A 144,179-nucleotide genomic window follows, 5' to 3' on the forward strand; every position below is an offset into this window, starting at 1 on the left:
TCAATCTGATCACACAATTGGTCTGATAGTCCATATGCTCTTACTTTGCTCATTAAACGACTGTGGGGAACTGTATCGAACGCCTTGCGGAAGTCAAGAAACACGGAATCTACCTGGGAACCCGTATCTATGGCCCTCTGAGTCTCGGGGACGAATAGCGCGAGCTGGGTTTCACACGATTCCTACAGAGTAGATTTCTAGTCTCCAGAAAAGTCATTATACTCGAACATAATACGTGTTTCAAAATTCTACAACTGATAGAGATATAGGTCTATAGTTCTGCACATCTGTTCGACGTACATTCTTGAAAACGGGGATGACCTGTGCCCTTTTCCAATCCTTTGGAACGCTACGCTCTTCTAGAGACCTACGGTACACCGCTGCAAGAAGGGGGGCAAGTTCCTTCGCGTACTCTGTGTAAAATCGAACTGGTATCCCATCAGGTACAGCGGCCTTTCCTCTTTTGAGCGATTTTAGTTGTTTCTCTATCCCTCTGTCGTCTATTTCGATATCTACCATTTTGTCATCTGTGCGCCAAACTAGAGAAGGAACTACAGTGCAGTCTTCCTCTGTGAAACAGCTTTGGAAAAAGACATTTAGTATTTCGGCCTTTAGTCTGTCATCCTCTGTTTCAGTACCATTTTGGTCACAGAGTGTCTGGACATTTTGTTTTGATCCACTTACCACTTTGACATAAGACCAAAATTTCTTAGGATTTTCTGCCAAGTCAGTACATAGAACATTATTTTCGAATTCATTGAACGCCTCTCACGTAGCCCTCCTCACATTACATTTCGCTTCACGTAATTTTCGTTTTTCTGCAAGGCTTTGGCTATGTTTATGTTTGCTGTGAAGTTCCCTTTGCTTCCGATGCAGTTTTCTAATTCGGTTGTTGTACCATGGTGGCTCTTTTCCATCTCTTACGATCTTGCTTGGCACATACTCATCTAACACATATTGTACGATGGTTTTGAACTTTGTCCACTGATCCTCAACACTATCTGTACTTGAGACAAAACTTTTGTGTTGAGCCGTCAGGTACTCTGAAATCTGCTTTTTGTCACTTTTGCTAAACAGAAAAATCTTCCTACCTTTTTTAATATTTCTATTTACGGCTGAAATCATCCACGCAGTAACCGCTTTATGATCGCTGATTCCCCGTTCAGCGTTAACTGTTTCAAATAGTTCGGGTTTCAAATAGTTCGGGTCTGTTTGTCACCAGAAGGTCTAATATGTTATCGCCGCGAGTCGGTTCTCTGTTTAACTGCTCAAGGTAGTTTTCAGATAAAGCACTTTAAAAAATTTCACTGGATTCTTTGTCCCTGCCACCCGTTATGAACGTTTGAGTCTCCCAGCCTATATCCGGCAAATTAAAATCTCCACCCAGAACTATATCATGGTGGGGAAATCTACTCGAAATATTTTCCAAATTATCCTTCAGGTGCTCAGCCACAACAGCTGCTGAGCCAGGGGGCCTATAGAGACATCCAATTACCATGTCTGAGCCAGCTTTAACCGTGACCTTCACCCAAATTATTTCACATTTCGGATCTCCGTCGATTTCCTTCGATACTATTGCACTTCTTATCGCTATAAACACGCCTCCCCCTTCACTGTCCAGCCTGTCTCTGCGGTATACATTCCAATCTGAGTTCAGGATTTCATTACTGTTTACATCTGGTTTCAGCCTACTTTCTGTTCCTAGTACTATGTGGGCATTGTGACCGTTTACTAATGAGAGCAGTTCTGGGACCTTTCTATAGACGCTCCTGCAGGTTAATATTAGCAGATTAATATTGTTATTCCCTGTTGCATTTTGCCTACTCCTACCTTGCCGCGTCTCAGGAGGCGTCTCGTCGGGCCTAGGGAGGGAATTCTCTAACCTAAAAACCCCACATGTGCACTCCGCACGTACTCCGCTACCCTTGTAGCCGCTTCCTGCGTGTAGTGCACGCCTGACCTATTCAGGGGGACGCTACATTTCTCCACCCTATAGCGGAGGTCGAGAAATTTGCACCCTAGATCTCCGCAGAATCGTCTGAGCCTCTGGCTTAAGCCTTCCACTCGGCTCCAAACCAGGGGACCGCGATCGGTTCTGGGACCGATACTACAAACATTTAGCTCTGATTCCACCCTGCGAGCGAGGCTTTCCGCCTTCACCAACTCCGCCAACTGCCTGTAGGAACTGAGGATGACCTCTGAACCCAGACGGCAGGAGTCATTGGTGCCGACATGAGCAACAATTTGCAGTCAGGTGCACCCAGTGCTCTCTATCGCCGCCTCCTCTCCATCTCGGATGAGACCCCCCGGCAAGCAGACAGAGTGAACACTGGTCTTCTTCCCCGATCTTTCCACTATTTCCCTAAGGGGCTCCATCACCCGCCTAACGTTGGAGCTCCCAATCACTAATAAACCCCTCCCCCTGTGTGCCTGCTCGGACCTTGCTGAAGGAACGGCCACATGTCCACTCACAGGCACAGCGGGCGATGCCACGCGGCCAGCCTCAACATTGACCCTCCGCCCCGCGCGCCGCGAACGCCGCTGAACCCGCCACTCCCCTTGGGGAGAGGGTGGCCCAGCCGCGCCCGGTACCCGCGAAGATGTCTTGACAGCAGGGACAGAGGGTGAAGCATGTGACACCTTGGGTGTACCATGCGACGCACCAGACTCCCCACTGCAGCTACACACCGAGGCAGCAGCCTGAAGACGGCTGACCGCGGCCATCAACACGTTCAGCTGTCCGCGAACAGTGGGCAGCTCCTCCTGCGTCCGTACACAGCAGTCACACACCCTATCCATCCTAAGAAATGAATTTACTGTAGAGAGTTAATCAACTTTTAACTAGACTGCTAATTCACTAAAGGCGGCTGATAGTTGACTAAACTGTGGTTACTAGACACTTCTTGTAGAAAACAATGAAAATAGCACTACCTGTCTCTGGACTGTATTCAAAACAAACACTAGCACTACTGGCACTGTGGCTGACTAAAGGGACTCTCTCTGACTGTATTCAAAACAAACACGAAATCTATGGAACACTATTACTAGCACTCGACAATTAAAGCTTTCTAAAAGCAAAAACACACGGAAGAAGTGACAAGTAAAAAAAAATACAGTTAATACTTAAATTAAGGTAGCTCGCTGCACAGCAGACGTGACGCAGACGGCAGTTATGACGACATTGACGATGGACACTGTTGTACACAGCCACAAAGCTGGGATCTTTCCCACCTCTTAACAGACTCACATGATCCAGAACTATTTCCCTGCAATACGTCTGTGGTGTGCAACGTGTTTCCATCTGTCCCCCCACTAGCTGGTAGCCAGAACATCACTCTGTACCATTTTTTCTGAAACCATCCAACACGCTCCCTACACCAACGTACTCTTTCTCGAATATGGCGTTATTGAAGTCGGATGCATTTGATAGGCTTCAAAGCATACAGACCAGCCTGATGTAGTCGCTGCGAAATGATACTGGCAGGTACACGTGTACCGGTAGCCGTTGTAGGGCCTGTAGCGATCCGCCTAGGAATGAGATGCCTGTTCCTTTTCGCCACCAGGGCTACGTATCGATCCTTTCGTGCTATGGTGCCCCGTCTACTACCACAGGCGCGCTTTCACACAGCTCTTCCACCTTCGGGGGCCTTTTTTAGTCGCAAGATGACACTTTTCGACCTCTCATTGTCGTGGCCACAATAGTGACACTTTGACTGGCTTCGACCCGTCCAATTCGTCTACGATCATAATCACGTAAATGATGTATCACAGACAAGTTGCCGTTCCACAATGAATGTCGCACTAATCAGTATCGCAACAACCTTCGTCGAACACCGTAGTTACTGCATGAACTATCGAGTGCATACAGGTCGTACGTGCAGAAGCTTCGCTGCAGTTAACACATCCTACCCTCTACATTTCCTTTTGGTATCGCTGATCAGGTGCTTCGTAGCAATTGTCGGCTGTTCCGTAGCAATTGGCAGTTGTTCCACAGCAGCTGGCCGTTGTTCCTTAGCAAGTGTCAATCGTTCCTCAGCAAGTGTCAATCAGTGTACAAGGGGCAGTGAAATGGAAATGAAATGGACTGTACAACAGTCAGTATACTGCTTATTGTTTCAAAAGTAATCGCCGAAATTGTTAATACATTTACCCCACGATGAGGCACGTCGGTTAATGCCTACACGTTCGCAGTTGCCTACTGAACCATAACTGTATCCACACGTGCATCTCTTCGTCCAAAGAAAATCGACTGCCACCAATGTCTTCCTTCAGGGTTGCAAAAATACGGAAAGCGCATGGGGAGAGATTGGGAGTATATGAAGGATGTGTAAGGGCATCCAAGCGAAATATGTGCTGCATAGTTTGGAGGCATGTTCCTATCGAACCAAACTGCTGAGGTCATTGGTCCCTAGGCTTACATATTACTTAATCTAACTTAAACTAACTTATGCTAAGGACAATACACACACCCATGCCCGAGGGAGGACTCGAAACTCGCCCAGGTAAAATCGTGATTCCGTAGGCAACTGCAAACATTTCTCTTTGAAGACGCTGACCGTCTAGTCTAGCGTCAGGGTAAACGCATTATCAGTTATGGCGGTTTCTTTTGAAGTGATAAACAGTTTACTTACTGTTTTCCACCTGTCTCGTTCCCTTATAGAGTAATAAACACCCTCTCTCCCTCACTCCTTAAATGTTGAGACGTGTATTGGAATCTTGAATAAAGTCAAGCTGCTTTCAGAAAAAAAAGTATTACGTATCTAATTGAACGAACTTCATAACATACCTGAAAATCTTGTGAGCTCTCTTCCATGATGATCTGCCACTGTGAAGGCTGGGGGAGCGGTGTTAGGCGGCAGTACAGTGCTCGATGCTGTGTGCACGAGGTTACCTACAAATTGCACAGACACCACACTTACATGAATTACAGGACATGACAGGGGCGGAGTAGTGGGGCAGGGATTGTGGCAGATTTCAGCCCAATCAACAACCTAATTCAGTTGTGAAATGGATTAAAGTTCAAGGACAATAAATACAATGAACCTTAACGTTAGCCGGCCGGTGTCGCCGAGTGGTTCTAGGCGCTTCAGTCTTCCAAAATGATGGAGTACAGCAGGATTTATTAAAACAAATCTAGATTTCGGCGAGAAACTAGCCATTATCAGTGCAGTAATATATGTCCTAGTACGACAGTCCCCCGTTATTCGGGCTCCTGTCAGAGTTCGTTCCTGTGCTACCTACGTGAATGACATCCTGTGCCCCGAAGCCATACACTTTCTGCACAACACCCCAGACGACATTTCTGAGTAACTACATACAGGACCATATGTTGCTGCAAACGTGCCTTCCTGGTGTCACAGGATGTCAACCTTTTCCCCTGACCCGCCAGATCACCAGACTTGTCGCCAATCGAAAATGTGTGGGATATGGTGAAATTACAGGTTCATTGCCACGACCCAACGCCAACCATCACAGATGAACTTTGAAACCGGGTGAATTCAGCATGGATGGCTATACTACTGAACGCCATATTCGTCATATACGCGTCGATGCCATCACGCGTAGTATAAGTTATCAGGTCCCATGACGGACTCTGTTCCTACTAGGAAAGAGGACACGTGATGAACCGATATGACTGCAATGCTAATCATTTCTGCAGAATATACTAATGTAACTGTTCTTTGAATATGAACATCCTACCTCAAGTCGTAGTTTTTTTTTGTGGTAGTTTTTTCTCTAATTTACTCAATGACATTTAGAGTCCATGAATGCGAACACCATTAAGCAGTACAGTATTGCAGTATACAGATTAATTTTCCACTTCTTTCCGTTTTCATTAATGCATAACTTGTGTCATCGCACTTCCTTGGAGATGGTTCTTCTTGATTGGGTTTATGAAGCACGATAAATAAATGAATGAATGTAGCCGTAGCAGTCAATTCATATGCAGCAGTATCAGATCGTAGTACGTATCGTGCGTTCTATCTGGAGAAACTGCTAAGGACGCTCGTGCTCTGTAAACATAGAGCGTATCCTTTCGCGAGAGGGTAGGACCGCCAGTAAACTCGGCCGATCGACAGCCTGGTGGCTCGTGGCCAAGCTTTGCCGCCCAAGCGCCCGCCGTTCTTGCCCGCCCCACCCCCACATTGCAGATTTCGTTTGCCAAATCCGCTTTTCCCGCACAATGTGCTTGTTTATTTCCACCTTGCCTATCGCTCCTTTCAGTTACAGAATATTCGGTGAACTTTTTCGCCATCAATGCGGTACGCTCATTTCCGAACAGAATCACTTTCTGTTCGGGAGGCAGTTTGGTAAATGCGTTCCTTATGTAAGCCCAGTAGTGTCGCAACGTTTGTCATCCGGGATTTCTGCATCGCGAATATTCGCCTCCCAGCTCTGTCGTAGCGAGGTGAATAGGTGGCAGGACATAGAATTCTTATTTTCCGTAGTCCGAGCCGTGCAATATCTGCAGACTACAGTGTTGCTATCGTTTACGGAGTTACCTAACTCTTACTAAAGCTTTCCCGTAAAGACATGTTCTTACTCTGATGGCTTGGGATTATTTGGACAGTAACATAAAAATAAATCGGTTGCAGTAGACGACCTTTCAAGGGAACTGAATGAGGCGAGATAGGATTAAGGCTTTGAGTACATTCCGAGGTGTCGTGTTGAGTTACCTCTTCGATATCCCGACTCACTCTTTATTCGTTTCTGCTTCCACGAATGAAACATCTGCGTAGCACATATTTTTACATTTAGCCCTACGATTTAATTTTAGACCATCTTCCGTAAGCTACAAATACAAATTTTACGCTGGAGATCTTAAACCGTTCCGTCGTTACATGTTTATCATACTTACTATGTACTTCGAGAATATTATCTACCGTATCCGCAAACGTAAATTTTATACCCTGGAGACCTGAAATAGAACCTAAATAGCGTAAAATTGAACTGTCCGATTTATTGAACACAAAATTCGTTAAGGAGAGACGGAAGGCAAGTGGGCTTCAAAAATTCGATTTTTAGATTTTAGCGTATCTGAAATGCCCGGTCTTTCCTGCGTGAAACACTTTTTGTTTTATATAAATACGACAATTTCTGTGCAATGTGACATTAAATGCCACGCCTTCCTTTTTGCGCCATGCATAGATAATGCCCAGCATTCTTTTACTCCTTGTATATTATTTCATGCTTCTATTGTTTTATCGCTTCAATGTTTTCTACCTTTATGGGAAAACCCAAGATTTAAAAGGAATGTGTGAATTCTGTCATTGTCTGTATTTGTTCAGCTTACAACCCTCAAATTTGGTGTTTATGATGCTATTTTTGTTTCAGTGATGGTGTAATTAGAAAACTGTATGTTTTGGAATTATTGGGCATAAAATCTAGTGGAAATACTGCAAAATCCTTGGTGCAAATAGATAAATAGACAATCCGCAAAGCAGATTTTGCTAATTTAAAATGCACAAAAGAAGCCAGACAGTAAAGAAGACGGACGAAGAGAAGAAAAGAAGATCAGTATGATTCAGATGATGCTCACTATGGTTCAGGAAAAGATTAGTGGTAAGTAATTCTCATCAATAACTATACTATAACTGCAATATTAAACTTTACATGGATTTTTCTCAAAACTACATCTTTTTTTACTTTCAGGTACCATTATTTGATGAACTAATGGGGTTGGAAACATAAAATTTGGTCAATTTTTACTGCAGACGGTAATAAGTTATTACAAGTAAATTGAGAACCACCAAACAATCAGAAATTGTCTTATAACAATTAATGTACAAAAAAAGTTAGATTTTACTAGTGAAAGAATAAAAATTTTTCCTTTCAAAATGTTCATTTTACTTGTAAATTGAAGCATATATATTATATATATTTAGTAAAAATTTCATTATTTTATGACTTATAGTTCTTTTGTAAAGTGTACCTATTCAAAGGGTAAAATAGCACTGGCAGAATAGGGATAAAAATTGCCTTCCGTCTCCCCTGATCAGTAGTGAGGCATTCTCCTGTTGGATGTAGCACATGTGAAGAAAATGCATCTTGTTAGCTTCACTGGGAAAACTTCATTGAACAATGTAGCTATAGTATAATAGGATTTAATACCTACTGTACAAATACGAGGGGCGTTGAATAAATACTGCAACACTTTTATTAGCAGATAGGTTATATTCAAGATTCCAATACACCATATTATTCTCAACTCTATTGGCCACAAAACCTAATTTTTCAACACGGAATTCTCCTGTTGGATGTAGCACATGTGAAGAAAATGCATCTTGTTAGCTTCACTGGCAAAACTTTAGTGAACAATGTAGCTGTAGTATAATAGGATTTAATACCTATTGTACAGATACAAGGAGTGTTGAATAAATACTGCAACATTTTTTCTAGCAGGTTGGTTATATTCAGGATTCCAATACACCATATTGTTGTCAACTCTATTGTCCACGAAAACCTATTTTTCAACACAATTTCCTTCAATGCCGTCGCCTTACGTCACCGTACTAGGACAGCCTTGACAAATATACCCACATGGTGCCACTCTAATGGCCAACATTGCAACCAACGTCTTGTTGCTTCAATAAGCATCCCATCATCCACGTACTGCTTTCCGCGGAGTGCATCCCTCATTGGAGCAAACAGATGGAAGTCAGAAGGTGCGAGATCCGGTCTGTAGGGTGAATGAGGAAGAGCAGTCTAATGAAGTTTTGTGAGCACGTCGCATCAACAGCCACACCACACTGCATGGAGAACTCCGGCCGTCAACTCTCCCACCAGAAAAACTGTGCGGCGGCAATGCTGACCAATTGCTCTCCAGGAAGCTCCTACATTCCACCTGACAACCTATTCACCATAAACGCTCCCTTGCCTTTCCGTACAACCCACTTCCCCTCTTCCACCAGAGAGAAAACCAGGGATCCTCTAACCGACAAAGAACGTGCTCAACTTTCTGGGCGCGAACTATCAATTTCGGTGCACGGCTCAAAAAGTTCTTGAAAACGTAAATTCAGTGACTGAATCCCAGTCTGACTTGTAAACCTAAAACCGATGCCAAATTGTAATCTGGAGTTTATTTTCACTGCAGGCTTTCCTTTATAGAAGTCGAAATTATTTTTATCCGTAAACCGGGTTTCTAGCAATGCTACAAATTTTATACTCAGTCTCTCATGCGTATTCGTTAGCTGCTTCAGTTGTCCTGTTTTCAACAGATTGTTAACATTGAGTGTACCAATGAAATTTTTTTCTTTTTTTTTTCTTTCTTTTTTGTAGAGGCTACGAGAAATTCAGATCCTTCTCTATATCCCAGAATCCTATGACAGAACAGGAATCCAGTCTATTGACTGGAGCCTAGGAGACTGATGACCTCAGAAGTTAAGTCCTATAGTGCTCAGAGCCATTTAAACCATTTTTTGTAAACTATCGCCAAAAGGGTGGATAAATGGAAAACTTCCTGGAATGGTTCAATCATTTCATACAATGTATACCTCCTGTAATTTTGGTAATGGATTCCCATGGATCACATATTTCAGAGGAGGTCATTGATCTGGCCAAGAAGAACCAGATCTTTCTTCTGACATTTCCTTCTCACACTACTCACATCGTGCAACCATTGGATGTTGGGATATACAGGGAACTTAAAAGATCATGGGGAAAACCTTTAAACAGCTACATGATCAAGAATCCAGATCTCAGACCCAACAGATCTGATTTGCACAGATTGTTGAAACCTGCTTACTACAGTGTTTTCAGTCCTGAGACCATAATATCAGCTTTTAGGAAGACTGGGATATATCCATTTAATCCTGCCGCTTTGACTGATGAGGCAATAGCAACATCAAAGCTGCCAGACAAACCAGCAGAAGACAATCTGGAACCAGCATTAGATGATTCAGAAAGTCATTTAGAGCTGAATGAACTTCTTGCTCTAACGGGAACAAATGCAAGCGGAGGCGAAAGACAGATAGCAAGGCAAAATATCTGACTCCAATTCAAGAAGCAGCTCCCATAAGAACCAGAGGTAGGCCTATGCATTTTCTAAAATATTGTCTCACGTGCTTCATTAACAGAGTTGACACTTGCTCCTTTGAGTTGTTGTTTATTTATTTTAATGAAATTTATTGATTTATAGGCAGGCCACGAAAGGAAGATACATTAAATCCGCAGCCCAGCACCACTGGAGTGACAAAGAAGAGGACGAAGGATGACAATAAATGTGGATCCTGTGGCCACAGTTATTTAGAAGACGTGAGGAAAAAATCAGGGGCACTATGGATTCAGTGTAGTTTTTGTTTAATGTTGTACCATTCGAAGTGTCAACATACTTTTGAAGAGAGTGAGGACGTTTTTATGTGCAACAAGTGTCAAAACCTTTCTGATGAAGAGTAAAATTAGGCTTTCATTTCATCAGTAAATTCAATTCAGTGTGTTTACTCATTACTTCGCCAGTACTTTATTTTTATTACCATAAATAACCGTCAAAATAAAATATTTTAAAGAAATACAATGCTTTCATTATTTAATTAATGCATTATCACGAAATTACCGAAGTAATGTCACGAAATTACCAAGGGGTATCACGAAATTACCTACAAAATTCTTAGTTGATGAAATCATAAGGGAGAGAATGTAGAATCAACTAATCATAACCTTGTGCATACTGAGTAATGCATTTAAGGACAGGCTTACATATGTGATTCAGCAGGCTTTCAAAATATTATGTTCTTTAAATTAACTTAATACAGAAATCCTCACGAAATTACCAAGGTTTACCCTACATATATAGAGGTCGTTTCAGAACTAATGGTCAATAATTCGGAAAAGTACAGGCCAAAAGTAGCTAATAAGTTCCAAGAAACATGGGCCTGCAAACAACCGTTGTCAAGATACATTTTCTGTTGTGGTTAATTGGTATCTAGGAACAAATGGCATCTCTAAACGTAAAAGTAGGTGTTCAAAATATTGTCCATGCGTCTGAATGCAACATTGAACTCGCCCCTGAAATGAGTTATGAATCCTCTCAGACAGTCACGGGGAATTATGTAGATGCTGGAAGGCTGCTTCAATCTGCAAGCATAATTCCTCAAGAGAGTTGACCTCGGTAGCGTAGACCAGGCTTTTGACATGACCCTCACACGGGAATCTGGAGACCTTGGAGGCCATGGCACAGGCCCTCCTCTTCCTATCCAATGTTGACCATACGTCCGAGTTAGAAGCCAGTGCAATCGCAAATGAAAATGGGCTGGAGCACAGTCGTGCGTGAACCACAGGCATTTGTTCAGTCGGACATCATGTACATCTGGAAGTACAGTTGGGAGAAACCTCACGTACTGCTGTCTGGGTAGTCTCTGTGGTACGAAGTGTAGTCCAATTATGCAGAGCAATCCTGCCCAGACGTTCAACGAATAACGGTGCCGATATCGTTGTACGTGTGTTGCATTAGAATGGACATCGGTCCAAACGTAACAGTTATGGTAGTTAAAATATCATCACGGGTAAATGCAGCTTCATCCTTGAACAGAATACTGTTCACGAACAGGGGATTCAGGTCGCTCTGTTGTTGCTCTCATTGGCACAAATACTTTCCAGAAGGGAAGAGGAAGTGTGCATTGTTGACAGCTTGCACTCGCTGGCGATGATTTGGGCAGAGTACTTGCTGATGTAAAATACGCCACACACTGCTGTGATTTAGGAGACGCTGTTGGGTAGCAATTGTCCTAGTCGAAGTACTCGGACGCTCATGTACAATACGCGATACGTAGCGCCGCTGGCGCCAGTACCTCTTTCTTGCAGCGTCATTTTTGCCATCGATTTCGCAGTGGCCAGCCGCGAGTCAGTTGTTAATCACGGGTTTGATTATTTAAGTCTGCAGCGTCGAGGCAGCAGCTCTCGGTGTGTCGTCTGTCGGTTGCGGTTACAACATGGTTGGGAGGTTAGCCCCTTCATGGTGCGCATGCTCATTGCACGTGGTATTACTGGAGTGCTGCGGCCGGAGACGGCAGAAAGGTTTTGGGTTCCGGCACGAGGCGTGGTGTTTGGCTTTTCTTGCCACGCAGTGAATGTTGAGAAGAAGAGCTTGCCGGAGCGTCGCCTGGCATTAACCGTTCGCCTAGGCATATGATGTGTGTTGGATTTCAACAGGTGCAATTGTGTGCTTCTCTATGTTTGTTAATGCTTAACTAATGTTGTCTTCAGTGTGAATTTGATGACGAATCTGATGTGTCAAAATTATGGCACACGCGGCATGATAACGGGGCTCGGGCTTTCTATCTTAGTTTCCTACAATTTGATGAAGCATCTCCAGATAGATGTAAGGAAGCCCGGTGAGCTCCTCATTATTGAGCCATGGTATATCTAAAATTGTTGTAACCTTGGTGATTAAGTACCCAAATTTGCACCTTAGTTTACGAGTAACGAAATACTACGCCGTCTCGTAAGACTACATCAAATTCCATGAAAGTGTAGTTCTGGTAGGCCAGTTTAAAGTAATACTCACCTGTTACTATTTCGCTTCAAGGAACAAGCTTATCTGCGCGTGTGTTGTAATGTTTAAACGAATTCTTCAGTGTTGAGTTAAGAAAAAATTGGCGAGCTTTCCTGTTTTAATGTTATGTTTTACTCTTTTATTTAATACGAATGTGCAATTGCAAGTGTGCTGTTGTAGTTGATTTATGTTTCAGTTGTGCGGAGCGCACTGTATCTCGTCCGGTACAGTGGGGCGTGACACCGGGGCTTGACGACTTGGCTGTTGCCAGTGGAACTGTATTTCGTTGTACCGGGCTCCATGTTGCTGGCCTTCTGTCTCTGTCTCGTCCTTAAGTTGAGTTTTGCTGTTCCTTTTGTTCTTGGCTCTACCAGGTCGTTAAGTTTGGTAGCTCGTTCCTCCGCCGCTTTGGCGAACGGTCCTTTCGCTCGAAATATGAATTTAAACCTGTAAAACAGGGTTCCACTTCGTAATTAGTGCCCGATCAGATTGCTGTATTCCCTTATCAGCCATTTGTCTATGATATTTGTACTTTGTATGCTAGTTTGAAGTTTAATTTTTATAAAGGAGGGTTTCATGCGCGTATGTTCTCAGGGAATGTTTTCTTATTAATTGTTCGTTATTTAATTAGTGCCTCCCTGTACTGGAATCAACTGGATTATTCCTTAGTCAGAAGTTCGTGTGCCTGGTGTCTTCATTGCCGAGCGTTAAAGTTTTAGAAATTGCTTTTATTATTACTTGTGTGCCTTATGCTATGTCTTAATGCTATACCTTGGTATGAATTTATATTCCAAAAGAGAAGTCATTGTACAGGATACTCTTGTGGGTTCAGAGATTGGCAAGTTTTGATTGTATTAACTATCTACACCAACAGAAATTTTGCTAACGTATTATGCGTTTTTATGCAGATTTTAACAGGGGTTAACACAAATTTTTTCTGCTCTTGTGAGGTTGTTAAATTTATCAGTTTTATTTTATTTAAATTGTTTAACACGAGCTGTGTATGTATGGTAATTATGGCCCTGCTGCTTCCTGTCGTATTATTGGACGCAAATAGCACGTTGCAATACGTAACACCCTTTCCTCAGCATCGGGTGTTATGGATCTGGGTCGACCTTCTCGTACATGGTGGGCGAAACCCCCAGTTTCTCTAAGGTGTTGACCTAACCGGCTAAAAGTACGCCCGGTGGGTTGCCTGCGGAGAGGGAAAGCTTCTTCATACAATCGTGTGGCCCCAAGGGCACTGCCATTCTCTTTGCCATACATGAAGTGCATGTTAGCGTACTCTTCAAAGTTGTGACTCTGTCCATGGTTCTTACGAACAACGTGCGGTAGTGAAGTTTTGTTTCTTGCTTGGCAAGAACGCAGCAAAAACTGTTGCGATGATTCAGACAGCCTACAAAGACCATGCTCTTAGTAAAACGTAAGTGTACGAATGGTTTTCTCGGTTTAAAAATGGAGAAATGGTGGTTGAAGATCAGCCTCGCTCCAGTCGACCTTCAACTGCTCGAAGCGAAGACAACATCGACAAAATCCGTGATCTCATCAGTGAAGATTGACGCAGGACAGTCGACCAACTGGAGAACTTGTCCGGAGCTCAATTCAGGGCATCTTGACCATCGATTTGGGGATGTGAAGAGTGTAGCAAAATTCGTGCCGAAGCTTCTTACCAGAGGTCAAAGGGATCGTCGCGTTCAAGCCTGTCTCGAAATGAAAGATGCGTACAAAGATGATCCACATTTTTCAACAAAATCATTACAGGTGATGAGTCATAGTGCTATGGGTACGATCCAGGAAGTAAACAACAGTCATCACAATGGAAGTCACCTGGCTCACCTCGAGCAAAAAAAGCTCGACAAGTGAAATCGATTGTGAAAACGACGTTGATCTGTTTTTTTTTTTTGTTTTTTTTTTTTTTTTGACATCAAAGGGAGTGTACACTCTGAATTTGTCCCTGAAAACCAGACAGTAAACCAAAAATTCTATTTATGAAATGGCTTCGCAGAAGTTTGTCGCGAAAACGTCCGGCTTTGTGGGGTTCCGTCGTGTGGTTCCTGCATCACGACAACGCTCCCGCGCACACGGCTCTCAGCGTTCGCCAGTTTTTGGCCTCGACGAAGAGGACTACCTTGCCCCACGCGCCCTATTCGCCGGATTTAGCACCCTCGGACTTCTTCCTATTCCCGAGAATGAAAAGGACTTGAGAGGGAAGCGGTTTGCAGACGTAAGACGCAATGTCATGAAAGTGCTAGCAGGTATCAAAGAGGACGAATTTAAAAGGTGCTTCGAACACTGGAATGAACGTTTGGACAAGTGTATTAATGCTAATGGAGAGTACTTCGAAGGAGCCGAGGGGTCTTAGGCGCTGCAGTCATGGACTGTGCGGCTGGTCCCGGCGGAGGTTCGAGTCCTCGCTCGGGCATGGGTGTGTGTGTTTGACCTTTGGATAATTTAGTTTAAGTGGTGTGTAAGCTTAGGGATTGATGACCTTAGCAGTTAAGTCCCATAAGATTTCACACACATTTGGTTTGAACAGTACTTCGAAGGAATTAAGGTTGTATTTGAAAACAATAAAGTACATGCTTTCTAGAAAGAAATTCCGGCTATTTTTGGGTCCCCCCTCGTACATAGCACGGGCATCACGAACTGAGTCAAATAATAGAAGTTTATTAAGTTTATGTGCTATACTAATACTCAGCTTTGAGCGTTGACAGATTCACGGTTCGGTATTCGATGCCCAACACGCTATATATCCTGGTACACGGGAGATAACTCATCTAAAATGTTTAGTAGGACTACTGTATTTGACTGTTATTCACTAGATGCTTGGTTTTGAACTCTCCGACGAATATTCGAAAGTAGCGGCTTGCTACACGGTGGCAATGAAGACAGCGTCGGATGATGTAAACTGGAACTGTCCACTGCCAGTATCTAGGCACTCAAGAACCAGTTACAACAGATGTTGGCCAGCATGTCCCAGGAGAGAATACAACAGCTCTACGGAACCTTGCCAACTAAATCAGTGCACGCATCCAGACCAAAGTGTATGCGACGTCATATTGATAAGACTACTCATACTGCCAAGTTCTTTGTAAACTTGACTCGATTTTCTGATCTCTGAAACAACATCACACACCCTTTAAACTCTTGAAAATTTATTCCCTCATCCACTTCTGGGTGCTGCATTGATACTGTCAGGCAGTGCAGTGCAGCTAATTTCTAAATTTCACGAGGGGCCTTCAATAAGTAGCGCAGCTCCTTTTTTCCCGACCAATTTCAGTTGAAAAAATGAGGAATTTGTTGTGAGACTTCGTGTAATATTCCTGCTTCAGTTTCAGTTCCGATTGGTGGCGGCTCTATCCGTAGCCTTGAAAATATAGTCTTTAATGGAGGTGCGTTCCAAGCAGAGAGATGTAACAGAGTCTTTTGCCGGAGAACCAGGGCATACTCGAAGATGCTTGCAGAATGTCTACGAAGACCAGGCAGTGAACAAAAAGCACTGTGAGTCGTTGGACGAGGCATCTGTCATCATCGCAACAAGGCCGTGCAAACGTATCCGATCTTCCGCGTGCCGGCCGGCCGCACACAGCTGTGACTCATGAGATGTTTTCTTTGCCACAAAAACGCAACGAACTTCTTATTCTCCATGACAATGCAAGACCTCATATAACTATGCGTACACGAGAAGCGGTCACTAAACTTCATTGGACTGGTCTTCGTCATCCACCCCACAGCCCGGATCTCGAACCTTCAGACTTCCATCCGTTTGGCACAATGAGGCACTCCACAGGACGCAGTACGTGGAGGATGGAGAGGTTATTGATGCAGCAACACTTTTACTCCGACGTTGAGTAGTAGAGCGATAAAATGTGGTGATACAGATCCTCATGTGCCGTAAGGCCGCTGCATTGAACGGAGAGGGTTTTGTAGGAAAAGAGTTGGAAATAATATGACGTATTGCAATCCTGAATAAAACCAACCTGCTCTCAGAAAAAAATGTCTTGCTTTACTTATTGAACGCCCCTCGCACAAGACTTGTTTTACATTCTCAAAACATTTCCACTCAAGCCCGCGCAGCTCTTCTTCCTCTAATACCTTACAATGGAAGACTAATTTAACCCCATCAAGATCACAATGGTGTTCCCGGCAGATTAAAACGTGTAACGAATTGGGATTCGAGCCCCGAACATAGTATTTCTCAGTCAACGCTCCCACCGAATGAGCTATCCAGGGACAGCTTTCCGCCGTCACAGCATTATTTCCATCAGTACTTCGCTCCTACTTATCAATATAGGCAGAAGCTCTGCTGCAAACTTTGTTGGACCAACATTCGCGGACGAAACCAGCTTCATTGTGAAAACAACCCTCAGGCATATGTCGCCAGTACATTCTTCCAGAAGTATTAGTTCATCAAGGCATGAAGGATACGGAAGATTTTCTGCTACTGAAAAGTGGGAGACAACTCCCCTGAAGTCGTTGTGACAATCAAGAGTCGAACTGTTAGATCATTTCCCGCAAACGCCAAGGTAACGGTCTTGATACTTCGTGCGGAACAGGGGTTAAATCTGTCATAAATATAGTGTCTACCGAGGTCGAAATAGGGTCTGGATGCGAGTAATCGTCCTAGGTGAACTCGAGATAATAATCGGGTGTTTTTACATCCAGCTTCCATCGTAACGTTCAAAATAGCTCTGAGCGCTGTGGGACTTAACATATGTGGTCATCAGAATTACTTAAACCTAACATAAGGACATAACACACACCCATGCTCGAGGGAGGATTCGAACCTGCGACCGTAGCGGTCACGGGGCTCCAGACTGTAGCGCCCAGAACCGCTCGGCCACACCGGCCGGCTTCCATCGTAACGGTTGTAGAATCATCCAAGAAAAGTCTACGCCCAGTAGCGCGAAAGTAGCCTGATCTTGCAATGTAGATGGAGGCAGTGAAAGCTACCGAGTGTAGACTGGGATGTCTATGGGTTCATTGCAGACACTGTTCTAAAGTATTTCCGCACGTTTTTTGAAAACTTCTCGAGCAGCTAGTTTGACAACCAGCACGCAATGGAAATATACAGATGGAAAAAAAATCTCAGCACCAGGAAGCAGTTGAGCGACATAAACGAAAGTTGGTAGTCGAGTTTCTACAACCGAAAGATAATGCCTATTCAAATTACGCGCCTGTCGCATTAGAGGGCAGCTGGTAGCGCCACTACGAGGCTGCAAATCAGGTTTGTCTTAAATACGCTTTGTAACAGTCGCTAGCGTTAGCTGTCTTTCATATTAGACGTGAGAGTTGATGTTAGTCAAGAATGGCTTTAACGTGACAAAGACGCCATTATTTACACCTCGTTAAGTTTAATCGAGGTCGTGCAATAGAGCTACGAAAAGCTGGATGTTCCCTGTACGTTCTTGCAGAAATACTTGGTAGGAATGTAGCCACTATACATGATTGCTGGCAGCGGTGTTCACCAGAGTGAAAGGTCGTAAGGAAACCGGACTCCAGACGGGTACGTGGCACTATGATCGGCGTATAACTTTGGTGCATCGTACTGCATCTGCAGCAGCAATCTGAACAACAGTTGGCACTAAAGTGACGTAACTAACTGTTACAAATCGGTTACTTGAAGGACATCTCCGAGGCGGACGCTCTGTAGCGTACATTCCACTGACCCTAAACCACGGCCATTTACTACTTGATTGCTGTTAAGCGAGAGTTGGTTGCAGAGTATGGTGGAGGTCTGTTGTGGCTTCTGATGAAAGTTGGTTCTGCCTCCGTGCCAGTGGTGGCAGTGTGATAATTAGAAGGAGGCCAGCTGAGGGCTTGCAACCATCCTGTCTATGTGCTAGACACACTGTATCTATAGCTCGACTTATGGTCAGGGGTGGGATCTCGTATGACAGCAGAAGCTGGAAGCAGGGAGAACCGATAGAGGTACTCAAAGTACCCGCCACCACACACTGTCAGGTGGCTTGCCGAGTATGGATGTAGATGTTGTAAATGTAGAGGCTCCCTCGTGGTTATCCCACTCACCCTGACTGCAGACTTGTAGGTCAGTTGGTTGATTTGACTTACTGTGCTGCCATTCATGAGCAGCATTCCAGGGGGTGTTTTCCATCCCATAAACTGACTTCCGTCTTTTACATGTTTGTATTCAACATTCTGGTGGTTACTTCAGTTATTAATGTACCAGCATCACACATTTGCAATGGCTAATCTCGTGCTTACATTAACCTGTGACCTTGTAACGTTTATCGCTTAAATATGTTACCTGAACAAATGTATTCCCGAAATTTCATTATTCTACATTAATTAGTTTCTGATCCTGCGATTTTTTCCCTTCATTGTATTTTACGCACTATAGCAGGCCGATCTCATTGACAGCGTCAGTGTAGAAACATATGTAGCGAATTTGATGACATCATAGCGATGATGGTTAACATCAGACTAGACAACAAACGTCAGCAAATGAGCGTCATATAATTTCAGTATGATAGACGTTTCTGAAAATATTTGTATGGAGTGTGGCCATGTATGGAAGTGAAACGTGGAAGATAAATAGTTTGGACAAGAAGATAATAGAAGCTTTCTAAATGTGGTGCTACAGAAGAATGCTGAAGATTAGATGGGTAGATCACATAACTAATGAGGAGGTATTCAATAGAATTGCGGAGAAGACAATTTTGTGGCACCGCTTGACTAGAAGAAGGGTCCGCTTAGTAGGACATATTCTGAGGCATCAAGGGATCACCAATGTAGTATTGGAAGGCATCGTGGAGGGTAAAACTCGTAGACGGAGACCAAGCAGATTCAGAAGGTACTGGGAGATGAAGCAGCTTGCACAGGATAGAGTAGCATGGAGAGCTGCATCAAATCAGTCTCTGGACTGAAACCGCAACAACAATAGACGTGGAGGAAATACAGACAAAATTTAAACTGAGTGTAAGTGTGTTTCTGGAAACATATGTGCCAAGTATATGTATTAAGGACAGAAAAGATCCATCGTGTTTTAATAAACTTCGGAAAATGCTGAGGAAGCAGAGGCTGTTCCACTCTCTGTTCAAAAAAGAACGTGGAAATGCCGGCACTTATATATTGGCAGAAATTCGGGCGTTTATAAAAAGATCGTTTCGCGAACAGTACGACAACGTCTACTGTCATACCTTATCACAATATCTCGCCGAGGAACCGAGAAAAATGGGTCCAATTTAAAACCACAAAGAAGATCAAAGGCTGCTACCCAGTGTCTCGCCACCAGTTTTGTGTGTAAATAGAAGACTATAAAAGGGAAACCTGATGTTTTAAGTTTCACGTTTAAGAAATCATTCACATACGAGGATCGTACAGACCTACAGTCGTTTGGCCGTCGCACAGGCTCCTATATATAGGACACAGTAATAGGCATTCCTGACGTAGAGAAGCATCTGAAATAGCAGGAAGCTAATAAGTCGCCACGTCCGGATGGAATCCTGGTACCGTTTTATAGAGAGCATTGGTTCTTTACTTATTTTCCATTTATCCCGAATCTCTTGCTCAATGCAAAATCGTAAGCAAGTGAAAATGGCTTCGGTGACTCCTGTGTACAAGAAGGGAAGAGGAAAGAACCTGCACAGTCGCTGACCAATATCCGTAACATCGGTTTGCTGACGAATTCTTTACCTTATTGTGAGTTGAAATGTAATAAATTTCACTGAGGCAGAAAAGCTACTTGTATAATAATACTTTAAGTGAAAGATAGCTTAAATATATACGTATAAGAAATATTCACAATATAGGTTACGGGAAACAGCTTCCATCTACAGCTGTAATAGAATCCATTACCAACCTACGTATCGATATACAGCTAAGACACTTAGGCACTGAATATCATGAAGTCAACTATAATATTTCAGTGAGAGTACAAACTATTGTGACATGTTAAGAAGAATATTTTTAGATATATTCAAGCAATCATTGACTTGTAAATATTTTTATATGTATTTAAGCGATCGTTTATGTTTGTTTCGTACATATACATATACATTTATACTCCGCAAGCCACCCAACGGTGTGTGGCGGAGGGCACCCAACGCGCCACCGTCACCACCTCCCCTTCCCGCTCCAGCCGCGCACGGCTCGCGGGAAGAACGACCCCCGGAGAGCCTCCGTGCGCGCCCGAATCTCCCCAATTCCACACTCGTGACCTCCCCGGGAGGTATAAGCAGGGGGAAGCAATACACTCGACACCCCATCCAGAAACGCACCCTCCCGAAACCCGGACAGCAAGCCACACCGCAATGCAGAGCGCCTCCCCCGCAGAGTCCGCCACCTGAGCCCGCCAAACACCGCCGCAACGCTATCACGCCCGCCAAACAACCCTGTGACGAAACGCGCCGCTCCTCCCCGGATCCCCCCCATCTCCCCCCCCCCCAACCCGACCCGGCACGGACCCCACACCGACGACCAATACACAAGTGTAGGTCCAACCACAGTTTTGCAAGCCACCTCCCTCGTTGATGGACCACATCCTCCAAGAACTCTCCGAACGAATCCCAACCTGACACCCGCCCCACAAACAATTCCATATGATCATTCCACTTCCAATCGCTCCGCACGCACACCCCCACACACCTCACAGAAGCAACCGCCACCAGTGCCCGCTCCGGTATCATACAATCACACAACAAAGGACCCCGCCGCCCATGCACTCGCAACACACCACACTTGTCCATGCCAAGGCCGAGCTGGCACTCCCCGCACCAAGCGCCCATCCGCCGCAGATCATCCTGCACCCCGCTACCATCCTCCAACGCAGCAACTTCTCTGCACACCGCAGCATCATCCGCGAAAAGCCGCTCGGAACCCCCGACACCGTCCACTAGGCCACCCATATACATTGTGAAAAGCAACGGTCCCACAACACTCCCCTGTGGCACGACAGAGGCCACTCCAACGTCCGCAGACGTCCCCCCACCGAGAACAACATGCCGCGCTCTGCCTGCCAAAAACTCCTCAATCCAGCCACACAGCTGGTCCGACACTCCGCAGGCTCCCACTTTGTTTATCAGGCGACAGCGCGGAACTGCACCGAACGCCCCCCGGAAGCCAAGGAAAATAGCACCTAGCCGGGAGCCCGCATCCAATACTTCCCGGGTCTCATGAACAAACAAAGCGAGTTGGGCCTCTCAGGATCGCCGCCCCCGAAATCCACGCTGACTCCCACAGAGCAGACCCCGAGCCCCCAGAAACGACATGACACGCTAGCAAAAAACATGTTCTAAAATTCCACAACAGATCGATGTCAGAGATATAGGCCTATAGTTTTGCCCATCCGCCCGACGACCCATCCCGGAAACCGGAACCACCAGCGCTCCCTTCCAATCACAAGTAATGTAACATTTTCTTTTCTCAACCAGTTTCGATTAAGAAAATGCATAATCGTGAAATATTCCCGCTTCAGTCTCTATAGTTTCAAGAAGTTTCGATAGGTGGCAGCACTACAAACAGCCTTCAAAATGGCGTCTCAACGGAGCTGCGTTCCATGCAGAGAACTGTCATTGAGTTTCTTTTGGCGGAAAACCAGTTTCGCAGATATTCATAGGCGCTTGCAAGTACTGCATACTTACAGAAAACAGTATGTCATACTTCTATCCACAAGTCACACGGATTTAGAAAGCTCGTTCGTGCAAATCTCAGCTTGCTCTTTTCTCACAAGATTCCTGCAAGCCATGGATGAAGGGCAACACGGAGACTCTATGTTCCCAGCGTTCTGGAAAGCGTTTGACATCGTACCCCACTGCCGACTGTTCACGGAGGACCGAGCATACCGACCTTAAACAGTAGATCCCAATATGTTGATCTAAACGGCAAGTGTCCGTCACTGACAAGGGTATCGTCAGGAGCATACAGGGAAGTGTGATACGACCATAGGACCACTCCTATTCTCGGTATACATAAATCTACATCTACATCTACATCTACATTTATACTCCGCAAGCCATCCAACGGAGTGTGGCGGAGGGCACTTTACGTGCCACTGTCATTACCTCCCTTTTCTGTTCCAGTCGCGTATGGTTCGCGAGAAGAACGACTGTCTGAAAGCCTCCGTGCGCGCTCGAATCTCTCTAATTTTACATTCGTGATTTCCTCGCGAGGTATAAGTAGGAGGAAGCAATATATTCGATACCTCATCCAGAAACGCACCCTCTCGAAACCTGGTGAGCAAGCTACACCGCGATACAGAGCGCCTCTCTTGCAGAGTCTGCCACTTGAGTTTGTTAAACATTTCCGTAACGCTATCACGGTTACCAAATAACCCAGTGACGAAACGCGCCGCTTTTCTTTGGATCTTCTCTATCTCATCCGTCAACCCGATCTGGTACGGATCCCACACTGATGAGCAATACTTAAGTATAGGTCGAACGAGTGTTTTGTAAGCCACCTCCTTTGTTGATGGACTACATTTTCTAAGGACTCTCCCAATGAATCTCAACCTGGTACCCGATTTACCAACAATTAATTTTATATGATCATTCCACTTCAAATCGTTCCGTACGCATACTCCCAGATATTTTACAGAAGTAACTGCTATCAGTGTTTGTTCCGCTATCATATAATCATACAGTAAAGGAGCCTTCTTTCTATGTATTCGCAATACATTACATTTATCTATATTAAGGGTCAGTTGCCACTCCCTGCACCAGGTGCCTGTCCGCTGCAGATCTTCCTGCATTTCGCTACAATTTTCTAATGCTGCAACTTCTCTGTATACTACAGCATCATCCACGAAGGGCCGCAGCAAGCTGCTATCTGAAGGATAGGGTGAGCAGCAGTCTCTTTAGTATAAAGAATGTATCGTCGTTGAGTGAGTGCAGAAGGATACAGAACGACTTAAACAGAATATCTATTCGGTATGAAGAGTGGTAGCTTTCCCTAAATTTAGAAAAGTTTAAGTGGGATAAATAACACTGTAATGTTCAGATACAGTATTAGTGGAGTTCTGCTTGACACAGTTTTGTCGGTTAAATATCTAGGCGTGATGTAAAGCGGTGTGAAATTTAACGACCACGAAAGGACAGCAGTGCGGAAAGCGAATAGTCGACTTGTTGGGAGAATTTTACAAAAGCTCATTTATGAAGCAAATGGTTTACAGGACGTTACTGCTCGAGTTTTTGTAATCTCCACTGCTTCAGATCAAAGGAAGACATGAAGCAATTCAGAGACGTCCTGTTAGATTTGTTACCTGTGGACAACGTTCTTTTTCGCGAAACACTTTAGAGCAAATTTTGCACCTGACAGCAGAACGATTCCACAGCTGCCTATGTACATTGCGCATAAGGACTTCGAAGACAGGATAAGAGAAATTAGGGCTCAGACGAAGGCATACAGACAGTTATCTTTCCGTCGTTCCATTTGCCAGTCGAATACAAAAGGAAATGACGAGTAGTGGTACAATGTACCCCCCACCATGCACCACAAAGAGGCTTGAGGAATATAAATGTAGATGTAAATGTAGAAGTTTTAAAATTGGGGCACACTTCGGTGCGGAGTAAAAGATTCACTATCAATATGAAGGCTGCTGTCCAAGAGGACGGAAACGTTCATTTTCACTTTACAGCGACTGAAAAAACTCTTCTGTGCAGCGAAAAAACTACTTATTCATATTGTTAGATTCTTCTTATTTGAACCTACATTTCCAACAATACATAACAAATATTTCTACTCATTTACGGTTCGTATCTTCTAGATTCTCCTCTTTGAGAAAGACCTAATGAGCTCCATCATTTTGAATACGTCAAACCAATCGCACGCCTGTTACTGCTGAAGTATGAATTGTTTGCTAGTTACCAAAGCAGAATAGTATCGAAGCTCGACGGGATACAAAACATGCGGAATAGACGTAGGATCCAGCTAAGTACAAGCTGCCAGCAGTTTTGACCAAGATGAGCCACATACGTTTCACGTTTTAGATGCTTCCACACCATTTTGTTATTAATTTGTTATTTAGTCGTAATTATCCTGACGGCAAATCGAACCTGTCGATATATATTCACATATTTCATTTCCACGATTTTAATTCGCTTGTGTAAGAAAATACAGATACATCAACTGTCAAATATGAATATATATTCGATGTCTCTGAATGAGTAGTAGGTCGATAAGAAAAAATATGTAATTTGTCTCTGTGTTTTGAGTTTCGCTGATAATCAGGCGCTGTTTGCTTGCCCTGTGTGGGAACTTAATTTGTTTATTAATTAGCAACACAGCAATTTTCCAGCAAATTAAGTTAATGTTTAATCAACAGGCTGTTATTTCTGCCGCATGCCGCGTACTTTGGCGGACCAACGAAAATGCAAGCATGTCGGCTGCCTAATCATGACTTTCTGTTTGAGTTAATCACTTCCAGAGTATGTGCAGAAATATTGTGACAGTAGTTGTGTAAATAACAATCCATATTTGCACCAAACCCTCATTTTCTGATGAACTGATTAGCCGAAATTCGGCGCTGTTTTTCGCGCAAATAACATACTAGTTCAAAGTATAATCTTTTTTTTTTAGATAGTTTCAGGCATCAGCACTACTGTGAAGCCTCAAACTGTCAGCAACAGGCACTTGTTAAAAACTCCTGTATGAAATTCGAGAGTTTCTGTTTTGGCTGTACGACGAAAAACCGGCCATACGACGAATTTTTTAGGCTGGACATTTTTCTATGGATATTATCCGAGTGTATCAGTATAACAGAAAACTTACAGCACCTGTACATCAATGTTTATGTTTGCTGGCATTACTATACTCAACTGATACGCTTCAATTCCATACTGAACTACTGTTGGTGATTTTGCTTTCTTACAAGGGCATCGTTCCTTGCTATTAGCTATTAACATTGTACAACTGACACAGGCAGTAATCTACCTATTTCAACTTCTCAGTATATTTCAACTACTCAGTCAATACTATGTGAAAAATATTAATGAGATAATTTCAAAAAATGGCTCTGAGCACTATGGGACTTAACTTCTGAGGTCATCAGTCCCCTAGAACTTAGAACTACTTAAACCTACCTAACCTAAGGACATCACACACATCCATGCCCGAGGCAGGATTCGAACCTGCGACCGTAGCGGTCGCGCGGTTCCAAACTGTAGCGCCTAGAACCGCTCGGCCACTCCGGTCGGCATGAGATAATTTATTTTGCTTTATGTAAATTACATTGTGTTATATCATTCCAAAACCTACCCTACCATGTGCCAAAGTATGACTGGTTAGTGCCTTCTAAGTAACACTCAGTTCTAAGGGCATAATAACTTGACAGTCAGTCGTGAACTGCGTACCCAAAGAGAAATAACTGTTTTACTGGTGCGAGACGAATCCGCACAATTTATATTTGTCCCATTCATAATTATTTAAAAATGTTTTGTCGATATTTAGATTCAGAAAAAAGCCTTATGATTACTATTTATACCTTTTTTACCTGTTTCGCATTTCATTCAAGCCCTTTTCATTGCATTTGATTATGCAGTGTTCCGCAGTATCACATTTCTGTCATTTTTATACAGTAACAACAGTCGTTACGTTATTCAGACCAGTAACAACGGTGATAAATGCAGTTAAACATGGGCTTTGTTACGCTACACTACGTTTATGTTTGTTTCAGTATAAATACGAAACATAAATCACTCGCTGTTTGTAAATTCACTATTTTCTCGCTTTGCTGACGTACTTGCAGACTTACTGAATCTGTTTCAATGGTCTTCAATCTGCACAACGAATATATGTAGTAGAAAAAGTGATTCAGACCGTCCAAGATGCCTTGCGGCATATCCAGAACTGCGAAAAAGGAGCGGTATTCTGCAGGGTACCAGGAAAACTTTAGCATTTGGGCAAATGATGATGCCGGCAAAGCAACCCACGAATTGTGTAGAGGTGGCGTTGTCATTCCGTGTATTGCCCGCCGACACGTTATCATCTCATCGTCAGAGAGATGGGTCAAGCGTCGATGGGTAAATGAGGTCGTATACAACATGCTGCGATCAATCAAATACGAGGGTTGTCCAGAAACTAAGTTCCGATCGGTCGCGAAATGGAAACCACAGTTAAACACAGAAACGTTTTATTTGCAGCAATTAGTTACACACTGAATGACCTAATTCGAAACAAGGCCCCGGGAGTTGACAACATTCCATTAGAACTACTGACAGCCTTGGGAGAGCCAGTCCTGACAAAACTCTACAATCTGGTGAGCAAAATGTGTGAGACAGGCGAAATACCCTCAGACTTCAAGAAGAATATAATAATTCCAATCCCAAAGAAATCAGGTATTGACAGATGTGAAAATTACCGAACTATCAGTTTAATAAGTCACAGCTGCAAAATACTAACGCGAATTCTTTACAAACGTATGGAAAAACTGGTAGAAGCCGACCTCGGCGAAGATCAGTTTGGATTCCGTAGAAATGTTGGAACACGTGAGGCAATACTGACCCTACGATTTATCTTAGAAGAAAGATTAAGGAAAGGCAAACCTACGTTTCTAGCATTTGTAGACTTAGAGAAAGCTTTTGACAATGTTGACTGGAATAATCTATTTCAAATTCTGAAGTTGGCAGGGGTAAAACACAGGGAGCGAAATGCTATTTACAATTTGTACAGAAACCAGATGGCAGTTATAAGAGTCGAGGGGCATGAAAGGGAAGCAGTGGTTGGGAAGGGCGTGAGACAGGGTTGTAGACTTTTCCCGATGTTATTCAATCTGTATACTGAGCAAGCAGTAAAGGAAACAAAAGAAAAATTCGGAGTAGATATTAAAATCCATGGAGAAGAAATAAAAACTTTAAGGTTCGCCGATGACATTGCAATTCTGTCAAAGACAGCAAAGGACTTGGAAGAGCAGTTGAACGGAATGGACAGTGTCTTGAAGGGAGGATATTAAATGAACATCAACAAAAGCAAAACGAGGATAATGGAATGTAGTCGGATTAAGTCGGGTGATGCTGAGGGAATTAGATTAGGAAATGAGACACTTAAAGTAATAAATGAGTTTTGCTATTTAGGGAGCAAAATAACTGATGATGGTCGAAGTGGAGAGGATATAAAATGTAGACTGGCAATGGCAAGGAAAGCTTTTCTGAAGAAGAGAAATTTGTTATCATCGAGTATAGATTTAAGTGTCAGGAATTCGTTTCTGAAAGTATTTGTATGGAGTGTAGCCTTGTATGGAAGTGAAACATGGGCGATAAATAGTTTGGACAAGAAGAGAATAGAAGTTTTCGAAATGTGGTGTTACAGAAGAATGCTGAAGATTAGATGGGTAGATCACAAAACTAAAGAGTAGGTATTGAATAGAATTGGGGAGAAGAGGAGTTTGTGGCACAACTTGACAAGAAGAAGGGACCGGTTGGTAGGACATGTTCTGAGGCATCAAGGGATCACAAATTTAGCATTGGAGGGCAGTGTAGAAGGTAAAAATCGTAGAAGGAGACCAAGAGATGAATACACTAAGCTGATTCAGAAGGATGTAGGCTGTAGTATGTACTGTGAGACGGAGAAGCTTGCACAGGATAGAGTAGCATGGAGAGCTGCATCAAACCAGACTGAAGACCACAACAACAACAACAGGTACTCCTTCCACCTACTTCTCTACATAGTCGCCGCTCCAATTTTGAGTTTTGTCATAGTGTTGTATCAACTTTCCAATATCCTCGTCATAGAAAGCAGCCGCCTGTGCTTTCGGTCGGTTATCTGCACTGTTCTGCAGCCCGTTGTCTGTGGAAAAATTTTGTCTTCATAGCTAGCGATTATTAGGAGCAGAGATGAGACTCAGGGGGAGCCAATTACGGACTGTATTGTGGACGATCAAACACTTCTCATCGGAAACGGTGCAGGAGCGTCTTCATTTCCCCTGCAGTGTGTGGCTGAGAATTGGCATGAGGAAGGAACTGCTCTACAGCTATGTCATGTGGGTTGCATGACACAGGCGAAATCTCTAGCCAGGCCCTCGTACATGGCGGCAGACGCTATTCCCTACGAATGCTCACTGTTCACTCAAAACTGAAAAGAGCGACGCGACACGAACGACGGACATACTAGACACTGCACAACACATCTGTGCAAAGCCTTACCGGATTTTCCCAGTGGTTTCCATTTCGCGAACGATCGAAGCTTGACTTTCTAGACAACCCTCGTAGATCACGTGGCGAATCTCGTCCTGCAGCAGCAATGGAAGGAAGTGATGCTCACCATGTTAAGAATAACACACCGTAGATTCCATATTTCTGTATTTCCTGAAAACATCTGACACGGTGCACCTGTGCAGACTGTTAACGAAGGAACGAAGTGTATTCGCAGTTACGGATTCGGAAAACCACCAGTTGCATATTGGAATGACGACAGTGAAAATCTGTGCCATATTGGGGTCAAACCTGGATTTCCCGCTTGTCGCGAGCGACCGCATTACCATTGGGCTATCCATACCTAAAATTGCATTTGTCGCCAACCATGTGTCTACAGCTTCCTCCTTATATCCATTATGTATAGTCCCATACAGTGGAAACATTTTAATTGAAAGTCGCTTGGTCGGTGTCGGTGGATAAATACGATATTCCGGTGCCTGTTCTGTTCGTAAATACGATGCACTGTTCCTTCGGACATGCATGCATGTTGTAGACATATGGTTGATGAAGTATGGAGTTTTGGGTCTGGTCGCGAGTCCTGCTTGGATAGACTAATAGTAAGGCGACCGCTCACGATAAGCGGGAAATTGTGGTTCGATTCCCAGTCCGGCACGTATCTTCATTGTCTTCATTGCATTATACAGTTGACGGTTGTCCGTATTCGCAACTGCTAATACATTGCATGCACCTGTGTCCGAAGGAAAATCGCATCATGTTTGTGAACAACACAGGCATTCTAACATCGTGTTGACGAAGGTTCGAGAATACGGATTAGATTCCCAGACATGTTAGTGACTCAAGACGTCTCAGTTAAAAGTATCCAGGACGTGTCCTCAACGGCGAGTGTTCGTTAGAGACAAACATATCGGTATGAGTGTGTCAAGGTCATTCTTATTCCCTTTGCACATAAATGATCTGACAGACACTGTGAGCAACAATATGCGGCAGTTTGCTAGTGATACTGTGGTATACGGAAAGTTCTCGGCGTTGAATGGCTGTAATGGGATACAAGATGACCTACGTAAAATTTGTAATTTGTGTGATGAAAGGTAGCTTGCTCTAAATGTAGACAAGTATAAATTAACGCGGATGAATAGGACAGACAATCCCACAATGTTCTGATACAGCTTTTGTCGTCTGCTGATTGACCCAGTCACTTGATTAACTACCTAGGGATAATTTTGCAAAGCGATATGAATTGGAACGATAACGTAAGGATGGTAGTAAGGAGGGCGAATGGTAGACTTGGTTTCTCGAGAGAATTTTACGAACGTCTAGCTCATCCATAAGGGAGACCGCTTATAGAACACTAGCGCGAACCATTCTAGAGTATCACTCGAGTGTTATGGAACCCCACCAGGTCGAATTAAAGGAACACATCGCAGCAGTTCAGAGCCATCCTGCCAGATTTTTTATCGATAGGTTCTAACAACTTGTGAGTATTTTAAAGGCGCTTCATGAACCCAAATGAGAATCCATGAAAGACGTTCTTTTCACAAAACACTAGTGAGAAAATTTTGAGACTCGTTTTTTGCAGCTGAGTACAGAACGATGATACTGCTAACAACGCACATTTTGCAAAAGGACCACAAAGGCGAGGTACGAGAAATTGGGGATCGTGCGGAGGCATTATATACACTCATGCTCATATATTAGGAATAATGCTGATACATGGTGAAACAACGCTCTGGTGGGCGGTTTGCGGGTTTAAATCACCTTTGATATGACCATGCGGTGCATTTGACCTGGGGCCATCGCACGGTGGCGCTGGCAGCAGTCCACATACGCAGAGGCGTGTTGGCGCATGTCAACGAATAAGTGTGCAGACGTTTTCAGACGTGCTAATGGTGACTGTTTGTTGAAAATAGCTCAAAGAACACATGTGGCTGTTGTGGTCTTCAGTGCTGAACTGGTTTGATGCAGCTCTCCATGCTACTCTATCCTGTGCAAGCTTCTTCATCTCCCAGTACCTACTGCAACCTACATCCTTCTGAATCTGCTTAGTGTATTCATCTCTTGGTCTCCCTCTACGATTTTTACCCTCCACGGTGCCCTCCAATGCTAAGTTTGTGATCCCTCGATGCCTCAAAACATGTCCTTCCAACCGATCCCTTCTTCTAGTCAAGTCGTGCCACAAACTTCTCTTCTCCCCAATCCTATTCAATACCTCCTCATTAGTTATGTGATCTACCTATCTAATCTTCAACATTCTTCTGTAGCACCACATTTCGAAAGCTTCTATTCTCTTCTTGTCCAAACTAGTTATCGTCCATGTTTCACTTCCATACATGGCTACACTCCATTCAAATACGTTCAGAAACGACTTCCTGACACTTAAATCTATACTCGATGTTAACAAATTTCTCTTCTTCAGAAACGCTTTCCTTGCCATTGCCAGTCTACATTTTATATCCTCTCTACTTCGACCATCATCGGTTATTTTACTCCATAAATAGCAAAACCCCTTTACTACTTTAAGTGTCTCATTTCCTAATCTAATTCCCTCAGCATCACCCGACTTAATTTGACTACATTCCATTATCCTCGTTTTGCTTTTGTTGATGTTCATCTTATATCCTCCTTTCAAGACACTGCCCATTCCGTTCAACTGCTCTTCCAAGTCCTTTGCTGTCTCTGACAGAATTACAATGTCATCGGCGAACCTCAAAGTTTTTACTTCTTCTCCATGAATTTTAATACCTACTCCGAATTTTTCTTTTGTTTCCTTTACTGCTTGCTTAGTATACAGATTGAATAACATCTGGGAAACGCTACAACCCTTTCGCTTCCTGTATTTTACCCCAGCCACCTTCAGAATTTGAAAGAGAGTATTCCAGTTAACATTGTCAAAAGCTTCCTCTAAGTCTACATACGTGGGTTTGCCTTTTCTTAATCTTTCATCTAAGATAAGTCGTAAGGTCAGTATTGCCTCACGTGTTCCAACATTTCTACGGAATCCAAACTGATCTTCGCCGAGGTTGGCTTCTACCAGTTTTTCCATTCGTCTGTAAAGAATTCGCGTTAGTATTTTGCAGCTGTGACTTATTAAACTGATAGTTCGGTAATTTTCACATCTGTCAACACCTGCTTTCTTTGGGATTGGAATTATTATATTCTTCTTGAAGTCTGAAGGTATTTCGCCTGTCTCATACATCGTGCTCACCAGATGGTAGAGTTTTGTCATGACTGGCTCTCCCGAGGCCATCAGTAGTTCTAATGGAATGTTGTCAACTCCCGGGGCCTTGTTTCGACTCAGGTCTTTCAGTGCTCTGTCAAACTCTTCACGCATCATCTTATTTCCCATTTCGTCTTCATCTACATCCTCTTCCATTTCCATAATATTGTCCTCAAGTACATCTCCCTTGTATAAACCCTCTATATACTCCTTCCACCTTTCTGCCTTCCCTTCTTTGCTTAGAACTGGGTTGCCATCTGAGCTCTTGATATTCATATAAGTGGTTCTCTTCTCTCCAAAGGTCTCTTTAATTTTCCTGTAGGCAGTATCTATCTTACCCCTAGTGAGACAAGCCTCTACATCCTTACATTTGTCCTCTAGCCATCCCTGCTTAGCCATTTTGCACTTCCTGACGATATTTTTGAGACGTTTGTATTCCTTTTTGCCTGCTTCATTTACTGCATTTTTATATTTTCTCCTTCCATCAATTAAATTCAATATTTCTTCTGTTACCCAAGGATTTCTATTAGCCCTCGTCTTTTTACCTACTTGATCGTCTGCTGCCTTCACTACTTCATCCCTCAGAGCTACCCATTCTTCTTCTACTGTATTTCTTTCCCCCATTCCTGTCAATTGTTCCCTTATGCTCTCCCTGAAACTCTCTACAACCTCTGGTTCTTTCAGTTTATCCAGGTCCCATCTCCTTAAATTCCCACCTTTTTGCAGTTTCTTCAGTTTCAATCTGCAGTTCATAACCAATAGATTGTGGTCAGAAACCACATCTGCCCCACCTTCTTTTATGATTCTTGAACCAAGTGTTAGCTATGATTAAGTTATGCTCTGTGCAAAATTCTACAAGGCGGCTTCCTCTCTCATTCCTTCCCCCCAATCCATATTCACCTACTATGTTTCCTTCTCTCCCTTTTCCTACTGACGAATTCCAGTCACCCATGACTATTAAATTTTCATCTCCCTTCACTACCTGAATAATTTCTTTTATCTCGTCATACATTTCATCTATTTCTTCATCATCTGCAGAGCTACTTGGCATATAATCCTGTACTACTGTAGTAGGCATGGGCTTTGTGTCTATCTTGGCCACAATAATGCGTTCACTATGCTGTTTGTAGTAGCTAACCCGCACTCCGATTTTTTTATTCATTATTAAACCTACTCCTGCATTACCCCTATTTGATTTTGTATTTATAACCCTGTAATCACCTGACCAAAAGTCTTGTTCCTCCTGCCACCGAACTTCACTAATTCCCACTATATCTAACTTTAACCTATCCATTTCCCTTTTTAAATTTTCTAACCTACCTGCCCGATTAAGGAATCTGACATTCCACGCTCCGAACCGTAGAATGCCAGTTTTCTTTCTCCTGATAGTGACGTTCTCTTGAGTAGTCCCCGCCCGGATATCCGAATGGGGGACTATTTTACCTCCGGAATATTTTACCCAAGAGGACGCCATCATCATTTAATCATGCAGTAAAGCTGCATATCCTCGGGAAAAATTACGGCTGTAGTTTTCCATTGCTTTCAGCCGTTCGCAGTATCAGCACAGCAAGGCCATTTTGGTTAATGTTACAAAGCCAGATCAGTCAATCATCCAGACTGTTGCCCCTGCAACTACTGAAAAGGCTGCTGCCCCTCTTCAGGAACCACATGTTTGTCTGGCCTCTAAACAGATACCCCTCCGTTGTGGTTGCACCTACGGTACGGCCATCTGTACCGCTGAGGCACGCAAGCCTCCCCACCAACGGCAAGGTCCATGGTTCATGGGGGGAAAGAACACATATTGATGACGATATGAGGGGCAGAATACTAGGGGGACGGGAGGCTGGTCAAACACAGCAGGTCGTAGCACGTGCCCTCCATGTGCCACGAACTGTGATGTCAAGATTATGGCAACGATTCCAGCACACAGGAAACGTGTCCAGGTGCTACAGTACGGGACGTCTATAATGTGCAACACCACAAGAAGACCGATATCTCACCATGAATGCCCGCAGACTGCCACAGAGTACTACAGGTAGCCTCGCTGAGGACCTTACCACAGCCACTGGAACAGTTATCTCCAGACACACAGTCTACAGTCGATTGAACATACATTGTTTATTCTCCCAGATTCCCGCAAGGTGCATTCCACTGACCCCTGGTTACAGGAGAGCCCGTATAGCTTGGTGTCAAGAAGACAGTACATGGTCATTGGAACAGTGGTCCCACAGACGAGTCCAGGTATAGTTTGAACAGTGATTCTTGCCGGATTTTCATCTGGCGTGAACCAGGATCCAGATACCAACCCCTTAATGTCCTTGAAAGGGACTTATGGAGATCGTGGTTTGATGGTTTGGGCTGGGATTATGATTGGTGCACGTACACCCCTACATGTCTTTGACAGAGGAACTGTAACAGGTCAGGTGTATCGGGACGTCATTTTGCACCAGTATTTCCGCCGTTTCAGGGGTGCAGTGGGTCCCACCTTCTTCCTGGTGGATGATAACGCACGGCCCCACTGAGCTGACATCGTGGAGGAGTACCTTGAAGATATCAGGCGAATGGAGTGACCTCCCTGTTCTCCAGACCTAAACCCCAAAGCGCACGTCTGGGATGCTATCGGTCGACATATCGCTGCACTTCTTCAAACCCCTACGACACATCAGGAGCTCCGACAGCCACTGGAGCAAGAATGGGAGGTTATACCCCAGCATCTGCTCGACTACCTGATCCAGAGCATGCCAACCCGTTGTGTGACCTGTGTACGACTGCATGGTAATCATATCCTTTATTGATGTCCGGGTACATGCGCAGGAAACAGCGGCATTTTGTAGCACATGTGTTTCGGGACGGTTTTCACCAATAGCGTGGACTTACAGATCTGTGTCATGTGTTTTCCCTATGTGCCTATGAGACTAGCGCCAGTGTTGTGTAGTGCCACGTTGTGTGGCATCAGATTCTGCAGTTACCCTTAATTTATGAGCATGAGTATATACACCAATGGCCATTAAAATTGCTACACCAAGAAGAAATGCAGATGATACACGGGTATTCATTGGACAAATATATTATACTAGAACTGACTTGTGATTACAATTTCACGCAATTTGGGTGCATAGGTCCTGAGAAATCATTACCCAGAACAACCACCTCTGGCCGTAACAACGGCCTTGATGCGCCTGGGCATTGAGTCAAACAGAGCTTGAATCGCGTGTACAGGTACAGCTGCCCATGCAGCTTCAACACGATACCACAGTCAGTGCGCGTGTGCTGGGTGGTGGCAGACAAGGTGCCCGTTACTAGGCTTCACTGTGACGTCGAGACAGAGGAACAGCAGATACGGCGACATCAAGAAAACCTCCAGCAGTAGCCGCGATGTGAGCAGCTGACGAATTGGTGTGGGGCACCGGCCCTGAATTAGGGCGCTGGTCCGAATCGTTTGAAGATTTGTAGCAGATGATGATGATGCAATGTCAGCAGTGGGAGCTGTGGGGACGGACAGGGTCGGCGGGTGAGCAGCAAACGCGTAGGAAGTCTACTGCCGAGGAGCCGGGACTATGGTTCCACTAACGATCGACGTGGAACATGACTCAACGTGCCAGAAGTGCGGTTGGCGCCTTTCCTGGGCAGGATGACAGCAATTCCAGAAGATCCAAAGGCAGAGGCTGCAGTATTAGAAGACAGTGAACTCTGATGATTTGGAGTGGTCTCACGAGTCTTCACTCAGGACTAGGTACAGTCTACGGTGAAGGGTGCAAGCAGTGTGCACTGAATGTAACGATTTTTCCAGTCGTATTCCACACAGAGGGACCACGTACACAGCGATGTGCGTTGTACTTTAATCTGTTTTCCCGCTGTCTCGAAACGAGAGCTTTGTAAATCTTGCTTGTAATCATTACACTCGGCTCGTAATCAATATTGTATTTACATTTTTACAGATAATTGTAATTGCTCATTTTGCGTACGTAGTATTCTCGTTCGTAGGGAATAGTGTTGTTATTATTGAGTAGGTAGTTGAGGAAATGATTAGTAGACGTAGTATTTAGTTTTACTTAAACGTATGAATGCCCAATTCTAAGGTTCGAAGCATGGTACTATGATTTTGTTCTTTCTATTGAATTAGTTACTATTGAAAGTTATTTTTCATTTTGTCTTTATGGTATCTGCGAGACAACAGCTAGAGTATTGTAAAATTTTTGTGTTCTTGCTGTTGCACACAATTTTAATGTTACTAGGGCGGTGTTAATTTGAAATTGTTTTATTATTTTGCTGAAGGAATTTTAGTTCCTTTACTGAGTTGTTCTAACGCTCAGTGCTTCAGGAACTATACTTGAGCTATATATATGCACTTTTGTTAAATTACTATGTTGCTGACATGCGGAATAATCGGGTCTACTGCCGGATGTTTGTATCGCTCTGGCACAATATTTTGGCCACGTAACTCGTTGCCTTCTTCAGGTGCTACCTGAGACTGCCGTATTGGAGGATCTTGTCAAGTATTTATGCCCAGAGGGCGCTGGGTGCTCTCTCTGCCGTCCGCGCCCGCCTGGCGCTGCTTGTAATGTGTTGTCTCTTCCCCAGTGCTTCCTCGGACGTCCGGGCCCGACTTGGTCGCCATCTGTGGCAGCTGTCTGAGGCCCGTCCTGTGTCGGGCGTTCCGTTCGCGGTCCGCGTCCGCCTGGTGCTGCTCCTGGGGTTTTGGCCCTTCCCTGGTGCTCCCACGGACGTCCGCGCCCTGCTCGTCCACCATCTGTAATCGTGGCAGCTGTCTGGGGCCGGACCCACGTTTGGCGTTCCGTTCGTGGTCCGCGCCCACTTGGCGTCTGTCCTGAGGTGTTGGCACCTCCCTGGTGCTCCTACTATGTTGTTTATTGTAGAAGCTTGTTCAATGAATGTCATTTGTCAAAGTAAGCCCGCATTTTCATAAACCCCACGCCGAACCCCCGTCCACTCATATCCTATGCTAAACTCTAACCCCCTACAATCCCCTCCAATGCCCATGCAACCAGAAAAGTTTACTACCCCCGCTTTGTAAATGGTTGCTTGCTGTGTTAAACGGTAGTTTTCAAACTTCAATATGTAACACTTTATTAACTGCACAGATTCACAATGATTTTCTTTCGAAAACAACTGTAACACAGGAAATTGTAACGAGTTGTCATCTTGCGTTGAAAGCGTAGCTTGACGTGGAGCAGGGAGGAGAGCAGATTTTGGTTCTCAAACAGCCACTGCTACTGCTGGCAACTGGGCCGAGAGAGCAGTGTTCTTCACTAAAGCTGCGTGCAACACTTTACATATACTCTGTATGAATCTGAAGAGGTAATATTAAACATTAATCGACCTTTTTCATCCTTAGTATACCGAATCATATAAATAACACAACCATGCTCTTAATATTTCCGGTCAGTAACTTCAATGTTTTCGGAGATATAAATTTTTACCTACAACACATTATAACTATGCTGCAACTGACTTAGGTACAGTACTGTATTCATTATTAGTATCAGTTGAAACTACAACCAAGAGGATAAGTTAATATAACCTAATTTTCTGAAATTTTCTTTAGTTTTATTACCACAGATTTCTGACGTTATTAAGCGTTCTTGAAAATTAATAGTTCATCGTGTCTTGATTGTATGAATATTTTGGACAGACAGAGAGAGTTAATGGAGGTCTTACATAAAGTGAGGCTACGATATTTTATTAAAACTATGTAAATGTATGCATGAGAAAGTTCATGTGCAATAGGGCAATATGTGACATATGTCTGAGTGAGCTGGATTTTGTAAAAGGCAACCAGAACGGGGAGTGGAGAATTAAAATTATTAGTAGTTTATTTTGCGGAAAGGAATCGTATTTTGGTTCAATTAAATTTTATTTTGTTTCGGAATTACTAGATTTCTAGTCTAAATTACTTTTGATAAACTGATTGGCTGACATTAGAAATATCGCGAGTATAGAACTGCTCGAGATGATCTGATTGGCTGTTTAATATACCAGCCAATAGGAATTCAGCATTTCCTGCGCGTTTGAGTAGGGCTTTGTGCCTCAGATCAATGAGTCGATATAGTCGTTCTGGTAAACACCTAAGTTAAAGCGTGGTGATTGATTTCTACCAAAGTGAAGAAATTCGTGTTTTTGATCGGTTCTCGTGTCGCTGACGAAACGCGACTGCAATGCTGAGTATTTTGTGAAAGTTCGAGCTTTATGAATGATTTACTCTAGGAGATATTCACGTGTGAACATTTCATGTCGTACATAAACTCCGCGTTGCGTGTTTCGTGCTGATTACGAGACATTATGGCGAGCACTTATGTACAAGAAGCCTACTGAACGACTGAATGTGTTAACTCGCAAGTAGTCGTGGGTCAGTGTTTGTTTAGACCGTTTAAAATAACGGGTCGCACTAAATATCTTCTGGCTGCTTTGGGATGTGAACTTGTAATAGAGAGAGTCAGTAACCGTGCACAATTGATGTCGGTTTATTAAAGACGCATTTGATAGCCATTTTCCTTGTTTTAAAGACAATAAATCAACTTAAAGGAAATTTTTGACATTTTTTCAAACGGCTCATGCAAGAATCTCGAACACTGGATGGTTTAACTTTAAAGCTACCGGTACTGCCCGCGGACTGGAGCTATGTAGCCTGTGTCTGGTAGGTATATAGTCAATTTTCGTCAGCGCTGCTTTTGTCGGCTAAACCACTATCTACCATCGCATAGAGTGAAGGGGCAGGTGCAGACGACCGGAAAAGGTAGATTGATTGTTTGGGGGGGGGGGGGGGGGAGTGAGAGACCAACCCCCCCCTCCCCCGTACAACAACTAAAAAATATTTCGTAATTCCTTGAAATTGCAATCACAAAGTTTACTAGCGTGATACCGAATCTGCAGCAAGCATCATCCCGTACAGCTGTAGGACGGGTCCGTGACGAACTGCGCAGCTTAGAGAAGCGTAGTAGCACAACGATGCTGCAACACATGGGGGAGTGTCCTGGCTTGCCTCGGTGAGTTCCATCAGATGGGCTAAAGTGCGCGTCATTTACGATGGCGGCCGAGTTTAGATTCGTTCTGCGCATCTGACGTCAGAAAACACAGTCAGCCAATGAACAGAGAACGACGTTGCCAGAGCTCGACTGCAGTGCAGAGCACAGACGAGTGTCTTCAGTTTTAGAAACGTTAAGTCATAAATAAAGTAATTGAACAAAAGCAATGTCTTGATAGCAGACTTTCTTTTATAGAAAGTTTGGAAAAAGCATTCTTTATACCAACTGCTTCATATTCTATTAATTAATTAAACCAAACAAGCAATAAGCCTCCTAATTCAGGCGATAGCAAGGAAAGGTGTTGGTATCATTCTTCTCTTGGTGCGTGCATCGTTTGCAACTGGCAACGCAGCTATCTCCCGCGTCTGGGCGGGCATGCGCGAACCGCTAAGATAAAAGAATTGAACTATAGGAGGGTAGCCGGCTCCTGGCCCGGAACTGCGAGAACAACTAAATTGCACCGTACTGGAACTGAGTGGAACTTGAACCGCAACTGGCCTGCTGGAGGCTGTGTCTGCCCTTACGCACCCAGCAGGCGTAATGCATCCACGTAATGTGCAGACGGTTTCCTGCTGCACATGCTGCTTGGAAGCGTATCTGTTGCCCCCTATTAGAGCCCGGAACAAACGGTGCATAAGCATACTATTTGTATTAGTCGAACACAATATTATTGCACCTGGAAGTGAGGACGTTTCGGCGGCCCTATCATGAGTCAGCGCTTGATCGGAGCTGATAGTATATGCAGAACTGACTCGAAAGCATTAACAGTGCATCTGTAATTCCTTACTCACGACTGTACTTGTCTACTGTTACTTTACTTGTTTCCCATAACGTGGGTGAGTAGAATACATTACGGTCTCGTGACATGTGATGCTCTTGTCGCATGAAAACACAATCGCCGGGGAGACACTTGAGGGCAAAGGGAAGGTAAACAGCTCAGCGGGGACATAGTATTGGCAACGGACATATGCTACCTAAGACCGATATACAATAAAAGTGTCATATAATTCTAACAAGTGTAAGTTATATTGGAATGTTGTATGAAGTGTTTGGCGTAAAAGCCCACCCACCACAGATTTAAGAGTGTGCTCAGTAAACCCCTGCAAAGGCTTGGTATCAGAGGAAGACAGGTACGATACATTAGGGAGATCACGTGTCATCGGATGCAATGTAACGACTTCTACTGCCATGGAAGGGTGGGGAGGGGGGGGGGGGGAGGAGGAGAACAACTGCATCCCTCTGATCTGAAGAAGTTGTTTGTCCGAAATGGGAGAGCAACAGCAGTGGCAATAAAGACCTATATCGAGAGCAGAGCTGCTCTGAACTGAACTGCGACCAGATTGAGACGGTAAATCCCGAAAATGCATAAGATAAATTTTAATAGCAAATGCGGCCGCGTGCGCGCGCTCTGTCGGAGTGTGTTGGGAGGGCCAGGAGATTGTGGTTTGACAGTAATGAGTCATGCTAGGTCGGACTTGCCTTATGGAGACTGCAAGTCAGAGATTTCGGGACTAAGATGTTCGAGTACAGATAGGACATGGGCGCGACTGGAAGTCACCTCGTGTGTGTAACCGAAATATATTCTAAGTATTTGGTAAAATTTTCGCGTGTGACGGCCGCAAGGAACTGAAATAATTTTACCTTGTGCGTACTTAGAAGATCTAAACATTTTAAAACAAAAATTCTTTCCTCCAAAAGTATGAATGAACAGCTTAGACTTGCAAATTTTTCGCAAGTGTCGATCACAAGGAGTTTGAAATATTGTTCAGCTTTTGGACTCGGAATTATTTTGGGTTACGCGACTTTGTCTAAATATCTATGAACTATTTTCATTTAACTTTCATGGTGGTCTGCACTTAAGAATATCGTTACTTCACGATTTCAGAACTTCAGCTTCGAAGTGCGTTGAAGTACTTTGAATAATTTTCGTGGCTTTTCTAAAGGTTAAGTAAACACATGATTCTGGTCGATCCGCTACGCTCCTAACACAGATTAATATTATTTTATTAATAAACTGTTGTGAACAGTTTTTTTCTGGAATAAATTCGGACTGTGAAAAATGAGCAGTAAATATTATTTCACCGTAAATTCCTGCCTGAAATTTTAATAGCCTTGTGAGTGCTATCATTTAGGGTTAAATGCGACGGATGCTCTTCTCCGAACAGTGACGAAGCCAATATTCTGAAAATCAACCACAAATTGGAAAGCCCTATGAACATTATTTATCTTGCTTTATTTAACTTTTTATTCGTGCTGACACACGTGGCGATGATGGATCGAACTTTGGTGGAAGAAACAGCTAATAACTTCACAATTAGTCTTTTTTCTTCACTAAGCAAGCAGCAAGAAGATCTAAACATTTTAAAACAAAAATTCTTTCCTCCAAAAGTCATTCTCATTCACAAAGAATACATGTTGCTGTCTGTTTAGAAGTACGTTAGTGACTGTTTAGTCATTCTCTACATATTCGCCTTTGAATGTGTCATAGTTTTCCCAACGGCACGTAGTTTGGCGGAGACCTCGGTTGTAGAAGCATACAGCTTGGCTGTTCAGGAAACGTTTCACCTTAAAAATGCCACGTCGTTATTCTGAAAATGTCTGCCACGCGATGGTTTCTTCATCTGAGGAAAGAAAACGAAGTCACTGCTTGCCGTGTCAGGAGAATACCGGAGTTGAGGCAAAATTCGATAGCGCAATGAAAAGCATGTGTGACAGTGTCCTATGCAAAGTGAGTTGAGCCGTTCTCGTGGAGCAAAAAACGTCTTCTTGAAAAGCTTCAAGCAATGTTTCGCTTTACACTCTCCCGTAACATCGACAGGAGATTTCCCAAAAAAGGCTCAGCAACACCTTATTTGACGATTGTCATCTCATTCAGAAGTTTTGGCAAAAGCATCTGCACCTTCTAACCACTTTCAATGGTACAGTGATTAGTGCCATGTACTATCGAACAGTCTCCGTCGCGCAATAAATTTATTGTAGGTAGTCATAAAATTTCTAATGAAGATATCATATGTACTGTGTTTTGTAATACGATACTGTAAGAACTGTTTGTTCTGTTTCCTGTTTCATGGTTCAAGAGAGCGGCGTGGCAGTGGCAGAAGGGGAGAAGGACCAGTCTTCCCTTCGTCAAGTTGCTCTGTTTGTTGGCCAACGTCAGAAGCAGAAGATGAAGAGATAGAGAAAGTATATCAGGATATTGACGGCTAATTCAGCAGGTAAAGATAGATGAAAATCTAATAGTCTTGGAGGACTGGAGAGCGATTCTTGGGGAAGGACTAGCAGAAAGAGTTACTGGAGGACACGGGCTTCGTAGTAGGAATGATAGAGGACAAACACTAACTGAGTTCTGCAATAGTTGTTATATAGTAACAGCGAATACTCTGTTCAAGAAGAGAAGGTATACGTGGAAAAGGCAGGATGTACTGGAAAATGTTTGTTAGATTACACCAAGGTCTGATAGAGATTCCGAAATTAGATGTTGAATTACAGGGCGTATCCGGGAGCAGATATAGATTCAGATCGAAATTTAGTAATTATGAGGAGTGGGGTGAGGTTTAAGAGACTAGAAAGGAATAATCAATGCGCAAAGAAGTGAGACAAGAGAAGACTAGGGAATGAAGAGAAACGCTTGGACTTCTCTATGGCAATAGAAACTACGCTAATTAATAGCTCAGTAGGTAGTTCAGTTTAAGTGGAATGGAATCGGCAAACACGTAATCACAGAAATTGGAAGGAAAAATATAGGTACAAGGAAGATAACTACGAAGAAACCATGGGTAACAGAACAAATACTCCAGCTGATCCACGAAAAAAAAGAAAGTACAACAATTTTCAGCAAAAAATTAAAAATATGTAAGTAGGCCTACAAGTCACTTAGGAATAAAGTAAATAAAAAGTGCAGGTAAGCTAAGGCAAAATGGCGGCACGAAAAATATGAAGAGAACAGATATCACTGTCGCAACCACTGACTCAGCGTATGGAGAAGTCAAACCAACCTTCGGTGACAGTGAAAGCAAGGGGCGTAACATTAAGAGCGCAATGGCAATTCCACTGTTAAATGCAGAGGAGAGAGCGGATAAGTGGAACGAGTTATTGAAGGCCTCAGTGTGGGAAAGGATTTGTCTGATGACGTGATAGAAGACGAACCAGGAGTCTATACCGAACAAATGTCATATTCAGTTTTAGAATCAGAATTTAAAAGAGCTTTGGCAGATTTAAATCCATACCGCAGAAGGGGAAGATAACATTCAATCTGAGTTTTTAAAATCATTAGGGGAAGCAGCAACAAAACGACTACTAACCTTGTTGCGTAGAACGTATATACCGTCAGATTTTCGATAAAACATCATCCACACCATTCCTAAGATTACAAGGGCCGACTACTGCGAGAATTATTGCAGTGTCAACTTAACACCTAATTAATTTAAGTTGCTGGCGAGAATAAATTCCACAAGAATGGAAAAGAAAATTTAGTATCTGTCAGATGACGATCAGTTTAGCTCTAGGAAAGATAAAGGTACCAGAGAGGCATTTCTGACGCTGCGGTTGATAATGGAAGCAAAACTGTAAAATCAAGGTACCTCCATAGGGTTTGACGATCTGGAAATGGCGTTCGACGGTGTAAAATGGTGGAAGATGTTCGAAATTCTGAGAAAAATAGGGTAAGGCTATAGAAAAGGGTAATACCGTGAATGTGCAAGAAGCAAGATTGGAGAATAAGACTGGAAGACAAAGAACGAAGTGCTCGGACGAAAAAGAGTGTAAAACATGGATGCAATCTTTCGAGCTTTCACCCCTACTGTACAAGAAATACATCGAAGAAGCAAAGTCAGAGGTGAAAGAAAGGTTCAAGAGTGGAATACGAAAGGATATCAATCCGCTGATGACATTGCTACCCTCAGCACAATTGAAGAAGAATTGCAAGATGCGTTGAATGGAATGAACAGACTAATGAGTACAGAATATATACTGAGTTTGAAGGAAACGTAAAGTATTGCGAAGTAGCCCTAATGACAATAGCGAGAAACTTACTAGATTTGAGGATCACGAAATAGACGAAGTTCAGGAATTCTCTTTCCTAGGCAGAAAATTAACCATGACGGACGGAGCAAACAAGACATAAAAAGGAGTGTAGCAATGGCAAAAAGGGCACTCTAGCCTTGAGAAATCTACTACACTACTGGCCATTAAAATTGCTACACCAAGAAGAAATGCAGATGATAAACGGGTATTCATTGGACAAATATATTGTACTAGAACTGACATGTGATTACGTTTTCACGCAATTTGGGTGCATAGATCCTGAGAAATCAGTACCCAGAACACCCATCTCTGACCATAACAACGGCTTTGATCCGCCTGGGCATTGAGTCAAACAGAGCTTGGATGGCGTGTACAGGTACAGCTGCCCATGCAGCTTCAACACGATACCACAGTTCATCAAGATTAGTGACTGCCGTATTGTGACGAGCCAGTTGCTCGGCCATCATTGACCAGACGTTTTCAGTTGGTGAGAGATCTGGAGAATGTGCTGCCAGGGCAGCAGTCGAACATTTTCTGTATCTAGAAAGGCACGTACAGGACCTGCAACATGCGGTCGTGCATTATCGTGCTGAAATGTAGGGTTTCGCAGGGATCGAATGAAGGGTAGAGCCACGGGTCGTAACACATCTGAAATGTAACGTCCACTGTTCAAAGTGCCGTCAATGCGAACAAGAGGTGAGCGATGACCGATACGTGTAACCAATGACACCGCATACCATCATGCCGGGTGATACGCGAGTATGGCGATGACGAATACACGCCCCCAATGTGCGTTCACCACGATGTCGCCAAAAACGGATGCGACCATCATTATGCTGTAAAGAGAACCTGGATTCATCCCAAAAAGTGACGGTTTGCCATTCGTGCACCCCGATTCGTCGTTGAGTACACCATCGCAGGCGGTCCTGTTTGTGATGCAGCGTCAAGGGTAACCGCAGCCATGGTCTTCGAGCTGATATCCATGCTGCTGCAAACGACGTCGAACTTTTCGTGCAGATGGTTGTTGTCTTGCAAACGTTCCCAAATGTTGACTCAGGGATCGAGACGTGACTGCACGATCCGTTACAGCCATGCGAATAAGATGCCTGTCAACTCGACTGCTAGTGATACGAGGCCGTTGAGATCCAGCATGGCGTTCCGTATTACCCTCCTGAACCCACTGATTCCATATTCTGCTAACAGTCATTGGATCTCGACCAACGGGAGCAGCAATGTCACGATACGATAAACTGCAATTGCGATAGGCTACAATCCGACCTTTATCAAAGTCGGAAACGTGATGGTACGCATTTCTCCTCCTTGCACGAGGCATCCTAAGAAATTTCACCAGGCAACGCCGCTCAACTGCTGTTTGTGTATGAGAAATCGGTTGGAAACGTTCCTCTTGTCAGCACGTTGTAGGTGTCGCCACCGGCTCCAACCTTGTGTGAATGCTCTGAAAAGCTAATCATTTGCATATCACAGCATCTTCTTCCTGACGGTTAAATTTCACGTTTGTAGCACGTCATCTTCGTGCTGTTGCGATTTTAATGCCAGTAGTGTAGTATCAAACATAGGCCTTAATTTTAGGAAGAAATTTCTGAGTATGTAGGTTTGGAACGCAGCATTGTATGTAGTGAGACATGGACTGGGGGAAATCCGAAACAGAAGAGATTAGAAGCATTTGAGAAGTGTTGCCACGAATATTGTTGAAAGTTAGGTTGACTGATCAGTAGAATTTTCCGGAGAATCGGCGAGCAGTGGAATATATGAAAAACATTTTTCAAGGAGAAGGGGTAGAGTGATAGGGGATGTATTAAGACATCAGGGAATAACATCCATAGTAATAGAGGGTAGAAACTATAAAGGAAGAGATAGGAATACATCCGACAAATAATTGACGATGTAGGCACAGAAGAGGAAGCCGTGGCGGCCACATCAAAACAGTCAGAAGGATGTCCTCCTTGCTCCGTCCAACATGTGTTAGTTCATTTTCAAGATATCAGAAAACATTTACTTCAACTTCTAGGTGACCCACAATTTAGATTTAATTTTATTGCAATCTCATTTCTGTTAATCATCATCATATTCATCTTTCATTGTTTTAGTCTACTTTCATTGACTATTGAAATGCATTAGCGAATTTTATCATGCACGTTATTTCAATCCGAATTTTAACTCCATATCTGGACTGTTCTTTTATTTTCAACATTGTTTTTTCGATGTCAAGTAGAATAGTAGTGTGATTAAGACTGCATTTCGGCTATGCACCAGGTAAGTGAAAGACACGAATCATATACCCAAAGCGACATTATGTCGCCTCTGAAAAATATTCATCAGTTGTTTACCACGACTTGCAGACTCGGTGCCATTTGCAAGAAGCACAATGGATGGCGGTAGACCTCGCACAGCACGCAAACAGCACACATGTTTCGTGGGCAGGACTAACTGAAGTAATAGACAACACTACTGAGTGGTCAGCTTTTCTCGGTGAGATACTTCACCCACGCATAGTGCATGCAAATTCGCAAACCAAAACCCACCATGCCAGATCACAAGTCTGGCAAAGGATTGTAAGACAGAGCGCTGAAGATCTACAGTTCTCAGCTTGCATTTAATTCACGGTTGATGCTGGTTTCACACAGTCTAAAAATTAAAGAACTAAAAATAAAAAAATAAAAAAGACCACGACGAAGGAATTAGTCGAATGGTACGGAAATCTGTAGATGTGACATACATGTACAGACAAACAAATAATTAAAATTTCAGAAAAATTTGACGGTTTATTTAAAAGATAGAGCTTCACAAATACAACAAGTTCCTAACGCGGTGGTCCGTCTCTAGACTTTACGCCAACAGTATGTGAGTATGCATTTTGTATAACAGACCTATGGTGACAAACATCAGGCTATTAACATGTGCTGTTCATCACCAATTTCTGCGTGACAAATTACCAGTGCCACTGGCTGGGCTCTGAGCACTATGGGACTTAACTTCCGAGGTCATCAGTCCCTTAGAACTTAGAACTATTTAAACCTAACTAACCTAAGGACATCACACACATCCATGCCCGAGGCAGGATTCGAACCTGCGACCGTAGTGGTCACGTCGTTCCAGACTGTAGCGCCTAGAACCGCTCGGCCAATCAGGCCGGCCAGTGCCACTGGAATACATTACCCTGCAGAAAAACGACAGCTGTGACTTATGCAAGACGAGGCGCTATTTCGTTTTCTATCCAATACAGGTGTTAAATAAGCGGCGAATGTCTATTATCATGCTATATACGGGGACATGATGTGTATGCCTTAGATTTCTATCTATGGACGACGTTTTATGGCATACCTGTAGTCCACGACCATTGACAACGTGCACATGTCACAGGAGTGTGTGTCCAGTACCTGTGTCAAAATCCGAAAGCAGTCAGGTGTGTTTGCACGAATTCGGAATTGAGACTTAGGCATGATGGGCGTGTAAAAATTAAAGGGACCACACTGAGCGTCTCCTGCAGTGTCAGCTGAGAGATGGGATCATAGGATAGCGTGTCCCACATCTTAAATTATTTCCGGGCAGTATGCTGAAGCAAATATTTTTTTCCCTTTTTTACCAATATTATCTCCTGTAAAGAAATGTGACACCTTATATTACGAGTAAATGCCCTATGTACAGAATTACAATCAATTCAAACTTGTGATAAAGTCCTACAGTGGCTACACTGTTCCAATGTGAATGTGGTGTGTCAACTACACACCTGCTTTTAGCGTCTTCTAGTGCACACAGCCACAGCAACATTATCGCTGTTTAACCTCGTCAAAATGGTTCAAATGGCTCTGAGCGCTATGGGACTTAACTTCTGAGGTCATCAGTCCCCTAGAACTTAGAACTACTTAAACCTAACTAACCTAAGGACATCACACACATCCATGTCCGAGGCAGGATTAGAACCTGCGACCATAGCGGTCCCGCGGTTACAGACTGTAGCGCCTAGAACCGGTCGGCCACTTAGGCCGGCTTAACCTCGTGAGTTGAGAGCTTAGTGAGCTTATGTTTTATGAATGAAAAGTTTATCTTGGAGATCACTGCATTATTCTGGGGAAAAATAAGAAGAAAATCCTAAACCTACACAATTAGTATGATTCACCATAACTATAGAACACCCTCAAGAAGTGAATGCTATTTATGTTAGAAAATTACTTAAATATGTGTGATACTCGGAAAACTCAGTATGAAACTCGTAAAAATTTTGAAGGCTGTGCGACTGAAAAGTTAAACTGGCGAATGTTGTTCAAGAAAATGCGCAGGGTGAACGAGAACTACACCGAAAAGCTTTAGGAGGTGGTAGTACGGGTCTAAACAAGAAAGAAAGTCTACTAAACATAGGCTCTAAAATGCATACCTTAAAAGTTACTAACACTTGTTCAGCTTCCATACTGTGAAACATATCTAATGTTCTTTGCTTTCCATACTCTAGTATCGTAGCTTATCGATAGTGCCGGAGAGGACACCTCCAAAATTCTTGGGAGCGCCGCTTACAGTGCTTTAAACATTGCCACCAATGAAGAACCTCCAGGCTGCCGACAAATGAAGACAGCCAGGACGGTGCTATAAGTGGCGGGCACCTGAGCACCAGTCTTGCAGTTCAGGATTACTTCTAATTGCTAGATGGTGCCTAACGTTGCACCAAGTTGTCGATAGTTAGCTTTGCCAGCAAACATTCAGTGTACGAGCCCGTATCAGATTTCTGGTAATACGAGGGTTGTCCAGAAAGTGATACACCTCATTTTTTTCTTCAACAGTTCCTTATTGAACATAGTGAGAATTACACACACAAAAGAATGGTGTTTTATCTTCACACCCTACTTTTCCACGTCATCCATATCCCATTTTACGGCCTTCCTCCAACGCGAAAGGGTGTATGTATGCCCTGACGGTACCAATCCTTGTCCTGGTGCCGGATTCAGTACTTCACTGAGTGAATCACCTCCACATCGTCCTCAAAATGTCTTCCACGAATGGCATCCTTTAATGGCCCAAACAGATGGGAGTCCGAGGGGGCTATGTCAGGTGTGACAGCCGTGGATGGTCTCCCCAACCGCTGGAAATCGTGGATCTCCGCCGAACCGCCTTCTGATGACCTCACCCTCCGTGCCCAGCGAATAACTGTACTTCTGTCGGCAGCAGATGCACCATAGACTTTGTACAAGCGTTTGTGAATATTCCCAACAGTTTCTTTCTTTTCAGTGAGAAATTCAGTGACGGCACGTTACTTGTAACCTACATCACCTGCGCTACCTGTCGGAGGTGACGGAATCTTGGCGCGCTCACTCAGGAGACTTCAAACGATACATACGTGACGTTTCGCTTTCGTAGCATTGTTTTCGGCAGAGAAAAAAATGCGGTGCATTACTTTCTGGGCAGCCCTCGTAGCTGACCACCACCGTCATAAGTTGTCAGCAGTGTAGCAGTTCTTTCGCACAAGGTGAGTACAACATATTTATTTAAAACGCTCTTGCGTCAATTAATCTTTTGCTTGCCTCTCCAATTTCGTACGTTGACGGGTTCTTTGGCCACCTTCCAACCAGTTGTTACTAGCAGCGAGGACGTAACATTTGGCTCCTCGGAACATAACACATGTAATGGAAGGAGGTTGTATGCAAAAAACAAGTATGTCTAGCAATAATGGCCTCAAAAGCCACACCTTAAGAGGTATGAGTACTTGTTTACTAGAGGAGACGTGTCTCACAGCAGCGAAGATGAACAAGTGCTCATAGCTCTTAATACATGCATTTGGAGACGATGTTTCCTAGACATTTGTTTTGTGTTTTGGTCCATACTAATGAAGCGTTTGTTCGCTGGATCATTTCGTTAAAATAATTGTCTGTCTCTGCTTATTACTTGGTTTAACGTCCCCCGCCCCCACTCCAAATAGAATGTGAGCCAGAGAAGCATTAATCTATGGCAAAAACAACTGCAAAAAATCAATAAATACACTACTGGCCATTAAAATTGCTACACCAAGAAGAAACTGACATGTGATTACATTTTCACACAGTTTGGGTGCATAGATCCTGAGAAATCAGTACCCAGGCCTTGATACGCCTGGGCATTGAGTCAAACAGAGCTTGGATGGCGTGTACAGGTACAGCTGCCCATGTAGCTTCAACACGATACCACAGTTCATCAAGAGTAGTGACTGGCGTATTGTGACGAGCCAGTTGCTCGGCCACCATTGACCACACGTTTTCAGTTGGTGAGAGATCTGGAGAATGTGCTGCCAGGGCAGCAGTCGAACGTTATCTGTATCCAGAAAGGCCCGTACAGGACCTGCAACATGCGGTCGTGCATTATCCTGCTGAAACGAAGTGTTTTGCAGGGATCGAATGAAGGGTAGAGCCACGGGTCGTAACACATCTGAAATGTAACGTCCACTGTTCAAAGTGCCGTCAATGCGAACAAGAGGTGACCGAGACGTGTAACCAATGGCACCCCGTACCACCACGCCAGGTGACGAATACACGCTTCCAATGTGCGTTCACCGCGATATCGCCAAACACGGATGCGACCATCGTGATGCTGTAAACAGAACCTGGATTCATCCGAAAAAATGACGTTTTGCTATTCGTGCACCCAGGTTCGTCGTTGAGTACACCATCGCAGGCGGTCCTGTCTGTGATGCAGCGCCAAGGGTAACCGCAGCCATGGTCTTCGAGCTGATATCCATGCTGCTGCAAACGACGTCGAATTGTTCGTGCAGATAGTTGTTGTCTTGCAAACGTTCCCATATGTTGACTCAGGGATCGAGACGTGACTGCACGATCCGTTACAGCCATGCGAATAAGATGCCTGTCAACTCGACTGCTAGTGATACGAGGCCGTTGAGATCCAGCACGGCGTTCCGTATTACCCTCCTGAACCCACTGATTCCATATTCTGCTAACAGTCATTGGATCTCGACCAACGCGAGCAGCAATGTCACGATACGATAAACTGCAATTGCGATAGGCTACAATCCGACCTTTATCAAAGTCGGAAACGTGATGGTACGCATTTCTTCTCCTTGCACGAGGCATCCTAAGAAATTTCACCAGGCAACGCCGCTCAACTGCTGTTTGTGTATGAGAAATCGGTTGGAAACGTTCCTCTTGTCAGCACGTTGTAGGAGTCGCCACCGGCGCCAACCTTGTGTGAATGCTCTGAAAAGCTAATCATTTGGATATCACAGCATCTTCTTCCTGCTGGTTAAATTTCTGTAGCTTGTCATCTTCGTGGTGTAACAATTTTAATGGCCAGTAGTGTAATTGCAAAGTACATACATCTTCTAGTACAGGCAGAGAATGAGCATTTCGGATCACTCGATGTAAGAGAACAAGGACGTCGCACTTAATTTTAGCCTTTTGGATTCCAATCATGGGTGTGGAGGATCCTAGTGAAGGGAGATTGCATATTTCAAGTAAGACTACCTTCCGCCTTCGTGGATGTGTTTTGTGTAGGCAGGGAGGCCCAATCGCCTGTGGGCTACACTAAGGTGTGCCACTCGCCGACAACTACGCATTTCGCTCCAGTGAGGTCAGGTGTGTAGATGCCAAACTCATAGAGTCGCCAAGGCCAGATGCGAACTTCAAGTGCGCCTCATTTGCTTGCTTAATAACGACCCCGACACTGGCACAGCACTCTGGTAACGCCAGGAAGTGCGGAGTTGGGAAAATATGTCTCTTCCGTAGACGTTCGGAATGTCTGAGATACAGTGGTGTAGCTTTAACTGGAACCACAGGACAAGAAGGTGTGGTAATGCCTGATTGAGTCACCAATATATTGACACATCGCACATTTCTTAGTAATATCACAATTTGAACAAGTTTACAACCGGTGCTCCATATAACACTTTCTCTTAAAAATCACACACAATCCAAATACTTCGTAGGGTAATGAAGCTGAACCACGATATAATTCTGTACAGGAATCCAGAAGTACGCAAACATCAATAGTGCTAAAGTAAGCAAACCTAGCATTACTTATTGTGGAACCTAACAGATCTACAGAAATTAAAATTTATTTAAATTACTTTAAGGGGCATAAGAATTATTCACCAGGTCACACACTTCCACAGTCCGTTCGTGCCAGGCGTACTCAATGTCAGTCCTCCATGCGACAGACCACCGTCCCTTCCGCTTACTAAGCCAAGTAAACTCAACGTCTTCCCATGTCGGCCTTTCCTCCGCAGTCACCGACAACATTCAGCTCACTCGCATAACTTATTACAGCTCGCTGTCCCTTTCATCCCATTCTTTAAAAATACACTCTGCGCTCACACTGATAAATCCTTCTCTCTGTGAGAGGGGTCACATGCAGCGTCGATAGGGAGTGTGGCCAACCCAGAATAACGGTCAGGGAATTGCCGTCCTCGGCCGCGGTGGGAAAAGGATAATCAGTTTTTGAAGGTTCGGACGCCAGCCAAGCTGGAACCAGCAAGCTGGTTACCATCCTCTGTCTCCCTTGCAAATTGTCTCCTGTTCGCCATAGTCATAAGTGGAAATTTTCCTCTAGAGTTCACTAGGTGGAGATGGCCGGAAGTTAGCGTCTCTTTCCCTCCGACTAGTCCCTATAATTCCACAATGGGATATGCCCTGCAAACAGCTGCTCTCCTGATTGGCAGCAGATTGTTGCTAAAACGTGGTTTGCTAAAAGCTAGCCTATGCGTTTCTATACGCAAAGCGGGTGACGCTGAGAAGCACAGTGCATGAAGAATTATTCTGTCGTCAGTAGCTGAGGCATGTAGACGTGAAGCATTCCAGTGATGGTCGTGGAAGGGCGTACCTGTGAAGTTACTGGTATGCGATTCGGAAGCAGCCAGATTCAGATTTGAGAAATATATTCCCTTCTTCATGGGGATAGCCCTATCTAGCGAACTGAGATTATAGGTTCCATTAGATTGCGGAGGCAACCATAAAGAGACTCACGCTTACATCAGCTTAACTTCAGCTGTTGTTGTTGTTGTTGTCTTCAGTCCTGAGACTGATTTAATGCAGTTCTCCATGCTACTCTATCCTGTGCAAGCTTCTTCATCTCCCAGTACTTACTGCAACCTACATCCTTCTGAATCTGCTTTAGTGTATTCATCTCTTGGTCTCCCTCTACGATTTTTGCCCGCCACGCTGCCCTGCAATGCAAAATTTGTGATCCCTTGATGCCTCAGAACATGTGCTACCTACCGGTCCCTTCTCCCCAATTCTGTTCAATACTTTCTCATTAGTTATGTGATCTACCCATCTAATCTTCAGCATTCTTCTGTAGCACCACATTTCGAAAGCTTCTATTCTCTTCTTGTCCAAACTATTTATTGTCCATGTCTCACTTCCATACATGGCTACACTCCATACAAATACTCTCAGAAACGACTTCCTGCCACTTAAATCTATACAAGATGTTAACAAATTTCTCTTCTTCAGACACACTTTCCTTGCCATTGCCAGTCTACATTTTATATCCTCTCTACTTCGACCATCATCAGTTATTTTTCTCCCCAAATAGCAAAACTCCTTTACTACTTTAAGTGTCTCATTTCCTAATCTAATTCTTTCAGCATCACCCGACTTAATTCGACTACATTCCATTATCCTCGATTTGCTTTTGTTGATGTTCATCTTATACCCTCCTTTCAAGACACTGTCCATTTCGTTCAACTGCTCTTCCAAGTCCTTTGCTGTCTTTGACAGAATTACAATGTCATCGGCGAACCTCAAAGTTTTTATTTCTTCTCCATGGACTTTAATACCTACTCCGAATTTTTCTTTTGTTTCCTTTACTGCTTGCTCAGTATACAGATTGAATAACATCGGGGAAACGCTACAACCCTTTCGCTTCCTGTATTTTACCCCTGCCACCTTCAGAATTTGAAAGAGAGTATTCCAGTTAACATTGTCAAAAGCTTTCTCTAAGTCTACAAATGCTAGAAACGTAGGTTTGCCTTTTCTTAATCTTTCTTCTAAGATAAGTCGTAAGGTCAGTATTGCCTCACGTGTTCCAACATTTCTACGGAATCCAAACTGATCTTCCCCGAGGTCGGCTTCTACCAGTTTTTCCATTCGTCTGTAAAGAATTCGCGTTAGTATTTTGCAGCTGTGACTTATTAAACTGATAGTTCTGTAATTTTAACATCTATCAACACCTGCTTTCTTTGGGAATGGAATTATTATATTCTTCTTGAAGTCTGAGGGTATTTCGCCTGTCTCATACATCTTGCTCACCAGATGGTAGAGTTTTGTCAGGACTGGCTCTCCCAAGGCCGTCAGTAGTTCTAATGGAATGTTGTCTACTCCCGGGCCCTTGTTTCGACTCAGGTCTTTCAGTGCTCTGTCAAACTCTTCATGCAGTATCGTATCTCCCATTTCATCTTCATCTACATCCTCTTCCATTTCCATAATATTGTCCTCAAGTACATCGCCCTTGTATAGACCGTCTTTACAGTCCTTCCACCTTTCTGCTTTCCCTTCTTTGCTTAGAACTGGGTTTCCAACTGAGCTCTTGACATTCATACAAGTGGTTCTCTTTTCTCCAGAGGTCTCTTTAATTTTCCTGTAGACAGTATCTATCTTACCCCTGGTGAGATAAGCCTCTACATCCTTACATTTGTCCTCTAGCCAACCCTGCATAGCCATTTTGCACTTCCTGTTGATCTCATTTTTGAGACGTTTGTATTCCTTTTTGCCTGCTTCATTTACTGCGTTTTTATATTTTCTCCTTTCATCAATTAAATTTAGTATTTCTTCTGTTACCCAAGGATTTCTACTAGCCCTCGTCTTTTTATTTACTTGACCCTCTGCTGCCTTCACTACTTCATCCTTCAGAGGTACCCATTCTTCTTCTACTGTATTTCTTTCCCCCATTCCTGTCAATTGTTCTCTTATGCTCTCCTTGAAACTCTGTACAACCTCTGGTTTAGTCAGTTTATCCAGGTCCCATCTCCTTAAATTCCCACCTTTTTGCAGTTTCTTCAGTTTTAATCTAAAGTTCATAACCAACAGATTGTGGTCAGAGTCCACATCTGCCCCTGAAAATGTCTTACAATTTAAAACCTGGTTCCTAAATCTCTGTCTTACCATTATGTAATCTATCTGATACCTTCTAGTATCTCCGGGATTCTCCCATGTATACAACCTTCTTTTATGATTCTTGAACCAAGTGTTAGCTATGATTAAGTTAAGCTCTGTGCAAAATTCTACAAGGCGGCTTCCTCTTTCATTTCTTCCCCCCAATCCATATAATCCATATTCACCTACTATGTTTCCTTCTCTCCCTTTTCCTACTGACGAATTCCAGTCACCTATAACTATTAAATTTTCATCTCCCTTCACTACCTGAATAATTTCTTTTATCTCGTCATACATTTCATCAATTTCTTCATCATCTGCAGAGCTAGTTGGCATATAAACTTGTACTACTGTAGTAGGCGTGGGCTTCGTGTCTATCTCGGCCACAATAATGCGTTCACTATGCTGTTGGTAGTAGCTTACCCGCACTCCGATTTTTTAATTCATTATTAAACCTACTCCTGCATTACCCCTATTTGATTTTGTATTTATAAACCTGTATTCACCTGACCAAAAGTCTTGTTCCTCCTGCCACCGAACTTCACTAATTCCCACTGTATCTAACTTTAACCTATGCATTTCCCTTTTTAAATTTTCTAACCTACCTGCCCGATTAAGGGATCTGATATTCCATGCTCCGATCCGTAGAACGCCAGTTTTCTTTCTCCTGATAACGACGTCCTCCAGAGTAACTTCAGCTATGTTTACTAAATTCTTTACCATGCGTTTGTGAATTGACCACTGCTTAACTGATTGCTCCTGTATGCTTACTCTGACTGGATAGTATCAGCTCGTTTGTGCATACATGATTAACCTATTTTTCAATGTTAAGATGACCTTTGCAACTGAGGTAGTCCTGCCGATATGTGCTAATCTTCTTCGTTATTAGAGGTGATGCAGTTAAATTCTTTTCCCATACCTATGATGTATTATTCCAGTATCGTCCTTGAGGATACTAGATTAATAATTCTGTTTCCCTCTTTGATGTACCAACCACGTGTAATCTCGTACAATTTAATTGTTCAGTTATAAGATGGGATAAATAACAAGCATGCAAACTACAGACGGAAGCATAGCTGTGAGGACGGTCGTAAGTCGTGCTTGTATAACTCAATTGGTAGAGCACTTGCCCTCAAAAGGCAAAGCTCCCGAGTTCTAGTCTCGGTCCGGCACACAGTTTTAATCTGCTAGGAAGTTTCATGTTATCTGTGGTTCCACTAAAGATTTCAACGACACCAGCACTTGAAATGGAGGGTATCTCACCCTTCTCAGATCATTCAGATCTAGCAAGCCATGTTCATCCTGTGCATCACTGTATTGTCGTGATGAAATAAACAGTCACTTATTCCATAACGTAGGATATATTAGCGTCTTCTAAACGCATTCTAATCGTAAATCACTCAAATCAAACAGAAATTATCTTCATTTCTGGAAGAGATGCTGACCCTGCGATAAACGGGTTTCTTTAAGCAGATGCTGCCATCTGTTGGGGTCATGCAGGAACTACACTTTCGAGTAACATTAATGTGACCACCTGTCAAAAGCCTGAATAAGCACTTTTTTCAGTGCGAACTACTATGAGACATGCAGGCAGATTGTCGGTGTGGTTCTGGAGGGTACCGACAAGGATGTGGAGCCATACCGACTCCAGGCCCGTGGCCAGCTGCATTAGGTTTCTCAGTTGAGGATCAACGGCACGAACAGCCACATCGAAGTTGTCCGACAGATTCTCGACTGGATTTCAATCCAGGGAGTTTGGCGGGCAAAGGAGTGTGGTAAATTCATCCTAGTGCTCTTCGAACCACTTACATATACTGTGAGCTATGTGACACGGTACATTCTCCCACTGGTAGTTGCCGTCATGCTGAGGAGAAACAAATTCCCATGTACGGATGAACACGGCCTCCAAGGACAGATGCATACTTGTGTTGATCCACAGTTTCCTTCTAGAATGATGACATCACCTAGAGAAAGCCACAAAAACATTCCCCAGATCATAACACTCCATTCCCCGGCCTCGACTCTTCCGTCTATTGTTGCAGTGTGTTTGCATTCAGACGTTTGACGCTGCGGACGCCAATGGCCATATGTCATCTGAAAAGGCCACCTGTTGCCACTCAGTGGAGTACAGTTGCGGTACTGGCGTGCAAATTGCAGCCTTTCCTCACCGATGAACAGCCATTATGACTGGTGCGTGAACCAGGCGCCTGCTGCAGAGGCCCATAAACAGCAACGTGCACTGGACGGTCGTTGAGGAGACGTGTCCGTAGTCCTTCGGTTCATCTGGGCGGTCAGTTGGTCAGTAGTTGTACGTCTATCCGCCCGTACACATTTCCGCACCCGTCGTTCATTACTGTCATCTATAGCCCATGGTGCACCAGGGTTGCCTCAGCACTGGTTTTCGATAGCAGCATTTTGCAATGCACGGTCTACTTCAACCACAACGGCATGAGGGTAGTTCACAAATTTATCTGATTCGGAAATGCTTCCGCCCTTGGTCGAAAAGGCGATGATCATGCCCTTTGCCGGCCGGAGTAGCCGAGCGGTTCTAGCCGCTTCAGTTTGGAACCGCGCGACCGCTACGGTCACAGGTTCGAATCCTGCCTTGGGCATTGATGTGTGTGATGTCCTTAGGTTGGTTAGGTTTAAGTAGTTCTAAGTTCTAGGGGACTGATGACCTCAGATGTTAAGTCCCATAGTGCTCAGAGCCATTTGAACCATTTCAACCAATCATGCCCTTTTGGACGTCAGATAAATCGTTCCGCTTCCCCGCTAAGACAACGACTACACTGTTTTCCGCGTCCCACCACTCCCACATATACTTTATATACCCTTCACTGTTGATACTGCCACCTGGCCTGGGTGAGTGGTGCAACCACAGGGTGGGAGGATGAACTACCAAAACATAGAAGTGCAAACGTACACAAATAACTACCAAAATACACCACTACACCGGTTAGCAACGATGCGTGGAGGAATCTGCACTGTCAGAATTGCACCAGTGAACAGAACAGAGGATTGCCACGGCGGTGGCCACAAGGCGTGAAAGACGACTGGATGAACTCAATCCCAAAGGACGATCAACTTGAAACATTCACACTTAACTTCTTTCCTCCTTTCCCTCGGCGCACTTCGTCGTTTGTCCGGGACTGCTGTGCACAATTCTGAGCCGTCCCCAGTCGTCCCGGCAGACACCGACCCAGCCGAACTGCTCCCGGACTCAAACCCTCGCCGAACGGCTGCTCCACCGCCCCATGATTGTTACTGTTTGTTTGCCTTCGTCGACGCAGGTGATGATTATACTGCCATCCGCCTCCCGCGGACAACCAGTGAAGAGCGGACAGAGGGGCCTCAACCAGGCCGACGTTCCTCCACGGGTAGAAGTGCGGGTTCCATAACACCCGTACGCGGAAGGATGTCGACGTCACCAGAGCAGACACGAAGGCCACTGCGCGACAACTTCCTCCAGCGTTTTTTTTTCTTTATTGTGATTTGAATACCCATAGAAAAACAGGTAGGCTGGCAGCAGCACAATACGCCGCTCTTCAGCCAAAGACAGTACAATGATAAAACAGAGAAGACACATGAGTTGGAACAAAAACGGCGGGGAAAAACCAGTAGACACATGAAAATAAAAAACATAAAGCCATTCACACTCGATGACAATCCACATTACCAACTGTTGACACGACGCACAAACGCTGAAGATGTCGATGGCACTGGTGAACGATGGAGTGTGACGGTGAACACTGAACACAAAACACGACGACACACACGAGACACTAATGGCGATGATCTCCGGCGTGCGAATGTCCACGTAGCGTGTGCGAGTCCGGGGACCTGCCAAGAGGTGAAGAAGGGTGAGGGGGGGGAGAGGGGAGAACAAAGATGCCAATGGCTGAGGAGATGGGAGAAGGAGTAGAGGGACAGGGGGGGAAACCTGGGGGAGGAGTGGGGAGGTATGGAGGAGGGAGGGAAGGGGGGAGAGAAGGGAGGGAGGGTGCCCAAAGGAGCAAACACAGGAAGACGGAGGGAGGATCAAAGTTGGTAGGAGGGGTGGATGGAGGGGAGGAGGGCATCATCGGGGAGGGGGAGCTGGCGGAAGCCACCTTGGGAGAGCATGAGGAGGGTGGAGAGATGGAGACCGGGTGGGACATGGGAATAAAGGCGCGGTAGCGAGCGGGGGTGGGAGAGGATGGGGGAGACAAGCAGGTGAGGAGGATCGAGTTTTCGGGAGGTGTACAGGATCCATTTCTGTTCAAGGAAACGGAGGAGGTGGGGGAACAGAATGAGGTCGTACAGGATCTGCGTGGGGGAGGGGAGACGGATGCGATAGGTGAGGCGGAGAGCATGGCGTTCAAGGATCTGAAGGGATTTGTAAAAGGTAGGGGGGGGGGGGGGCGGAGATCCAGGCAGGATGGGTGTAACAGAGGATAGGGTGGATGAGGGATTTATAGGTGTGGAGGATGGTGGAGGGGTTCAGACCCCACGTACGACCAGAAAAGAAGCTTGAGGAGACGGAGTCAGGAGCGTGCGTTGGCTTGGATTGTCCGGAGATGGGGGGTCCTGGAGAGGCCACGGTCAAGGGTGACACCAAGGTACTTAAGGATGGGGGTGAGGGCGATAGGACAGCCATAGATGGTGAGATAGAAATCAAGAAGTTGGAAGGAAGGGGTGGTTTTGCCTACAATGATCGCATGGGTCTTGGAGGGATTGACCTTGAGCAACCACTGGTTGCACCAAGCAGTGAACTGGTCAAGATGGGATTGGAGAAGGTGTTGGGAATGCTGCAGGGTGGGGGCGAGGGCAAGGAAGGCAGTATCATCGGCAAACTGGAGAAGGTGGACGGGGGATGACGGAGGCGGCATGTCCGCCGTATACAAAAGGTACAGAAGGGGGGAGAGGATGGAGCCTTGGGGCACACAGGCGGAGGGAAAAAAGGTGTAGGAATCCATGTTATGGATGGTGACGTAGGAAGGACGGTGGGAGAGAAATGAACCAATCAACGGACATAGTTAATGGGAAGGGCGAAGGTTTGGAGCTTGAAGAGGAGACCGGAATGCCATACACGGTCATAGGCACGTTCGAGGTCTAGGGAGAGGAAGATTGCGACGGGAATTTAGCTGTTCGGAAAGGAAATGAGTGAGATGGAGGAGAAGGTCATCGGAAGAGCAGGACAGTCGAAAGCCACACTGGGTAATGGGAAGGAGGCAGTGCTGGCAGAGATGCTGGTGGATGCATCGGGTGAGGATGGATTCAAGGACCTTGCTGAAGACTGAGGTAAGCCTGATGGGATGGTAGGAGGAGACGGCGGACGGCTGTTTACCGGGTTTAAGGAACATCAGGATATGGGAGGTTTTCCACAGGTCGGGGTAGTAGCCAGTGGATAGGACTACATTGTAGAGACTGGCCAGGGTGGAGAGGAAAGAGACAGGAGCTTCACGGAGGTGGCAGTAGGTGACACAATCGTGACCAGGAGCGGTGTTGCGTTTTGTGCAGAGTGTACAAATGATCCTGTGTAGTGATGGGGGCATTGACTTCTGTGTGTGCAATGTTGTCCAAGTACTGGAAACCAGGTGCGAGGGGAGGGAGAGAGGTATCAGTTTGATCGCGGACATCCGGGAAGAGGGAGTAATCGAACTGGGGATCATCGGGGATGGAAAAGACATCAGAAAGGTAGGAGGCAAAGTGATTGGCCTTACTAAGGGTGTCAGGGAAGGGGTGATCATCATGGAGAAGAGGATAGTAGGGCGAGGGTTTAATTCTGGTAAGGCGACAGAAGGCTGACCAGAACTTGGACGAGTGTATAGGTAGGGCAGCATTTAAACGGGTGCATGTCTGTCGCTAGTCCCGGCATTTCTTAGCCGCGAGCAAGTTTCGGATGTGTTGCTGGAGTTGCCGGTGGTGTCGTAGTGTGTCCGGGTCACGCGTGTGGGGGAAGGCACGGTAGAGACGGCGGGATTCATGGAGGAGGAGGACGGCCTGTGGGGGTAAGGTAGGACAGTAGGGGTGGATGGCGACGGTAGGGACGTGGGCCTCCATGGCCTCCGACAAGGTCTGCTGGAGAAAGGAGGCGGCATGGGTAACATCGTCAGGGTGCTGGTAGGTGAAGGGGTGGCCTTTGACCTGGGTGGAGAGGGTATCCCGGTAGGCATTCCAGTTGGCATGGGAATAATGATGGACGTACTTCTGGGGAGGGTCATTACGAGGGTTGGGGCAGGGGGGACGACCGTCTGAAACGGTGAGGAGGACAGGGAGATGGTCGCTACCAATGGGGTCCAGGACATCCACCGCTATGCAATCAAGGAGGTTGGGGGAGAAGAGGATGACATCGAAGTGGAGTTGGATTTGGGGCGGGTGTGCTGGCGAATGGGGACAAGATCGCCTTGGAGGGTGGAGAGGAACCGATGCCACCGCTGTAACTGGGTGGTGGAGCAACAATGGATGTTCAGGTCGGCGGCGATCACGTAGGAGGAGAAGGTACGATCAATGTGGGAGAGGAATTCGAAAGGAATAGGGGTGTTAGGGCGTACATAGATGGTGGCGCAGGTGACAGTAAGGCCGGGGAAGAAGAGACTAAGGATCAGGTGTTCGGTGGGGTCGGGAAGGAGAGGTTGAAGCCAAACCGGGATCTGGCGGTGGTGGCCAATGGCAACTCTGCCATGCGCAATTGGGAGGCATTATTGGAGTGGTTGAGAAGGTAGGGCGTAGTGTGGACAGTGTGGTGGGGTTGGAGGAAGGTTTCATTGAGGAGGAAGGCACGCGGTGGGTTGCAAGGGTGTGCATGAAGAGGTTCTTGTTGGCGGGAAGGGAACGGATGTTGTTGAACACGATATGATGCTGTCGCCCCATGACAGGGATTTAGACGAGGGTGTCGAGACGGGAGAAGGTGAAATGGTCCTGGTTGTGGAGTAGGTGGCATACATTTTGAGGTGGAAGACGGAACGGGCGGTGAGGGAGACCTTTTGGAGGGTGTGAGGGCGCTGGAAAGGGTGGACGTTTTGCAGGACAATGGTGAGGAACATGATGATGTCCTCAGCAGTGGGAGGGAGGGCGAAGGGAATTGCCAGGAGGGGTGAGGGCGTCCAGAGGATGGACAGGGATGGTGAGTTCAGGAGTGGTCAGAGGGGGTCAGGCTTTACAGTTTTGTGAGTAGGTGGGATGGGGGAGATTGCTGGTATTACAGGAGGGAGGGGACTGAAGGTTAGGGCACTGCCGGAGGAAGTGCGCTTGCCTACAATGCGGGCAGGTGGGGGCCTCGCGGCACTCAGCTGTTGGATGCGTGTTATAGCGCAGACACCTCTGGCAGTGCAGGGATTGAGGAGGGGAATGGGAGGGGTCGACCTTATAGCGCTGGTTGAAGAGGAGGGCACCCTCCTTCAGGAGACGGTCAATGGAGGTGGCGTCCTCACAGAAAACCCACATAAGGCGGGTGGGGCCAGCCGAGTTAAAAATGCGGCGGATCGCCCGCACCTCCAGCGAGAGATGCGCCTTGAGCTCTGCCAACACCTCCTCCTCTGTGATCATCGGACTAAGCCGAGTGATCATGGCAGTGAGGGTCAGCGGGCGACATAGGGGTTGGGGTTGGTGGGTAGGAGATGGAGAAGGAGCAGGGGTGAAGGAGGCGCTGGGGCCAAAATGAGTGATGGGGAAGCTGGAGAGGATGTTAGTATGAAGGGTGGGGCTGGGGGAGGAGATGAGAACTGAATCCCATCTGGGAGTGAGGAGGGAGATGGTGGCAACAGGGAAGTGTTGGTGGAGGACGAGGGAGAGGTTCCGGGCTTCGAGAAGAGAAGGATTGGGATGGGAAAGGAGGTATTTGTATAAAGAGGGGGGGTGGAGGAGGAGGAGGAGGTGGAGGGAGCAGGGCCAGGCGGGGAGACATTCATGGCATCCTGGGGAGGGGGAAGGAGGACAGGGCAGGACCTTTTTGGGAGCGAAGGAGGTGGTGGTGCCACTAGGGTGTTTAACGGCGGCAGAAGGGTGGGTGGTGACATGAGGGACGGGAGCTATAGGGAGGTGGCAGGAAGTGACAGGTCCCAGCGTGGGCGCAATAGTTGGCGCCAGAGATGGTGACGGTGAAGGCGACGGCGATGGCGACGGCGACAGAGATGGTGGTGGTGGTGGCAGTGATGGCGAATGCGACGGGGAGAGCTGGGCATGGGCAGTGGCCCGATGGGCCACCACCCTAGCTGGAGCTGCAGTGACCAGCTGGGGAGTGGGGGGGGGGGAAGGATCAGAGGGAGAGGAGCAGGAGGAGCGGAGGAGCGGGAGGAAGAAGCTGGGGAGGGGGCGACAAAGAGCGAGGGTGAAGGGAGAGTTAGAAGAGGAGGGATGGAAAGAGGGGGGGGACTGGGCACACCATGTAATGGTGGTGGTGGCGGCGGAGGGCGAAGTGTACACAATGGCAGTGGTGGTGGTAGTGGCAGTGGTGGTTAGGGCTGACATGACAGGGATGAACGAAAATAGCACAGGACGAAAAGGAGAGGAAAAAACTGGGGACGGACAAAGACGGACGAAGACCAGAGTCCCACGCTGCTGGCGCTGGCGCTGGCGCTGGCGACGGCTGGCAGGAACGCCGCAGCTGCTGCTGCTGCTGCCGCAGACGGGGCCGGGGCCGCTGCTGCCGCTGCTGGAGGGCTGGCTGGCTGGACCGCTGCTGCTGGCTGGACTGCTGCTGCTGGCCAGGACCGCTGCTGCTGGCTGGGACCGCTGCTGCTGCTGCTGCTCGGCTGGACCGCTGCTGCTCGGCTGGCTGGCTGGCTGGCTGGCTGGCTGGCACCTGAAACCCCGACGCTTCGATTAGCGCTGGAATGGCACAATCGAAGGGCGTTATCCTTCGGAGTACCGCCGGAGATGTTCCTCCAGCGTGACCGCACTCGCCTATAAATAGTACAGGCCAAAGAGTCTGCTGCAGTAAACACGTGAGTCGGTCGTGTTACCAACCTACGGTATCTAAGTACACCAAAGACAGAACTCGCAACCGATAGTGGGTACACTGCGGGCGGGTTCAAACGAAAGAGCTTCATAAAAGACCAACCCTGAACAACCGCGGTAAAACGAAATAGAAGCGAAGCAATAAAAGACAGCAACGAGATGATAGAGCCCGATCGCGCCCAAACACTATCGATTTCCCAAAATATTGGCTCCACACGACTCTCAGGAAACGATCCGTGGAAATATGGAAGTACACATGGCTCAAGTGGTTATTGCACGATGACGTCGAATATAGCTGACGGTGACATTAATATGAATAGACCGCGTAAAATAAATTGTGGATTGAAAGCATACGGTGTGAAGTACAATTGGGCGCAGCGAATCTAATATATTGCTCGAATAACAGAAAGATAAATGTTTAATGCAGCATTAATGCTACATATGGACTTACGACGTAGATGGTAGTAATGAAAACTTAATACGGCAGAGATGAACGCTCGTGGTCCAGTATCAGACCTAGAACAACTGCAACTGCTATGTAGATGCAATCGAAAATAAGCGTCGATAGGTGAGTCCCCGAGGCCGGTAAACAAAGCTGTGAAAACGTTGCGAGAGGGGGTTCGGGCCGGTGTGCGGGCGTAATGAGGGCGTGTTTTTGTGCCGGCGGCCACGTGGGACTTATATTAACAGCAGAGAGGCGCCGTTTGTAAACCAGCGGCAAAACAGGCGCGGACGCTGGTGAGGGGAGCCGAGGGAAGCACTTTGGCGACGCAGCAACGATGCGATCACGCGAGGCTGGCGGTAGCCGGCGGGCGGCCTATTGACAGCAGTGCGGGGGTGGCGGCCTAGCCTGGGCCTCGCGCCGCGCTGCCAGCTCATTTGTCGCCGCCACAGCGCCCTGTAGCCGGGGGTGGGGGAAGAGGAGGGGGAGGGATGACGCCAACTCCCGTGTCTCATATGCGCCACCGTGGGCCGAACAGGCGGCTGCAAGGTATTGGACAACAGGGAACGTGTTCACATTATTGTGGGAGAGTGCCATCGAGTATATTCTCCCAGTGATTCTCATGCAGCAGCAAGAAGCCCGACAAATACGGAACTGGACTACATGCGACCGGAAAGAAGTGCGGGTTACTCGTGTATATAAGAAGGACAAAAGAACAGACTCACAAAATTACAGACCAATATCCAAACATGGGTTTGCTGCGGTATTCTAGAAAATTTCTCATTTAGAATATAATAAATTTCCTAGAGACAGAAAAGCTTATGTCCACGAATCAACAAGGTTTTAGAAAGCATCGCTCGACTGAATTTCGGCTTGTCCTTTCCACACATGATGTAGGGTAAGGTACCACAGTTGGTAAGAAATTTCTGGTTGCGCATGCATAAACGAAGACATCGAAGCAATTCAGAGTCGAGGTGCTATATTTGTCACCGGTGGGTTCCACCAAGTGTTACGGAGATGCTTCACGAACACGAATCAGAATCCCTGCAGGGAAGGCAAGGTTCTTTCCGAAGAACACTATTGACAAAATTTAGAGAGCCGACATTTGATGCTCACTGCCGAACGATCCTGCTGCTGCCAACATACATTTCGTGTAAGGCCCACCAAGGTAATATGCGAGAAATTGGAGCTCATCAGGAGACATACAGACAGTCGTTTTTCCCTACCTCTATCTGCGAGTTGAACAGGAAAGCAAACGACTAACAGTGGCGCAATGTACCCTCCGCCACGCACTGCACGGTGGCTTCTGGAATATTTATTTAGCTGTAGATATAGATACCTTTGGAAGAGAACCAGCAGTAAGAGAAACCTGTGAAACTAGCTGTCAAGATTCCGCATTAGTGAGGGGCCGGAGTTCGCAGATTATAATAGGTTACTTGCTGTTTTGTGTGTATGTGTGTGTCTCGAAGAAAATAGAATTAGTGAACCGCTATTTACGACTTATACAGCAAAAAGTTACAATTGTCGTAGGATGAGAAAGGAAGGTAGTAATTGAGAGGAGGGTGACACAGATTTGCAGACTATATTCCATGTTATCCGATCTGGACTTTGAACACTAGATTGTAAAATATTTGTCTTGACCTTCAAAGCGATTCATTTATCGCCCAAGAAGGAAAGCAAACAGTGTCAATGACATTCCTCCATAATTGCTGAAAAATTTTGCTAACAGTGTGAAAGACCGTCCAGAGAAATAAGCGACGAAAGAGGAATCATACCAGAAAATTTCACACAGTACGGAACCATTGCCATATCGGAAACAGGAAAGAAAGTCGACTGCGTGAATTATATAATACAGTCAGTGTTAGCACATGCCTCCAAAATACCAATTAATGTACTTGAGAGCAAGATAAAAGGAAAAGTAGATAAGTACCGTATATTCGAGAAGAACAATTTTGATTAAGGGAAGTCAGAGGAACAAGAGAAGCGTTTCGGCCTTTCGCATGTTATTGAAGTGAAGGAAGGATGGCTGAGTACAGAAGAAATTTATTTTACCTTCATTGGCTTACGAAACAGTTATGATAATGTGATTTGGAGAAAGATAGGAAGTGAGTGAAAGAACACAAAAATGTTTAGTCAACCCTATTAGAAACGCTGCACGAAAATCAACATCAATAAGATAGAGAAAGAGACAACGATTATGAAAGGAGTTATTCAAGGATGTCCATGTCTCGACATTTATTTAATGTGTTCACTGAGGAAGTTATTGAGATCAAGAAAGAAAAGACAGAGGGAATAAAAGCAATAGTGAAACGAAACATTGTATCAAGTTTGCTGATGACTTCTTGATAGTTTCAGACTCAGAAAACTAATAGAATGCTGCAAGTATTGTCAGGTACTCTTAAACTATAGAAAACTGTACAAAGGGAAAACAAAAGTAATGGTAGAACGGAAAAATATGAAAGTAATTCTAACAAACACAAAAACTGATGACATCAGAATTGCTCAGTTGAAACAATTCGGCAGCATAATCACAGAGGGCAAAAGATGCTTAATGCAAGTGAAGGCATTTATGACCAGCAAAAACATTTTAACGAACATACATATGAGTACAGAAGCCAGATAATCCTTTGCAAAATAATCTGTGTGGTGTACACTCCTCTATGGAAGTGCCAGTAGTACTCTTGAGTAAATTGGAAAGAATCGACTTGAAACTGCTGAAATGTGAATAGGGCGGAAAATGACAAGAACGCGTTGGATCGATAGGAAAATCTACCTGGATGTCTTAAGTTAAGTAGACGAAAAGAGAATATTACTACAGGAAATGGAAAAAATAAAAAGAAAATTTGTCGGACTTGTCATCAGACACAATTGCTTCATCGTCAATATTGTTGAAGAGACAGTGCTGGGAAAGAAAGGAGAGTGGGAGGGCGGCCTAGGATGAAGTATTTCGAAGACATCGAGTATGTGACTTTCACATGGAAGTGAAACGAAGAGCCAGTGACAGAAGAGAGTGGCTGCATTCACAAGAGATTGGCCTTTAGAATATGTTTGTATGTATGATGCGATTCAGGATAGCCACAATATCACATCTGTAGCATGAAACATATGACATAATACAACACAGTAGCAGCGCAGAACACACGTATGTATTCCACTATCTTTACGTAGCTCCAACGTATTCGTTTTACATATATGTATGAGGGCGAAATATGTCTTGATTCCTCTAGGACTGTATATGTGTACGAAGGCAGGAGAGCAATACATCGGTTGATTGTTCTTGGACTAAACGCTCTGGAAATTTTAACAGAGAGCCTCAACATGATGTAGGGCACGTCTCTTGTAGCCACTGGGGGAGGGAGTCGCATGAGGGTAATCACCAGATAAGGTAGATTAGCAAATAAGTGATGGTTGAGAGTGAAAATTAATTAGTTAACAGCCGATAAGAGTCTGTTTTTTCGCCTTACAGAAATTTGCAACAAAACATCAAATACTGTGTAGAGAGCAAAAAATAAATATAAAACAACTGATTCTAAAATTTTTTTGTTGTTTTTGGTATCATCAGTCTGCAGGCTGATTTGATGAAACTCTTTGCACAAATCAGTCACGTGCAAGTCTTTTCATTTCTGCATAACCAATGCACGCAGCATACATGTGAACCGGTTGACTCTACACTAAACCTTCGTCTCCCTCTACAATTTGAATCCCTCCCTCCCTGCCTTTCACAATATTTCCCTTTATTCCTAGCTTTACTATTCCTTGGTGCATCAGAATGTGTCTTCGTTTAGTTAACTTGTGCCTTTGCTACTACTTTCTCCCCAACTCGATTCAGTATATTTTTAAAAAGCTGTTTAATCTGTGTTTAATCTACCGCTCAAATCTTCTGTTGTGCTGTATTTCAAAATACTTGCTTTCCTGATTCACACTTTTAAACAGGGCATCGCCCACGTTTTACTTCCTCATACTGTTCTAAAACTGCATTTTTTGAACTCTTTACGTGTGCAACTGTCAGTTATTTTTTCCGAAATAACATAACTCGTTAACTTATTTTTGTGTCTCAGTTCCTAAACTAATTCTCTTCACTTCATATAATGTACTTAGACAACACTCCAGCATGTTTATTTTTACTTGTGCTGATGTTCATCTTATAACCTCTTTTCAAGACACTATCGATTCAATTCAATTGGTCTTCCAAGTCATTTGCCGCCTTTGACAGTAGCAAAATGGCATTTAGGGATTTCAATGCTTCTGTTTCATTTTTCTGATCTATAATACTTTTTCCATAAAGTTTGTTTGGTTTGCTTTACTGCTTGCTCAATTTACTGTCGAGCTCATATGGTTTTTGTAGATAACTTGAGCAAAACTTTGGGAAACATATAGGATTTGATTCATCAAAATCAAATTAGGAAGGAAAAGATCACGTTTTAAAGTTTCATGTAAAAACGTTCCATCTGTCTGTTTGAACACGCTAATCTCCTTCATGGGGTTTTCACAGGTAACTTGGCATAGCTTGGGCATCGTGTGGACTTTATTTCATCAGAATCGGATCACAGTAAAAAAAAAAAAAAAAAAAAAAAAAAAAAAAAAGTCGTATTATCCATACTAAAATTATAAACGCGAAAATAATTTTGTCTGTTACGTTTTCACAACTAGTTCAAATGGTTCAAATGGCTCTGAGCACTATGGGACTCAACTGCTGAGGTCATTAGTCCCCTAGAACTTAGAACTAGTTAAACCTAACTAACCTAAGGACATCACAAACATCCATGCCCGAGGCAGGATTCGAACTTGCGACCGTAGCGGTCTTGCGGTTCCAGACTGTAGCGCCTTTAACCGCACGGCCACTTCGGCCGGCTCACAACTAGTCTCTTGAACTTATTTCGACGAAATCTTTTATTGAAGTAGCTTGAACCCTGTGGAACAACATAGGCAATTTTTGAAAGTTTGTAGTACAAGATACTTGTTTTCTAATTTACTCATCTTGAGAAGCAAGGAGTGATCTGTGATAGTACTCGTACATTAGTGAAGATCAAGTTCTTTGACAAGATCGCTGGTATAAACTTTATTCTCGATAACTGGCTTCGGTAAGCAAAATTACCATCTTCAGATACTTACTAGAATATTACGTGAACTAGAGAAAAGTATCTAGTCTTTGAAAGAGCCATTTACTCTTTGTCTTTTGTTCTTTACCATATTTGCGAAAACGCTTTGTTGCTATGTGCTTCGTGATATAATTCAAAGTAATGAATACAATACTTACTCATTTTCAGTGCGTTTAATCCACATTTTGTCACTATATGTTTCATAGTGCATACGTTGTATAATGTATAGCTTCTCCAATAGCACGATACAAAGATGCGCCCTCCTGCCATGCCCTTCTGTATGCACTGCTCGATAGCAATGCTGCATAAGCTGACGCATCGTGCATTGTGTATAAGGACTAGTTTGGGGGTGGGGGTGAGCAGCGTGCACATCACGAGGTATGCTTACCCAAAGAGACACATACTTGAGGTTATCTGATGTTACTGCACATATAGTAGCTTACTTACTCACCATCACTGATCAAAACAAAACTCCTAACATATCAAAAGAGCCGCAGGTAACAGCAAGAGTTACATACTCGTAATTTGCTGGGGCAGTTTGAAGCTCACGAAATTTGAGAGTCAGCCGGCCCGTCACGTGGGGCTGTAGCAGCAAGTCGTGGGCCGCCTAGGTCGGAGTCTGTAAATTTTGGAAATTTACGGTAAGTTCCTATGGGACCAAACTGCTGAGGTCATCGATCCCTAGGCTTACACACTAGCTTTAAACCGCGCGGCGCGGAGTCTGTGTTTTAAAGTGACGTTCATTTCGGACTTCCAGAGTTGGTGATCCTATGTGTTTAAAGAGTTACTTCTCTGCTACATAAAACGTACAAAGCATTCGAAAATTGGTTCACGTGCTGGGTTTCGCATTCTTCGTTATTCTCGCAGGTTGTTGCGGATTAGTGAGCGTGGATTCTTTCGATCAAACGGGCTGCAAAGCAGAGAGTGGAGCCATGAGATCGCTGGAGGCGGTGTTACTTAAAAGAGGCGGACTTGGCTAGGATAAATTCAAGGCAGTAAGTTTCGCTTGTTTCTGTGCAAATCTGAGAGTGATAGTGTGACTCTATCCCCTCTGACTTTGAGCTCTATTCCTGTTTGTTGCTGCGCTGATGTAACGGCGAGAGCGGCTAGTAGCCCATTAGAGGCAGTGTATAAACTGTTAGCTCTAGACATAATTGACACAAGTACTCGGATACAGCAATCTAGAAAGCATTAATTTATTGACATGAGAATTGTCAGTAGTTTAACCCGTCTCGTGGTTCAAAGCGAGGCTACAACCTTGATTTAGAATGATTGGTAGTGTAGCAAAGTATATAAATAATCTGGGTCTGTCAATTAACGAGTCTGATTAAATCCGCGGTGCAATACTTCGGGTAGTTGGTCCGCTCGCCGCACATTGCGAAGAAAGCTGGCAGCGGCCGCAAGTGTATTTTCGCGCGACGCTACGGCGTCTCCGAGGTACGGACGAAAGGAACGTTTCACATCGATCATTCGTTCGCCTACTCACAAACCCCACATCTCCCATGTTATTACTGTAATGTCGTAATTGCGCCGTCCATTCGTAGTAGATGGCATTCTAAAAACCACAAATGCTGATGGCTAGTGTCGAATGGTGAGTACGTCGGGTAACTTTCGACTCGGGACGGGATTGTCGAGAGGGATGAGAAGAGATAGCCACATAGCCACCATTCGTCTATAGTCGTAATCGATGTTACTCTTCAACCATCACCGTACTGCGAGGTGGTTGAACCACGTATGTCACAGGGAGTGGGGATCTTAGCTTAAGTACCTAAATCGCCAGTGCGGTCCAAACCTTCTTTCAACCATCCACCGTAGTAGAAGAAGAAAAGATAGGTAGAAGGAATATTTGTAATGGGACCTGTACCACTGATGCCGGGTTATATTCGTCAACATATTAAGCGTTGTATTAAGCAATGGATTTTGCGTAGGATTAAAAGGTTGAATTGCTGTTGTAATACAATGTACGTGTGCGGAAGCGACGAGATACTCGGACAGTTGGGTTTTACACGTGCGGAAGGGAGATGGGTCAGTCATATTTTGGATGGGTATCAACTACAGATGTCGGGCGTCCCTCATCGCTGTGTAAAGAAATATAGGAGTTGTGACAGAAACCGTTCAAACTACCGTGCGCCCTTACGGTAAAGATTTCTTTCAAAATCATAATAAACCAGAATTTGTAAAACACAAACCGAGATAGCAACCCTTTCGCTGCTATAATCATCTGCAGTGGCTCGATATATGGATAGATCCCCACAAACTCATGTACGTAAATAATTTTGAGACAGTACAGACTGCACGATATGAATAGAATGGCAATCGTAAATTAGTTATGATAAAACCATTAAAGGTTTAAACATTGGATGGGGGTTACACCTAACTTCTGAATTAAAAGTCTTGGCCCAATTTAACCCCAATTTGTTACACCCATTGCTCATATATACATATATAAACAAGAAAGCAATACTTATACAGTGACATGAGGGATAAATTACGAGTAAAAACTAAGAGCTCAGAAGAACTATCTATTACGAACTGAGAAACGCGCTTAAATCGGAGATAGGCTGATTTGGTTAAGTCCACAAAGAACAAGTGGAACTGGAGGCTACATGATTTGATGAGGTAGTCCTTGAAAACACATAACTGTGGATGAGTGTCCAGTGATTAGTCCGCTCGTGCCAGAAAGGCATATGAAAACGGCAGGCAAGTCACCAAGTCCGCACTTTCATGGGTAAGCTCTCGAATCCCTGGCCAGGTGTTAAACCATGAAACCCAAACAACGGACCGAAAAACGCCTAACTACTTCCCTTCCTGGTTGCCCTGCACTATGAGATAATCTCACCATAGTTGTTGAGTTCGAGCACTGAGTGGTGCCTGCAGCTTAGCCTCCCATAAGCCGTTAGTCGTCAGCAGCTGTATGATCGGCTGACCATCAGGAACATTCATGTGCGACCTCCGCCATGCCTCCGAAGTCATAACGTCCGCTTCTCCACGTCTTCAAGACATGCGTGTCTACTTTCACAGCTGTATCTAGAACGTCCACTTCTGTGTTATCCTCCTGCTCTTCACTACACCGTGCAAGAGAATACTCCACTAATCAGAAAACGTCATTAAACATTGGATAATAAAATAGTTAAAAAAAGCCTCAGTTATTCAGTGGGCTTTATTCTAATGCAGTCAGTAATGAGAAAGCAGAGCTGCAATCACCGAGTCGTCTGACAACTTTTTACAACGGGTTGTTTCTCAGCATCCGAAATTTATGGAAAATGACATATTGAACTACCGCTTACAGACGTTTTTCTATGACATACAATGGTCTTTATACCCATCTTGCGAGAGAGACAAGCCCTTACTCCACACGGAGCGACCTCAGACTCCCTCTTCCACAAAGTCCCATAAGAGGAGAAGAAAAAGTTTTAACAATAAGCAGTAACCAATATTCGTATAAGAAAGCAGGGGCGAATATGCCCGACTATCCCGGATCCCTTGATTTTTATAGGTAAAAATGTTACCAGTGAAAAAGAACGTGCCATCTACGCATTCTTCGATAAGAGAAACTGATTTGAAAAAAAATTTAAACGGCACTGGCCAGATGTGCGACATGGTTCAGTATATTGCCCTTTCTTAGATATACTCCGGGACCACACAGCTCGTGGGCACAGTTGGTGCGACGTTGACAGCTCGCGCTATGCCAGCGCCGAGCCAGACAATACCGTCTCAAAACAGCCTAACGTGTCTTTGCCCCTGCTCCCTGTGACGTAGTTCCCAAAAATCTTTCAAATTGCTCTGAGCACTATGGAACTAAGAACTACTTAAATCTAACTAACCTAAGGACATCACACACAGCCATACCCGAGGCAAGATTCGAACCTGCGACCGCAGCGGTCGCGCGGTTCCGGACTGAAGCGCCTAGAACCGCTCGGTCACAGAAGCCAGCCGTAATTCTGTTTTCCTTACGGGCTTCCAAGACCCGTCCTTCTGTGAGGTGCCAGCCAAGACCCTACTCAAATTCATACAGGACAACAAGTATAGGATACGCAGCTAACTAGAGAGACAGAGCGTGTCATCCATATTATCAGCACGAGATATTCACTGATCAGTAGAAGCAGCATACACATTTCGATAAAAGGAATCAAAATCCATGATATATGGGACGTGTCAGTCCACCACTTGTCTGTCGTATTTGATGCTTCACACGCACTTCGTGGACAGTTCCTCATGGAGGCAGGAATCATCCGACTAGAGTGAGCTGAGGTAGATGGTATCATGAAGACTGAGCACGCTTGGAGCCCGATGACACAAGATGTGCAAAGCCGTATGGCAACACCTCACACATGGATGGCCTCAGGCTGACCATCGCTAAAGGGAAGGACGGGTTAGAGCAACAACGTTTAGAGAAACTTGTAGGCAGCATGCAGATGAATCTTAAGGTGCGTGGCGGTGGTACATCGATCGGAGACTTCAGTGAATTTTACCAAAAAGTAGATTTTTATTTCACAGATGTTCAAAGAAGTGCAGTTATAAACAGACCGCCGCCATCGTGCTTATTATTCTGTTTTTATTGCGCCGTGAAACAATATTTTTAGTCTCATAAGGTTTATTCTTCAGTTTGTTGCCCTCCGTAAATTAAGTCCCACATATGTTTGCATTCAGTAAATTACTTTTTTTTTTTTTTGCTCATAGCTTATGCTGACGACAGATATATTTCAGTGGTAACATTTTAAAGTACTGCTTGCATTTTAAATAGATCTCACCGCCCTATTGCACCGCTTAACTGAAGCGAAACTACTTGCAGGGAAATTTTTGCGTTATATAGAAAAGAGATGAATTATTGTGGTTTAAGATTAAACAAATGTCGCGATAACTATAAAACTTATCTACGAATGGAGTAGGACTCCAAAACCCTATGTGATTCAATGTTGTCGTTGTGGTCTTCATTCCAGAGACTGGTTTGATGCAGCTCTCCATGCTACTCTATCCTGTGCAAGCTTTTTCATCCCCCAGTACCTACTGCAACCTACATCCATCTGAATCTGTCGAGCGTATTCATCTCTTGGTCTCCCTCTACGATTTTTACCCTCCACGCTGCCCTCCAATACTAAATTGGTGATCCCTTGATGCCTCAGAATATGTCCTACCAAGCGATCCCTTCTTGTAGTCAAATTTCTTCTTGTCGAATTTCTCTTCTCCCCAATTCTAATCAATACCTCCTCATTAGTTATGTGATCTACCCATTTAATCTTCAGCATTTTTCAGTAGTACCACATTGCGAAAGCTTCTATTCTCTTCTTGTCCAAACTATTTACCGTCCACGTTTCACTTCCATACACGGCTACACTCCATACAAATACTTTCACAAACGACTTCCTGACGCTTAAATTTATACTCGATGGTAACAAATTTCTCTTCTTCAGAAACATTTTCCATGCCATTGCCAGTCTACATTTTATATCTTTTCTACTTCGACCATCATAAGTTGTTTTGCTCCCCAAATAGCAAAACTCATTTACTACTTTAAGCGTCTCATTTCCTAATCTAATTCCCTCAGCATCATCCGATTTAATTCGACTACATTCCATTATCCTCGTTCTGCTTTTGTTGATGTTCATCTTATATCCTCCTTTCAGGACACTGTTCATTCCGTTCAGCTGTTCTTCCAGATCCTTTGCTGTCTCCGACGGAATTAGAATGTCATCGGCGAACCTCAAAATGTTTATTTCTTCTCCATGGATTTTGATTCCTACTCCGAATAGCCTTTCGCTGCCTGTATTTTACCCCTGCCACTTTCAGAATTTCAAAGAGAGTGTTCCAGCAAACATTGTCAAAAGCTTTCTCTAAGTCTACAAATGCTATAAATGTAGGTTTGCCTTTCCTTAACCTATTTTCTAAGACAAGTCGTAGGGTCAGTATTTCCTCCCATGTTCCAACATTTCTACGGAACCCAAACTGAACTTCCCCGAGGTCGGCTTCTACCAGTTTTTCCATTTGTCTGTAAGGAATTCGCGTTAGTATTTTGCAGCTGTGACTTATTAAACTGGTAGTTCGGTAATTTTCACATCTGTCAACACCTGCTTTCTTTGGGATTAGAATTATATTCTTCTTGAAGTCTGAGGGTATTTCGCCTGTCTCAAACATCTTGCTCACCAGATGGTAGAGTTTTGTCAAGACTGACTCTCCGAAGGGTGTCATTAGTTTTAATGAAATGTTGTCTACTCCCGGGGCCTTGTTTCGACTTAGGTCTTTCAGTGCTCTGCCAAACCCTTCATGCAGTATCACATCTCCCATTTCATCTTCATCTACCTCCTCTTCCATTTCCATAATATTGACCTCAAGAACATCGCCCTTGTATAGACCCTCCATATACTCCTTCCACCTTTCTGCTTTCCCCACTTTGCTTAGAACTGGGTTTCCGTCCGAGCTCTCGATATTCATGCAAGTGGTTCTCTTTTCTCGAAAGGTGTCTTTAATTTTCCTGTTGACAGTATCTGTGGTGTCACCACCAGACACCACACTTGCTAGGTGGTAGCCTTTAAATCGGCCGCGGTCCGGTAGTATACGTCGGACCCGTGTGTCGCCACTATCAGTGATTGCAGACCGAGCGCCGCCACACGGCAGGTCTAGTCTAGAGAGACTCCCTAGCACTCGCCCAGCTGTACAGCCGACTTTGCTAGCGATGGTTCACTGTCTACATACGCTCTCATTTGCCGAGACGACAGTTTAGCATAGCCTTCAGCTACGTCATTTGCTATGACCTAGCAAGGCGCCATGTTCAGTTACTATTGATATTGATATTGTGAATCATGTAGTTCAAGAGCGACGTTCATCATTAATGGATTAAAGTTAAATATGAAACTAATTACGGCCGCTTTCTGAATTCTAATTCTTTGTCATGTTCCAGACCTCACGTGAATATAGTTCTTCCCTCCTCACGCCAGCCTGCGTGAACTAAAACACGTGCATTTCGGCCTCCAATAGTAACACGATGTTGGCTCTTCTGCCAACACAACAGTATCTATCTTATCACTAGTGATATACGTTTCTACATCCTTACATTTGTCCACTAGCCATCCCTGCTTAGCCATTTTGCACTTCCTGTCGATCTCATTTTGAGACGTTTGTATTCCTTTTTGCCTGCTTCATTTACTGCATTTTTGTATTTTCTCCTTTCATCAATTAAATTCAATATTTCTTCTGTTACCCAAGGATTTCTACTGGCTCTCGTCTTTTTACCTATTTGATCCTCTGCTGCCTTCACTATTTCATCCCTCAAAGCTACCCAATCTTCGTCTACTGTATTTCTTTCCCCCATTCCTGTCAATCGTTCCCTAATTCTTTCCCTGACACTCTCTACAACCTCTGGTTATTTCAATTTATCCAGGTCCCATTTCCTTAAATTCCTACCTTTTTGCAGTTTCTGCAGTTTTAATCTACAGGTCAGAGTCCACATCTGCCCCTAGAAATGTGTTACAATTTCAAACCTGTTTCCTAAATCTCTGTCTTACCATTATATAATCTATCTGACATTTCCAGTATCTCCAGGCAACTTCCATGTATACAACCTTCTTTCATGATTCTATGATTAAGTTATGCTCTGTGCAAAATTCTACAAGTCGGCTTCCTCTTTCATTTCATACCCCCATTCCACATTCACCTACTACGTTTCCTTCTCTTCCTTTTCATACTATCGAATTCCAGTCACCCATGACTATTAAATTTTCGTCTCCCTTCACTATCTGAATATAATTTCTTTTATCTCATCAAACATTCCATCAATCTCTTCGTAATCTGCGGAGCTAGTTGGCATATAAACTTGTACCACTGGTAGGCATGGGCTTCGCATCTATCTTGGCCACAATAATGCGTTCACTATGCTGTTTGTAGTAACTTACCCGCATTCCTTTTTTTTTTAATCATTATTAAACCAACTCCTGAATTACCCCTATTTGATTTTGTGTTTATAACCCTGTATTCACCTGACCAGAAGTCTTGTTCCTTCTGTCACCGAACTTCACTAATTCCCACTATATCTAACTTTAACCTATCCGTTTCCCTTTTTAAATTTTCCAACCTACCTACTCGATTAAGGGATCTGACATTCCACGCTCCGACCCGTAGTACGCCAGTTTTCTTTCTCCTGATAACAACGTCCCCCTGAGTAGTCCCCGCCCGGAGATCCGAATGGAGGACTATTTTACCTCCGGAATATTTTACCCAAGAGGACACCATCATCATTTAACCACACAGTAAAGCTGCATGCCCTCGGGAAAAATTACGGTTGTAGTTTCCCCTTGCTTTCAGCCGTTCGCAGTACCAGCACAGCAAGGCCGTTTTGGTTCGTGTTACAAGGCCAGATCAGTCAATCATCCAGGCTGTTGCCCTGCAACTACTGAAAAGGCTGCTGTCCCTCTTCAGGAACCACATGTTCTTCTGGCCTCTCAACAGATACCCCTCCGTTGTGGTGGCACCTACGGTAAGTCTATGTGTATCGCTGAGGCATGCAAGCCTCCCCACCAACGGGGTCCATGGTTAATGAGGGGGATGCGATTCATTAAGAAAGTGAAAATCAATGAGTGACGCCAGTTCCTACTTCTCCTTCTTTGTAGCCTGGCCGTCACCAGCAACACATTTTAATCTGCAGTGAAGGGAACAGAAATGACATTCTGTTAGCCTTCTTACATCTGTATGTAAACACAACTCACTACCTAACATGAAAGCGGAGCAAAGAGTAACGTAGCTTTAAAAGTCCTCGTCTCGTAATCCTGACTAAATTTTGTCCGTTGTTTCTCAGCATCACATGAGGCAAACGATGCAGGATCCCTCAAACTACGCCGCAGATAATTTCCTTTCCCTCACTACCTCAGTTTACGCTTGATCGCTAACTGTTTCTATCGCTTTGTCTACTGTGATAACCGCCTTCGCTTCGCGTATTGTGTTATTCCAGTTTTAAGAGTTTTCTCCACTTCACTGCAAATAATGTTATGTTATTCGTTTCTTCACAGTGCCGTAGGTAGATTGAAACATTAATAACTAGAAATTTACATTTTTCTGTACTTCTCAATTTCATTCACAGATGTAATTTAACACTCTACTCCTTCAGTGTGTCAGTAAAAGTAGAATGGGTTCAGTTGGCGGCACGGTTCTGGCAACTCGTTAATTTCCCAGGGGGTCTCGTCCGATATCAATACTCGTGCCAGACAGCGTTCCTGTATCATATGGGAATTATGGAAAGGAAATATCAACAGAATTCTACGAACCCAGTGAATAATGTAAAGCCGGCCGGAGTGGCCGAGCGGTTAAAGGCGCTCCAGTCTGGAACCGCACGACCGCTACGGTCGCAGGTTCGAATCCTGCCTCGGGCATGGATGTGTGTGATGTCCTTAGGTTAGTTAGGTTTAAGTAGTTCTAAGTTCTAGGGGACTTATGACCACAGCAGTTGAGTCCCATAGTGCTCAGAGCCATTTTTTTGAATAATGTAAGAGACGTTTCATAAAACGATTTTCGCAAGTGGCGGAAACGAAACCTATAACGCGAGAGAGCTCCATTCATTAGCCCAATCATTTGCTTTAGATTTCTTGGTCACCTTGTCGCGTTTCAGACCGGTTCTGAAACTTTTTAGGCGCGTGGCGACATAAACCTAACAAACGGAACGGGTGCAGAATGCCCGTCTGTGCAGTAGCCTTAAATGGTTAGTGGTCATTTGTGTATAATAGTAGTGCAGGTCCACGAAGCTAATGTTTTAAAATTACTACTTCAGTTTGATGGGTGCCAATCCTCCTTCAGTGAATGTGTCGGATGTACCTGGAGAAAGTGCTAAGTGTACTCTCATGGGCCAGTTCTACTTCCAATGTCTCTCCTGTGGAAATGACTACATTTTGTCATCACATTCAATTAAAATCCATGTATTCTGCCTTATTTTCACGTTCTTGGACCGTAGTTTGTAGCAAGTAATAACATTATGGTCCGATAAAACATATATTAACATGATCTTTAGTCTTCGACCATTTCAGCGGTCGCAGCAAAATTGTTTTATTACATTTCATCAAAACGGCCAGCTCTGCTCCCGTCAAATGACTGCTTCCTCCGTTTCCTCCAACCAGCCTAGGATTTACTTGTCGTCTTCTGTGCTGCCGACAGAGGTAACCGGAAACAGTGCTGTGTCCAGTAAGTTCGCTTTCGCAGGTCAGCTATAGTTCGGTTAAATGGTACCCTCTCCCATCTTATAAAGACAGCCTCCGCTGTCCTCAACAACACCTGTGGTACTACAGCAGTAACTGGAACTCAAAACGTTTTTACTTTTTACAGAACCGAATAAACAGTGCCGTACCCGCTGACGATGCCACGAACGTGTTGAAAATTATTTGTGTTTGTATATAAACATTTTAGAGGAGTTCAGGATTGACAGGAAAACAAGGTCAATTATTCAGCCAGCCTCGGTGGCCGAGCGGTTCTAGGCGCTTCAGTCCGGAACCGCGCGACTGCTACGGCCGCAGGTTCGAATCCTGCCTCGGGCATGGATGTGTGTTATGTCCTTATGTTAGTTAGGTTTAAGTAGTTCTAAGTTCTAGGGGACTGATGACCTCAGATGTTAAGTCCCATAGTGCTCAGAGCCATTTGAACCATCAATTATTCAACAGGCATTAACAGATACAACCTCCAAAGTTAAATTCGTGGGAGAAACATCACAAACGTTTTCTATACATACTGGTGTTCGCCAAGGAGATGGAATGTCCCCCCTTCTATTCAACACAGTTCTGGAAAAAATTGAGGACTTGGGAAAAGGAAATAAAAGGAATTCAGCTTGGGATTAAAAAAGAGCAGAGAATCAGGGTGAAGTGTCTGACTTTCGCGGACGATCTTGCCATTCTAACTAACAATAGAGAGGAAGCCAAACTTGCGTTGGAAAAACTACACGAAATCTCACAGAAAACTGGGCTACAAATCTCCTACGAGAAAACACGATATATGGAAAACAAACCTATAGATAATCTCCTAATTACTACTCAATACGGGAAAGTGGCATAAGCTGCCCACTTCAGATATCTGGGAGAGATAATCCAACCATTAGGACTGACCTCAGTAGCCAATAAAGATAGAATCTCCAGATTACAAAAAGCATATAAGCTCACTTGGAATCACTATAATAAGAAATCTATTTCTTTCAATGCGAAACTAAGGCATTACAATACAGTAGTCGTACCAGAAGCACTTTATGCTGCAGAAACTACAGTGATTCATGGTCATACGAAGATCAGAGACATTGAAAAGCAGGAAAAAAATGGTTCAAATGGCTCTGAGCACTATGGGACTCAACTTCTGAGGTCATCAGTCCCCTAGAACTTAGAACTACTTAAACCTAACTAATCTAAGGACATCACACATATCCATGCCCGAGGCAGGATTCGAACCTGCGACCGTAGCGGTCGCGCGGTTCCAGACTGTAGCGCCTAGAACAGCTGGGTCACCCTGCCCGGCGAAAACCAGGAAAGAAAAATTCTGAGGGAAGTATATGGACCAGTGTTTCGGAAAGGAATCTAGATGAAGAACCCAACTAGAGAGATTTAAAAAGACATCGAAACAATAACAGACACCATTAGAAGGAGAAGGATGAAATTCTATAGACATATCACCAGGATGAATAAAAGCAGATTCACAAGGCAAATCTTTGAGACAGTAAACAAGAGGAAAAGCAAGACAAAATGGATTACTGAAGCAGAAGAAGACATTAAAGAACTGGGGATCATACAAGACAGCATAAGCAATTGAGAACAGTTTAGAAACTTCATAAATAAACACATACTTAAACAAGAACACACGGAGAACAGAACAACAGAACGGGAGAAAGATGGTCGGAAGAACGCAAGATAGAACATAGTGAACGTATGAAAGAATTTGGGAAGAACGAAGAAAGAAGAGGAAATCATGACTACTCAAGTTCAATCGCTCCCTTAAAAATGGTTCAAATGGCTCTGACCAATATGGGACTTAACATCTGAGGTCATCAGTCCCCTAGACTTAGAACTACTTAACCTAACTAACCTAAGGACATCACACACATCCATGCCCGAGGCAGGATTCGAACCTGCGACCGTAGCGGTCGCGTGGTTCCAGGGTGAATCGCCTAGAACCGCTCGGCCACAGCGGCCGGCAAAAGAGAATAATCGAAAATAATAATAATAATAAACAATTGTTTGCACAACAATATGACCCGAACCTAAAACACAGAAATTTTGTCTGCAAAGACATCTGTTGCAAAATCTTCTTAACCAAATGAAGAATAACTTTCCCAGCTAATACCTGTTGTGCTAAAGACAACAGTTACTAATTAAATAAGGTGAAGATAATAATTTCAGCACGACAGACAAAGCTAAACAAACGCCGAATTCCGATCAACTGCTCGTAAATGCGTATTTTCAACGCTATTCGCACTGACCTTGATCATTAACTGAACTACATAAAAGTGCTGTAATGTCATTAATTTGTTAAAACAGTAACCCGAATCGCAGAAACAGCGCTGCCGTCAGGTGGTCGACATGGGGAACTATAAGGTGCAATATTACTAGTATTGAAATCTGAAGTCCACATGTTTTAATTTTTGCTAATGCGAGGAGAGCAGGAATGACCTTTTCTTCTAAAGAGTACAGTACGTCAGAGCTAAGGCAATGGTAACAAAGAAAACAAACATTAAATTTTAAACACTCTTTTTCTTAGAGGAAATTCGTAATTCCAACAACCGTAGCACACCACAGAAGCAGCTCGTTTTGTCAGAATCGAACTGCTAGACATAACGAAACACGTCCCCTTACCGGGAAAACTTTCAGGCGCTCGCTATTGTTTGGCTGTCCTTCTGTGGCTGTCACTTGCGACATAATTTGAAAACTTTTGCTCCATTCGATGTTCCGTGCTTTCCTCTGTCACCGGCATATTGGGTTTCTGCACCATGAATGTTGCTAATCTGCATCTCATTGACAATTTTCCTGCTTATAACTCGCTCTACACGAGTCGCGATCCTACGTGATTCGCACTGCATGGAACGTAGTGGGCAATAATTCAATATTTGAATGACACACAACCAGATTGCTTGAAATATATTGCCTGACAAAAAAATTGAAGCAAGGAGAAGACACCGTTGCATGGCAATGAAACTTTGTACACGTACACACCATCTGCAGCTATTGCAAATGATCACAGTTGCAATTTTCTCTGACAGGTCGAACGTTCACCAGAGAAAGTTGGTGTTGTTCGTGTTTACTATTGTTAACAGGTCTGATTGGGTATATAAGGGGCATGAACAGCGTCAGAAGTTGAGTGATCACACCGAAGGCCGTGGAGATGCGGCGTACACGTCTGTGACAGCATTATCAGCGTCTCATAGTATTTGAAAAGAACTCCTATATACACTCCTGGAAATTGAAATAAGAACACCGTGAATTCATTGTCCCAGGAAGGGGAAACTTTATTGACACATTCCTGGGGTCAGATACATCACATGATCACACTGACAGAACCACAGGCACATAGACACAGGCAACAGAGCATGCACAATGTCGGCACTAGTACAGTGTATATCCACCTTTCGCAGCAATGCAGGCTGCTATTCTCCCATGGAGACGATCGTAGAGATGCTGGATGTAGTCCTGTGGAACGGCTTGCCATGCCATTTCCACCTGGCGCCTCAGTTGGACCAGCGTTCGTGCTGGACGTGCAGACCGCGTGAGACGACACTTCATCGAGTCCCAAACATGCTCAATGGGGGACAGATCCGGAGATCTTGCTGGCCAGGGTAGTTGACTTACACCTTCTAGAGCACGTTGGGTGGCACGGGATACATGCGGACGTGCATTGTCCTGTTGGAACAGCAAGTTCCCTTGCCGGTCTAGGAATGGTAGAACGATGGGTTCGATGACGGTTTGGATGTACCGCGCACTATTCAGTGTCCCCTCGACGATCACCAGTGGTGTACGGCCAGTGTAGGAGATCGCTCCCCACACCATGATGCCGGGTGTTGGCCCTGTGTGCCTCGGTCGTATGCAGTCCTGATTGTGGCGCTCACCTGCACGGCGCCAAACACGCATACGACCATCATTGGCACCAAGGCAGAAGCGACTCTCATCGCTGAAGACGACACGTCTCCATTCGTCCCTCCATTCACGAATGTCGCGACACCACTGGAGGCGGGCTGCACGATGTTGGGGCGTGAGCGGAAGACTGCCTAACGGTGTGCGGGACCGTAGCCCAGCTTCATGGAGACGGTTGCGAATGGTCCTCGCCGATACCCCAGGAGCAACAGTGTCCCTAATTTGCTGGGAAGTGGCGGTGCGGTCCCCTACGGCACTGCGTAGGATCCTACGGTCTTGGCGTGCATCCGTGCGTCGCTGCGGTCCGGTCCCAGGTCGACGGGCACGTGCACCTTCCGCTGACCACTGGCGACAACATCGATGTACTGTGGAGACCTCACGCCCCACGTGTTGAGCAATTCGGCGGTACGTCCACCCGGCCTCCCGCATGCCCACTATACGCCCTCGCTCAAAGTCCGTCAACTGCACATAAGGTTCACGTCCACGCTGTCGCGGCATGCTACCAGTGTTAAACACTGCGATGGAGCTCCGTATGACACGGCAAACTGGCTGACACTGACGGCGGCGGTGCACAAATGCTGCGCAGCTAGCGCCATTCGACGGCCAATACCACGGTTCCTGGTGTGTCCGATGTTCCGTGCGTGTGATCATTGCTTGTACAGCCCTCTCGCAGTGTCCGGAGCAAGTATGGTGGGTCTGACACACCGGTGTCAATGTGTTCTTTTTTCCACTTCCAGGAGTGTATATCGGCCTTTAAAATTTCTACACCAAGAAGAAATGCAGGTGATAAACGGGTATTCATTGGACAAATATATTATACTAGAACTGACATGTGATTACATTTTCACGCAATTTTGGTGCATAGATCCTGAGAAATCAGTACCCAGAACAACCACTTCAGGCCGTATTAACGGCCTTGATACGCCTGGGCATTGAGTCAAACAGAGCTTGGATGGCGTGTACAGGTACAGCTGACCATACAGCTTCAACACGATACCACAGTTCATCAAGAGTAGTGACTGGCGTATTGTGACGAGCCAGTTGCTCGGCCACCATTGACCAGACGTTTTCAGTTGGTGAGAGATCTGGAGAATGTGCTGCCAGGGCAGCAGTCGAACATTATCTGTATCCAGAAAGGTCCGTACAGACCTGCAACATGCGGTCGTGCATTATCGTGCTGAAATGTAGGGTTTCGCAGGGATCGAATGAAGGGTAGAGCCACGGGTCGTAACACATCTGAAATGTAACGTCCACTGTTCAAAGTGCCGTCAATGCGAACAAGAGGTGACCGGTGACCGATACGTGTAACCAATGGCACCCCATACCATCACGCTGGGTGATACGCCAGTATAACGATGACGAATACACGCTTCCAATGTGCGTTCACCGCGATGTCGCCAAACACGGATGCGACCATCATGATGCTGTAAACAGAACCTGGATTCATCAGAAAAACTAACGTTTTGCGATTCCTGCACCCAGGTTCGTCGTTGAGTACACCATCGCAGGCACTCCTGTCTGTGATGCAGCGTCAAGGATAACCGCAGCCACGGTCTCCGAGCTGATAGTCCATGCTGTTGCAAACGTTGTCGAACTGTCCGTGCAGATGGTTGTTGTCTTGAAAACGTCCTCATCTGCTGACTCAGGGATCGAGACGTGGCTGCACGATCCGTTACAGCAATGCGGATAAGATGCCTGTCATCTCGACTGCTAGTGATACGAGGCCATTGGGATCCAGCACGGCGTTCCGTATTACCTCCCTGAACCCACCGATTCCATATTCTGCTAACAGTCATTGGATCTCGACCAACGTGAGCAGCAATGCCACGATACGATAAACCGCAATCGCGATAGGCTACAATCTGACCTTCATTAAAGTCGGAAACGTGATGGTACGCATTTCTCCTCCTTACACGAGGCATCACAACAACGTTTCACCAGGCAACGCCGGTCAACTGCTGTTTGTGTATGAGAAATCCATTGGAAACTTTCCTCATGTCAGTACGTTGTAGGTGTTGCCTCCGGCGCCAACCTTGTGTGAATGCTCTGAAAAGCTAATCTAAAAATGGTTCAAATGACTCTGAGCACTATGGTATTTAACTGCTGATGTCATCAGTCCCCCAGAACTCAGAACTACTTAAATCTAACTAAGGACATCACACACATCCATGCCCGAGGCAGTATTCGAACCTGCGACCGTAGCGGTCGCGCGGTTCCAGATTGTAGCGCCGAGAACCGCTCGACCACTTCGGCCGGCAAAGCTAATCATATGCACATCACACCATCTTCTTCCTGTAGTTTAAATTTCGCGTCTGTAGCACGTCATATTCGTGGCGTAGCAATTTTAATGGCCAGTAGTGTACATATTTGTCGGGCATTCGGTTGTGACAGTGGCGTGATGTTGGACTGCAAGGGAACTGTTCGTCAAAGGTCCTGTCGACCACGTCTGACTAGCAGAAGGGAGGATCACCGTATTCTGCACCCAGTACATCGCGTTCCCACCACATCTGCGCCTGCAGTCCAAGAGCAAGTAGTGGATTCCCTACGACACTGTGTCGTCCTGCATCATCGGTCTGAGGGTAGCAGAAGCCAAACTAAGGAATTACCGGAGATGGATTCCCAATTGAGAATCGGCTGTATATTGGAATGACGACAATGAAAATTTATAACCGACCTGGTCTCGAATCCGGATTTCCTGCTTTACGCGAACGGTGCCTTACCCGGTACTGCTATCCGTGCACGAATAACGACCAGAGCCAATCTTCCATATGTCGTCATCCATGTGTCACAATCTGTAGTCGTACGTTACGTATATCCCCGGGGGCGGGGGGGGGGGGGGGGGGGGGAAGAGATACTTGTAGAGCGACGAGACCCTGGTGCTCACAGCACCACTGTAAATGCAGCCTATTGCGTTGTGGTGCTGACGGCTGCCTATGCTTAGGGCTGTAATTCGTTACGAAATAGCAGTGGCTGTGTTATTAAGAAGTGTGACGGAATATTCCTTCGAACATGCATGCATGTCAGGAGGAACATTGCATCACACTTCTTAATAACACAGCCACTGCTATTTCGTGAGGAATTACCGTCCCATGAATAGGCTGCTCTCAACTCCACAGCACAAAAGGTTACGTTTGAAGTGGTACTGTGTCCAGGTAGCATGGAGTGATGATGAAAGGCGTCTCGTTACTTTCATTGATGAATCGCGGCTTTGTACTATCCCAGATGACCGTCGTCACCGAGTTGGCGGCGAGTGGGAGAGAACTCCCATTGTTCCAATGTTTTCGACAAGCACAATATTGTCATGGTGTGGGGAACCATCAGGTATGACTTCAGGTCACGGGTGGTAATGACTGATGGACCTCTGACGGCAAAACTGTATGTCATGGATTTTCGGCGCCCTCATGTCTTAGCTTCTAATCCTACAGTATTGTGGTACCATTTTTCATGACAGTGCTCGTCTACGCACGACGCGTGTCTCTATAAACCATCTGCGTGATACTGAAATACTCTTGTGCCCAGTGATATCGCCAGGTCTGTCCTAGATAGACTATGTGTTGGACCAGATTGGACGTACTCCATCCCAGCGCTCAGTGTCCACGATATCAAAGTCAACGGCTTCAGTGCACGCATCCATCCAGAGGGGTGCAACGTCGTACTGATATGTTGGCTCATACTACCAAGTTCCTTCTCTATTCGACACGATTGTGAGCACTCGAATAACGTCAGTTACCCTCTCAACCAGTGAAGTTTCATTTCGTTTCCTACCTCGCTTCTGTATACTTCACTATTTCTTGTCTGGTAGTACTACAGTTCGTAACCTCAATGTGGCAGCTTTGTACTCAAGTACATTTATTAATAAGCATGGATCAGAGCACCACTTGTAACTTCGGTGGCATTGCAAAGTTGTCTCATTAGCGAGAATGTTTCTAGATACAGTATCAGTCGGCGGTGTTTTAATCTCCGGTGTATGTACGCACAGAGTCTCTAGCATGAGTGATGCGACGATGGCTGTTTAGCAACCGAACGTTCTGATACTCCGATCAACACTGCACTTGAGAGATGTGTAACGCGGTCTTCTAAAACGAGCGTTCCCGGCTAATTCATGCACACATCACCTCCCGAACTTCGGTGCCACCAGGGAGATGCACTCTCACGTCAGAAAGCACCATTAGCCAAGTTTGCCTGCCGCTGCTGCTGTTGCTGCATTAGCACTGGCAGCTCCTGCTGCCTGTCACGGAACGCAGTTTTGTCATGGTGCCGAGTGACATAGCGCTACACCCATACTACGATTCGCAGAAGCACTGCTGTGATCTAATATATCTCGTATTTATAACCTCATATAGCATTCTACCCCATTTTGTGTCGTCTGAAAATTACAGCGTCTTAGTCGGTGCATCTGCAACGCTTTGGCTAAAAGATGATGTCATAGTAGTTGTTGGAGCAAATCTTTATGAAACTTTGAGTGACATAAATAGTAATATGAAATGAAATATTGTTTAGAACGCAACTCAAAGAGGAAGTATTTCAGAAAGTATGGCTGACTAACTTTTTTCCGTTTTTTAGAGTGAGGAACAAGCTTTTAATGTTTGTTCAATTAATTCTCAAACGTTAATTACACCAAGAGAACGATATATTAAAAATACAAGCTTGTGAAAGGAGTTATTCTTACACATCTTGGATGAAGAGTACAGTGGCTATATTTCCTAATTCTTCCATAATTTCTGAGAGACTTTCACAAATCTCACGCCGCGCGGGATTAGCCGAGCGGTCTAAGGCGCTGCAGCCGTGGACTGTGCGGCTGGTCCCGGTGGAGATTCGAGTCCTCCCTCGGGCATGAGTGTGTGTGTTTGTCCTTAGGATAATTTAGGTTAAGTAGTGTGTAAGCTTAGGAACTGATGACCTTAGTAGTTAAGTCCCAGAAGATTTCACACACATTTTGTGTGTATTCATACGGGAAATTAACAATAATCTTCTTTTTTTCATGTACCTTTCCCAGTATCTATGCGCGGTCGGCGTTTTTTTCCATTCGATTTGGCGTGGTTAATCTGAGTGCTGGTCAGATGCCCTTCCTGTCGCCACCATATTACCCCCCACCCCGGGAAAGGAATATGTCTGCCGGAATTGTGTGCATGTAGTGTTTTCATGTGAACATGCTATAAATGTTTGTAAATCGTGTAAATGAGGCAAGACTTGGGTTCATGCCTGGTATTCACCTACTCGAGTGTGGGAAACCGCCTAAACCACACCCAGGCTTGCCGGTAGACCGACCCTTGTCGTCAATGGCATTCGATCCGGTGCCAGCGCACCTCCCCGAATCCCAGAAGTGGCTTCTTAACACATGCATCTATCTGGGCTGGTCCCAGATTAAAGAATAATACTACAGACCTTTTCCACAACAGAAAAAGTAGAGCTAGACAGTCACCAAGCCCGCATCTCGTGGTCGTGCGGTAGCGTTTTCGCTTCCCACGCACGGGTTCCCGGGTTCGATTCCCGGCGGGGTCAGGGATTTTCTCTGCCTCGTGATGGCTGGGTGTTGTGTGATGTCCTTAGGTTAGTTAGGTTTAAGTAGTTCTAAGTTCTAGGGGACTGATGACCACAGATGTTAAGTCCCATAGTGCTCAGAGCCATTTGAACCATTTGACAGTCACCAAAGGTGAGTTTTTAGGTAGAAAGAAATGTCAATTGCTAAATTTGAACCAAAAGAATTCTGTGGAAATTACTTCAAAATATGAGCAAATTAATGTCTCATCGGGAAGGAGGAGCTGTATCACCAAAGTCAACCTCAAAAGACTTTACAAATTTAGATCAGTGGGTAACTGATCACTTACGGTAGCAATATTTTGTATGCCGTTTGTTCTATAATATAACAGAATGTTGTTCTATAATACAACAGAATAACTGTTGTATTATTCAACCCCGTAAAGGCTGTCTGAATTACTCTTTCATAATATCTCAGCTGTTAATATACTTTAGTAATTAAATATGAGTGGTCTTCCAAGTGTACTGAGAAGCAACTAGAGTTACAGATGATATATGGGTCATTGGTTCGAATCTAAATGGATTCTTCCATTACTCAGTACCAAAATGAGTATGCCATTGATGCTCTCGCCATCGGTTTCCAACAAAAAAAAATGGCTCTGAGCACTATGGGACTTAACAGCTGTGATCATCAGTCCCCTAGAACTACTTAAACCTAACTAACCTAAGGACATCACACACAGCCACGCCCGAGGCAGGATTCGAACCTACGACCGTAGCAGTCGCGCGGTTCCGGACTTCGCGCCTAGAACCGCGAGACCACCGCGGCCGGTGGGTTTCCAACACTGTGGATGGTTTGTCCAACGTACAGTTTGTCATCTTGGCAGAGAATTCGATATGTCCCGGCCTTAGAAAGTGCAAGTTCGTTCTTGAAGCTTTCTCATGTCCTAGTGGATGAGAGGAACATAATATAGCGAGTTGTGTACGCGTTTTTAGCATTTGCTCACATAAATATATTGCATATCCTCGATTGGCGAGCAGGTAGGTGGATACACAACTATTCCTGATCGTGGGGTCTATTGGCACTGCTTTGCGGCCTGGGGAAGCGGACTGAACACCTTTAAGCTTATGGAGAGTGGCATCCTCGTCAGCTCCCTCGTTACTAGAGTCCCCCTCCAGGATTCTTTCAAACTTATTACTGGCTAATTGATTGATCTGAAAACCGTCAAACTTTGAAGTCAGTCCTGGCGTCAACACATTTTCTATTTAGATTGCATAGTAAGGACACATGGAGGAAATCGCAATGGGCAGCCCACTCTCAGCAGTGGTGGCTAACTTAAGGTTGGAGCACATAGGAATCTGCCTCCCTGAAATCCATCCGCTCCTTTCGCCGTGTCGACGGTGTTTACATATTAAAGCGATATGGAAGATGAGAGCTCAACCCGATTCCTTACACATCTCAACTCAATTCACTCGAATATCAGGCCGACGATGGATATCGAAGTGCCTGGTGAGCTACTCTTTCTGGATGTTCAAGTAAAGAAGAATGTGGATTGAACTTTGGGCCAAGGCGTATGCTACAAGACGGCTCACACAGAGTTGCATTTCCACGCTCAGAGCTTTCACCACCTGGCGCAGATCGTGAGACTGCTGGAGGCCCCACATAGATATACACTGAGGTAAGAAAGGTCATGTGAAGCTTCCTTAATATTGTGTCGGATCTCCTTTTTTCCGGCGTAGTGTAGCAAATCAACGTTACGTGGACCCAACAAGTGGTTGGAAGTCCCTTGCAGAAATACCCCTATGCCGCCTCTACAGCCGTCCTTAATTGCGAAAGAGTTGGCGGTGTAGGATTCTGTGCACAAACTGACCTCCGATTATATCCCACAACTGTTCGATGGCAATCATGTCGTGCGATCTGAGTGGCCAGATCATTCGCCCGTTTTGTCTAGAATTTTCTTGAAATAGATCCCGAACAATTGTGGGCTGATGACACAGCGCATTGCCATCCATATAAATCCCGTTGTTGTTTGGGAATATAATGTTCATGAATGGCTGAAAATGGTCTCCGAGTAGCCGAACATAACCATTTCCAGTCAATCAATTGAACCAGAGGACCCAGTCCATTCCAAGCAGACACAACCCACACCATTATGGAGCCACCACCAGCTTGCACAGTATTTTCCTGACAGTTTGGGTTCATGGCTTCGTGGGGTCTGCGCCGCACTAGAACCCTACCATCAGCTCTAACCAATTGAAATCGGGACTCGTCTGATCACGCCACGGTTTTCCGGTCGTCTAGGGTCCAACCGATATCGTCGCAAGACCAGGAGAGGCGCTGCATGCGATATTGTGCTGTTAGCAAAGGCACTCGTGTCGGTCGTCTGCTACCATACCCCATTAATCTGCTACCACACGTATCCTAAAGGATACGTTCATCATACGTCTCACATTGATTTCTGTGTGTAGTTCACGTAGTGTTGCTTGTCTGTCAGCACATACAACTCTACGCAAACACCACTACCCGCGGTCGTTAAGTGGAGGCCGTCGGCCACTGTTTCGTCAATGGTGAGACGTAATGCCAGAAATTTGGTACTGAATTCCCTAACAATGTCCGAAATGAAATGTCCCGCGTGTCTCGCCCCAACAAACATTCCGTGTCCAAAGTCTGCCAGTTCCCGTCATGCGGTCATAATCACGTCGAAAACTTTTTCACCGGAGTACAAAAGACAATTCCGCCAATGCACTGCCCTTTTATACCTAGGTATACTACCACCATCTGTATATGTGCATATCGGTATCCCATGACGTTTGCCACTTCACTTTAAGCGAAAACAGCTCTGCACAATCAGCTTGTGCAGCTCGCAGCGCCGACTGCTATTTACTGAAATTACTGGCATTGCTGTGAGAAAGTTAGCGGGCCGGACGACATTAATCGCTGTGTTCCCATGAGCTCGAGCCCTCCTTAGAGCAGACAACCATGACTGCTGTCGATGCATAGCAACTTTTTCATCAGCGTGACTTCGACTCCCAGTAGTCGGAGAGAAATTCGCGTGTTAGAATCGCGAATACTACGTTGCGGCTGGCCAACGCCTCTCCCATCCATCCTTGATTGGTAGTGGAGAATTCCGACCTCAAATATTCCCAGCTCGTGGGCGGATAAATGTGTACAGCACGAAACACAATAGTAGATGGTGGACTATCTTTCGTAGTCATTTTTAAAATTTATTAATCTAAGCTATTATTGAAATGATAATTAAATGAACACCCTAGCTGCAAACAGGCGTTGATGTACTTCATTGGGGACATGTTGAAAATATGTGCCCCGACCGGGGCTCGACCCCGGGATCTCCTGCTTACATGTCAGACGCTCTATCCATCTGAGCCACCGCGGGTAAACATCTATTAGGCGCACTACGACTGTAGTGGTGTGGACATGTTGGGAATGTGGATCTCACGGGGACCGTGCGAGGGATAAGTCCCTGCAGACGCACTATCCTCCGTGCCCGCGGTGGCTCAGATGGATAGAACGTCTGCCATGTAAGCAGGAGATCCCGGGTTCGAGTCCCGGTCGGGGCACACGATTTCAACATGTCCCCAATGAAGTACATCAACGCCTGTTTGCAGCTAGGGTGTCCATTTAATTATCATTTCATTTCTAGCAAAGCTGCATGGTCATCCACGGTAACTGTTCTTTCGGGAACAGATACTACCGTCATATATAGTCTAAGCTATTATGCTTTATGCCTTGGACGGCCGGAGTGGCCGAGCAGTTCTAGGCGCCACAGTCCGGAAGCGTGCAACCGCTACGGTCGCAGGTTCGAATCCTGCCTTGGACATGGTTGTGTGTGATGTCCTTAGGTTAGTTAGGTTTAAGTAGTTGTAAATTCTAGGGAACTGATGACCTCAGAAGTTAAGTCCCATAGTGCTCAGAGCCATTTGAATCATTTTTGCTTGATGCCTTGTGCTGTAGAGTTTTTCTGCTTCAAGACCACGCCACTTTTAGTGAATGTCATTTTGAGCTAATTTTTAGTACTTATTCCACACTGTGTTATTTTTTCATTTATACGTCTTTACTACACTTGTTTTTTTATTTGGATTTTTCCAATATGATGAGCTTCTACCTCTGCGTTTCCATCGTGTCCGGCGATCATTGGCTCCTCATGGTCCCATGATTTTTCGTGGCGATGCAGTCACGCTGCAGTTCACACAGCCATTTCAGCATTTTCTAGCGATTCATCGCGAATTGCTGACATCTTTTACAGACGACGGCATCAAACTGGTACACGAAGACTTCTCCATATTTTCCGTTCCGTGTCGGTGAAATACAGCGCTTTGTCGCTTTCACTTCTTTGGTCTCTGCAGACGGAACGTATCGATACTCTACACGCCATCATTTTCGTTACTGACGGCATCTCCTCGATGATCTTTGCTTATCTTACATAATAATATCGAGTCCCTATAGAGGACAAATATTGTTCGTCTAATCTATTGCTGTTGATCTCAATTTGTAATCTTAATCATAAAATTTTTGATTAACTATTTTGTTTTCATTATACCAAAATTATACCGTTTTCAACTTACATTCTGTATTACATTTACGTATGTACTGTAGTTTTGTCACGCTTCTCTTCACATTGTATTTGACTGGTTACTATTGACGACGTTTGGCCGAAGGGGCAGCGGGAGAGAGGGACGAAGCCTCATTTACTTAATCTGTAGCTTTCCCATGCTATCCGGCAGTTGACATCCATGTCTCGTATATGGGGTTCCCTCTCCGTGTCACCGTATCTGCTTCCTCTCTTTGGGTATATATGATCAATTAATTACACTTGTTCTTTTAGATTTAAGTTGTAAATTTTGTTTAAACATCCCTCTAAGACCCTACATTTACTCTTATTGCAGAGTATTGCCTGGTGAAGGTTTAAAATAGACAGAAACCGGTCACCATTTTTAAATAAATGTTTTTATGCGATCTAGGCTGCTTTTTAATTTTTATTAAATATTGTTCGAAGATCGCTGCTTTTCCGTTTATGGTTACAAAGATAAAGTCACAACTCTTCTATTACTATGAATAGATACGACCAAAGATGATTTTTTATTGAATTTTATATTTATCTATTTGATCTCTTCTGTACCCTGAGAAAACGCAGTTGAGCTGTCTGGCTACTTACTAATCCTGTAGCTGAATTACTGCTTCTACCTTAGCGCAATAGTATTCATTGTGTAAACAAATTGTGCGAAGTGGGAACAAAACGCTACTCGATATAAACCAAAATAGCCAGAACAAAAGAAATTTGTTCTTGAAATTCAGCTTAACTGTAACAGATGTACTACCTAAACGACATATGAAAAACTGTGCCGGACCGGAACTCTAATCCGGATTTCTCTCTTATCGCGGTCCGCAGCTCGTGGTCGTGCGGTAGCGTTCTCGCTTCCCGCGCCCGGGTTCGATTCCCGGCGAGGTCAGGGATTTTCTCTGCCTCGTAAAGGGAAATCATAATCTGCCGGCCAGGGTGGCCGAGCGGTTCTAGGCGCTTCACTCTGGAACGGCGCGACCGCTACGGTCGCAGGTTCGAATCCTGCCTCGGGCATGGATGTGTGTGCTGTCCTTAGGTTAGTTAGGTTTAAGTAGTTCTAAGTTCTAGGGGACTGATGACCATTGATGTTAAGTCCCATAGTGCTCAGAGCCATTTGAACAATTTGAACCTCTTATCGTGAGCGTCCACGGACAATCGTCATTTGATCATAGAGCGACTCCCCATAAGAACACCCACATTCGTCGAAGAGAGCTCTACTCTGACGGACCGCGGACGGTCGGCACTTGGCCATGTAGTGACACTTGATGAGGACTGACCGTAAATCGGCCGAGCGGCGACCTGTATTGGCGGGTCCCAGATGGGTCATGGGACCAGCGCATGGAGGCACGTGGCTCCCGGAAGTGATGTAGTGGCACTATGAGCAGGACCACCTGTTGCGAGTCTCTCTCCACCAAGAAATGTGGATACTCCTGGAGATTCGGAGAAACAACCACACGCTTATGCGTACTCCAGGTTTCTTTTTTCCTGTAATCGCTAGAGCCCATGCAGCAAGCGGGCGAGGAAGGCGGCCAGTCGCGATACACCTTTGTGCGAGTGGTAGTTGGATTTCAGGTGCTAATCATGCGATACAATACATGGTATCTCAGGAATGAAGTAATTTCGATGACATATGTGTGGGCATGTTTTAATAGAAATAACTAAATCCTATCAAGTTACACAATTTGAAAGTGACATAGTGTCTTGAAATTGCGCGAGTTTGAGCACGGTAAAACAAGAAAACTGAGGCTCTTACATCCCGCCGACAAAAGGTAACTACACTTTCGCAGAGTATGCAGTTAGGCTGTTACGCCACAAAGAGACTGAATAAATGAGTCGCTAAACGGCTGACGATTCGCCACAAACACACTCTGTCCATGGAGAAAGTTTAATACTATGAAACATGATAGAAATTGTTGTGACTTGGCGAGACAGCCAAGCCACTACGAGGTAGCCGAAAGGCACGCGTTTAAGCTCACACAGGATGGCGTGAGGTCTGGAAAATGACAAGGTCTTTATAGTAGCAAAAATAGTACGTAGCTTCTGGAATACTTAACTTTAATCCATAATTGGTGAACATCGGTCTGACGGTACGTGCATCACAAGATAAATAGCAGTTGATAATGGCGCCTTGCTAGGTCGTAGCAAATGACGTAGCTGAAGGCTATGCTAACTATCGTCTCGGCAAATGAGAGCGTAATTTGTCAGTGAACCATCGCTAGTAAAGTCGGCTGTACAACTGGGGCGAGTGCTAGGAAGTCTCTCTAGACCTGCCGTGTGGCGGAGCTCGGTCTGCAATCACTGATAGTGGCGACACGCGGGTCCGACGTATACTACCGGACCGCGGCCGATTTAAAGGCTACAACCTAGCAAGTGTGGTGTCTGGCGGTGACACCACAGAAATAGTCCTCTGAAGTAAAATGTTCATGTAGGCATAGGGTCGGCACTGAATGGTTTCCTAAATAGAATGCATTTGATGAATATTAGTTTTCTCTCCTCTTGCCGTTCCATTTACGTAAGATTTAATCAATGATATGCGGACCAATACGTATCGTCTCTTGATTATCATTGTATGGTATGGATGTTATGTTCATAGATCTTGTCATAGGTCACGATTAAATTCAAAAATTTTTTAAATAAATTAGTTCAACAAATACTGGACGTTATTTGGGAACACAGAACGCCAGTACTTCTGCGTGATGGAATCTGACCATAATTCATTATACTATTGCATCTCTAACTCAATGTTACTTCAGTTTTCGGTGTGTTGGTCATGCTGGTAGCTTTAAGTAGCTATAATTAGCTACAAACATCTGCAGACCTAATACTTTTAGATTGTGCAACGAATGAAAAGAAGGTAGAGGAGTGCAGTAGGTTTCCGTTGAAGTATGAGCATAATGTCTGTCAAAGAGAACTGGAGCACTCTTAAGGAGAGGTCATGTGAAGGACATAATTACATTTTAGAAATAGATGAGAATATTTGTGCAAATAGTTCAGAGGAGGAAACCAAACAGTAGCTCAAAGTATCAATACACAGAATATATACTGAAAATAAATTTTATCTGACTTTTGTATTTATAAGAATCATCCTACCTCCAAAAACGGAAAGTTCATTTGGGGTGGATAATATCTTCTAGAAGACATTAAAAGTTTTGGGTCTGTAATCTGTGCTGTTCTCAGACACATGTTGCATCGTCTTAGAGTGTTTCCTCAGACAGATCGAAATGTGCCCTCAGTAAGACTGTGATTCCACAGATGCCAATAACTACTGCCCACTATTATTCCTTAGATCATTTTCTAAGATCTTTGAGAAAGTAGTGCGCTCCAGGGTTGTTTCCCACTCGAGCAGTAATGGGATAATTAGTCAAACACAGTATGGATTTCCAAAGGGTTACTCTCAGAGAGCTATTTATACACTTACTGAGAACATAACAAAATGTTTAAGTGATAAAAGATCACCAGTGGGATCTCCTGAGACATATCCAAGGTATTTTATTGTGTCAATTATAATAGTCTACTACAGAGATTAGGCCTTTATGGAATATATAGTTCAACACATGCATGATTTAATTCTTATTTAAGAGACACAACGCAGAAAGTTACCCTAGTCTGTTCGAAGAATATGAAACTCCAAAGGAAGAAATTATAATGGGAGCGCCACAGGCTTCGATCATTCGCCATCAGTATTTTTGATTTACGTTAATGATCTGCCATTCTGCTGGAATCAAGAGGCAGAGTTAGTCCGGTTTTAAAATGATACGATTTGTATTCTGAAGACGAGCAGAGAAACATGAACAGAAATAAAAATAGTAAATGATTTTTGTGGAAGCACGGACTATGAAAAAGTAGGCAGTCTATTCATAAAATAAATTGCCTGCGGCCATGTGTCAGAGATATTGACACCAGGGATGGTAAATCATTTAGAGAAAAAAAATGCGATGTCGATAACCTATGGCGTCTGAAACTTTCAAAATTTCCTCCGCTACACAAACAAAAATGGTTCAAATGGCTCTGAGCACTATGGGACTTAACGTCTAAGGTCATCAGTCCCCTAGAACTTAGAACTAATTAAACCTAACTAACCTAAGGACATCACACACATCCATGCCCGAGGCAGGATTCGAACCTGCGACCGTAGCGGTCGCGCGGTTCCAGACTGTAGCGCCTAGAACCGCTCGGCCACTTCGGCCGGCGCTACACAAACATCCACATTATTGTGGAACATACGCCTGTACGTCATTATTTGGTCCTTCATCAAGTTCACCTTAGAAAACTGCTCGACAGCTTCATATAGGTCATTTAGCGGCACCTATCAGAGTAGCAGGAACTATTCTTAAGATTTTTGTCAACAAAAAGAGGAAAGCTGATGATAGTAGATGCCGAGGCAGGGACACTGAACAAGTAACGACGCCGAAAGCAACTGCGTTCGCCGATACGCAATTGCCAGCGCTACAGCTGCGTACGACGTGACGTAGAAGCTGTGAATGACAGCCAGGCTTCAGCGACTGCAGACTTCGAATGCAGCACAATGTCATTTACGAGTAGGTAACAGCATCCTCCGCAGTTACGTCGACCTCACTACGAACATGTCTCAATACTGTCGCTAAAGCAAACGGTCTCTGTCGCCATGCTCAAGAGCACCTTTACTATGTGTGCGCAGCCACGCAGAATGCACCCACACAGATATTACTAAAACAAGTCATTAATTTGCAGTAATGTACTTTCTTTTTGTTAGAAATGTTTCAAGTTTTAAAATATTATTTATACGTTGATGAAATTACAAGATACCATTTTCAGGTAACATTACTGTCTCAGTAGTAATCCAACGGATTATTTAATAGTAAAGGACATCCGATGTTATTAACAGACAATAATTCGATAGTGTACTGGTAAAGTCGTTACACAATATGGAGTTACACTTTCCAAGAACTGCAATGTATGCAATTATTTTTACATCCGGTTTTACTTTTATAAAATCACTGCTATTGTATTTTACCTAAGCACCTTATTTTATGTACTGATGATGTCTGGATTTCGGTCTTCCCTACTAGTAATTTTACTTCTTGCCGTTTTCATCTATTTAGATCTTTCCTTATTTAAAGTTGCTAGGTATTACAAGAGAATCTTAGGTCTCAGTCTTATATCTCAACACACTAGAAGGTATAATGGAGGTTCCGTGTAAATAGCCACCTGGGGTAATGTATCCAATATTCAATGAGACGATTTAAGGATTTAGAATTTTTAGATGATAGAGTGCAGGAAACTAACTTAATTCCAAGAATTTCGAGAGTGTGATCACGTTGATTTCCTGGAATTCATATATCATGTCCACGACAGACCAATATCTGGCAGGTGTCGATGGTAGCTCTTTCCTTTTTTGTAGAGCAAAATGGCAAATGACTCCCCGAATGGAGAAAGAGCGGAGATGAGCCAATTGCTTTCTTATCTAACCAATCTGGACATATTCTGAAAACAAGAAATGTATTCGCGGCTACAAATATGGACAACCATCAGCCGACTGACGACTGTGAAAATTTGTACTGGGCCGGGACTCGAACCCGGATTTCCAACTTCTCGCAAGCGGTCGCCTTATCATTAGGCTATCCAAGTACGATACACGGCCAGAACCAAACGTCCATATGTCTGTCATTTGTTTACAAGCCGTACTCGTGCATCCATTATATATATCTCATACTGGGGAAACATTTTACTTGGAAGATGCTTGCCCGGTGTCGGCGTATAAATACAATATTGCAATGTCTGTGTTATTCCGAATTACGTTGCAAAATTCCTTCGGATATGCGTGCATGTAATGCATGTCCGAAGGAACTTTCGCTCCGTAATTCGTAATAGCACATGCACTGCAATATCATAATAATCCGAAGGTGTGCTTTGCAACGATAATGTTGGAACTAGTTATCGAACAGCTTTGTCTCTGTTAGCAATAACACATCAAAAAAATGTGTGCAGTCACCTCACGGTATAAAGACAAGAAGTTGAACGAAATAGGTCTCACAGCACTGCTGCATATACTGCGATTCGAAACTTTATGAAATGCATTAAAGAAAAGTCTTACTTGCCGTAGGATACGTTTCTGAGATTACCATCCTATCTGCATGATGCAAACAGATGGAATTAATTTCATCGTCTTAAGAAACTCGACTTGCTCGTTTCCCAGCGCCATGAAGAGCAAGTGAACCTGTACATTCTATCTACTCTTCTTTTAACTAATCCTCAGCTCTTCTCCACCACCAGCTTTAGAAGCTATAAAAAGTTCACATAGATTGTTAAACTTCCGTCATTTCATGCACGCGAGTGAAGGCTATTGAAATATCAAGAGAGGTTTTACACGTTACTTAAAGAAAATTTTTGTTTCTACATTTACATTCGTACTCCGAAAACCACTTTGCATTACGTGGCGGAAGGGACATCTTACCAGTATTGTCGATTTTCTCGCTCGTTCCATTCATGTACTGAGCGAAGGAAAGAAGACTGCCTATTTGCGTCCGTACGTGTCATAATCTTTCTTACGTTATTTACACAATACCTAGGCGAGATGCATGATTGTGGTAGCACAATGGGCTCAGTCTTTTTCGAATACAGGTTAGTTCAATTTGCTCAACAGTGTTTCGCGATAACTACGCCTTTCTATGTTTCCAGTTTAATTATATGAAACGTTACAGATATCTTCACTTTACTGAAGTTTATTACTCACACGCGATACATGATGAAATGTGTTTACATTTCGCTGCGTCCGGTTGCAGCTGTAGCGGATATAAAGCTAAGTACTGCAAAGTTGTTTGTGCACTGTTATACAGTCATTAAATTTAATAGTTTTCAACAGTGCTGTTTGTGGCGAAATAACGATTTAATAAACTTTTGGCTCGCTGTGGTTTTTAGAGTTTTCTGTGCGTTAAAGTCGTTTAGTAAATTTCGTCCGGTAGTTTTCAGCTGACGTTTCTCGTTGTTTCTATTGAAATATTTCATCAAAATTTTCATTCACTGTTTTAACATCGTTGAGTGTTTCAGTGGCCACTTGAATCTTTGATTTTAGCTAATAAATGTTGTGAAGATTTGTTGGTGTTGGTATTAGTTGTGGTTTAGTTGTATTAATAAAAGTTGTTGCTTTATTAGTGGAGAGAGAATTTCGAGACCGCTGATGTTAGTTCCGTAAATAATTCTACTGGTGTAACTGAACTTAGGTAACATAGACGTTTAGTTTCTTTCAGTAACTGTAAAATTTTACCTTGAGTGAGAAGTGTAGGCTCTGTCGTAGGTTTTTGATTAGTGGGTTACGGTGTGGGATTTGTTCAAAGATTCTAGAGAGATTCCCTCCTGGGAATGCAGAATCGTAGTAGAGTTACAATACGCAAAGGAGGAACTAGATAGGTGGAGGACGCTGGAGAGTGCTGGGGAAGGGGAACTGGCAGTTGGCAAGAAGGAATCTAGGAGTAGAAGGTATTCAGACAGTTGTACTTTGCGTATATGCAATATATTTGACCAGCTGTCAGAGCTGAGTGGAGAGGAAACACTTGTAGCAGTAAGTGTAGGAAACATGCAGCATATAACACTAACTTGCTCTACGTCACGTTTAACACTAACTTGCCGTGAAACAAGCTAACTTCAACCTCTAAGAGGACTCTGAAATTTTTACAGTGCGTGGGTCTAATGGATAGAGGTATCGGACGATAATTTTAAATATGGTGAAATTAACAGAAAAACTAAACAGACTTTAACCTTTGGAGTTAAAGAAAGAGTAAGATTCATATGTGAATAAAAAAAATGAACGGTCGCCAACCCAATTGGGCACATTAATTTGGAAATATATGTTTAAGAAAATTGAATATTGGTTATTGAAGTTACTTTCATTAATATTTCCTACTGAATAGCACACAGGATACAAACTGGCACAGGTGACTCTGAGCTGTGCGTAGCAGCAGTTAACAATAATCCACACACCAGTAATCATAGAAAGCGAATTTGCACCAAGTTTATACTAATCACAGCTATACCAAGATCATTACTTAAAGTAACACTGAAATGTTACTGCATGATGTGCAGAAATGAATTTGGACAAGGGGGCCTTCTGTCTTAACTGACATGTAAAACTCAAATAAAAATAAATATTATCATCATTACACTGTTTATACTCATCTATATATATATTAGTTCAATTATCTTTCTAATATTTGTGAAGATATGATGGGGGCCCATAAACTAGTATAATGTCACTAGTCAAACTCTATGACTATTTCAGTGGAAAAGACTAATTCAAACAAAGCTACTCCTTAACTTCACTTGTTGGAATAGTTTATATTCTACTTTGTAAGGCCAAAAATTCAACACTGAGCTCAATTAACTTAAAAAAAGGAATCATTCATGATAGTAAGCAAGACACCACTAATTTCAAAACAAGCGTAGCTTATTTGTCTCCTTTTTACCACCTGTGAAGCATGTATTTTAGACAATAAGATTTACATAAGCTGGCACTGTATTCTTGCAAAACTATACTTTGCGATAAACTGAGCGTACTTTAGCAAAATCCAATCTGACTTCACTTTTGTGGTTTTAGCTTTAGTTTTTGCTTCTCCTTTCACATTTGACAAACAAAAAAACCACTTTGAATCACTTGAAAGCAATAATCGTTCATTTCAAACAGAATACTCGGTTTTAGGAACACTTAGGAGACGACCCTGCATATGTTCGTGATCAGGATAGAAGATATGGTTCCGAACACAGATTTATAGCATTTGGATTAATGTTAAAACACTCACACAAAATAACTCGTCCATGGCCATATACATACCTGGATGCATGAAGGCAGTGAAGCAGTGGCGAAGTTTTGGTGGCAGGCGACATGGCGGCTAACTGTACTCACGGCTCTTGATGTTCGAATGCTCAACAAAAGTTCTTCTTGGCTCGGATTTTCGACATATTAGAGACATTCCATTTTTCCGAGAATACCAAACAATAGCCAGACCCACGTGCGAGGCAAAAATTCCTTGCAAAGCAGCTTCCAATTGCCTCTCTTGGCACCGTCGAAGTGTACCGTGCTAAGGGTGGCCACTTACTGCGTACTGTTCACACCAAGGAGCCGTCCAGTTTGACCGCCAAAACCAATTTTTACATCGCTCCATGCCACTTCCTTTGCGTGGGAGTTCACTACATCTATTATATTTTACAATACAAGTGTCTTAAGTATGATCCAGCTTCCAATAAACATTGTCTTCCTCAAATACACATATTATAAAATTTATAATTTTAACAAATCATTTTGCTTTTTTCATATATACTTTACAAAATTCTAAATTTTCTGTCACAAATCACTGACCTTAACTAACTAAGAATACACACTTCACAGTTACTGATACACAGTTACATAATATAAACCTACTTCTAATCGATATAAGTGATACAAGCAGTCCTCAGCAGTTAGGAGGCCTGGGTCAGTTACAAAGTCTAACAGAAAGAAGAAGGTCCTGCTGCTAGGTAGTTCACATGCTAGAGGTGTGGGCCAGTAGTTGCAAGAAGTGTTGGGGAGTGAGTACCAGGTCACCAGCATTGTGAAGCATATTGCAGGATTGGCTCAGGTGACCGACAACATAGGGGAGCTGTGGAGGAATTTTACGAAAGGGGATCAGGTAGTGATAGTGGTTGAAGCAGGGACGAGGAATATGATGTAGGTGGTGACCTGGTAAAGGTAGCTACTCAAACTGGTGGAACTAATGTGTATTTCGTGCAGTTGTTTCAGCGTCATAATCGGCCTCATCTTAATGTGGCTGTTAGTCCTGTTAAAATGGGGCTGGGGAGGGCGCTGATGGCATAGGGCATGGACCACATTTCAGTGATGTCAGTTGAGTCTGTCAGTAGATCGAGTTACACTAGGCGTGTGCTGCACCTCAATAGGAATGGAAAGGGGAGGCTGGCAAAGCTTAAAGGTGATAGTGTAGTCGGTGGTGGTGGGATCACTCATGGAAAAATTCCTGTAGTTGTTGGTGCTAGAGCTGCACATTTTTTAGATTGAAGACAGCTGATAGGTATACCTGCTTAAAGGAAGTCCCTCTAACTAAGGAATCACCTTCAGAGGACGTCATGTTTCCAAGTAGAGTAGGGTTTAGCATATTTCATCAAAATATAAGAGGTATTTGAGATAAAGTTAGTGAAGTGCTTATACATGTTGACTCCGAAATTATTGGTATATTGGAGCACCACTTAAATAATTTGACAATTCAGAGAATTCTTTTACCAGGATACAGATTAGCTGGTTGTTTTCCAGGGAGTTTCTTGCAGAGAGGGGGAGTGGCCATTTATGTAAACAACAGAATACCGTTTGGGTCGATAGACACACCATGTCACTGCACTTGACAGATATTTGAATGTTGTACAGAGACAGTTGAATACAGTGAAATTAAACTTCTAATTGTTGTTGTTTATAGGCCCTCTAACTCTGACTTCATTTCTGCTCAAGCTAGAGAGGGTTCTTGATTCACTTTATAGGAAGTACCAGAAATTAGTTATACGTCTGTCTATCTTCTCAGCGATCACAGGCCCTGTAGGCCACGCGCTGCACCAACGATCTGCTTCCACCGCCTTCTATCTCTCGCTGCCTCTCTCCACCCTGCGGAAATTCCTAATGCTGCGATGTCCTTCTCTATGTCATCTTTCCACCTTGTACGAGGTCGGTCCAGTGGTCTTGTTGCCTGGAGAGTTCCTTCAAATGCTTTCTTGGTGATCCTGTTTTTTTTTCCATTCTGGCCACATGTCCAACCCACTGCAGTCTCCTACTTTTTAATTTCTGAATGATAATGGATTACTTCATTAACTGATAAATTTCTTTGTTCTTTCGAATTCTCCATGCACCATTTTCCAACACAGGTCCCCAGATTTTTCTCATTACTTTTCTTTCGAAAACATTCAGTTTTTCTCTTTCATTCTTCGTAAGCGTCCAGCTTTCTAAGCCGTATAGTACTATGGGGCAGATAATAGTGCTGTATATCTTCATCTTTGTGGTGAATGACAAAGCTTTACTTTTGAGTGGTTTGCTTAATGAGTACAGACATCTTGACCCTGAGGCTATTTTTTCATTTATATCCATTGTTATGATATTTTTACTGTTGAAACGTTATCAATCAAAAGCCCGATTTTTCTGGCATTGTGCATGAGAGATCTGTACATGTCTTTCAGTTCTTCTTCAGTTTCACTCAGCAACACTATATCATCGGCATACCAGGAGTTTTACTTCACTGTGTTCGAATCGGAGACCATTGTATAGATGAAAATTACTCTCCCGAACCACTTTCTCTAATGCAAGGCAGAAGAGGACACATGAAAGAGCGTCTCCCTGTCGTAAGCCTGTTTTAATTGGAAAGGTAGGGGATGTGGATCCTCTGAACTTCACTGCCGCCTGGGAACCATCCATGCACAGTTGTATCATCGTAATGATTTTACTGGGTATACTAAATTCTCGTAATGTGTTGTAGGGGCTACTTCTGTGGATGCTGTCGTAGGCTCGCTGAAAGTCAATGAAGAGACAGTGGATGTTTTTGTTAAATTCCCAGTATTTCTCAAAGATTTGTCGTATAGTAAACAAATTATCAGTTGTGGAACGGTTTGTTCGAAATCCAGCCTGGTAATCTTGAATAATGTTTTCTGCGTAAGGTTTAAGTTTTTCCAGAATGGTCACTGACAGGATTTTGTATGTTATGTTCAGCAAACCGATTCCTCTGTAATTTCCGCATTCCATCCGTTTTCCAGATCATTGTGATAAGGTTATAAATTTCTTTGTGTAGTTTGTTTCCGCGCTCTTTTAACATCTCTGCTGATATCTGGTCCTCTCCTGCTGCCTTGTTGTTTTTGAGCTTCTGAATGGAGTGGATTACTTCCTGTTATGTGATTCTACATTCGTCATTATTAATGCTGTCACTATCAGACATTGCGTAATTGAAGGTTATGTGCGGATCAGTGCAATTTAACATTTCTGAGAAATACTCTTTCCAACTTTCTAGGACACCTTCCAGCTGCGTTAGCATATTTTGATTTTTATCTTTTATGAATAGGTTTTCACTTTGATAACCTCTCTTACATTTCTTTGTATATTGGAACAACTTCTTTGAGTTGCCATTCCTGCTTTCCACTTCTATAGATTCTAGGATTCCAGTTAGAGAGTTATATGTGGTGACTTCAATATTAATTTTTTACATGATTGCGCAAGAAAAAGGATATTGATAGATCTCCGGAATTCATATGGTCTGATGCAGACTGTGTTTTTCCCAACTAGTGCGCAGTGAACAGTAGTACAGCTGTAGACACTATTTTTATTCATTCTTCATTACTAGATGGACATTCAGTTAGTAAAAGGGTGAACGGCCTTTCAGACCATGATGTACTAATTTTAACACTAAAACAAAAGTCACATATAATTACAAACTATGTAGAAAAGCTAATCCAACGGCAATAGGCAAGGAACACAAGTGGGAGGATTTTTATAGTGCTGATACCATAGATGACAAATATGCTTTCCTTAACACATTTCTCATGCTCTTTGACAGCTACTTTCCATTAGAACGTTCTAAACGGGGTATCAGCAGTAACAGGCAAACTGAGTGGCTGACTAGTGAGATAAGGATATCATGTAGAACAAAGCGGGAATTATATCAAAACGTTAGAAGTAGTCACAATCAAGCTACAGTAGCCCATTACAAACAGTATTATAATGTGTTTAAAATGTTATTAGGAAGGCAAAGAGTATGTGGTAAGCAAATGGAATAGCTAATTCACAAGATAAAATTAAAACCATATGATCAGTTGTGAAGGAAGTGTCTGGTCAGCAGCACAAGGTCGACGATACAAAGCCAGTTCACAGTAAAAATATTTCTCTCACTGATAAATGAGATATATGTACAGTATTTAGCAATAATTTTCTGAGCAACGCCGGTGCATTAAATGTATACTTAATTTCTACAGGGAATCATATAGCTCTCTTAGCAAATGCTTTTCCAAAATTGATATCTGAAATACTCCTCTGTGATATAGACAAAGGGGACATTGAGTCAGTAATTAAATCACTGAAGACTAATGACTGTCATGGATATGATGCAGTGCCTAGCAGAATATTAAAGTACTGTGCTGCACATGTCACCCACGTATTTAGCCATATTTGTAATTTTTCCTTTAGGAATAGTCATTTTCCTGAACTATTAAAGTACTCAGCAGTAAAGCCGCTTTATAAAAAGGGAGAAATGGATAACGTAGACAATTTTAGACCAATTTCTATGCCATCAGTGTTTGCTAAAGTTATTGAAAAGGCTGTGTATGTAAGGATAACTGGTCATTTTATATCACATAATTTGGAATAAACTGTTAAGTTCGGCTTTATAAGTAGTTTAGCAACTGAAAATGCTATATTCTCTTTTCTCTTCGAGACACTGGATGGGTTAAACAAAAGATTTAGAACGCTAGGCATATTTTTTTATTTAACTAAGGCGTTTGATTGTGTTGATCACAAAATATTGCTCCAGAAGTGGGACCATCGCGGAATATGAGGAGTAGCTTACAATTGGTTCACCTCTTAGTTTAACAACAGACAGCAAAACAGTGGGGTATAGTCAAATGGGGCGGGGGGGGGGGGTGCCCCAGTGATCAGTGTTGGGGCCACTCCAGTTCCTCATTTATATAAATGATATGTCCTCTAGTGTTACAGGTAACTCTAAATTAATTTCTGTTTGCTGATGCTTGGTAGTAAAGGAAGTTGTGTGCAACACTGGCTCGGTTTCAAGCAGTGCAGTTCATGACATAACTTCATAATAGGACTCAGATTTTGCATTTTCTGACATACATTTCAACAAAACCCGACGTTTTAATTTCATAGAATGGACATATGATTAGTGAAACTGAACAGTTTAGATTTCTAGATGTTCAGATAGACAGTAAACTGTCGTGGAAAGCCCATGTTCAGGATCTTGTTCAAAGACTTAATGCTGCCATTTTTTCTATTCGAACAGTATCTGAAGTACGTGATCGTTTGACACGAAAATTAGTCTACTTCGGTTATTTTCATTCGCTTATGTCGTATAGCACTATATTTTGGGGTAACTCTCCTCATTCTAAAAGCATATTTTTGGCTCTGAAACGGGCGGTTCGGGCAAAAAGTGGTGTAAGTTCGAGAACCTCTTGTCGACCCCTGTTCACAAGTCTGGGATTTTGACATTGTCCTCTCAAAATATATATTCTTTACTGACGTTTCTTGTTAACAATATCAGCTCGTTCCCAAGAATAAGCAGCTTCCACTCGGTTAATACTCAGCAGAAATCCAACCTGCATTTGGAACGGACTTCCTTAAATCTGGTGTAGAAAGGAGTATAGTATACTGCTGCTTCAATTTTCAATAAGTTACCACAAGAATGCAAAAAATCTTAGCAGTCATCCACGTGCTTTGAAATCGAAACTGAAGAGTTTCCACATGGGTCACTCCTTCTGCTCTGTTGACGAGTTCCTTGGAAAATTAAGCTGATTCTTATGTTATATTGTTGATTGCGTTTACTTAAACTTATGGCTTGATTTTTTTCGGGTTCATAGATAGTTTATTTTTGTCTGCTATTACTTTTATGTTGTAATTTCATGTACTGACACCTTCCAGGATCTTGGAGATTTGCTCCTCAATTTGGTCCTACGGAACTTGAAATGTAAATAAAAACTAAACGAATAAAATAAATTATGAAATACACATTCTATCATCAGAGGTGTCTAGGAAATCAGTCACATTTATATAGATTCAGTAAAATACGTCCTCGGATAGACAGCTGTTAGCCACTGATATCCGGCCACACCACTTGGTTTCATAAGTAAAATGATATAAAGTTATATGAGAACTGTTTCTTTTTTCTCAAATTGACCGTGGTGCGCATCAACCAACACAGAGGTTCGACGACGTGGTCCACCTGGAGTATCTGACGCGACAGTTGGGTCACGTTCGCCTGTCAGTGAACATTACTGTTGGTTGGTGTGACGCACGTTCATTTTGGGACGAAACAGTTCTCATATAATTTTACGTGATTTTACCTACGTACTAAAGTGGTATGACATAATACCAGTGGTTAAGAGCTGAATCGATATTAATGTGACTATTTCGGCATTTACGTGTTATGGTTGAATGTGTATTCCGAAATCGATCGTGTACGTTGTGTGAATAATCTACATCAGTGCAGTGCAGCCTGCGGAAATCAATAACCTCTGAAATACTAGAACACATTTCGGCCGTGTACCTCCTGGATGCCGCAGTCATAAACGATGGAGAGATTACAATTACAATTCACATTCAACGAAAACATCTGCTACGCTTCCGCATAGACTAAGCCAACCTTTCACAATCCTAACAGCGTGTCTTTGAGTTCTTTGTGTTTCTGTTGTCACGCCAGCTTAATAAGGACTCCAGACTCTGGCAGAGTACTCTAGAGCAGGGCGTTTTAGCGTGTTGTTAGGATTGCCTTTAAAGATGCACCACAATTTTCCAGAATCCTTACAACAAATCTAAGTCTTCACCTTCCTTAATGCTGATTTTAAGTGGTCTCATTTCATAACGTTTCTTATTACTGCATGTAAACACATATACGTCGCGACATGATGAAGGTGTTCGCCAATAACTTTGTGATCAGATTGTATCGGAATCTTTCTCCTTGTTACAGGCAATATCTTACCTTTTACTACGTGTAAAGGAAGTTGCAACGATTCGTTCGGATTGTCCTGTGAATAAGCAAGAAGGCCAGTTTCACGCGACCGTCGTTCAAAGCACATACTCGCCCACCATGCTTGCATCATTTATCAACTTAAAGACAATCCTATCCTATCCATCCCTACATTCCAAGAGATTGGAACAGTTCTCGTTACTTTGATCATTTTCATAAACAACTGCAAATTAAGTAAGGTCAGCAGTTGTGCCCATCTGTGTTTTGCAATGTCACTGAACAAATTATCATGTATTTTGATTAATTTAATGTTTACTATTAACGCCTGGTCAAAGATCAATTTACGGTCACTGCCTAGCCTATAATTTATTTCAATAGTGTCATGTGTATTTGAGTTAGTAATACACACAATTTATGTTGAAATATTTAATTTCAAGATACAGTGTGTTTGCGAAGTATAATACAACAATCAGACTTAAGCTTATAAGTTTTAGCAGTAACATCAATATACTAGCAATATGTATTTTTAATGATATAGAATAGTTAATTTCGCCAGTAATGCCACATCCAGTTTGTGTTCAAAATCTTTTTTTTTTTCTTTTTTCTTAGTAGCAGAACAAATTTATTTTGGTACAAAAGTTCAATTTTCTACAAAAGTTCAGTTTTTATTTGTGATCAGAGAAGCGCAATTATAATCAACCTGCATGTTTTTTGCACCTCGAAATTTTTACTTATGATAAACAATTAGGTCGACTTTTCACTGTAGCCAACATATTTGTGCATGATTAATAGGTTATGAAAACAGCCATTAAGCAAGAAAGAGAAGAACAAACAAACTGCCTGATTATAAAACAAGTTGCGGTAAGCGACTGATATCCATTTTCAATAGTAATGAAGTTACCACAGCAAACTAAAATACAACAACAATGCAAACCAGGTGCGTGTTGCTAAGTTCTGTGATTTTTACTGTATTTATATTTTTGTTAATGGTTACTATTTCTGCCTTACATTCTACATGTCATGGTATTGTCGCTGCAGTAGACGGAAAACTAGTAAGCCTGCCTTCTTTTGTAAGTGGTTCTTGTAGGCATATTATGTCAATTGTAGGTCCTCTGTAACTTTGATCAGTTTTGGATTTACCTGCACATTTTCCATCGTATTTAATTGGAGAACATTCATATTACGGGTGTTTGATCTGGACATTGCATTTGCTGCCTGTTTAGTGGAAATCAAAGAACGTTCTTCCATGCCCCCCTTACACAGCCCTCATGAATATTTTCACGGCTGAAAGGTCTTCCCTGGGCACTCAGACATGGGGTAGGAGAATCAGCAGTTCGTATGGATCTGTGTGAGTGTTTTCCGTCTTTGGTGTGCCTCTGTCTGTTGTGGACTGCTACAGATTCAACAAGGCTTAGTATTTCTGCAGGGGACTTCCAACGACTTGTTGAGTCCGAGCCACGTCGAGTTGCTGCACTATGTTGGGCAAAAGAAGGCGTGACATGACGTTAGGACATACTCCATGAATTTTGTCTCCTCAGCATGTATTAAAATATACACTACTGGCCATTAAAATTGCTACACCACGAAGATGATGTGGTACAGACGCGAAATTTAACCGACAGGAAGAAGATGCTGTGATATGCAAACGATTGGCTTTTCAGAGCATTCACACAAGGTTGGCGCCGGTGGCGACACCTACAACGTGCTGACGTGAGGAAAGATTCCAACCGATTTCTCATACACAAACAGCAGTTGATCTGCGTTGCCTGGTGAAACGTTGTTGTGATGCCTCGTGTAAGGAGAAATGCGTACCATCACGTTTCCGACTTTGATAAAGGTCGGATTGTAGCCTATCGCGATTGTGGTTTATCGTATCCCGACATTGCTGCTCGCGTTGGTTTAGATCCAATGACTGTTAGCAGAATATGGAATCGGTGGTTTCAGGAGGGTAGTACGGAACGCCGTGCTGGATCCCAACGGCCTCGTATCACTAGCAGTCGAGATGACAGGCATCTTATCCGCATTGCTGTAACGGATCGTGCAGCCACGTCTCGATCCCTGAGTCAACAGATGGGGACGTTTGCAAGACAACAACCATCTGCACGAACAATTCAACGACGTTTGATGCAGCATGGACTATCAGCTCAGAGACCATGGCTGCGGCTACCCTTGACGCTGCATCACAGACAGGAGCGCATACGTTGGTGTACTCAACGACGAACCTGTGTGCACGAATGGCAAATCGTCATTTTTTCGGATGAATCCAGGTTCTGTTTACAGCATCGTGATGGTCGCATTCGTGTTTGGCGACATCGCGGTGAACGCACATTGGAAGCGTGTATTTGTCATCGCCATACTGGCGTATCACCTGGCGTGATAGTATGGGGTGCCATTGGTTACACGTATCGGTCACCTCTTGTTCGCGTTGACGGCACTTTGATCAGTGGACGTTACATTTCAGATGTGTTACGACCCGTGGCTCTATCCTTCATTCGATGCCTGCGAAACCATACATTTCAGCAGGATAATGCACGACCGCATGTTACAGGTCCTGTACGGGCCTTTCTGGATACAGAAAGTGTTCGACTGCTACCCTGGCCAGCATATTCTCCAGATCTATCACCAACTGAAAACGTCTGGTCAATGGTGGCCGAGCAACTGGCTCGTTACAATACGGCAGTCACTACTGTTGATGAACTGTGGTATCGTGTTGAAGCTGTATGGGCAACTGTACCTGTACACCCCATCCAAGCTCTGTTTGACTCAATGCCGAGGCGTATCAAGGGCGTTATTACTGGCAGAGGTGGTTGTTCATGGTACTGATTTCTCAGGATCTAGGCACCCAAATTGCGTTAAAATGTAATCATATGTCAGTTCTAATATATTTGTCCAATGAACACCCGTTTATCATCTGCATTTCTTCTTGGTGTAGCAATTTTAATGGTCAACAGTGAATACTGTAAGGTGGCAACGGTCTTGCCTCTTACATAAGTCCTTTTAACATGACCGTAATCTCTTTGCGAGCACTTTAGGTCAATAAAAACGACTAACAGCGGCGCAATCGCTTTGTAGATAATTAGTTGTTGTTTGTTGGATTAATACTCTTGCTTACGGTGTATGAAATGTCTGTGGAAATGCATTGGCACGCTGGCTATGCAAGACGGGGAGAATTACACGATTTTGTAACTATCTGATTTTGTGTCAATGCATTTTATGTGAGGCACCGGAGACAGCACTCGGCCAGCAGCCTGGCAGCGCGTCTCCAGGTGTGTAGCCTCATGTGTTTACAAAACAGAGCAGTGGCTTGCTGGGCGTGCTCTCGCCTACGTTCCACTAATTTTACACCCTCGAGTAATTGAAGTGGGGCTGGTCAGGAGTCCCTTACGAATTAAAAATTCCCGAAAAATTGTTGCTGCCCGCAGCTGTAGATCTTCCCAGGTGGTTTGGGCGCAGTTTACTCGTGAAATTTGGTAGAAAGGGAAGAATTGTGGAAAATAGTTCGATTCCCTGGCCGTATATTGGTCTTCACAGGGAAACTGAGTATTTTGAGCGTTTCTAGGAATGTGATTCGCTAAGTAGAGTTTTAGTGGGGAAAACAGAGGCGAAGAGCGAGCCTGCTCGACTCTCTGTTGAGGTGTTCCATCTTGTGCTTTCGTCCTCAGAGGACTTGAACCTAGTCAGCTCTTTGCTGATACGAAGACTGTCGCAATTTGAGAAGTTTACAGACAGCAGTCTGTTGTCCAAGTATTGTAGGGGTGTAAGTTCCATGGAACCGCACCCGAATTCCACGGCCACGCCGTCACCCACAGGAGACTGCAGCCACAGCAACAGTAGTACGGTGAGATGGTTCCCGCTTCTTAGGAGAAGCGTTAAAATGCTGGATTACATACAATTGCTGTTTCCACTGAGGTTTCATGATACTTTGGGGTGTAGTGATTCTTCTTATTTTTCGTTTTCTGTTGGTGTCAGTCGGTCGTTTTGTGTTGGTGTCAGTCGGTCGGCCAATTTATAAGAGAACCCGTTTTCTACCGATTTTGACACAGTTCACTGCCAAGCACAGCTAGGAGGGTAATCTGTAAATGCTCGTTGATCATACATTTATTGCTTCAGTAGAGCTTTTACTTTCAGTAAGTTGAGCCTGAATTCACCCTTTGCTTTATTTTATTTCTGTGTAATTGTCTGATATCATTGAACCCCTTAAGTGTTAGTTGCGGTTTATGTTTAGAATTAAAAATAGGTGTGATTTATCGTCAACACTACCACCGCAGATTGACAGGGCAACATTTTATTTTAGCGTTATCCATTCTTGCGTACATTTCCACTCCCAGCAGCCGGCCGCGGTGGTCTAGCGGTTCTAGGCGCGCAGTCCGGAACCGCGCGGCTGCTACGGTCGCAGGTTCGAATCCTGCCTCGGGCATGGAGGTGTGTGATGTCCTTAGGTTAGTTAGGTTTAAGTAGTTCTAAGTTCTAGGGGACTGATGACCACAGATGTTAAGTCCCATAGTGCTCAGAGCCATTTAACTCCCACCATGTATATGGTTCTTCGCTAAATGTGTTTGCCTCTGCAAGGTACGAAGTATGGGCGACTGAAATACACTCCTGGAAATGGAAAAAAGAACACATTGACACCGGTGTGTCAGACCCACCATACTTGCTCCGGACACTGCGAGAGGGCTGTACAAGCAATGATCACATGCACGGCACAGCGGACACACCAGGAACCGCGGTGTTGGCCGTCGAATGGCGCTAGCTGCGCAGCATTTGTGCACCACCGCCGTCAGTGTCAGCCAGTTTGCCGTGGCATACGGAGCTCCATCGCAGTCTTTAACACTGGTAGCATGCCGCGACAGCGTCGACGTGAACCGTATGTGCAGTTGACGGACTTTGAGCGAGGGCGTACAGTGGGCATGCGGGAGGCCGGGTGGACGTACCGCCGAATTGCTCAACACGTGGGGCGTGAGGTCTCCACAGTACATCGATGTTGTCGCCAGTGGTCGGCGGAAGGTACACGTGCCCGTCGACCTGGGACCGGACCGCAGCGACGCACGGATGCACGCCAAGACCGTAGGATCCTACGCAGTGCCGTAGGGGACCGCACCGCCACTTCCCAGCAAATCAGGGACACTGTTGCTCCTGGGGTATCGGCGACGACCATTCGCAACCGTCTCCATGAAGCTGGGCTACGGTCCCGCACACCGTTAGGCCGTCTTCCGCTCACGCCCCAACATCGTGCAGCCCGCCTCCAGTGGTGTCACGACAGGCGTCAATGGAGGGACGAATGGAGACTTGTCGTCTTCAGCGATGAGAGTCACTTCTGCCTTGGTGCCAATGATGGTCGTATGCGTGTTTGGCGCCGTGCAGGTGAGCGCCACAATCAGGACTGCATATGACCGAGGCACACAGGGCCAACACCCGGCATCATGGTGTGGGGAGCGATCTCCTACACTGGCCGTACACCACTGGAGATCGTCGAGGGGACACTGAATAGTGCACGGTACATCCAAACCGTCATCGAACCCATCGTTGTACCATTCCTAGACCGGCAAGGGAACTTCCTGTTCCAACAGGACAATGCACGTCCGCATGTATCCCGTGCCACCCAATGTGCTCTAGAAGGTGTAAGTCAACTACCCTGGCCAGCAAGATCTCCGGATCTGTCCCCCATTGAGCATGTTTGGGACTGGATGAAGCGTCGTCTCACGCGGTCTGCACGTCCAGCACGAACGCTGGTCCAACTGAGGCGCCAGGTGGAAATGGCATGGCAAGCCGTTCCACAGGACTACATCCAGCATCTCTACGATCGTCTCCATGGGAGAATAGCAGCCTGAATTGCTGCGAAAGGTGGATATACACTGTACTAGTGCCGACATTGTGCATGCTCTGTTGCCTGTGTCTATGTGCCTGTAGTTCTGTCAGTGTGATCATGTGATGTATCTGACCCCAGGAATGTGTCAATAAAGTTTCCCTTTCCTGGGACAATGAATTCACGGTGTTCTTATTTCAATTTCCAGGAGTGTATTTATTGCGGTAGGTCACCATAAGAAACGTTACACTGTCTGCAGAGATATGAACATACTTTAGCGTGTTATTATCCAAAGAGTTGCAACAAAAAGATGCAATTTTTAAATGGAACGATAGTTGTTTCTATCATCCACTAGAATCAGTAACACCAGCCGTGTATACGTCAATTTAAATTACATTCCTATCACTTTTAGTTTGGGAGCTACAACCCTTCAAAGTTTCAGGGTCAAGTACCACACGCTGTACATAATACATGGCTGTGTGTTGGGTGATGGATGTTCTGGCGGTGGTAAGTTGATTTAAATGAGATGTTCAAATGTGTGTCCATTTTCCTGAATGCAAAATGCAATGCGCCTTCTAAAGGATCTGCCGACGAGATGTAACATCGCCGGTGTCACGGAGCAACATGCGTCCTCAATGCGCCATTTGAGATCATCTGGGGATGTGGGCTCAGTGACATAGACAGATCCTTTAAATATCCCCACAAAAAAAATCTAATGGTGTTAACTCGGGCGACCCTACAGACAATGAATGAGGACCATGGTGCCCCAACCACCTTCCTGCAAACCTGTTGTATAGTTCTTCCACAACAGCACGAGCAGAATGGGCTGGGTGACCATCGTGATGCATCCACATATGGACTCTCGCGTGTAGAACACATGTTCAAGGACACCACCCAAACTGTCGACTATAAACACGCGATATAACTCACCTGTCAGTGTACCTGGGAAGTAGTGTGGACCGATGATTTCATCCCAAAGGATTCCACACCATACATTAATAGACCACCTACGTTGACAGTCGTACACACCAAGGATTGTCTGCAGCCCAGTAGTGCATGTCACGGCGATTCATTGCACCTTAATTCGTGAACGTGGACTCATCAGAGAACATAAAATTTTGTAAAAACTCCAGCGTGAAATTACGCATGGCCCATTCACAGAATGTAACTCTCGCACGGAAATCGTTCCCATTCTGCTCGTGACAGGCGGTACGAGTGAAACCTGTGGTCATGTACTATAGCCCACACAGATGTGAGACTAACACCAGCGACTGCAGCAACTGCTCGTAAACTGACATGAGGATCGTGGTGTACCGCAGCTAAAACAAATACCTCCGTCTCCTCACTTCTCGCAGTCTTTGTCTGTTACCAAGCTGCCTGTTTCCCAAAGTCGTTGTTCGGCACGTAAGAACGTAACGGCTCGCGGAGCTCTTCGCCTAGGATATCTCACGGCGTACGCCATGGTTGCTTCAGTGGCGTCGTGTCGGCACTCGGCGATCATCAGCAACATGTCAACGTACTCGTTGTTCGTGTATGCCACCATCATCCGATGTCAGCAACTGTGGTATATTGAGCCCCGTTTGTTTGTGTGGCTCGAACTGTCGGGTATATGGCAGTATGCGGCGACAGTCGCAGTCTAACAGCGAATCGAGGAAGCTTCTTGCTCCGTGACACCAGCGACGTTATAACTCGGCCACACCACATTTAGAAGGCGCATTGCGTTATGCGCAGCATGTGTGGTATCTGCCCCTGAAACTTGGAAGGGTTGTAGCTCTCAAACTAAAAGTGATAGGAATGTAATTTAAATTGATGTATACACATCTGTTGTTACTGGTTCCAGTGCATGATAGAAACAACTGTTGTTAGATTTAAAAATTGTATCTTTTTGCTGTAACTCATTGGATAATAACATAATAAACTATGTTAATAGCTCCGCAGACAGTGTAAGGTTTCTTATGGTGATCTACCGCAACAAATATTTCCGTCGCCTATTACTTCGTAACTTTCAGAGGCAAACACATTTAGTGAAACACCCTGTATATACAAGGTGGTCCATTGATCGTAACCGGGCCAAATGTCTCACGAAACAAGGGTCAAACGAAAAAAACTACAACGAACGAAACTTGTCTAGCTTGAAGGCGGAAACCAGATGGCGCTATGGTTGGCTCACTAGATGGCGCTGCCATAGATCAAACCGATATCAACTGCGTATTTTTAAATAGGAACCCACATTTTTTATTACATATTCGTGTAGTACGTAAAGAAATATGAATGTTTTAGTTGGACCACTTTTCTCGCTTTGTGATACATGGCGCTGTAATAGTCATAAACATATGGCTCACAATTTTAGACGAACAGTTGGTAACAGATAGGTTCTTTAAATTAAAATACAAAACGTAGGTATGTTTGAATATTTTATTTCGGTTGTTCAAATGTTATACATATACCTTTGTGAACTTATCATTTCTGAGAACGCATGCTGTTACAGCGTGACTTCCTGTAAATACCACATTGATACAATAAATGCTCAAAATGATGTCCGTCAACCTCAATGCATTTGGCAATACGTGTAACGACATTCCTCTCAACAGCGAGTAGTTCGCCTTCCGTAATGTTTGCACATGCATTGACAATGCGCTGACGCATGTTGTCAGGCGTTGTCGGTGGATCACGATAGCAAATATCCTTCAACTTTCCCCACAGAAAGAAATCCGGGGACGCCAAAATGGTTCAAATGGCTCTGAGCACTATGGGACTTAACATCTGTGGCCATCAGTACCCTAGAACTTAGAACTACTTAAACCTAACTAACCTAAGGACATCACATCCATGCCCGAGGTAGGATTCGAACCGGCGACCCAACGGTCACGCAGTTCCAGACTGAAGCGCCTAGAACCGCACGGCCACACCGGCCGGCCTGGGGACGTCAGATCCGGTGAACGTACGGGGGATGGTATGGTTCTTCGACGACCAATCCACCTGTCATGAAATATGCTTTTCAATACCGCTTCAACCGCATGCGAGCTATGTGCCGGACATCCATCATGTTGGAAGTACATCGCCATTGTGTCATGCATTGAAATATCTTGTAGTAACATAGGTAGAACATTACGTAGGAAATAAGCATACATTGCACCATTAAAATGGGGGCCAATTTTCCTTCTTCCCATAATGCCGCACCATACATTAACCCGCCAAGGTCGCTGATGTTCCACTTGTCACAGCCATCGTGGATTTTCCGCTGCCCAATAGTGCATATTATGCCGGTTTACGTTACCGCTCTTTTTGAATGAGGCTTCGTCGCTAAACAGAACGCGTGCAAAAAATCTGTCATCGTCCCGTAATTTCTCTTGTGCCCAGTGGTAGAACTGCACACGACGTTCAAAGTCGTCGCCATGCAATTCCTGGTGCATAGAAATATGGTACGGGTGCAATCGATGTTGATGTAGCATTCTCAACACCGACGTTTTTGAGACTCCCGATTCTCGCGCATTTTGTCTGCTACTGATGTGCGGATTAGCAGCTACAGCAGCTAAAACACACACTTGGGCATCATCATTTATTTCAGGTCGTAGTTGACGTTTTACATGTGGCTGAACACTTCCACGTTACTATCCGGCGAACGGTCCGGACACTTTGACCATGTCGTCCAGCATACCGAGCAGCGTACATAGCACACACCCGTTGGGCATTTTGATCACAATAGCCGTACATCAACACGCTATCGACCTTTTCCGCAAATGGTAACCGATCCATTTTAACACGGGTAATGTATCACGAAGCAAATACCATTCGCACTGGCGGGATGTTACGTGCTACCACGTACTTACACGTTTGTGATTATTACAGTGCCATGTATCGCAAAGCTAAACAAGTGATTCAACTAAAACATTCATATTTCTTTACGTACTACACAAATATGTAATAAAAAATGGGGTTTCTATTAAAAAACACAAAACAAAAAACGCAGTTGATATCCGTTTGGCCTACGGCAGCGCCATGTAGCGGGCCAACCATAGCGCCATCTGGTTTCCCCCTTCAAGCTAGCGCAAGTTTCGTTCTCTGTAGTTTTTTCATTTGACTCGTATTGCTAGACGCGTGAAAGATCTCTTGCGCGCGTCGTTTACTGATGATCGTGTTCTCAGCCCCCACTTTCGTCATGCTTGGCCTCCCAGGTCCCCAGACGTCAGTCCGTGCGATTATTGACTTCGGGGTTACCTGAAGTCGGAAATGTATCGTGATCGACCGACATCTCTAGGGATGCTGAAAGACAACATCCACGCCAATGCCTCACCATAACTCCCGAAATGCTTTACAGTGCTGTTCGCACCATTATTCCTCGACTTCAGCTATTGTTGAGGAATGATGGTGGACATACTAAGCATTTCCTGTAAAGAACATCATCTTTGCTTTGTCTTACTTTGTTATGCTAATTATTGCTATTCTGATCAGATGAAGCGCCATCTGTCGGACATTTTTTCAACGTTTGTAATTTTTTGGTTCTAAGCATGTGTGTCAATTTGTACCTCTCTATCTACATTATTACGTGATTTATTCAGTTTTCAAATTTATACTGACTTTTTGATCACCCTATATATATATATATATATATATATATATATATATATATATATATATATATATATGTGTGTGTGTGTGTGTGTGTGTGTGCGTGTGTGCGTGTTTGGGCTGCTCTGTGTAGTTCTACCTGACCAAGTTGGCAAGTGGACGACTTTATCCGGGCAGCTGTAAGCGAGTGAGCGACGCGAGGCGACCTGGCGGCGACTATGTAGGCCAGCGCAGACGCGGCCAGGTCCGCTGTGGACGTGCTGTGCAGTGCTGAGCTGTCTCAGGCCGCCGCCTGTTAGGACACTAATTTGGCTTCGACGGCGGCGCGAGCCGTAAAACACGAGCGCGTCACGTCGCATCTCGTCCCTGCCGCTGCCCCGGCCGCCTGCTTGTTTTATTGCCGGCTTGTCGGCCTTGTTTACGCCTGCCACGGCCCCGCCCAGCCACTGCCTGCCCCAATTACCGCCCCAGGCGTCACGCGGATGCTGAAACTTCGCCAAAGTTGAGCCGTCACGAAATACCCGGCCGGCCTTCATAAATTAAACGCATCTGCCCAGATGATTGCGTTTAAAGCGAGCAGGCACACTCGCCGTGAATACAGGCGACAAGAACTTCAGTATACAGCCAGCCCATCGAATTGTTCCGTTTTTTTTTCCAGTACTACAGATTGCCAGTCACTTTCAGGTCATTGGTTTTCATGTTACATTTCCAGTGTCAAGCAACATCCTAGAATGCCTGCTGCAACATCTTTTATCTACTTAATTAAACTACACATTTATTCCAGATATTTTATTTTATAATAACTAACTTGTAAAGGTTCGTTTAGGAGCACAAACGCTTTACACCACCATATAGATACGCCAGACGAGAAGACTAGAATACATACCAGTGGATTCCAGATGTATTATTCCGTAGATTCATTCAGCTAGCAGACACGCTTCCCTATAATTTGTATTTTAATACATAATGGAAACATGTATATACATTAATGATTTCCGCTAAGAGGAATATTATCCGAGGGTCATTCAATAATTAAAGAGACAAATTGGTCTAGAGAAATTAAAAAAAAAAATACAATACTTTCTCTACTTTTCAACATAATCCCCTAGAACATTTTTGCATTTGTTTCAACTGGCTACCACTCCGTGTTCAGGCCACGAGTGCCGTACAGGGACCATCCGACCGCCGTGTCATCCTCAGAGGAGGATGTGGATAGGAGGGGCGTGGGGTCAGCACACCGCTTTCCCGCTCGTTGTGATGGTATTCTTGACCGAAGCCGCTACTATTCGGTCGAGTAGCTCCTCAATTGGCATCACTAGGCTGAGTGTATCCCGAAAAATGGCAACAGCGCATGGCAGTTGGATGGTCACCCATACAAGTGCCGACCACGCCCAACTACGCTTAACTTCGGTGATCTCACGGGAACCGGGGTATCCACTGCGGCAAGACCGTTGCCTTCAACCGGTTACCAGCCTTTTTATTCTGGCTGGAAAGAGCTCTTTATTTTGATGTTTGACCCAATTTACCACAAACTTTTTCACGTCCTCGTTGTCCTGGAACCTCTTCCCACGTAATGCCTCCTTCACTGCACCAAACAAATGGAAATCACTAGGTACTAAATCAGGACTGTAAGGGGGATGAGGCAGTACTTCCCACCCCGTTTTATCGATGGTTTCACGGGTTAGTTGAGCAGTATGAGGACGTGCGTTGTCTTGCTGGAGAATCACACCTCTCCTCTGAGATCCACGACGTTTCTCTCTCAAGGCTGGCTTCACCTTGTTTAAATGCAAATCCGAGTAGTACTGGCTGTTCATTGTACGCTGCTCTTAGAGAAAAAAACAAAAGACTGGACCTTCAGCATCACAAAACACCGTCAACATGACTTTTCCTGCTGATGCTTGGGTTTTAAATTTTTTCTTGACAGGTGGGTTGGTGTGCTTCCACTCCATACTTCGTCTTTTTGATTCTCATTCATAATAGTGAGCCCAAGATTCATCACAAGCTAGAATTTCGTTGAGGGAGTGTTTACCTCCTCTTTCATAACGTTGCTTTAGCTCTGTATACACCTTGTTTCCTTGTGAAGCCGCGTCAACTCCTTTGGGACCCATCTTGCACATGTTTTGCGGTACTTCATCTTGTTACAAATAATGTTATGAACTGTACCAGTACTAACGTGAACCTTATCAACTATCATATCCACAGTCACATGGCGGTCGGCACGAATAATGTCATCAATTCGACTGTCAAGTGAGGGAGTTGAAACTGCAACTGGTCGGCCAGAACAGTGTTCGTCAGTCCCTGTGTCCTGATCATTTCTGAACTTCTCTACCCACTTGTAAAAATTGGCATGACTCATACAACCTTCACCATAAACTCTAGACATTCTGCAGTCTATATCCACTGGTTTCTCGCCTTCAACAAGTAAAAAACGAATAACAGAACGTTGTTCAACTAATGCGGACGCTTCAAGCGGACTCGCCATCTTGATATATATATTGATGAGGTTATAAACAAAACAATATTAATACATCAGCTGAACAGGTTCATCCCAGCGATGTCAACTTAAAGCTATAAAAGTACCAAACTTGTCCTACTAACAGTTTTTTTTTGTCTCTTTAATTATAGAATTACCCTCGTGTATTCTACACCCAGTCGGTACAAAATCTAAGTGATACCACTTCCACTGCGTGAATACTTTAAACTTAGAACAATTAGCATTACATTATGTCCAGGGCGAATCAACTGCCCCTAGTCATAGGTACTGTGCAGCCAGTAACGCCTTCCAAAACCACACATGAGATTTTCATATTCTCTCGCTCGCTACGGGCAAACTATTAATCCTACAGAAAAAATTAGCAGGGCCATTATGTAGGAAATTCCATGTAGTTAAATTTTGCACCGGGATACATTTTCGCCGCAGGCCACGGTTTTCGTGATGCTCAAGAAGAACACGTTTGAAGGTCAATTTTGTACGTTTCCCTCCAATAATTCGAAAACTACGGCCCCTTTCAAAAATGTATCACAGTACAAAATTTAACTACATCAAATTTTCTACAAACAGCTCCTGCTGGTTTTTTTCTGTAGGACTCATAGTTTTCAAGTAGCGAGCGATAGAATACGAAAATCTTGTGCGAGGTATTTGGAGGTATTGTGAGATGAATAAAACCGATGGGTAAGGGCACTAGAATCACGTCCTATTGTGGTACGAGAACGTGCTGAAAGATATTACTGTTGAAAGATATTACCTCCGAACTTTTTATGTAAAACTTCTTAAACCCTTTTAAATAAAACAAACGTCATTAACATTCTACATCTTCCATGTCTACATATTTGCAACCCTCTGCTCCTGCAGGGCTTCGAATTATATATACAATGGCTGTGTGTAACTCGTTTTATTTAAAATGCCTTAAGAGTTTGGACATAAAAAGTTGGTAGGCATGTTTTTCAGCATGTCCTCTTACATTTCGCTCATTTAACTCTTTTGTATCAGAACGATCGTACAAGTTTTAAACATGCCGTAGTGCTCATTTTAGTTTAGTTTTTTTTTTCCTTCGTCGAATTACTTTATTACAGTTTCTGTTACAAAACTGCTGAAGTTACTGCCCAGAATTCAAATTTGTTTCTCTGATTTTCATTTATTGGCAAGTCACAGAGTATTCCATTCATCTCAGGCAATCTTACATCTGTGAAATAGGGGTAGCATCTTTGACTAATAATCAAAACCACGCAGGATCCAGGACCTCACATTCTAATCCAGTCACAACTTAAATTTCGAATAAAAATCATCTGTAACTGCGGTCTAAGTCTCCCGCTATAAGGAGCCATCCTCGTTATACCATCGATGTTGTCAAAGAGGGCGAAGGATAGGACAGTCACAGTAAATTCTTGTTATTGGAAACAGTTCTTGAAAGGTGGAAGAGTCATCAGTGACCAAAGATAAGAGGATGTAGAAGACTCTGGAAATCTGTGTATTAAAGAGACATTATGTTTATCATAGAACAGCGTGGGGAATTTAACTAAAATAATGTAATTATGATGTCTCCGTTGGCAAAAGATTCCGGATTAGTCCCCCTTTCAGATCATCGGTAGGGGACTGTCAAGCAGGAAGTGACCTTGAGTATAAGGCTGAATAACCAATCACTCCTGGCGAGAGGAATATGGGGTCACATTAAGGCCAAGGGAAAATATTATAACTGGAGAAAGATTCGTTATGGACAGAAGACAGAGATGACGTAAGAGTAAGTTGCTGTGAACAATCCGGTGATACGGTTGTTGTCATCAGATTAGACAGCAAACCAACACCTGGTTCAGCTATCCAACAGACGCAACAAGCAGAGGATGAAGAGACAAAGAAGGTACATGAGGATATTTAGCAGGTAAGTCGCTACCTAAGGGGAAATGACAGTCTAATAATTATGGGGGAGCGGAACACGGTGATAGGTGACGGAGTTGAAGACAGAATTGTGGGAGAATATGTGCTTGGTAGTAGAAAGACTAATGGGGCTCTTAAACAAATTCCAGTTATAGTCTGATTAACATTACTTGTTGACTGGCCCCTCAAGCGTTGGAGCCCTTTTTTTATTCAACGAGAGTGCTCAGTGTCGCTCCCGAACAGTCCGTCCTTGCCAAACCGCCACTCCAAACGATCAGTTAACTTCCATTGCTTGATTAATGCAGTGTATGAACTATGCATTACAACCGTTGTGTGTGTGTGTGTGTGTGTGTGTGTGTGTGTGTGTGTGTGTGTGTGTGGTTTTTGGTGTGATTATCATCCCTGATAAAATGCGAAGGAAAAGGTACAGTCCCAGGACGGGGATCCAACACATCAAGAAAGAAAGCTGGACAAGGTAATGTGTTTCAGCGACAATCGCGACAATTGTGAGCATTGTTCCAGAAGACTTTGAGATGGAGGCGGAAAATGGGGAACCTCTTATACCAGTTTCCAAAGAAGTCGTGCAAACTGGAACCGTGGTTAAGATTCATGAAATGGCCATACTTTGTCTTGGTAAAGAAAAATACCGGAACGAAGGAAGTGAAGCAGGAGCATCATGTCTTCATATGCCGGGCAAGAGGCATACAATAGATAAGCTTCGTACGATACTGCGTGAGGCCGAACTTCTTGAAGATAGCAAATCATCGTTGCGAATGTTTTTGCAGTCTCGGTCTTAAAAACAAAAATCTTCCTGGTTGTAAAATGCAGGGTGTTTATAAATGAGTATCGGTGTTTTGATTCTTTATAATATTTATTATATTAAAATTACAGTTATAAATGACATCAAATGAAAGAGCAACTCAAACAGTATTTCCAAGAACCTTATAAATGTTCATTGTGAGCACCATTTGTCACACGGCACACATCAAGTCTATAGCCGAGTTCTTCCCAAACGTTGATAAGTGTGTCTTCAGTGATTGCAGCAACAGCTGTTTCAATCCGGTTTCTTAATTCAGAGAGGTCTGCTGGTAGCGGAGGCACGTACACACGATCCTTGATGAAGTCAGAAAGGAAAAAATCTCATAGCGTTAGGTCGGGTGAACGTGGAGGCCATGCAAAGCAAGCCCTGTCATTGGGCCCCTTGCGTTTGGGAAGAATTCGGCTATAGACTTGATGTGTGCTGTGTGACAAATGGTGCTCACGTTGAACATTTATAAGGTTCTTGGTAAAATTCTTTGAGTTGCTCTTTCATTTGACATATCATTTATAACTGTAAGTTTAATGTAATAAATATTACAAAGCGTTAAAACCCCGATATTCATTTATAAACACCCCGTATTGATGGCATAAGCATACATGGCCGCTTAGCAAAGTCGATTTTGGCGTGAAGTAAAAGACTTTAATTTGGTGGATTCTGGTCGGACTTTTCGAAAGCTTGGAGTTGTGCCACAGCAGAAGGTATGGCAATCTCAACTGGTAAAAGTGATGGAATTATTCTTTTGCATGCTAACAACTACCATGGCTTTATTCACTGCTGACAACTGTCTTTCACTTGGAAGACAACTGAGAATACCTTGAAGAAATGAATCACGAAACATTTTTAAACTGATTCGAAAATACTTAGCTTAGCTTAGCAACTCCAACAGTATTTGTTCTTGATCATATTCCATGCCATCATGCCATTCAGTTTAAAAGAATAAGCCTCCAACGCTGTCCTCTCGGAAGGAAGACAACACGGAGCTACTGCGGATAATTATAGAACCCGTTTCACTTTATAAGCAGCAATTTCCGATGTACGTCATCGACGAATTAGCTTATAATTACATACATAGAATCTTAAAACTACCACCATATCACTGCCACTTTAACTCAACTGAACCTAAATGGGCGCAAGTGAAACGTTGTGCCGCTCCCGAGTTTACCGTTGAGAAAGTAACTGCTCAGAGCCTGGAACATGTCATGGAATTCGAGTGGACAGCTATTGTGATGTGTAAGAAGCACGTAACTGACGATGTTTAGAATGATTAAGATCTCCTCGAAGACAGTGTTACGAAAAATATTGATTCCAGCTGCTCATCCAGTACAGAAAGTTTCACTGACGCTGAAATGATTTCTGGCTACCATATTTCGGACAACGCAGCTGCCTCCAGCAAGCAACCGTTGGAGACATGAACACAAAAGAGTTTCCACAATTTTAAACACTACGCTTTGTTTCTGCATTCTTGCTTCTGTTGCGTATAACCTGTAACCGAGTGCAAACCAGGAGTGCTCATCGGTTGGTAACGTATCAGCTCGAGTAGCTAATGCAAGGATAAGTTCAAGTAACTAATGAAAGCGACAAATTACAGTTTGCTTTTAGCGCTGAAACTGAAATTTTTCTACAGTGTTACTTATAATCCGTCTTGATTACAAAAATGTTTTTTCACATGACGGGTTTCGGTTCCTCTAGAACCGTCTTCAGATCTGGAATTTCGGTTACAGAAGTAACCCGTCGCGCGGGATTAGCCGAGCGTTCTGGGGCGCTGCTGTCATAGACTGTGCGGGTGGTCCCGGCGGAGGTTCGAGTCCTCCCTCGGGCATGGGTGTGTGTGTGTATTTGACCTTAGGATAATTTAGGTTAAGTAGTGTGTAAGCTTAGGTTCAAAAATGGCTCTGAGCACTATGGGACTTAACATCTCAGGTCATCAGTCCCCTAGAACTTAGAACTACTTAAACCTAACTAACCTAAGGACATCACACGCATCCATGCCCAAGGCAGGATTCGAACCTGCGACCGGAGCGGTCGCGCGGTTCCAGACTGAAGCGCCTAGAACCGTTCGGCCACACTGGCCGGCTGTAAGCTTAGGGACTGATGACCTTAGCAGTTAAGTCCCATAAGATTTCACACACATTCGAACATTCACAATAACCCGTCCACACACATAAAAAAAAGAAAATGTGACGCAGCATGTGAAGGTTGCTGTGTGTGGACGGGTTACTCCTGTAATCGAAATTGCAGATCCGAATATGGGTCTAGAGGAACCGAAACTCGTCATGTGAGTAAACATTTTTGCAATCAAGGCGGGTTATAAGTAACATTGTGTAACCAGTGATTGCGGAATCCCATCAGACATTATGTCTGTTTCTGCAATGAAATTTTTCTTTCTTGAATTCGCTCGTAGAGGTTAGTTTCAGTCGAATTGAACAAAGCAAGCGCAGGTTGTTGATCGCCATTTTCTCGAACAACTTGCACATCACGAGTTATTCTGCCCTACTAAAAGATCGCTTGCTGCAGCTTAGTCATTGGTCACTAGAAATCAGGCTTGGACGGAGCATTTAGGGTTCCCGTCATACCTACGGCGGCCGCTGTCAACACTGCTCATTTTTAGAGCTCCGTCTAAGTAACAGCACTTGAGAAGTGACCCAACACGTTTGTGTATTGCCTGTAACCGAGCAGAAGTCGTAGGCGACGTGGTACCACTGTAGTAGCAAGTGACAAACGCCAACTAACAGTAATTTCAATAAACCATAGCGAATACACTGCTCATAAATCACAAGAGGTGTAGGTATTCTTGGAAAAGGTACAGAGGCACAGGAAGATTCCAGTTTAATTACATCATAGTCAGAAAGACATTTTGAAATCAGATTTCGGATTGTGAGACATATCAAGTAACAGATACAGACTCGAATCACAATTTAGTAATGATGAAGAGTAGACTGAAGATTAAGAGATTGGTTCGGAAGAATCACGTGGAAAGAAATGGTATGCTGGAGTACAGAGGAATGGTGAGATGCGTTTGATGTTCCCTAAGGCTTTTAGATGATGCGGTAGTGAATACCACAGTTAGCAGTTCATTGGAAGAAGAACGGACGTCTCTGAAAATGGTCATCACGGAAGCTGGAAAGACAAAAATAGGTACTGATACGAGGATCATAACTGCGAAGACACCTTGGATAGCTGAAGAAAAACTTCAGCTGATCGACGAACGAAGCAGGTACAAACGCGTGCTGGGAAAGTCAGGAATAGGGTACTATAAGTTACGTACAAATGAAACAATTGCGAATGGTAGGGAAGTCAAGGCGAAATGGCTGCAGGAAAAATTTGAAGAAGTTGGAAAAGAAGTTATCAGCCGAAGAACTGATTCAGCACATCATAAACCGCAGCAAGAATTCTAACATACTGGAATTTAAGGCCTGCATACCATCCAGAACAAGTGTTATGCACTTAACAAAAGATGCAACTGAAATCTTAACCCGAGGATAGCAATTGAAGAGGTGAGCTGCAAATGTAACTCTAGGGTGAGACGGTAAGTGGGTGAACAAGCTACTGGCCACAGCCAAAACTCAGAGACGAGACGCGGTAAGCGGTATGGACTGGTCACACGGGGTGATAAACGGCTTGCGGCCGGCGTGTGATTACTGGCGTGCATTAGGCATGGGCGCAACTGAAGACTGGCGATTGCCGACTGCCGACTGGCACCGGGGGCGGTCAGCGGAAAATCAGGCTCGTTACCGCCGATTACGTCGCAGTGGAATTTGCGGTCGTGACACTCCATTACTCGCAGACAACATCTCATTCCGTGTACTGACACTCGTCGATGCTGATTTATGACCTCTGCGTTCCGTTCACTTTATCGTTCTAATGAATACCTTTGTGGTCATGTATCTTCAGTGATTGCGAAATACATTCGGCTTATTTCCTCATTTCTTTTACGAAATGCATAATACTTCCCTTGCCTTCGTCACAATGATATCCTGCGGTATCTATGTGGTATATTTCATAGGTATTTCTTTACTTATTTATTTCTGAAAAGATATTATACCGAGAGTCCCTCCTAAGAGCCGCCATGCGCATTTCTTCTCGAGTTTCGCTGGATACTTGCAGTTTCGTTTTAGAGCAATGTAATTAGCCCGTGGTCTAGGGGCGCTGGCACGGTATCTCAGCGTGTTCGGTCAGAGGGTTAGCAGCGCTCTGTAATAAAAAAACTGAGCTAATCGATCAACAACGAACTTCAACGGATGTTTTAGGACGTCCCGCCCCGAGCAGATGCAAGGAACAAAAGCGAACAAAATGAGATTAAAAAAAAAGGGTAGCGTCTTTGATTCATAATCAAAACGTCTTCGGTCCCGCGTTCGATCCCCGCCACTGCCTAAATTTCGATAAATAATCAGCATTGGCGCCCGAAGACTTCCGGCATAAGAAGTCAGCCTCATTCTGCCAACGGCCTTGTCAAAGAGGGCGGAGGAGCGAATAGAGGTTCAGGGCACTCTCTTGTCCTAGGGGTGGAAAATTGCCACTAAACGCGGAATAATCAGCAATGATCAACGACATGAGGATGCAGAAGGCAATGGAAACCACTGCATTAAAGACACGTAACGTGTATCCACAGGACATGTGGCCTGTAATTGAAGAAGTGTCATGGTGTTCTCTCCATTGGCAAAAGATTCCGGAATAGTCCCCCATTCCGATCTCCGGGAGGGGACTGCCAAAGGGGAGGTAACCATGAGAAAAAGATTGAATAATCAACGAAAGGATAACGTTCTACGAGTAGGGGCGCGGAATGTCAGAAGCTTGAACGTGGTAGGAAAACTAGAAAATCTGAAAAGGGAAATGCAAAGGCTCAATCTAGATATAGTAGGGGTCAGTGAAGTGAAGTGGAAGGAAGACAAGGATTTCTGGGCAGATGAGTATCGGGTAATATCAACAGCAGCAGAAAATGGTATAACAGGTGTAGGATTCGTTATGAATAGGAAGGTAGGGCAGAGGGTGTGTTACTGTGAACAGTTCAGTGACTGGGTTGTTCTAATCAGAATCGACAGCAGACCAACACCGACAACGATAGTTCAGGTATACATGCCGACGTCGCAAGCTGAAAATGAACAGTGAGAGAAAGTTTATGAGGATATTGAAAGGGTAATGCAGTATGTAACGGGGGACGAAAATCTAATAGTCATGGGCGACTGGAATGCAGTTGTAGGGGAAGGAGTAGCAGAAAAGGTTACAGGAGAGTATAGGCTTGGGACAAGGAATGAAAGAGGAGAAAGACTAATTGAGTTCAGTAACAAGTTTCAGCTAGTAATAGCGAATACCCTGTTCAAGAATCACAAGAGGAGGAGGTATACTTGGAAAAGGCCGGGAGATACGGGAAGATTTCAATTAGATTACATCATGGTCAGACAGAGATTCCAAAATCAGATACTGGATTGTAAGGCGTACTCAGGAGCAGATGTAGACTCAGATCACAATATAGTAGTGATGAAGAGTAGGCTGAAGTTCAAGACATTAGTCAGGAAGAATCAATACGCAAAGAAGTGGGATACGGAAGTACTAAGGAATGACGAGATACGTTTGAAGCTCTCTAACGCTATAGATACAGCAACAAGGAATAACGCAATAGGCACTACAGTTGAAGAGGAATGTACATCTCTAAAAAGGGCCATTACAGAAGTTGGGAAGGAAAACATAGGTACAAAGAAGGTAGCTTTCGAAGAAACCATGGGTAACAGAAGAAATATTTCAGTTGACTGATGAAAGGAGGAAGTACAAACATGTTCCGGGAAAATCAGGAATACAGAAATACAAGTCGCTGAGGAATGAAATAAATAGGAAGTGCAGGGAAACTAAGACGAAATGGCTGCAGGAAAAATGTGAAGACATCGAAAAAGATATGATTGTCGGAAGGACAGACTCAGCATACAGGAAAGTCAAAACAACCTTTGGTGACATTAAAAGCAACGGTGGTAACATTAAGAGTGCAACGGGATTTCCACTGTTAAATGCAGAGGAGAGAGCAGATAAGTGGAAAGAATAGATTGAAAGCCTCTATGAGGGTGAAGATTTGTCTGATGTGATAGAAGAAGAAACAGGGGTCGATTTAGAAGAGATAGGGGATCCAGTATTAGAATCTGAATTTAAAAGAGCTTTGGAGGACTTACGGTCAAATAAGGCAGAAGGGATTGATAACATTCCATCAGAATTTCTAAAATCATTGGGGGAAGTGGCAACAAAACGACTATTCACGTTGGTGTGTAGAATATATGAGTCTGGCGATATACCATCTGACTTACGGAAAAGCATCATCCACACAGTTCCGAAGACGGCAAGAGCTGACAAGTGCGAGAATTATCGCACAATCAGCTCATGCATCGAAGCTGCTTACAAGAATAATATACAGAAGAATGGAAAAGAAATTTGAGAATGCGCTAGGTGACGATCAGTTTGGCTTTAGGAAAAGTAAAGGGACGAGAGAGGCAATTCTGACGTTACGGCTAATAATGGAAGCAGCGCTAAAGAAAAATCAAGACACTTTCATAGGATTTCTCGACCTGGAAAAAGCGTTCGACAATGTAAAATGGAGCAAGCTGTTCGAGATTCTGAAAAAAGTAGGGGTAAGCTATATGGAGAGACGGGTCATATACAATATGTACAACAACCAAGAGGGAATAATAAGAGTGGACGATCAAGAACGAAGTGCTCGTATTAAGAAGGGTGTAAGACAAGGCTGTAGCCTTTCGCCCCTACTCTTCAATCTGTACATCGAGGAAGCAATGATGGAAATAAAAGAAAGGTTCAGGAGTGGAATTAAAATACAAGGTGAAAGGATATCAATGATACGATTCGCTGATGACATTGCTATCCTGAGTGAAAGCGAAGAAGAATTAAATGATATGCTGAACGGAATGAACAGTCTAACGAGTACACAGTATGGTTTGAGAGTAAATCAGAGAAAGACGAAGGTAATGAGAAGTAGTAGAAAAGAGAACAGCGAGAAACTTAACATCAGGATTGATGGTCACGAAGTCAATGAAGTTAAGGAATTCTGCAACCTTGGCAGTAAAATAACCAATGACGGACGGAGCAAGGAGGACATCAAAAGCAGACTCGCTATGGCAAAAAAGGCATTTCTGGCCAAGAGAAGTCTACTAATATCAAATACCGGCCTTAATTTGAGGAAGACATTTCTGAGGATGTACGTCTGAAGTACAGCATTGTATGGTAGTGAAACATGGACTGTGGGAAAACCGGAACAGAAGAGAATCGAAGCATTTGAGATGTGGTGCTATAGACGAATGTTGAAAATTAGGTGGACTGATAAGGTAAGGAATGAGGAGGTTCTACGCAGAATCGGAGAGGAAAGGAATATGTGGAAAACACTGATAAGGAGAAGGGACAGGATAATAGGACATCTGCTAAGACATGAGGGAATGACTTCCATGGTACTAGAGGGAGCTGTAGAGGGCAAAAACTGTAGAGGAAGACAGAGATTGGAATACGTCAAGCAAATAATTGAGGACGTAGGTTGCAAGTGCTACTCTGAGATGAAGAGGTTAGCACAGGAAAGGAATTCGTGGCGGGCCTCATCAAACCAGTCAGTAGACTGATGACCAAAAAAAAAAAAAAAAAAAAAAAAAATAGAGTCGGATCAGACGAATACTGCTCAGCACGTCCTTCATGCGACGGCCAGTGCCGAAGGAAGCCGCCGGTCTGTGTCCGGTTATAAACAAAATCGTTTTTAAAAGAGGTCTTCCAACGAGCCCATTCGATACAACTGTCCCAAATCAGTCTAGCGCGATATTTCTTTTAGCGTAAGACATGAAGAATAACCAGAACCCCAGTAGCGAAAGCAACGCCCTTGTCCGTGCTGGCTGCCACACCCATGCAGTAACGCTGCTTTAGTTCAAATGGTTCAAATGGCTCTAAGCACTATGGAACTTAACTTCTGAGGTCATCAGTCCCCTGGAACTTACAACTACTTAAACCTAACTAACCTAAGGACATCACACACATCCATGCCCGAGGCAGGATTCGAACCTGCGACCGTAGCGGTCGCGCGGTTCCAGACTGTAGCCCCTAGAACCGCTCGGCCACCCCGGCCGTCGCTGCTTTAGTTGCTGCTGGTGCTTATGAAGGTATGCCTATAACGTCTTTCCCGATTTCTTGGCGTTCTCTAGAGCACGGGTACATAACAAAGATGGCTGCAACTTCTGCTGAGACCTGGACGATCTGTAGCTGCGGGAAAACTTCGTAAATGCTAATGTGTTGGTAAATCTGTTGCAGAAATATCCTTTGTAGAAACTAAGTTGCCTTGGCTGACCAGTTGCTCTAGAGACTGACGCCAAAGACGCGATCAGCGATAGTTGCTGTACAATGGATCGACCACCATGGAGTTCCGAACAGAGCATCGCTGAAGAGATCAGTATGAAAAAATAATTGATTGTAAGATTGTCCTTTTATTTCTTTTTGAAGTCATGTTAATGGCGTAGGCCAGATGTTACTATTGAAATATAGTTGAACTTAAGAATCATTCCAGGCTAGTTAGGGGAAAGTTGCTATTTGGATGTACTATGTATGAAATATAATCGAAGTTGCGTTACAGCTGATGCTGATGTTTACCATACGTATTTTGTTAGTCGGAATTTATAAATAATTTTGTTAATTTTGGAGTTATTAGCGATGTAAGGAAATTTTCTCTAGCTGAACGAAGTCAGATTCTACTTATAATCCGCGGGCTTATTCGCTAATAAACAGTGAACTTTCATAGAGGATTTAATTCAAAACCTTTTTGTGTGCAACCTCCCTGAGGGGAATTTACATCGTAAAAGTTCTTGAAGCCAAGTAGGACCGTGGGTAAACCGAAGAACGTTCCCTCAGTATACGTGAGAGCCCCTTGATAGGTGATACGCAAACAAGTTCTGGTTGTCTGGCCGTAGCATGAAGAACACGGTGAACAATATTCGTTTGAGCTGACTCCAGCTACGCTTTATAAAAATGAAATTGCTAATATGTACCAAAACACCAGAGAAAATGCGCATGACGTCCCTTTGGATGGACACCCATTACATGCCGTATTGGCCGGAACATTTACCCGTCCAGATAGCCGCGATCGTTAGCATGTTTCTTCCGGAATTCGGGGAAACGCGCCAGCTTCGGCTCGAATCCACTTGGAACTTAACTAGAGGGCCAGTGTCCCGGCCACACTAGATGTGGTTTTTAGGCGGTTTCCCATCATACTTCTAGGGGAATAACGGACTCGTACTCACGTCAAGCCTCAACTACATGATTCGTAAACATTTCGAAAACGTATATACATATATAATCAAAAAAAGTTTTGCATCATCCCGGTTCCCAGAACTCCTGAAGATACTCGTGGACTGTGGATATTGTATCACAGACGCAGTCCCTTTGGCTGTTCAGAGATGTCACTAAACCCGCCCAAAGATGTAATCAACCAAGCATGAGCAGCGCCTATGGTCCGACAGCCGATCAGTTCCAGTCATTCCATCAGGAAGGAGGTACACGGCTAGTGTTATCTGTAGTTCAATCATGCCTAGACGGTCCATACCGGTTCGATTGCTTCCGCATTGTTACCTTGTGCCAAGAAGGGCTCTCAACAAGGAAAGCCAGGCGTCTCGGAGTGAACCAAAAGCGAGGTTGTTCGGACATGGAGGAGATACAGAGAGACAGGAACTGCCGATGACATGCCTCGCTCAGACCACCCAAGGGCTACAACTGCAGTAGATGACCGCTATCTACGGATTGTGGCTCGGAGGAACCCTGATAGTAACGCCACCATGTTGAATAATGCTTTTCGTGCAGCCACAGGACATCGTGTTACTACTCAAATTGTGCGCAATAGGCTGCATGATACGCACCTTCACTCCCGACGTCCATGGCGAGGTCCATCTTTGCAACCACGACACCATGCAGCGCGCTATAGATGGCCCCAACAACATGCCAAATGGATCGCTCAGGATTGGCATCACATTCTCTTCACCAATGAATGTCGCATATGCCTTCAACCAGACAATCGTCGGAGACGTGTTTGGAGGCAACCCGGTCAGACTGAGCGCCTTAGACACACTGTCTAGCGAGTGAACCAAGGTGGAGGTTCCCTGCTGTTTTGCGGTGGCATTATGTGGGGCCGACGTACGCCGCTGGTGGTCACGGAAGGCGCCGTAACGGCTGTACGATATGTGAATGCCATCCACCGACCGATAGGACAACCATATCGCCAGCATAATCGCGAGGCATTCGTCTTCATGGACGACAATTCGCGCTCCCATTGTGCACATCTTCTGAATGACTTCCTTCAGGATAACGACATCGCTCGACTAGAGTGGCCAGCATGTTCTCCAGATATGAACCCTATCAAACATGCCTGGGGTAGACTGAAAAGCGCTGTTTATGGACGACGTGATCCACTAACCACTCGGAGGGATCTACGCCGAATCGCCGTTGAGGTGTAGGACAATCTGAACCAACAGTGCCTTGATGAACTTGTGGATAGCATGCACGACGAATACAAGCATGTGTCAGTGCAAGATGTCGTGCTAAGTGGGTATTAGAGGTACCGGCGTGTACAGCAATCTGGACCATCACCTCTGAAGGTCACGCTGTATGTTGGTACAACATGCAATGTGTGATTCTCATGAGCAATAAAAAGGGCGGAAATGATGTTTATGTTGATCTCTATTCCAGTTTTCTGTGTAGGTTCCCGAACTCTCGGAACCAAGGTGATGTAAAGCATGCTGACCATGTTAACTGGATAAGTCCAGGAAAAGACGAAGACTAGTTGGAACACTATCTTTAGTTCTTTTGAAAGCAGCAAGTTCACTTCCAGTTATTTCAGGCATTCCGTGTAGTGCTGTTATATTCTTCCAGTCTGTTAGTGCCTTGAAGTGTATACTTTCTGTGTTGTCTCAGTCTTAACTCACATGGCCAATATCAATTTCTATGAGGGTATAAACACACATACTGAGTATTGTGGGAGGACACAAGACGCAAAGTAACGGGTTGTAATCCAGAATATCAAATAGTCCCAAGGTAAACCACTAAATTTCTGACTTGGAACACCCATCTTTAGAAACCACAAGTATCTTCATCGAGCGGAGCAGTGGTATTCGGAGGAAGGTGGGAGGTTGTATTTTTCAATGATATGCCCTATCAGCGAGGAAAGAACACCCGCCTAAAGTACAAAAGAAATAGTCTTGAAAGTATCACCCTCTTCTTTTTTACTGCGTCCTTGTATTCATGCAATGCCTTGTGAACTGTTTTTAGTAATAGATATCCATTTTATTAGAAGATTTTCTTCAGGTGTTCGAATTGATGCTGCAGGAATTCTTTTACAGAGGTAATGTGCGCGTATCTACTAAGGTTTTAAGGACACCAGTGGTGTAAGAGGATTGATGACTAACGCTGGCGTGTGATACAGTTTCGTTTGCCTGGCTTTGCAAAATGCTGCACCAACAACTGCACGCTGAACGAGAACGTCCAGCAACGCGAGGTAGCCATCATATTTATTTCTCTGTTGAACTGAATACTTGGGTAGATCGAATTAAAAAATACTCTACAAAGTGACGCTAATCGTCTGTTCCGTGAAGCCATACCGCACTATGTTAGCTTCACACCTCCTTAAGACCAATGGCTTAAAGCTTGTGGAGTCCACGGGCTTACCCTCGAAATCTCCCATAAATAAATCACCATAGGTGACACTGGCTAAACTCCTGACTTTTTTTGTACATATTGTATGTTATCCGTCTCTCCCTGTAGCTTATCCCTATTTTTCACAGAATTTCGAACATCTTGCACCTGTTTACGTTGTCAGACGCTTTTTCCAGGTCGACAAACCCTATGAACGTGTCTTGGCTTTCCTTTAGCCTTGCTTGCATTATCAACAGCAACGACAAAATTGCCTCTGGTGTCTTTACTTTTCCTGAAGCCAAATTGATCATACCCAACACATCTTCAATTTTCCGTTACATTCTTCTGTATAGTATTCTTGTCAGCAACTTGGATGCATGAGCTGTCAAGCTGATTTTGAGATAATTCTCTCACCTGTCAGTTCTTGGAGTCTTCGAAATTGTGTGGATGATGCTTTTCCGAAAGTCACATGGCATGTCGCCAGACTCATACCTGCTACACAGCAACGTGGATAGCCGTTTTGTTGCTTCTTCCCCCAATTATTTTAGAAATTCTGATGCAATGTTATCTATCCCTTCTGCCTTATTTGACCTTAAGTCCTCCAAAACTCTTTTAAATTCTGATTCTAATATTGGCTCCCATATCTCTTCTAAGTCGACTCCTGTTTCTTCTTCTATTACATCAGACAAATCTTCCCCCTCATTAAGGCTTTGAATATATTATTTCCACCTGTCTGCTCTCTCCTCTGCATTTAACAGTGGAATTCCCGTAGCACTCTTAATGTTAGCACCCGTGCTTTTAATTTCACCGAAGGCCGTTTTGACCTTCCAAAACGCAGAGTCAGTCCTTCCGACAAACATTTCTTTTTTGATTTCTTCACACTTTCATGCAGCCATTTCGTCTTAGCTTCCCTGCACTTCCTATACATTTCATTCCTCACTGTGTTGTATTTCTGTATTTCTAAGATCCCCTGAACACTTTTCTACTTCCTTCTTTCATCGATCAACTGAAGTATTTCTTCTGTTATCCAAATTTCTTCGCAGTTAACTTCTTTGTACCTATGTTATTTATTCCAACTTCTGTGATTGCCCTTTTTAGAGATGTCCATTCCTCTTCAACTGTACTGCCTACAAAGGTATTCCTCACTCCTGCATCTATAGCCTTAGAGAACTTCAAGCGTGCCTCGTCATTCATTAGTAGTTCCGTATCCTACTTCTTTGTATATTGATTATTCCTGACTAATCTCTTAAACTTCAACCTACTTTTCATCATTACTAAATTTTGATCTGAGTCTGCGTCCACTCCTGAGTAAGCCTTACAATCAAGTATCTGGTTTAGGAGCCTCTACCTGACCATGATGTAACCTAACTGAAGTCTTCCCATACCACCTGACCTTTTCCAAGTATACCTCCTCAACTTGTGATTCTTGAACAAAGTATTCGCTATTACTAGCTGAAATTTATTACAGAATTCAATTAATCTTTCTCCTTTCTCATTCCTTCTCCCAAGCCCATATTCTCCTCTACCTTTTTCCTTCTTCCCCTACAACTGCATTCCAGTCCCCTATGACTATCAGATTTTCATCTCCTTTTACGTACTGTATTTCCTTTTCAATATCCTCATATACTTTTTCTATCTTTTCATATTCAGCTTCCGACATAGGCTTGTATACCTGAACTATCGTCGTCGGTGTTGATTTGCTATCGATCCTGACAAGAGCAACCCTATCGCTGAAGTGTTCACTGTAACACACTCTCAGCCGTGCCATCCTGTTGATAACGGATCCTACTCCAGTTACACCATTTCTGCTGCTGTTGATGTTTCCCTACACTCATCTGAACAGAAATACTTGTCTTCTTTCCTTTTCACGTCACTGACCCCTACTATATCTAGACTGAACTTTATAGTCTTGTTGAATATTCAATCTTTTTCTCATGGTCACCTCCCCCTTGGTAGTCCCCTGCCAGAATCCGAATGGGGGACCATTCCAAAATCTGTTGCCAATGGAGAGATCATCATGACACTTTTTCAATTACAGACATGTCCTGAAGATACACGTTATGTGTCTTTAATGCAGTAGTTTCCATTGTCTCCTGCAACCTCATGCCGTTGATCATTGCCGATTCTTCCACCTTTAAGGGCAGTTTCCGAACCCAAGGGCGAGAGAGTGCCCTCAACCTGTATCTGCTCTTCCGCCATCTCTGACAAGGCCTTTGGCAGAATGAGGGTGAAGTTTTATGCTAGAAGTCTTCGGCCGCCAATGCCGATTATTAATGAAAATTTGGGCGGTGGCGGGTTTCGAGTCTTGAACAGTCGGTGTTTTGATTACTAAACAAAGACGCTTACGCTAGACTACGGGTTCTATGTTATTTAGATCAAAAAACTTCCTTACAACATACAAGGACTGAGTATCATAGTTTTAGAAAGGCTACAGTGGTGGTTACTGTTATACTCCTTGTGAACAAGATGGCAGCTCAAATGGTTCAAATGGCTCTGAGCACTATGCGACTTAACTTCTGAGGTCATCAGTCGCCTAGAAGGTAGAACTAATTAAACCTAACTAACCTAAGGACATCACACACATCCATGCCCGAGGCAGGATTCGAACCTGCGACCGTAGCGGTCACTCGGTTCCAGACTGTAGCGCCTAGAACCGCACGGCCACTCCGGCCGCCAAGATGGCAGCTTTTAGATCAATGTTGTATCTTGTTCACAGTGTATCTTTGTGTAAGATGGCACATGATCGAGAATTTCACAGTATTTTACATGTTGCAAATGTCAACGGGGGGATTCCAGTGATATAACAATAGTTACTCTGAGTAGCCAGAACATTACGACCTCCGACCCGCTATCGATATAAGTGACAGCAGCTCCACGTGGCAAAGAATGACTGCTAGTCAGACACATGCACGGTGCACGTAGTACCAGCGACTCTAGTGTCCGTATATAGAATAAGGAAGCGTGCGATCTATTTGTGTTTGGCCGAGGGCAGATTGTGATGGCCCGGAGGTCAGCACATGCGTTTCGGAAACTGCACTTCTCGACAGCGGTTCGAGGAATGCTGTAGCGAGTTTCTTCAACAAGGCGGAGACCAAGATGAAGCCACGTCAAGACGTCGTGGGATTGAGACGGATATCGGACGTCGTAGGCTGGACAGACTATTGAAACAGAACAGGCTGCGTAATATGGCGGAACTAACATCAGACTTTAATCCTGAACACACAGTGCACCGAACACTCCTGACAACGTGCCTTCGTAGCCCAGGACCCATGCATGTGCCAATGCAAACAACACGATATCGGTGACTACGACTGAAAAGGGCACTTCACCATCGGCATTGGACGCTGGCGCAGTGGCAGAGCGTTGCGTGGTATGATGAATACCTTCCTCGTCACGCCCAGGGAGGGCGCCAATGTATCGTCTTCCAGGAGGACTACTCCTTGACGCCTTGTACTTTGGGTCGGAGACAAGTTGGCGGCAGCTCCACTACAATCACGTGAGTGTCCATGGGTACAATGGAGCTCGGGCAAAGCACCATGATTGCCAAGGAGTACCATACACTGGTTGCAGACACGTACAGTCATACTCAAAAGCATCCGAACGACCTGAATTGCATTTCGCCGGATTCGCATGCAACCCACATAACGCAGCTGTCTAGCAGATCCTCTACTCGCTCCTTGGTACAGTCGTTTGACTATTGAAAATGGTTCCAACAAGTCACCACAAGAAAACACTGCCCTGCATCGCAATAACTCAAGATGTAAAGTAATACTACGATACTACAAATATCAGGGAACACCTTATCACAGATAAGACTGTCCTTAAGGATTGTAAGCTCACATTTATTACAATAAATGACATATCTGAAATGTTACCACTCTAATTACTACGTCAGACAGGTAATGCACGTAGTAAGTTCGTCGTAGTCATGATTTCCTCTTCAAAGTAACATACCGTACTTATTATTAAACACAAAATGACATTACAACCTAAGTTATTCACGAGCAGCTAGTTGAGAATATGTATGAAATTCAAATGACACGACGAACCGTCTCGTTCTGCGTATGGAATCAAACCCAGGACATGCAGACTAAGCAAAGATTTCGTGACTAACGGTAACTGTCATTCGTGATTAGGCATACAGAGAGTCATATACCTAGATTCTAGACAGTATCAATTAGTAAATACCAACTTTAAATTACATAACGCAAACATTTTTAACGGACGCAAATTCCTAACCAGCATCTATTGTCCCTGTTAACGAACTATGAGAGATGTTAAATATTGTTTCTTAACAAGTAACTTACTTGAAATGCTGTGAGGTAAACGTTTGTGTTGGACAGGGATTCGAACCCAGAACCTAATAAGGTAGATATCGAAGTACAATCAACTGTAACATATCGCATTTTCACGGCAGTAGCTAGATGTTTTAACTGAAATGACGAGACGAACATTAATTTTTTCCTTCCCAGGACTACAACCCAGCACCTATCGCTGTTATATTCTAGAGAATACGAACGTTAAATATGGGTTTGTTGCACCAGCAGTGACATGTGAGCATGTTTGAACTAGAAATAATATGACGAAAAGTTCAGTGCTGACTGGGAATCGAACCCCACATATATCGTTGTTGACTACACACAAAGAGACGCCAGCTACCAAATGTTTCTCCACCAGCAGCTCGGAATAACATCGTGAACTTACAGTGATCTCGCAAATAGTTCTGTGTCTCAGTGGGAGTCAAAATCGTCAAATATCTTTAGTGTGGACAACGAATGAAAATACATTAAACATTGAAATTATTATCCACCAGCAGATAGTTGTTCTCATGGTAGATCTTGATAATACATAACAAAATCTTTAGTGCCGGGCCCGGATTCGAACCCATTCAAGCGCAAAATGTGGAGATGTTGAGGAATCGGCAGTTTTGAACAAACAACAAATTGTAGCCGAGCTGTATTGTCACGAAGGGAACATATTCCGCGCTAAGGGCGGTCTGAGTTGCATTCGCAGTTCAGAACCAATTTTATCGACATACAGAAGCTCAGATAAAAGATGGAATAAGTGTCCTGTGATCCTATATAGCGTTTGTTTCGTTACTAGAAATAAATAACTACTACAAGAAATGTTACTGGCGATGGAGTTTCTATATGTCGCCACTCCAGACTTTATTGTGGCTCAACCTAACGTCTACTTGGTAGAGAAGGAATATCATTTTTAAAGTGAATTTCAGACCACAATGCCATTATATGTTCTTCACTTGGTGTAGCCAGAAGAGAATGGAATCTGACTCTCCCTATCTAAAATCACTGACCGAAGTTGGAATCGAACCCAGACCATATACATATGAACCTATCATCAGACCAACAGACCACCAAATCCTCTCATCACTTGCTCATTTTTCTATCATAACGCTGTTGTGCCACACTGGCTGAGAATTCTGACACATAGGCTGCCTGTGTCAGTTTGCTGCATGTTCAGTAAATTCATTTACTTGGTTGACCGAATCACCATGAACTAGATGCCTCGGCTACCCAGTGCATACATTCAACTTCATTTTGTAATCACTGAAATAAAATCACGTAACTGCCACCTACACAGAACTGTCCACAGTGTAGGATGCAGAAATTTAAATAGGTAGTGTTCCTTTCCACTTGAGCTACTGAGCGCTATCTGTTTGTTGAGACCGTCGTACAGTGCAAAAGAAAAGGTATAACTGTTTGTCTCTCATAGGTATTGACGTGGCCATATGCATTATCCCACAGCGCGGTGGACTGCAGAAGTTCTGGAGGAATTGTTCTTGACATCTGGAGCTGTTATAGCTACGTGTCAGCTAGTAGTGTAATGCTACCTATCGCGCGAGGTAGACAACGTGTATCGAGTTCGAATGCATTCACTGCTATATTTTTTTAAAACGCAGTTCTGCTGTCTGCTAAAGTTATCAAACTAATGGAACTTGTAACATACTTCTCTTCACTTCTCAACCCAAAATAGTCGCATGTGGGAAAAGGGCTAACTTCTGTGACATTTTATTCTTTTCAGGTTTAATAGACAACCAGGCAGCAGACGCATCTCGAAACTTTTGTTTTATGTATGGGGAGAGCGCATCGTGCCAAAATACGTCGGAAAAGTATTTTCTACATTAGCTGTCGTCTGGTAGTGGCATTTTATTATTCTTCAAACCTTCAAATAACTTCCGGGAATTCAGCCAGGTAACACTTTCAGCGACCGCCGATATTTCGGCGGGAGAACACCCCGCCATTTTCAAGGCAAACTGCAACGGACAGGCGGCGTACATGCAAATTCAATACCTCGGTTCTCGGAGAGAAGCAGGAAAGATAACACACACACACTGAACACTAGTGCCACCAAAGATGACCAAACTCAGAGCTATCGATAGTGAGACTATAAATTCGCAGGTGAGGCAGCATTGACTCTGTTCCTCTGTTTTTTGACAAGGGAGAGAGCCGGATTCCAAACAGAGTTTAAACAGAAGCCTCCATCCCTGTTAACGAGGTTGCTCGCTAATTTAATCTCAACTGCCTCACTAATGACACTGTCCCAACAGCTGGACGTGCATGCCAATATCTCGGTGTTATTATATAACATGGGGTGACCAGTATCCAAGCAATGTTCGGCAATAGCAGATCTATTTGGCTGCTGTAATCGTGTGTGCCGTTTATGCTCAGTACATCTGTCCTCCACGGTCCTGATAGTTTGACCAATATATGTCATGCCGCAGCTACAAGGAATACGATATACACCCGCCTTACGCAGTCCAAGATCATCCTTAACGGAACTCAAAAGTGCTCTAATTTTAGATGGAGGTCGGAAAACACATTTCACATTGTATTTCCGTAAAATACGACCGATCTTATTGGACGTGTTTCCTACGTAAGGCAAAAAGGCAGTAGACTTAGGTGTTGACTCAGAATTATCATCAATCACCCGATGTACAGTTGGTCGATAGCGCAACGCACGTTCAATCTGTCTATCACTATAACCATTTTGACGAAATGTAACTTCAAGATGGGACAGCTCAGCTGGCAAAGTCTCAGCGTCAGAAACGACATGTGCCCTGTGTACCAAGGTACGAAGTACCCCTTCACGCTGAGCCGAATGGTGACAACTATTAGCTTGTAAGTACAAGCGCCCTTAGCGCGGCATATGTTCCCTTCGTGACAATACAGCTCGGCTACAATTTATTGTTTGTTCAAAACTGCAGATTCCTCAACATCTCCACATTTTGCGCGTGAATGGGTTCGAATCCTGGCCCGGCACTAAAGATTTCATTATGTATTATCAAGATCTACCATGAGAACACCTGTCTGCTGGTGGATAATAATTTCAATGTTTAATGTATCTTCATTCGTTGTCCACACTAAAGATATTTGACGATTTTGACTCCCACTGAGACACAGAACTATTTGCGAGATCACTGTAAGTTCACGATGTTATTCCGAGCTGCTGGTGGAGAAACATTTGGTAGCTGGCGTCTCTTTGGGTGTAGTCAACAACGATATATGTGGGGTTCGATTCCCAGTCAGCACTGAACTTTTCGTCATATTATTTCTAGTTCAAACATGCTCACATGTCACTGCTGGTGCAACAAACCCATATTTAACGTTCGTATTCTCTAGAATATAACAGCGATAGGTGCTGGGGTGTAGTCCTGGGAAGAAAAAAATTAATGTTCGTCTCGTCATTTCAGTTAAAACATCTAGCTACTGC

General features: G+C 44.0%; 1 non-coding gene across 1 annotated transcript; it reads left to right on the forward strand.

Annotated features, from left to right (window-relative positions):
- The first annotated feature begins 92,491 nt into the window (after nt 1–92,491).
- Trnat-ugu lies at nt 92,492–92,566 on the forward strand. Its single transcript has one exon. It is a non-coding gene; the product is annotated as a tRNA-Thr (tRNA).
- The last annotated feature ends 51,613 nt before the right edge of the window (nt 92,567–144,179 follow it).

The sequence above is a fragment of the Schistocerca piceifrons genome, chromosome 5, assembly GCF_021461385.2.
Source record: "Schistocerca piceifrons isolate TAMUIC-IGC-003096 chromosome 5, iqSchPice1.1, whole genome shotgun sequence".
NCBI lineage: Eukaryota > Metazoa > Arthropoda > Insecta > Orthoptera > Acrididae > Schistocerca > Schistocerca piceifrons.